The sequence below is a fragment of the Ambystoma mexicanum genome, chromosome 5q, assembly GCF_040938575.1.
Source record: "Ambystoma mexicanum isolate Mex_15411 chromosome 5q, UKY_AmexF1_1, whole genome shotgun sequence".
NCBI lineage: Eukaryota > Metazoa > Chordata > Amphibia > Caudata > Ambystomatidae > Ambystoma > Ambystoma mexicanum.
In genome coordinates, this window is record NC_090933.1 from 1,323,270,028 (window position 1) to 1,323,407,843 (window position 137,816).

The 137,816-nt window shown below is 45.6% G+C and overlaps 1 protein-coding gene across 1 annotated transcript; it reads right to left on the bottom strand.

Moving 5' to 3' along the window:
• Window positions 1-6,455: 6,455 nt before the first annotated feature.
• LOC138498509 (zinc finger protein 268-like) lies at window positions 6,456-64,181 on the bottom strand. The gene is made up of 4 exons (XM_069622286.1): window positions 64,046-64,181; window positions 63,327-63,387; window positions 56,804-56,938; window positions 6,456-11,627 (listed from the first exon to the last, which is right to left on the bottom strand). Exon 4 carries the CDS (start codon window positions 11,230-11,232, stop codon window positions 9,271-9,273), a length of 1,962 nt encoding a protein of 653 aa, XP_069478387.1. The 5' UTR covers window positions 11,233-11,627; window positions 56,804-56,938; window positions 63,327-63,387; window positions 64,046-64,181; the 3' UTR covers window positions 6,456-9,270.
• Between the last annotated feature and the right edge of the window lie 73,635 nt (window positions 64,182-137,816).

The window sequence follows — 137,816 nt, forward strand, 5'->3', positions numbered from 1 at the left end:
GGCAGGAAGGCTGTTCCAGAGGGAGGCCCCTGCTGCGGAGAGAGATCTACCCCCAGCTCGTTGCTTAGAGAAGCGGCTGACCATGAGGGAGTTGGAGACAGATGAGCGAAGGGCTCGTGAAGGAAGATATTTAGGAAGAGAGAGTTGAAGGTATTTAGGCCCCAGGCCCCAGAAGGCCTTGTGGACAATGCAGAGGGTTTTGAACTTAATCCTCGCAGCCACTGGGAGCCAGTGAAGAGATTTCAGTCCTGGAGAGATACGGTCCCTGGGCTTGAGGCAAGTCTCGCAGTTCTGTTCTGGATAAGTTGCAGAGGGCGGAGAATGGAGGCAGGCAGATTAAGATAGAGGCTGTTGCAGTAGTCCAGCCTTGAGAGAACCAGGGCTCGGGAGACAGTGAGCTTCTGGGGGAAGGAGAGGAAGGGAAGAATACCTCTGAGGAGGTGCAGCTGGTAGTGTGACTTCTTAGAGACGTCAGATATATGAGGAGAGAAGGAGAGTGTGGAGTCGAAGATGACCCCGAGGTTTTTAGCCTTGCAGGTAGGGGCCGGAAGGGGGCCAAGGGAGGCCGGCCAGAGAGCTGCAGGGAAGGAGGGAGTGGGTGCGCCGATGAGTAGAATCTCAGTCTTACTGGCGTTAAGGCAGAGGTCATTGGCGGCACACCATTCCTGGATAGCAGACAGACAGTCAGAGATGAGGGAAGGAGAGGAGGAGGCCGAGGGTAGCCTGAAAATGAGCTGGGTATCGTCCGCATAGCACTGGAAGTGGGGGCAGAGAGCGGCGATGCGGTGGGCAAGGAGTGCCAGATACTGGTTGAAAAGCCAGGGAGAGAGGTTGGATCCCTGGGGGACACCACAGGTGGAGAAAAAGATGTCAGAGAGGAAGGAGCCCATTTGGACCTGGGAGGGTCGACCAGAAAGGAAAGAGGTCAGCCATGCCAGAGCCTGACCAGTGATACCCAGGTTATCACGGAGACGGTTGAGCAGGATGGCATGGTTGACAGTGTCAAAGGCAGAGGAGAGATCGAGCAGAATGAGAACACAGGGAGTGTTGGAATCGAGGTTCAGGAGCAGGTCCTCACGGATGTTCAGGAGAGCAGTTTCCGTGCTTCTGGCCGCTCTGAAGCCGGATTGATGGTCATGAAGATTACCAACAGATTCAGCATGGAGGTTAAGCTGGGAGATGGCCAGTTTCTCCAGGAGCTTGCCCAGGAAGGGAGTAATGGAGATTGGGCGATAGTTGGCCGGGCAGGAGGGGTCGGAAGAGGGTTTCTTGAGGAGGGGGTGCACAAGGGAGTGCTTGAGGGGGGATGGGAAGACTCCAGAGGCGAATGAGTGGTTGCAAAAGTCAGCCAGGGCAGGAGCCAGGGAGTCGATGTGGTCCTTGATGGTTTTGGAGGAACAGGGGTGAACCTGTTTAGACGAGGCTTTCATAGATCGGACTTGTCTGGAAACCTCATCAGCAGAAAAAGGTGGAAAAGCAGAGAAGGAGGGCGGAGGGGCGGCTGCAAGAGAGCAAGAGGAAGAGCCGGGAAGAGAGGGAGGGAGGAGAGAGGAGGAGAGCGAGGACAGGATGTCCTGAGTTTTTGAAATGAAGTGCGAGGCCAGTGCAGTGCAGAGGGCCTGGGAGGGGACAGGAGAGGTAGAGACTGCAGCAGGGTTGGCCAGCTCCTTGCAGATTTTAAAGAGTTCGGCCGAGTTGTTAGATGCCTCAGAGATGCGGGCTTGGATAAGGGCTCTCTTCTTGGTGAGAACGGAGAGCCGGTATTGCCTTTGGAGCAGGCGGCAGGCCAGTTTGTCAGAGGATGAACATGAAGCACGCCATTTCCTCTCTGCCACCTTGCACTTGCGTTTTAGGGTGACGAGATCCGAGTCATACCAGGAGTTACATTTGGCTTTGGGCTTCAGGCGGATTCTCATGACGGGGGCAAGGATATCGAGAGTATCAGATATAGAGGAATAGAGCATGGAGAGGGCTGTGTCAGGGTGGGAGTCAGCCGAGGGGGGAGGAGTGGGCGAGAAGGTAGCAGCGAAAGCCTCAACTGACACGCGCTTCATGGGTCGGATGACCGAGAAGGTGGGTGGCAGTGAAGAGGGTGGCTTTGCCTGTGGGGTAGGGAGGGAGAGGTGGGAGGATAGGAGAAAGTGATCGCTCCAGGAGAGAGGAGTGGAGAGAGGGAGGGAGAGGGGAAGGTCAGAAGAGATCAGAGCATCAAGAGTGTGCCCTGCAGAGTGAGTAGGCCTAGACGGGAGAATAGAGAGTGAGAGAGAGTTGCAGAGTTCGCGAAAGAGACCAGTGAGGGGACAGGAGGCATCGAGGTGGATGTTGAAGTCACCGAGAAAGAGGAGTTGGGTGGTTGAGGACAGGAGTGAGGAGGAGAGGTCAGCCCACTCAGAGAGGAAGGAGGAAATTTGACCAGGTGGCCGATAGATAGTAGCCACGGTAAGGGAATGGCTAGGAGAGAGAGAGAGTCGGCAGACAAGACATTCAAAAGAGGAGTAGGTCTGCGTAGGAGTGACAGTGGCAGGAATCCACTCAGGGAAGATAAGGGCAACACCACCCCCTGAACGGTTGGGCCTGGGCACGGAGAGGATCTTGTAGTCGTCAGGTAGGAGTGTGTCGAAGCTGGTGGCAGAGCTGGCAGTGAACCAAGTCTCAGTGAGACCGAGGACGTCGAGGTCCAGTTCCTCAAGAAGGCGACAGATATCAGAGGAGTGCTTGATGGCAGAGCGAGAATTTAGAGTGGCAATGTGGAGAAGGTTGCCACCCTTGAAAAACTTCCAGGGAGGGGTACAGATCAGAGGTACGCCCTGCGGAGGTGTTAGAGAAGGAGTTGAAGAGGGAGCAAGAGAAGGGGCAGGGAGGGAGGGGAGAGGCAAGGTAGCCAAGGACAGAGGAGGGGGGACAGCGGGAGCGGAGAGGAAGTTGATGAGGCATGGGAAGCGTCTATTGCAAAACCGGGCCACTCCTACCTTGCTTAGTCGCTGCTGGTTGATGGCAGGCCACTGGATTCCCCTGCTGACATCTGCAGATACTATCAGGAGCCGCCTCAATGGGGGCCGCCCTTTGCCTTGGGGCCATTAGCCGCAGGGGCTGCACGGGCAGATGGCTGTTCTGGGGGAGGGTCAGTGATGACCAACAGCCACCCAATCAGGGGATGTGGGCAGGCTGGGAGGAGGGAGGGAGGGAAACAGGGACCAGGAAATGGATGCCGGGGAGGGAGGTGGAACAACAGCGCTGAGAGCAGCAGATGGAAAACACAAAATAAGGCCCAGGAAGGTCTCTTGGCTCGAGGCTCACCTTAAGATCACCCCCAAAGTGGCGAGAAAGGAGCTTAACAGGCCGGTAGGCTCGATGCACTGCAGGCAATCACACCAATCAGGGGAGGTGGGCGGGCTGGGAGGGAGGAGGGAAACAGGGACCAGGAAATGGATGCCGGGGAGGGAGTGGGAACAACGGTGCTGAGAGCGCTGCGAGCAGCAGATGGAAAATACAAAATAAAGCCTAGGAGGGTCTCTTGGATCACCTGAAGATCACTGCAAAGTCAAGAGACTTGGTTGACCAAGAGTGAGCAATGATAACATTTGGTGAATTAGCCATTCCCTGAAGTTCATGATACATTGAAATATATGTTGGTGTAAATGAGGTCTTCTACTTTGTGTGTTTATACATTTTAAACCTTAATGATTAGATTCAAAGATATTCAGGAATAAGGCACTGTTTTACTATTAAGTTCACATCTGCTATGTACAGCCTTAAAATGTGATATGATTTGTACTTTTCTCTACCTGCCTTGCAGCTTTTGTTTGGTCACTCTTTCCAGCAGTGCTAATGAGTCGGGTGGTTAAGTTTAGTTTGATGTTTACATCATCAGCTTTCTACATCCTTTCTGCCAATCAGATTGCAGAGAACATTGGGCAAATCTGCCAGAGGTAGCTGATGGTCCCTGCTCTGGTATGTTCCAGCATGTGCTGATGTCTCTCACCAGTCACTTCCACCTCACCTATTACCCTTTCTGTCATTCCATGAAGGAGCAGTGTGATTTTACAGGTGGGCAGAGGGTGCACCGACACCTGGGAGTTGTGACAGCGTCATCTTCTTCTGTATTTTCTAAGCACCCACTGTTCATACTTGCCTGAATCATCACAAGTCATACTCTAACCGTGTTACAGCCCAGTTTCTTTTCTGAGATTGATATGGACTGATATGTTGCATGAAACATAAGTCGACTGAATTCAATAAAATAGGATCCTACGCATATAGCATTACTCGTGCTGTGGTCAGAATTGTGTATCCTCAAGGAAAATACACAGAAATACAGACATGTTGACAAGAAAGTTTAAAAGTGGACAATAACATTAATTCCAGCATAAAACTGGAATAGAGGTGGTCACCCCACTAATTAAAACAAATGAATCACCTCTGTTCCAGGAAGCAGTTTACACAAATGTGAAGCCAGAAAAAAGAAATTTAACACACAAATGGCGTTATTATTAACAATGTTTTTTTAATGTTAAAACAGTGACATATTGGCTGAAGCTTAATATTCATTTAATCAGCATTTCACTCAGTGTATGAATCCCGGTGGGAGACCTTTACATTAGACATGTCAGTTTATCCAAGATCAGCTTTATTTTCTAAACATTTATATCCACTGTTCCTTCTTGGAATTTAGAGGTCAGCTGTGATATCATTAAACCCACAACTCTTTCATTTAAAAAAGAAAGGCACCATTTCATTTCCAAATGGCCATGATTTTTATTGTCTCACAACACAGCTAATATTTCTAGTCAATTTGCCCTTTCGTCTCTATTCACAAAAAGTCACTTTTATAAAATACAGATCAACATAATTTATTGGAACACTTGACATCTTCTCTGGGCTCTTCACATCAAACCAATTTCTTATAAGATAGTGCTTTAATAGTGGGCATGCACCCTCCCTTGTGCAATTGCACCTCCACATCCCGATCCCACGCTAGGGAACCATCTACTAATCCTAAATGCTGCAATAGAGAAAGGCAATAGTGTAATACAGTAGATGTGAATCCTGTGGAGAAAAGGAAACTGTAGTGCTGTAGAACATGCTACAAAATTGAAACCTGCAGCATTCAGCGAGGATGGCACTTCTGGTGAGGCCTGCATTTCTGGGAAACTGACTTCTGGAGTAATATTGGAGATTTCAGTTTTATGGATTCCATTCTCCAGGTCTTTGCACATGTCTTGTGCCAAGTTTAGTCTAATCAGCCATGTGAGAATACAGCTTTCTCCAATTGTATTATTAAGGAGGGCTTCAGATAATTAAAATGTCGGGTATTTTAATCCCCATGTGTTGATGTTGAAAGTAACAGTACTTTATGGATGTGTACAAATGTAATTCCCAGTAGAGGCATTTCTAATGGATTCCTTCCTGCCACGGATTCCTCGTCTATGATATCCACATCCTAGCAGAGCTGTTCTCCAGAAACATTTCCGCTGCCAGGTGGTGCCGCACAGGTGTGTCGGGTCCGTCCAAAGCCTCTATGCGCCTGCACTGGAAATGACATCGAGGCCAGTATAAGTAGCAGGGCCGCGCCCCATGACCTCAGTTCCTTTTTTCTGCGCACTGTGCTCGCTTATCGGGAACGTGCTCATCGAGCTTTTCTAAAAGTGATTCGCCATGCAGACTCCATCAAAGGCCTCTGATTTTAAGCCATGTGCAGACTGCGATCGGCAGATGTCTGCCCTCAATCTGTACTGCGATTTCTTGTACTGACTGGGTGAAGACCACAGCACCCAGGATTTTGGGTCATGTCAGATTTCCATCTCACTCAGATCCATCTTCTGTGTTCTTCTCTCTGTCTCAACATTCTAAGGCAGAGGAAGGATTTCATCGATTGGACCCAGTGCAGGTCCTAAAGTTCTACGTCTCTCATACTCGAGAGGCTAGGAAGGATGGCCAGCTTTCTGTTGGTTACACTGGTGCTGGGAAGCTAGTACACCATCAGTTCCACAGTCCCTCAGCATCAAGAGTGCTAGGGAAAGAGGGTGGAACTGCGGTCATGGGGCACGGCACTGCTACTTATACTGGCCAGACAACATTTTGGCATGGGGCACATAGAGGCGTCGGACCGATACAGAGCTGTGCAGCGTCCCCTAGCGGTGGAAATGTTTCCAGGGAACATCTGTGTTGGGATAGGGATATCATAGATGAGGAATCTGTGGCAGGAACATCCATCAGAAAAAACATTACAGAGAGGCAAGTCATTTTTTCTCATAATTTAAGTAGAAAAAATGTAAACTCTTTGAAATGCAAACTTCTTTACAACTAGCAATTCATGTACAATAAAATATAAATTGTTTACTTTATAGTTTTCCTACATATCAGGGAGAAATGCCTGTAGACCAGCATCCACTGGTACTGCCTGGCTGGCAACACTGGGCTGAATATATTCATGAACCTGAGTGGGTGAAAGCAGGAAGGCTGGCACCTACCTGTCCATTGCTTCCAATTTTAAAGTGTTGCTACTTTTTTTCAAGTAAGTAAATTCTTGGGGATTAAATGGTTAACATAATTACCCAAAGGGCACTGAAAGTACAGTGAACAGGGTGAAGGCCTAACAGGCTAACTTTGTAACACAGTAAAGGAGGGCATCACACAACTGTATGTTATTAGTAAAGGCAGTATTGGGATCCCATTACGGACATACCAGAGGCGCTACACGAAAGATAGTGGGCGAGGAGATGCAGGGTCAATTTCGAAAGACAGCAGGATAGGGGGGAATAACTATATATCCCTGATGCAGCCCTCTAGTTAGGGAAGACTTTCCTTAGAAAGCGCTGATGTGCCGCTTACAAAAACAGGGACAGTAAAAGAAGTGAAAAACAGTAACAACTTTAAGGTTGTTAAACTCCTGCATGTAGGTCACTGTTAAATGGTTAATAAAACGCTGATTGTAGGGATGTTATTAAGAGCTGTCTTTTTTAAATAAAAAAAAAAAACATTCTCTATGGCACTTATTCACCAAAAGGTTTATGGGTTCTAACAGCAGGAGGACATTAAAACATAGGAGAATCCAGCAAAATGAAGGAAAGACAAACCAGAACAGATGGGTCTTCAGTAAGCATCTGAAGGTCACATTGCCAGAGGTGACATGTGATCTTAGACAGAGGGCATTCCAGATATAGGGAGCAAAAACACCCCCACAAAAAAATAGTTACATCACCTCCTCATCTAGAGTAGTAGAGGCACAGGGAGGACAAGGGTGGAAGGATCCAATGCAGAATGGGGTATTGGGGGGGGGCATTTGCCATGAATGGCGCAATGAGCTAGACAAAGCACCTTCAACCCAATGTGAGAGGTCACAGGTAGCGCGTGTGGCTCTTAATGGAAGAGTGATATGGCCACATTTCTCAATGCATGAAAGAAGCAGGTTGGCACTTTTTGTGCCACCTGAAGTTAGTCACATATGCCAAGTAGCACAGAATAAATGTCATTGCCATAGTCATATCTGGAAATAATTAGCTTTATAGCACCTGACATCAGAGTATAAAGGTTGAGAAGCATCTATACAGGGTTGGGCTGGCTGACTTGATGAGGCGATGCTAGGCTGAGATCCTGTCAGAGGGAGCAGGGGGTGTATGCCTTAAGCTGTCCCTTTAAGTCATGATTGGGATAGTATTGCAATGGGGTTTGCTTGACTGAATAATGTGCTCCAAATATGGTCTTTTTTGGATGATGCAGTGGTATTTTGCTATGCATTTGAACAATATGATATACATTGAAATGTACTGCTTGATATATTGTGATTTGCCATGGGGTGGGCTTGATGAGCCTATACAAGTTATTACTTTAGAGGTTAAACCATTGTGATTTGCCTTCAGAAATGCAAAGCTGTTTTATACATATTGATTCAGTGATAGAGAAGGTGTATTTGGATTTTGATTTTCCTGAAGCAGAAGGGATAAGGCTGGACAGGACTTTTGGGTCTTTGTCAATGAAAAGGCGATTTAAACCCCAGGTGGAGTTGGACAGGGATTTATATGCGCAACATGTATTTGAATATCCAGGACTAAAGAAGTGAGGTAGATTAATTTGATTTTAGAAGACGAGACTTGATGCTTACCAGACAAACACATGTGTTTGAATTCTATGTGGACTTGGATAGTTGGAATATTGTGTTATTCTAGAGAGAATGTATGAGGGATTTTTATGTGTGTAAATAAATAAATGCTTTTTTAAAAATGTTAGTCATTCTGGTCTTTTAGACGTTGGTACAGTGACATGGTAATTGATAACACCATGTTATGTAATGCATACTATGCCCCTCTCCCTGAAGCCTTTCTGTTTTGTGAAAACCTTCTCTATCCATATACATTTGCATTAGTTGTGACAGGAACTGTTGAGGATGTGTTGCAGAAACTGGGAGTGTAGTATGTTGTAAGGGTTGTACGTTGCTAGAGCTGTGCAATGGAGTGGGGAAGGGAAATGCACTCAGAGTCCCTCAGAATCCTTTTTTAGAATCTATGTAGCTAGAGCATAATATTGGTACTGGTAAAGATGAAAGGAGACGCCCTCTGGGTTCCATTTCAGTAGCTGGTAGCGTCCCTGTAAAATAGGAGGGGAAGGGGGACACCCCATATATCCAATGAGGGTCTATAGTAATTGGGTCTTTTTTCCAAAATGTTGGTGCCCATTAATTAGCATGAAGTCCTTAGACAAAGTGTTCCATAGGATGGTTACCTTAACGCAGAAGGTACAGTCTCCCTTCTGAATAATCCAGAAGGGATGCATTTCAAACAGTGATTCAACAATCATAATCAGCCATCACTTGTATCAGTCAACAGACATGCTAAACTCAGTAGCATTGTAGAAGCATCTCCTTCTCTCTGAAGCACGTGCAATTGCAGAAGAGATTTCACCACCTACATGTCCTCTCTCATGGCAGATAAGAACATCCTGTTCACTGAAGTATTTCCCACATTCAATACACTGAAATAGACCCTGGCTGCATGTTTTGTCTGGTGCCTAATAAGGGAGCTGTTTTGACTGAAACATTTCCCACATTCAGTGCATGTATGAGGTTACCCCTGTATGTGTTCTCTGGTGGCAAATAAGATGTCTCTCCTGAGCAAACCCTTTCCCACATTCACTACACTTATGTGGTTTCTCATCTTTATGTGTTCTCTGGTGGATAGTAAGCTCACCCTTTGTAACAAACCCTTTCCCACATTCAATGCACCAATGAGGCTTCTTACCTGTATGTGTTCTCTGGTGGTTAATAAGCCATTGCTTTCAAGCAAAACCTTTCCCACATTCAGTGCACTCATAAGGTTTTGAACCTGTATGTGTTCTCTGGTGGCGAATAAGCTGTTCCTTCCGAGCAAACCCTTTCCCACATTCAATGCACCCATAAGGTTTCTCACCTGTATGTGTTCTCTGGTGGTTAATAAGGTGTAGCTTCAGAGCAAAACCTTTCCCACATTCAATGCACCCATGAGGTTTCACACCTGTATGTGTTCTCTGGTGGATAATAAGGGTTTGCTTCAGAGCAAAACATTTCCCACATTCACTGCACTCATAAGGTTTCACACCTGTATGTGTTCTCTGGTGGATAATAAGGCGTTGCTTCAGAGCAAAACCTTTCCCACATTCACTGCACTCATAAGGTTTCACACCTGTATGTGTTCTCTGGTGGATAGTAAGTTCTCTTTTTGTAACAAATCCTTTCCTACATTCACTGCACTCATAAGGTTTCACACCTGTATGTGTTGCCTGGTGGATAATAAGGTTTTGCTTCAGAGCAAAACCTTTCCCACATTCACTGCACTCATAAGGTTTCTCACCTGTATGTGTTCTCTGGTGGCGAATAAGCTGTTCCTTCTGAGCAAACCCTTTCCCACATTCACTGCACTCATGTGGTTTCACACCTGTATGCGTTCTTTGGGGGATAGTAAGATGTCTCTTTGTAACAAACTCTTTCCCACATTCAGTGCACTCATAAGGTTTCAAACCTGTATGTGTTCTCTGGTGGCGAATAAGCTGTTCCTTCCGAGCAAACCCTTTCCCACATTCAATGCACCCATAAGGTTTCCCACCTGTATGTGTTCTCTGGTGGTTAATAAGGTGTTGCTTCAGAGCAAAACCTTTCCCACATTCAATGCACCCATAAGGTTTCACACCTGTATGTGTTCTCTGGTGGATAATAAGGGTTTGCTTCAGAGCAAAACCTTTCCCACATTCACTGCACTCATATGGTTTCACACCTGTATGTGTTCTCTCGTGGATAATAAGGCGTTGCTTCAGAGCAAAACCTTTCCCACATTCACTGCACTCATAAGGTTTCACACCTGTATGTGTTTGCTGGTGGATAGTAAGCTCTCTTTTTGTAACAAATCCTTTCCCACATTCACTGCACCCATAAGGTTTCTCACCTGTATGTGTTCTCTGATGGATAATAAGGTCTTGCTTCAGAGCAAAACCTTTCCCACATTCACTGCACTCATAAGGTTTCACACCTGTATGTGTTCTCTGGTGGATAGTAAGGTGTCTCTTTGTAACCCACCCTTTCCCACATTCAGTGCACCCATAGGGTTTCTCACCTGTATGTGTTCTCTGGTGGATAATAAGGCGTTGCTTCAGAGCAAAACCTTTCCCACATTCAATGCACTCATAAGGTTTCTCACCTGTATGTGTTCTCTGGTGGATTGTAAGCTGTTCCTTCTGAGCAAACCCTTTCTCACATTCAGTGCACTCATAAGGTTTCAAACCTGTATGTGTTCTCTGGTGGATAATACGGTTTCTCTTTGTACCAAACCCTTTCCCACATTCAGTGCACTCATAAGGTTTCTCATCTGTATGTGTTCTTCTCTGATGGAAAGTAAGATCTTTTTTTCTAGCAAACCCTTTTCCACATTCAATGCACGCATAAGGTTTCTCACCTGTATGTGTTCTCTGGTGGCTAATCAGATGTCCCTTCTGAGCAAACCCTTTCCCACATTTAATGCACCCATAAGGTTTCTCAAATGTATGTGTTCTCTGGTGGATAGCAAGTGCTTCCTTCTGAGCAAAACCTTTCCCGCATCCACTGCAGACATGTGGTTTCTCACCGTTATGCATCTGGTGGTGGCAGATAAGTGTATCATGCAAATGGTCACAAGTCTCAAATTCAGTGCACTGATAAGGTTTTTCACTCATGTCTTCCTGAGGGCAATAAGTATGTTCTTGAGATGGCAATTGCTCTGACATTCTGTGCATGTGTAAAGTTTATTGCCAATTTGTTTTGTCAGGTGCGGACCCTTTTCACTGAACCGTTTCCCTAATTCAGAGCACATATGAGAAGTGATTTTCTTACTGCACATACCACATTGTCACGTTCATGCTAGATATCCCACTCCCCAGGATTAACAGACTGAACAAGCTTCGTTACTGGATGTTACCGGGAAGGAGTTGCATGGACGGAAGTCATAATGTTCATGTATCCAACAGGCCTCTCAATCTGAGTTCCTCAATACTCTGAAAAGACAAGTGGAACCCAAACTTGCACTCTTCTAAGATGCTTGGAATTGCATATTTTAACAATGAAGCTTTTCACTGTGTTAGTCCAAAGAATCTAACAATCACTGCTGTTGCATTTCTGGGGCATCAGTCACCTATTAACATAAAAGGAGAAGCACATTATTAGTTTCAACACATTCACAATAACAGGTGTCACATGTAATATGACTACTCTACTCGGTAGCAGTGATGTGAGCTCACAGAGTAACTTATATGACTTTGAAGTGCCATCTATGGGGAAAGGCACCTCATAGGTGTTAGAGTAGTGGTGCTCTAATGAGAGCATTTAATGGGTCAGAAGTAACATGCAGCAGGAAAAGTGTGATTCATTTTTATTTCGAACATTTTAGCATCCAAAACATAGAAAACAAAATACAGCTTGATGAATAAACCTTTTAAATGGATAGTTTAATCATCAGGAACATGTATATACGTTCTATCATTTTATTTGTTTGTTCAGAAATGAGTACATGGAATCTCCCAATTCCATATACAAATGATAAAGGCAGGCGTTTGACACTAAGGGCCTCATCACGAGTTGGGCTGTATTCCCGGCTGTAATACCTCCGACTGTAATAGCCCTAGCACCGACCGGTCCGGTGGTATTACCATCGGATCACAGGTTGGGCCTTAACGGTAAATCCCCATCCCTGATTGGGTCCATTGGAGTGGAATGGGGATTTTTTTGGTGCTAATACTGCGGGCTAATACAGCCGGCTGTAATACAGCCGAAAACAGGGATTTTCACCTCCAGAAAAAAGCTGGAGGTAAAACAGCCACTTTAGCGCCCAACTCATGATAGGGCCAGCCCTTAAATCCGGCAGTAATACCGTTGCAGCCGCATTTAAGGGCTACAGCCCAACTCGTGATGAGGCCAAGTCAGAAGCAGCTTGTCTCCAATCGGCCATATGTCCGACCAGTCATTACTGATGACTCCATTACATTTGGGCAAATGTGTATTGGCCCAAACATGAATAATATAACCAACAGCACCATTGAGGAAATTAAGAATGCATTGTGAATTAAAGGAAAAGTGCCAATCTCTTCCCACAGTGAGAATGGCACAGGCCAAGCTGGCACTACATTCAAACATGGACTTTAAACCTAGATAAACTCCAAACCCATCCCTCTAACCCAGGAGTGACAGAAAGAACAAGCTTGTGTCATAGACCAAAAGAATGACATTTCTGGCAATGAGGTAAAGTGTATGAGAGACTCCCTGAACTCCCCAAAACACCCCATTTGCCTTCCTAATTATTTATACAAATGCCCCATTGCTAGGTACAAAATGTAATCTGCCAGATGGGTCCCCCTTCTGTTTCCCTGTTCAAAATACCACTGCATAGTTTTCAGGAGGGGTTACATACTCTGTTTTATTGTTAAGGAGTGGGTGTAAATGGGTCGGTTACTGATCAGACTCCCATAACCCGAGCTAGACCCTTTTTTGTGGATTCTGGTAATTGCACCCTAGGTTGAATGCCCCTGTACCCTCTCTGCTGTGACGAAGAACTGTTTTCATCGCATCCCTAGTAACCAATGGGGATGTTGCCCCATCACTGTCAATATCCAAGAATTGCTTGCCACCATTTAGTGATTGCACACATTATTCCCGTTGATGTACAGTGGAGATTCTACTCACCCTACTCCAGGGGAATCTGTGCAACATAATCCAACAGATTCATGATCTGTAAGAGCGAGAATCTCATTGCCATCATTTGTTGTAACCCATATGGCATCGGTCCTGGAATAAGATGTAGGTACGTGTGAATAGTATGCATAATTATTCACCCCAGGAAGCGTGAGACACCAACCGTCCACCTGTCTGTCAGCCCTACCTTACTACATGTATTATGTGTCTAGTGTAGGTAGCGTTACTGCCAGGAACCTATGGCTGAACACTCTCACACAAGTTGGCAATGTAATTCTAGCAGGAGTAAAGGCTGTTGATGGCTCAGGCCTTTTGCCTCCCTGCATCATTAATATCCCATCAACCTGTCCTGATACTGTGGATGACTTTGCCTGCCAGTGCTTGGTCTATCAAACCAACCCTTCGTGCTAACTTCAGCCAGGCCCATCTCTCTATACTCTAGTGCCAGGCTGTCATCATCAATGCTTCCCTTTCCCAGGAGGGCTGCCCAACGGACCAACCTACCATGGTAGGCCTAAACCTTTCAGGAAGCCTGAGCAACTGGTTGGTGGGAGGACTCTGGGAAGCCTAGATATGGATTGCTCCTTAGTTCTCTCCTCGGCCTTGCAGGTGTTGCATTGTGCTGTTGCCTTCCACACGCACTCCTCCTCTGCATGGGGTATGAGTCAGGAACAAGGCAAATTCCTCTACAGTCCCGATGATCCACGTCCACTTGCCTTTCTGACATTCATCTCCTGGGTAGTGTTGGAAGGTGTGGGAGTCTGTGCAGGCTCACGCGAGGTGCCATTTTGGCATACAGTCTAAGACTGTGTATATGCAGAACCTATCATAGTATACCAATAAGTGGCGAGCACTAACATTACGTGAGAAACTAAAAACCAAACTGGGGTGACATCTGGGAAGTAAATCTCATTAATGTTGGTCTCAAATTCATGTATTCTCATGCAAATAACATGGACCTCATATACACGTTAAAAGCAAAACGTTATCCGTTGGCCAATTGTTGGCTCCGTTAGGTACGTTATTGCATACAATCTATTACTGTTGGGTATTTTTTAATAAGTATGCAAGATAATTAATGCAAACATTTCTTATAACCTAAAAACCCACATTACCTCCGGTTTTTGTTTAAATCATCAGTTTTAACAGATACACACTATAGAAAGTAAACTCAGAACAAAGATAGAAGAGGTACCCTGTAACCTGTCTCGACTCCACAGGTCTAACCACTTGAAAAACACAAAATCAAGACACCTACATTTTTTATCGAAATGATTCAATTACCTTTTAATAGAACGGGTCCGAAAGCCTCCATCAATCCATCATTCTGAAATGAACTAGATCAACCATAACTTTCACCCAAAAAAAAATACACTACACACTAAGGCTAAACAAATAACACCTAACAAACGCTTACAACAGGGAGAGTACCGCGAGCCTTGAACTCTGCATACATCAAACCACTCCGAGGATACTACGGGCAATGTGGAAAACCTCTCTAACTACAGGCTGATATAAAACATTCAATTTCAAGAAAAACTGCTAGAGACCTATGCCTACGAACCAACACTGGAACAAGTAGAAAACCACCAACTATTGGACCAAGAACAGGTCGGCTTCAGACCCATGAGAGGGCCAGAGACAGCACCTCTCTCTATCTGGGATGACCTAAATTCCACGTGTCTAAAACACACAAGGATGCTTTCTATAGTCCAAGATGTCTATATACATATTTCTATAGGCCTCAAATTGATCTGTGAATTTAATACACACCTCCTCTTGATGCAAGGGAAATTGTGCAGCAACTAAGCACCGCCGTCTACAAACACGGTGTTCGGCATCAGCATCTGCTTAGGCTACACACCATATTTGATGCTTACATTGCAGCAATTAGACCCGTAAACTAGGGTATTGTGTGGCCATATACAAAGTAAAAGTGTCCGAACACCTGAGACAAGTGTATTGCGGTGGCCATCTTTTTTTTTATTATTGATATAGCTGATGTAAATCACCTTTACAATGTTTTAAGTTAAGAAATTGATCACAAAATATGAAAGAAATAAGTAGAGTAAACATAAAATATATACATGTGACTTAAATTCAAACAAATTCATACATTGATTAAAACTCGTTGATGGGCTAAATTATCCTGAAACCATATCAGCAGGTAAATTAAAAAGTCCCTCTAAAAGAGGAATACAATTATTGCCTTCTAAATTTTTGCAAGTTTTTTGCAAAAAGAAAGCCTGCTCTTAAAGTTCAAATAGCCATTGCATCAAAATGAATTGAGCTTACTGAAGAGTATGCTACTGTATATCCGTTATCATCCTGGCATTGCTCTCATTCAGTTTTAAATTGTGCAAGAAGGCATTTGCTCTTATTCTAACTATTGTAGAGAATCCTGAATGAAGTATAGTCCATAATATTTCAGATGTCATGGCTCTGTAGGGCTCTGTGAATTGTATGAAGGCCTTCTGACGCTGTTCCATCAGTAGAGCACACTCTGTCAAAAGATGCTTTAGTGTTTCCTCTTGATCCACTCGCTGACAGAAGCAACAAACATTGGGCCTCATTACGACCCAGGCGGTAAGTTACCGCCTGGGCTGTGACTTTACCACCATGGCGTAAACTACGTTTACGCCATGGTGGTTGGCGGACTTACCGCCCCATTCCGAGTTTGGCGGGGCGGTAAGTCCCCAATCCCCATTTACCCTTCCCCATTCCCATTTTTGCCCCATAGGGCATAATGGGAGTGGGGAAGGCGTTAATTACGCCACCGTAAATTACGGTGGCGTAATTAACTCCATGGTCCTTTAGCGCCATGGATTTTAACACCTGCTAAAAGCAGGTGTTAAATCCGCCATGGCGCTAAGGGACCTCGTACTCAGGCGGTAAGGGTCGGCGCTGTTTACGGCGCCGTAAACCCCTTACCGCCTGAGTTGTAATGAGGCCCATTGTCTGAGATATTTATTATTTTGCGTCGGGCTAACAACTTTTTAGTAGGCCACAGATTGAATCTCAGATGAAGAAAATCATTTCTATGCTCTATTGATGGTGCTTATAACTCTGGGCTACTGTGTTTTTTGATTGCAAACAGCTCCACATCAAAATCACAGTACTTGTTACATTTTCCCCTGGTGTTGATCCAGTCTCTGAAAAATAGTTTTGTTTTGACCTGCACTGGATTCTGTAGAAGAACCACTAAAGTGACATCTGCTAGTGCTCGGGCCTGAATTACCAGATTACGCCATTTTATTTATACATTTGTCGGTGGCTGAAATCACATAATCTGACAAAATGCCCAGTATAGTAGATCAATTGTGTGCTAAAAGGCACTTCCTAAAAAGAGCAACAAGCTGCCACATATACCTCGCATACATGAAATGAGACCCATTTCACTGCGAATCGTAGGAAGTGGCGTAGATGTAGGTAGATGGAGAATGCTTCGCCAGTATTTACCCTCTAGGTTACTCCAAAACCTCTCCTGCAAGATAGGTTTTGATTCCGAAGCATAGAGAAGGATCGGTGTAACCTTTTGACAATAATAGGTTATTGCAGGGGCAATGGTGAATTTGCCATATTTGGCTTGAATAATCTGTGCTTGCTGTATCAAGGTCCTTCCTTTGGCTTGTAATGTTTGCCTATATGGCTGCATAACACCTCGCATGACTATGATGGTGCCCAAATAAGTGTAATATTGTACATTCTGAAGTCTAGTGCGCCTCAAATTCCAGAAAAAATACCTTTTCCTGTTTTTGTTAGCTGGATTGCAAAGCATAATCTTAGTCATTTCCAAGTTTATTGTCAAGAGATTCTGTTCTGTATATAGTGCTACTGTCTCTAAGGTTCTCTGGTGACCTTTTGGAGTCTTCGATATTATGACTAGGTCATCTGCATACATCAGAAAAGGCACTGGTTTATTTGCCAGTTTAGGGGGATCTGTGAGAATGTTCGCAAAAGCTTGACCCACATCTAAGATGAAAAAATTAAAGAGGGCGGAAGCAAGGGTGCACCCTTACTTCAGCCCTCTATGAGTCATTATAGGATCAGACAACTTCCCATCAGCTGTTCATCTCACTTATATATAATGTTGCCAGTGTGGAGATCTTTTACGAGAGACGCAATGTGGGAAGGAGATACCTGTGCAACCATTTTCTGAAGTCATAATTCCCTAGAGACCGAGTCAAAAGCAGCTCACAGATCGATGAAGGTCATATATAACGGTTGCTTTATTAGGTGATGATGTTCGGATATAAATCCTGTTTGGAGAGGATTTCTCCGACAGGAATCTATGGTCACCTTATTAAAGTCTCTCAAGATGAACGTGGAAAATAGCTTGCAAGGCGCGTCTAGAAGCGCGATCGGTCTGTAGTTTCCTGGAACAGAGTGACTGCCCTTCTAGAATATTGGAACAATCGCCGACGATCGCCATGATGTTGGTATGGTGTGAGTTATGATGATTTGTTGAAAGATATTGTACATCATTTTGGACCAATAAGTAGGGTTCTGCTTAAACATAAAATTGCTGGAAGACGGCCACCAGGGGGCGCACGGATGATGTCGTGCCCCATCTGAGCTCGCTCATCGAAGGTCCTATGAGAGGTCTGAGCCCCCACTTCTAGGACCCCCCCACAGCTGAGACTCGAGACGAGGCTTTTGGAAGGTGCCCCCCACCCGTGGCAAAAAATTTGGAGCGATACGGTGGTGTTCTCGCCTTAAACCGACCGACTGAAGTTCTTCCCCATCGCCGCATCGAAACAGCGCGAACGCGCGGAGCCCAACGCAAGCCCCGCCTACTAGGATCCCGGCGTAGGCCCTGCGCCCTAGGCGGACAACATCGAGCGACTAAAAGCGGCAACGACACGGAGCACATACCGAGCCCTCCCACACCACACAGCCTCGAGCAAGAGCAGAAGCGGCAGAGAAGGTCTCGAACATCGGGGCGCCGGACGTGCGCGGAGGCGTGCCCCCGGACTGCGGGAGAGCCCGCGATACTCCGACGGAACGGCTCGTCCCCCCCGGCGGACAACGCACGGTCGGTTCCTCAGATCAGGGCATCCCACGCCCCCGCAGCAGTGCAGACGGCCGCAGGAGGTTCCGGGCCTACATAAAGTGGGGAGACCCACGGATCACCGCGACACCGCGACATCCGACGAGCTGAGGGTTGGGCCCCCAAAACTTTGGGGCGTGTGCCCTCCTCAAATTCACAGGACAATCCGCCTCAGAAACGACACTGCGACATAGAGTCCCTTCGACGCGCACTACGGACCCGTTCTAGCAATATTGGGACTCTGCTAGACCGACCAAGGGTCTACTTCAGCTCTATGGACTTTTCACAGAAATTGGCCAAATTTCGCTATAATCAACTAACCGAAGCACTGCCCCTCCGTGAACCCCCCACCATGGCCTCCCAAAACCCAGAAGCGGCGCTGACCAGGGGTGACATTGCTGACCTCCTTTCAGAAATGAAAGGGATGAGAGCGGACATAGGCAATAAGATCGACAAGATCACAGGCAGAATCGATAAGATGGAGGAAAGACTTGACGAGGTTGAGCATAACCAGTCCTCCTCGGGCATCCTTGAAATGCAGGTCGATCATCGCCTTATGGACATCGAAAGCAGAGAAGAGGAACTCCGACTGAAAGTCGATGATTTAGAAAACAGAGAGCGTCGGAACAACATACGCGTCTTTGGCGTTCCGGAAGTGGATGGAGAATCGGAGACACACCTCAAGCAGACCCTGCATAATATTCTGAAACTCCTGTTCGAAGATGAGGGCATAGATGCACCCAAAATTGACAGGATCCACAGAGCGGGAGGAAAACCTGGTAGCCCGAGGTCCATCCTGGCCCGGTTCCACAATTACGCAGACAGAGCTCGAATTCTAGATAAAGCCAGGCTGGCACCGCAAATTTCCCTGGAGGGGTCACGCATCTCCATATTCCAAGACCTGTCTTCCCTTACACTAGCGATGCGAAGGAAATGCCAACCAATTACTAAGTTCCTTAAAGAAAAAGGTGCCAGATATCGATGGGGCTACCCATTCTCGCTAGCGTTCGAATGGGACGGCACGAAGATGAAACTCATAACAGAAAGAGACATTTCCAACGCCATAGCGGAACTACTGGGCCCCCAGACAAATGGGACTCCCATCCCGACAAAAAAGAACCCGGAAGAAATTTGGCAAACTAAAGGTCCTCGGAGACGAAGAATGCAGGGGTCGAGGAAATTCAGGAGAATGAACACCTCACCAGATATGGAACATTGACTTCTTCACTGAATTACACACCCACTATGAAGAGGCACCTTGAAAGACAGAAGCGAATTGGGTGTCACCTTCACCACGCAGACTCCTGAACTGGACCCAAGTAAGAGGTTGATGGGTGGTGCCATGAGACTTGAGGTACAGAGTGGGATCAAAATGGGGGGAAATGACTGAAATGTCGAATAGACCTGGTCGGGGAGGGCCGTTTATCTGTCTATCGGTGAGATGGAAGGCCGCTCTCACCCAGGCATCGAATGACTCGATATGGGGGCTTGAAAGTTTGAGATATGATGTGTTCTTACTGAAAACGGACCGATTGTTGTGCGGTTCACACAGGTGGTTCGATAACAGTTGGATGCTGTCAAACCAACTGCGTCGGACGCCGCGGGGGGGAATGTTTAGGGGTGACCCGATAAAGGGACACTCTGTTTATGGTGGGAGGGTGGGAGTTTGGGGCAGAAAAGTTGGACTGTTACAGGTTCCTTTTACAGAACGCAGGACACAGTTGAAAATAGGAGTTGATTTAAAAGCAATCACCCAACGTGGCAAGGAGCACACCTCGATCACATGGCTACGAAAAATCACTAGCTCAACGCGACAGGCACCGAGAATAGCGAAATCCTCTTCGGCATCTTCTAATGGCAACCATACATAACACGGATCATTTACGCATAGGCACACTGAATGTTAAAGGCCTAAACGCCCCTACGAAGCGTTCCTTAGTCGCAAGAGAATTTAAGCGTTCCAAGATTGACATCTTATTTATCCAAGAGACACACTACATGAAAGGTCAAGAGAGGGCAATCCCAGGCAGACTTATCGGCCATACCCTATGGAGCTCCGGCATAACAAAAAAAGCTGGAGTAGGAATTGTAACGCGTAAGAACCTACGCATGTCAGTCCAAAGCTCATGGATAGACACGGAGGGAAGAATGGCAGTCATCACAGGACTCATCCAAAACGAGTCTGTCACGCTGGCCACAGTATATGCTCCCAACCAAGGCCAAAAGAGGTTCCTCCGCAAAGCGATTGAAAAGGTGTTCAATATGGCAAAGGGGCAAACGATTCTTGGAGGAGACTTCAATATGTGGATGGACCCCACGCTAGATAGACAAGGTGAATCAAACACACTTAAACCATCACGCTTGACTGAGGACACTGAGATGAAGGAGACACTCTCGATATTTGGGCTAATTGACAGTTGGCGTCATCTACACCCCACAGACAGCGGCTTCACCTTCCGCTCTATTCCTCACGGAACCCTCACACGAATTGATTACGTGTTCCTGTCCGAAAACCTACTACGAGAAACCACTGCGGCAGACATACATCCAATATCGTGGTCGGATCACGATATGGTGCTGACAGAGATACGCTGGGCGATACGCATCCCCCAGAACACAAAATGGAGATGCAACGATTCTCTGTGGAAAGATACGGCGTTCAGAGATGAATTCGAAAACGAAATCAAGGAATTCATCGCTTCCAATGACACCGGGGAAATCTCAAAGACCTCAGTATGGGAAGCAGCAAAAGCAACATGGAGAGGTATTCTTATCAGGGAGGGGGCCCGCAAAAAAAGAGAGCGAACCCTGATCGAAGAAAACATCAGATCGAAACTGAGCACAGTAGAGAAATTGGCACAATCAAACCCACAAGAAAGACCAAAATACATCAATGAGGCCAGGGAACTCAGGGAAGAACTAAAAATATTGGAAGTCGGCAAAATCACCCAAACCCTACAATATCTAAAGCAAAAATTCTACGAAAAAGGCGACAAGGCCGACGCCCTGTTGGCAGCAAGACTGCGCGCACAGAGAGCTGAGAGGTGGGTGAATGTAATAGAACGAAGGGACGGCACACTTCTAGACACCATCGAAACCACACCCCAGGGAATTCAAGAGGCGTTCGCCTTCTTCTACGAAGATCTGTACACATGCGACCCGCCATCCCCGCCGGGAGTCATAGAAGAATACCTCAAAAGAGCCAAATTACCATTGTTATCAAAGGCTGAGTCGGAGGTGCTCGAGGTCCCTGTCAGTGAAGAAGAAGTCTCCGACGCTATCCGGAGACTCAAAGCAGGAAAGTCTCCAGGAGATGATGGATTCACCCCTGGCTTTTACAAATCATTCACTGCGCAAGTAGTTCCCTTCTTAACAACACTCTTTAACGAAATATTTGAAACAGGGAAAGTCCCCCCCTCCTTCGCTCAAGCACTGCTGACGGTTATTCCAAAAGAAGGCAGGGACCCTAAATTGTGTGAATCATATCGTCCCATATCGCTGTTGAATATAGACGCCAAAATATACGCAAGGGTCATCGCAGCCCGGATTGAGGTCCACTTACCGCGGCTGGTGAATCCGGATCAGGTTGGCTTTGTGATCCAAAGACAAGGAGCAGACACCATGAGGAAGACACTCCACCTGATATATGAAGCTCGCCGCATGCCAGATGATCCCACGCTACTGTCACTGGACGCTGAGAAAGCCTTCGACAGGGTGGACTGGGACTTTCTAGAAAAGATACTCGTCGAGGTGGGACTTGGCCCGAGACTCCGACTAGCCATAAAAGCTCTATATTCATCTCCACGAGCATCTGTCTCTGTCAATGGTGGCTATTCCAGATGGTTCCCCCTGGAAAGGGGCACGAGACAAGGATGTCCATTGTCAGCTATTCTGTTTGTCCTCTCCCTAGAACCTTTGGCACAACGGCTGCGACAAGACGCCGGGGTCCGAGGGATCAGAGTTGGAGACAAAGAATATAAGTTGGGTCTCTATGCCGACGATATACTCCTGCACGTCACACACCCGCTCGACTCCATCCCGACGGCTCTAAAAATCATTGAAGAATATGGACTGCTGGCGGGCTTGAAGATTAACACTGGAAAATCTATACTCCTCCCGCTTGACAAGAATAGAGACGATGAGGTAGAGAGATTCACCCCACTGGGAATGAAAGTGAGCCTGACCACTTTACGATACCTGGGCATCAACGTCACCCGAGATTTGGATGCCTTGTACTTAGCAAATTTCCCGCCCATATCACTCACATTGCAAAACGACATGAAAAAATGGGCCACACTCACAATCTCGTGGATGGGACGCCTAAACGCCATTAAAATGGTAATTCTCCCGAAGATCCTATACCTGTTTCAGATGCTCCCCATAAAAATGCCTAAAGAATTCTTCACTGAAATGACAAAGTCCCTGTTGGCATTCCTTTGGCAAGGTAAAAAACCGAGAGTCCCCAAAGCCCTCCTATACCTTAAGAAAGATGACGCGGGAGTGGGCCTCCCGAACTTGGAATCATACTACAGAGCGGCTCAGCTGCGAATATTGATCCCCCACTTGAGACAACAAACGGATTCACATTGGATAGCTTTGGACAACTTCCACCTTCGCCCGTACACCGTTGGCGAATGGATATGGGTACCTGGACCGCAACTCCGAAACAGTATCAGAAACCACCCGATACTCGGGACCATCTGGTCAATCCTGAAACCGAATAGAGACATGAAGGGGATTACAACCTGGCCCTCTCCCCTGGGACACCTCTGGGTCCCGGGAATATGTGATGACATCTCCGAACCACTAAGTTATCAGTCCTGGTACGAAGCCGGCCTGGAGCGGGCAGGCCAGTTGTGGAGAAATAAGGTCTTCATAACCATACAAGAGCTTGAAGAGGCGCTCAACATAGGCCCTCTATCAGTTTTTCAATACTTAAAACTAAAAGGGGTAATGTCACGAGAAAAGTGGAAAGACCAGCTCCAGAGGGATCTTACGCCATTCGAAAGAATTCTGGACACCTGGACGGGCTCCAGAGGCTTGATAAGTGTCATGTACAATGCCTTGATATCAAACAACACAGCCCCATCAACCAAACTGAGGACCAAGTGGGAAACTGACCTGAGCAGACCCCTACACGACGAGTTATGGCTGCGCATCTGTAGACAAACAGCTAAATCATCGATATCATGTCAATATAAGCTACATGCGCTAAAACTCCTCCACAGATGGCAATATGATCCACTCAGACTTGCTAAAATGTATCAAGGAGTCAACCCACAATGCTGGAGGAACTGTGGCCAGGACGCCAATTATTGGCATATGTGGTGGGGCTGCAGCAAGGTGCAGGCATACTGGGACGAAGTCCTTAGTTGGATAAAAGACTTAGATGATGAGGACAGAGAAAAACACCCCATATTGATCCTTTTTAGCTTGAATGAAGAAGATGAAACGATCATAAAAGCGCCTAAAATGACTTTGGGTTTACTAATGGCAGCTAGAGCCTGCCTCACGATGGCATGGAAAAGACCATCCCTCCCCACCAAGACAGAATGGGTAAACGTAGCACGCAACATCTTCCGAATGGAGAGTTTGACCGCTGCCCTACACGGACATAGCACATCGATGGAATCCGAATGGGCTGCCTTCCGTGCAAAATATATTACCTGAAATTTAGTGTGTGTACTGCCTAAGTTTGATCCCACAGATCCATGTGATGCCTGTATGAGTAACATGTTTGCCTTGATCCTGTTGAACACTTGTGCTTACCATTGTCACCCGATCTCTGTAAGGAACTATAATAATATTGCAAAAAGAATATGTCCCGGTTCAAAAGGGGGAGGGGGGAGTGATTGAAGACTGAAAAGTTTCCTATTGTTGTCACCAGCATACTTCATGCCATACGTTTAGAATTGCTTTGCTTGTATTTAGACTATATATTTTCTTTCTCTGGACATGCTTGCACTGACGAGATGTTACTGTTTAAACCTGTAAAACCAATAAAATTGAAATTTCAAAAAAAACATAAAATTGCTCAAGCCATCGGGGCCAGATGCCCGAGAGTTGTTGAGTTTATTTATGTAAAAAAGAACATCTTCTTCCAAAATGAACAATCCCTCATAGTTGTGAGGCTCAGGACTGATGTACTCATTATAGCACATTGGTCACATGTACACAGAAGTAAAGTGTGACACCCAATCATTTTCGTTCACACCATTCAACTGAACCGGCTTTTGAGCACTGTTGTTTGCAATGTTGTTTAAAGACCAAATTTGGGCTGTATTTTTCGGAAGGATGTTGCTTAGCATGGACTCTCCCACTGTTGCAATTGGATCTGATGTGAACAAAGCCAGTTTCTCTATTGGCAGTTGAGTGATTTTATTATTCTATATTTGTCATGGCAGTTTGAAGGGACAACAAGCTTCTTGTCTTTATGGAACAGAGACCTTTTCTTCTGAACCAGATAACCAAATTCATGTCTAGGTTTGTAATGCATGGAAGTTTCAGTTTGTAATTGGGTCTGATAAATATGCAAAAATGATGTGTAGTCGCTTCGCGTCTCTGTCCCACCTTGATAACTGCTCTCTACATTATTATGAAATGAAGTTAAAGACCGATAGTTCCACATGAGCCGTGTTCGAGCATTGTTAACTATCACGGGGTGATGGAAATTTCTAAGAGTAGAAGCGAAAGGCCCTCGCTTTGTACTCCAAATAAGGTTTACGATTTCATGGTCACTACTTGGGACAGGACTTGGAAGCTTGTTGCCACCTCGAAGGTGCAGGAATCAACAAAAGCATAGTCAATTATGGAAGTGCTGAGCCCTCTCCGCTAAGTAACTTCCGCCGTGGTCTGACCTCGTAGGGACCCATTGCACATTAAAAAGCCTCTTTCTTTCGTCAACAAACTCCACCTCAGACAAGACAAATTGTATTTGGGATTATAAAGAGGCAAAATTTGGAAATTTAGATCACCAATCAGAATCGTATTGGTTATGTCAGGTCTCTACAATGGTGTTCATGAGAATGTCCAGATCAAGAAACAAATCATCCGATATCCCCTTCGGGTTGCAGTACATATTTACTATTGCAATGACGCCACCAGCATGAGTTATCTTGCCCATGAGTAAGTACAGATTATGCGCTGCCCAGAATGTAAGGTGCCAATTCTTATGATTCTTTCTGGCAACTACCATACCAGAGGAGGGTCGACCACGGGCAGAAGACTTGGCCGCATGTAAAATGATGGTATGATCTTCCCATATTGGAGCTTGAACTAGCCACCTCTCTTGTAAGACTATTATGTCATGAACAGCTAAAAAATCAGCACTAGCCCCTAATAAGGGGGAAAACCCACACGTGTTCCTAACTAATCAGGGATATGTCCCCCTCCCCAGTTATAACTGTTGGCTATAAATTGGGATCTTGGTTTCCACCATACCTGAGTGTGGGTTTTCTGTGGCTATTGTTAATATAACCACCTGAATTGACAGCATTTTTTCCTGTTCAAATGACAAAAAAGCTCTTCTTATTTTCTAAGATGTGTTTGCCTTCAGAATTGATGATGATAGGATCTCGTGCTAAAACAAACCCAAGGGCAAAAATGTCTATTCGGGGTGCCAGAGAGCATTTCTGACTAACCATACTCTCGCAATTGAAGAGTTATTCTCAGTAACAAATTCCATTTGTTCGATGTCAACAGTTGTAATGTCTTGTAGACTGCTCACCTCCTCACATATAGCCAATATGCTTGACCTATTCATTACATAGGTTGTGAAGGGAGCCGTATGGCATTTTATAATAAGCCGATGGTATTTATCCCATTTGTTTTTTACTTAGTTAGATTCAGTAGAGCACACTGTCCGCCCAGTAGTATGTACAGTACCACCATTGTTTGCGTCACTCACTTTGTTATTAAGTGAGTCTACTGGTAGATATGGCAAGTTCTGATCATGATTACATGGATGAGAATGAGTAGTATTCATCAGGAATTGTTTGATTGCAGCATTACGGCTTAGATAATTCTCCAACGCTTTGGCAATTTGGTCATCTATGGAGTTGCCTGCAGGTTGTTGTATTACCTTACTTGTAGAGTGTGTAATCACTTCATCTAATTTAGAACCATTTCTCCGCTGTTTTGGGGTACTACACTGAGAAGTTTTAGGGGTATCTATGATGTTAATAGATTGGCTACCTCGTATCATCAAGGAATCTTTAGAAGTTTGGCCCAAGTGTCCCATGGCATGCCCTAGCATCATACTACTTGATTCAGTGATGTTAGCGACTTCTAAATTATGTGACATTAATTGAGAGGTTATTTTGTCATGTCCATCTACTTCTTGGCAGCCCACCCGACTCGGATGAGACTCTTGTATATGGTGAGAGGGAAATCACTTGTGGAATTTCTTGCATCACCACTGTGGGATGAGCACTTGTGTGTTGTAGAAGGGCATATTGCTGGATTGATCTGTTAATTTGTGCTTGAATGTCCGCTAGTACAGATAATTCACTTTGTTTTTGTGGAATGAGAACAGAACTTGCTTGCTCAACTGGAACAGTAGGCAAGCAAGGTTCGAGTGATCTTGTAGATGAAGCAGTTCTATTTTCTCTTTTAGCAAGAGAATCTTGGCTATCAGGTCGTTTAACGGTGGATAATCTACGACCTTTGAGGGCTGAGAGATTCCTTCATTATTAGGTTTTTCTGTGGATTTTTGAGTTTTGGCTTTTGCAACTCGCTTTTTGGGAGCAGATCTAATTTGAGGGGCCAGACATTTAATCAACTGTTTGATGTTAGGTCTGGCTCGCAGCGGCAATGCTTTTTGATTTTTTGATTTTTTTGCTGGGCAAGAGAGCACTAAACCTTGTTGTTTCGGTACTTTGGGAGTTACAAGTTGTATGAGGTCTTCTGACCCACGTTAAGTGCAGTTGGAATAAAAATGTGATTTGTTTTAGAGACGTTAGACACATCATGTCTTATGTTCACCATGTGTGTTTCAGTGCTAAATGATGGTGAATCGAGACAAAATGTGGGTGTTGCTATGTTGATCATTGACACAATTGGTTACAACCAATTGGGTCAACTCACTTTCCCGATCAGGAACTGTTTGTTCCTTGATAATTCTCCTAATTTCAGTCACAGCTGTTATAGTTGCTGCCAAATGTCTCAGGCCTTTGATTCGGTCCTGTGGGTGAGATATAAACACTGAGTCAAAGTCCTTGTTCTGTACATTCGGGACTTCTCCGCTTGAGGAGAAATGTGTTTTTTGTATCATGTCTCGCATCCATATCACTAGTTGATTTATCTGCTTGGATTGCTCATTTAGTTTCGAATCTAGTGTTTCAAATAATTTAGTTAGCATGACTATAGTCTTATTCATTGCTTTCAATGTTATTTTCAGCAAGGCATTCTGTGAGCAAACTGGAAAAGAGTTGTTTGATTTTTGAGGATCACTGTGTCTCTCTGACTCCGATACGTCTATAGTTGGACTATATATAAATATATATAGTGATCGTGTGTATCGAATGCAGAGTTGGCGATCAAGCTTGGTGATCAATAAAGGCTGTTGTCTTCTGAAAGTAGTAAAGACGATGACGCTATTAAAAAAAGGTTTTCTACGGTGTTATTACTAACATCATTTTCGTGCTCATAAGATACTGATGATGTATGAGAAGGTGGCACTTCAGATGTTGCACTGTGTATTTCTTCTAAACACAGATTGGGTGTAGACGCTGACTTTGATGCGCCATCAGACCTTAATGACACATTTTTCTCAGGGAGCAAGGTTGTTGCAGAAGCCGGCAATTGCTGCCCTTCAACTGACATTAACTGAGTGTCATTAATGGACAGATTACCAGGGTCTATGTTTGGTACGGTTTCTATAAACACACCATAATATTAATAGAACTATTTACTGATGGTTTGAAAAAGTCATGGATGTCACCCGCACATGTCCTCTTTTCGTGATTAGCAAGAGGACGATTCAGCATTTTACGTTTCAAGATATTCGCCGAAATTGGGCAAGCAGGAGTTGACCTCAAGACTAAGGCAGTACTTGAGGTTTTTAAAGTATTTGGCATGTTTATCTTAAGAGAATACCCTGAGGAGGGCATGAAAACAAAACACTTAGGAAAAACTATTGGTTGAAAGAGTGTTGCTAGCACGCTGTTATCTAATGAAATCACGTTAGGTCACTTGGCATTCACTGTCAGAAGTAATCAATGACACTGTTAAATGATAACCTTCTATCATAACAATGCCGTGTATGTTGGATTTACGTGAATTGTGTCTAATCAATAGCTTTGTCCTCAGTTGACTATTCCTGAGAGGGTAAGATCACACAATGGGCCTCATTACGACCCAGGCGGTAAGTTACCGCCTGGGCCGTGACTTTACCACCATGGCGTAAACTACGTTTAAGCCATGGTGGTTGGCGGACTTACCGCCCCATTCCGACCTTGGCGGGGCGGTAAGTCCCCAATCCCCATTTACCCTTCCCCATTCCCATTTTTGCCCCATAGGGCATAATGGGAGTGGGGAAGGCGTTAATTACGCCACCGTAAATTACGGTGGCGTAATTAACTCCATGGTCCCTTAGCGCCATGGATTTTAACACCTGCTAAAAGCAGGTGTTAAAAGCACCATGGCGCTAGGGGACCTCGTAATTGGCGGTAAGGGGTCGGCGCAGCTAACGCTGGCGTAAACCCCTTACCGCCAGGGTCGTAATGAGGCCCAATGTGGAAGCCAACTGTTCAATTGGTCAAGCCCTACAGTCACAGTTGCTCTACGTAAGTCCTCCGGTGATTTTATAGATCCATTAAGCAGACCTCATCTGTTGTTCGCACGCAGTACAATAAGACTGTCAAGGAGTAATTGCGCACGTTGTGACCGCGATATATAGGGTCATAAAATGTTTTACTTTACAAAGTGCAAACAAACCAAGAAGTTCTGTATCGATGATTGATAGTGAGATGCAGTGCCCTGTTCAAGGAAGGGTCAATTAGCCGTCTCAAGTTAAGTTAATGGCTCAGAGCTTACCACAATGATGAGGACTGGCCAACTCCCCTCTCGCCGTTCACCAGACACACTGTGAGTGCTCCGCGCATGTGTAGTGTTTTTGAAGAAAAAGTTGACTTTAGCAGTGCTGTAGAAAGAGGACTGATGTAGGCTGATGACAGCTCCAAAGGCTGTAATAGAAATTCAATTCTCCAATGAGGTAAAACAGGCAGCACCTTATCCCAACACTAACAACAGACACACTGACAGCACACCGTGCAGCACTCCGGGAGAACCAAGGTTGATGGACCCACATTGGGGCCACCAGAATCATCCTGACTGGTTCCTGGTGCATCCTGTGCACTATCCTGTTGAGTAGGGGAGTGAGGGGGGAAAAGCATAGTCAAATTTCCCCGACCATGTTATCAAGAGACCGTTCCCCTTGGAGCGGTTCTGCGGGTACCTGGAGGCGTAATCTGGGCGCTTTGCATTCTCCAGAGTTGAAAACAAGTCGATCTCTGGGAAGTCCGGGACAATGTCTTTGTGCAATCGCCACTCGTACTCTACGGGTAGTGGGAAGTCTCTGCTGAGTATGTCCACCAGAAGATTGAGTTCCCCTGGAAAGTGTTGTGACTTGAGGAACATTTTGTGTTGAGAGCCATTTCCATATGTTCTGTGACAGTTTGGATAGCCCTCGAGAGTGAGTGCCCCCTTGTTTGTTTAGGTAATACATGGCCGTAATACGGTCCGTGAGGACTAGGACGGTCTTCCCCTGGAGGTCTGTCTGGAATGCCTTCAGAGCCTTGAACACTGCTCGCAGTTCCAATAGGTTTATGTGGTTAGTTGCTACCGCTGGGGACCACACGCTGTGCGCAGAAGGAGGTGGTCTCCCCACCCTGGCAAAGATGCGTCTGGTTTTCCCCTGCAGAAGGTTTCCCCTTGACCACCACTGCAGAGACTGAACGAGGGCTGCCGAGACAACCACTAGATAGCCCTATTGTCGGCTGACCTGACACCATTGGCTTGACAGCCACTCTTGCATGGGGCGCATGCGCAGACGTGAGTGTGGAACTAGATAAATACAGGAGGCCATCATCCATAACAGTCAGATGGCTTTGCGTACGATCACCTCAAGACTGGCTACATAGTGAGGGAACTGGAACAGCATGTTTTGAACCCTCTCGTAGGAGGGAAAGACAAGGCCGTCTTTGGTCTGAATTAGAGCCCCCAGAAACTGTTTGACTTTGCTGGGGTCCAGGCTGGACTTTTTCTCATTGATCAAGAACCCCAGACTGTAGAGGAGATCTATCGTCTTCAGGGTATTTGTTAGCCATGTTCCGTACGAATCCCCTATTAGCCAGTTGTTGAGGTAAGGGTATACTGGGGTGGACTGCCTGCGCAGGTGAGCAGCTACTACCGCCAGTACCTTTCTGAAAATCCAGGGTGCTGAGGCAATGCCAAAGGGAAGAACCTTGAACTGTTAGTGCGCATCCTCTGTCATGTACCGCAGGTACTTTCTGTGCGCTGGCAACATTGTTTGTTTGTTTGTTTGTTTGTTTTATTACTTGTATTGTGCACCAGAAATGCATGCAAAATAGACCAATGGAAGCCAAAGGGTTGAATTGTCTATCCAAATATCTGGAAATGTTCCCATGCAAGCGCCTGCGGAAATTCTATATGAAATTAAGATTGAATTTATTTTCAACTAAGGAGATCCAAAAGATAAGACACATAGGCCCTCATTACGACTCTGGCGCTAAACCATGGCGCTATTAGCACCATGATCGGTGCCGGAGTCCGCCATGGTGAAATAGGGAATTACCACCCCATTCCAAGGTTGTCGGGCGGTAATTCCCCATTTCCCATTGGCCCTTCCTCATTCCCATTTTTGCCCCATAGGGCTCAATGGGAATGGGGAGGGCGGTAATTACGGTACCGCAAATTGCGGTACCGTAATTACCTTCAAGGTCCCTTTGCGGGTCCTACTTTAACGACTGTTAAGGTCGGGAGCCACAAGGGGACCTCGTAGTAAGGCGTTATGGGGTTAACGGCGCCGCAACCTTTTACGGCGCCGTTAACCCCTTAATGCCAGGGTCCTAATGAGGGCCAGGCGAGACTCTGAAACATTGGGTCGACAGACCTAAGAACATGCTATCTAGAAGCTTAACTGGAGAAAATAACGACCAACAGTCGTGAAGACTGGTGGACTAAATTGCATAGTGGTGACTCTCAACGCTTAACTGTAGCGCTAGCACTCTATCTTGAACAATTGAATGAGAAGTTGCTCAGAGATGATGCAACAATCACTCTGGCCCACAGTAATGAATGAAAAGGATTCAATGTGAAAGAGAAGCTATTGGAACTCTAAAAGGATAGGAAATGCAATTGAAACTGAAAGGGCACGATATAGCTAACATTTTAGAATGTAGAATGAGAGTGTAGCAATTTATTTTCTGTGTTTGTATATTTCTGGTGATTTTTTTGAAAGTTTGTAATAAAATATAATAAAATAAAATAAAAAAATAAAACATTTTGCTTATCCTCTGTTTAGAATACACGTGTCTGGGGTTGCTTTTGGTACTATTGTTCATAAGAGAATTGCCCTAGCACTTCGGTGCTGGACTGCCCATTTGGGTGGGAGAAAGACTGATATGCAAATGCATATTTCCTATCTGTGAAATGTACACCGAGGCTTGGTGTCTGTCAAACCCTCTGCTAGACCCAAACCACATGCACACATGCAATCTATGGCACTTGAGGTGATGGCCTCCGTTAGGTAAGATTTTCATACTAATGATAAATCTTCCTGACCTGTGTCAAGCCCAGAACTATTAGATTTACTGGTGGATTATTTTTTCTTATACCTCTGCGAGTGGGAACCTTTTTCCACACTCACAGAATATTTTACTATTTTTATGGGTGCGATTTTCTGGGCTCTCCATATTGTCTTTTAAAATGTATCCTCTTTGACATTTTTGTTGACAATAAGTGCCTGTTGTTGCTGGGTTGCCCTAGGGCTGCACTTTTAACTTTCTCTGGCTAACCTTGTGAGAACTACTTCCCAAGGGTAGAAAGGATCTTGGGATCCCTTTTACAGTTTTACTGAATTAAAAACAACGCCTTCCAGAAAGGAAGGAGTCGGTACCTAGCCCTCTCTCAACCCATACAACGGAGTGAAACCCTGTTAGATTAAGATGACAGGGCAGTGGATATAGCAAAGAAAACTGCAAGTTAAAATGCTACATTAGAGTAGGGATTTGTTCTGTTTATTCAACTCTCCCAAGTGTGTGTAACTAAATTTCAAACAAAGCGAAGCACTAAATGCTCTATTCTCGCATATATTCTTATTCTACCAGGTATCTCAAAATGTAAAGAATATCTTTAGGATCTGTGGTCGACCGGTTTCAGTGACTATTCCTTATTCAGGTCACCTTCGTCAGGACCGTATAATTACTGTCTTCATTCTTGGGTCTTATTAGCAAAAAGCTCTCAAGGTATAGGAATTGACATTTTCTTCAGACCTGTAGAGGGGACATAAATAGAAAACCACACCATGGCCCTCATTACTTCCCAGGCGGTAAGTTACCGCCTATACAATCCTACGTGCGGACAGACTTACCTCCCGAGGTGGAGGTCTAGCAATCATAGCTAAAACTAGCCTGGACATGAGGATCATCACTACTACCAATATGCAATCCTGTGAATGCCTCACGGTCAAAATAGCCATCGCCAACTCCCAAACCCTAAACATCATCCTCATCTACAGACCACCAGGTCCTATCGGAACCTTCTCTGAGGACATCTCGACATCCCTGTCCAATAACCTAAAAAATACATCCCAAACAATAGTGCTAGGAGACTTTAATCTAGGCTATAATGACAATAAGGACACCCAATCGTCAGCGATTGCTCTGACCTTGAAAGAGCTGGGATTCATCCAAAAAGTTGAACTACCCACCCACAACAAAGGTCGCATCCTTGATTGGATAGCAGAACATAATTGCAAAGTAAATATTACGGATTCTGTACCGCAGATCTGGACTGACCACCACCTGCTATTATTCTCAGTGACAACCCACCGGGTCACTGCCCCGTCCTCACTTGCCCCACCCCTGCCAACGAGAAATAAAAAACTAATGACAGTAGAAAATCTAATGCCCGTTATAATACCTAAATTAAACTCACTACCCGACTGCATGGACCCCAATCTGTTAGTCGAACATTATAATGCAGCCATGTCCTCAGCCCTGGATCACATAGCCCCGCTCAAACTAAGAAATAGCAAACCTAAAAAACACCTCAATTCTTGGTTCACGCCCCACCTAAAAAATCTTAGGCTGGCCAAAAGAAAACTTGAAACTACTTGGAGACTTTCCCCATCAGTCAAAAATAAACTCAACCTCTCCAAAGCCTCCTCCCAATACAAGAAAGAAATATTATTAGCCAAACAAGAAACCTACAATACTAGAATATCCAACTCAAAATCTAGTGTCAAAGAACTGTTCAGCATTCTGAAAGAATTGGAAACACCCATTGTACCCCAAGAAAACTGCACCAAGGATAAAAAATGGTGCTCTAGCATACAACTTGCTTTAACAAACAAGGTAGCAAACCTACAAACCAAAATTGCCATCAAGAAGGCATCACTAACACCACACATCCCTCAGAGCTCAGCGCCACCGCCACAGCCCAAGTTGGGAGCCCGTTTCTGCTTCTCTAAGGTATCGCCCATAGAGGTAGAAAAGGTCATCCTGGGACTCAAACCGTCTAACTGCAAAGGCGACCAATGCCCAGCACAACTCATCAAGGATGCTGCGAGAGAACTGTCGCCATTTATAACCAAACTAATCAACTCTTCCTTCACCTCAGGTTCAGTACCGATCAACCTAAAAGAGTCCTGGGTACTGCCACTACTAAAGAAGCAAACCCTTGACCCTACCATTCCGACTAACTTCAGGCCCATCACGACTGTGCCCTTTCTCCTAAAAATTTTAGATAAAGTGGCTTACTTGCAAATTCAAAGCTTCCTAGAGTCTAACCACCTACTTGGAATCCGTCAATCAGGATTCCGCCCGCAACATGGGACCGAGACAGCGTTAATAGATCTTAAGGCCCAAATAGACGATTGCAGAGACAATGGCCAAGCGGCCCTACTTCTCCTCCTGGACCTATCAGCGGCATTCGACTTAGTGGACCACACAGTCCTCTGTAGTCACCTCGACTCGGCAGCCCACTTTTCAAAAGAGGCCATAATTTGGATCGTCATTCCTGAGTAATCGGACCATGAGAGTCTTCGCTCCATCAGCCTCAGCAGATCCAATCCCCATAACATGCAGTGTTCCACAAGGGTCTTGTGTATCACCCACCCTATACAATGTCTTCACGAAGCCTCTCTTTGATGAAATGGATCATCTGGGTATCGCCTACACTAACTACGCAGACGATACCCAGATCCTCCTCCCGCTCTCAGGAGACTACGCCAAGGACCTGGCCCTAGTGAACAGGATCTATAGCATCGTTCAGGCATGGATGGCCACACACGGCCTATGCCTGAACGATGATAAAACTGAGCTTATCATCCTGGGCACCACTACCTATATATCCAAACTCAGCCCTGATTACGACAACTTCATTATTGATGGGAACAACATAAAAGTAGCTCATGAAGTAAAAACCTTAGGATTCTACCTAGACGCCACCATGAACTTTACCAAACAAGTTAACTCTCTAGCTTCTGCCACCGCATATACATGCAAATTTATCAGAGCGAGCAAACAATTCCTCTCCACAGATAGTTGCATTACACTTGCCAGAGCCTTGATACTGTCCAAATTAGACTATTGTAATGGACTTTACATTGGAGCTAATAAACAGACCATCCACAAAATTCAAGTGCTCCAGAACAATGCCCTGAGAGCAGAACTCAAGATTAATAGAAACGAGCATATATCCTCGACAAGAAGAGAATACAAATGGCTCGCCACCATAGACAAAATTCATCTCAAAATCGCTTCCCTCACCCACAAATGTATCAACAACAAAGCTCCACCTTACCTCATGGATAGATTACGCAAAAGGACTTCTTCCAGACCTACCAGAATAGCCAACGCAAACTGCCTCCAAGTCCCGCGTTTCAAACTTGCCACTATAGGAGGAAATAGCTTCCCGGTCAAGGCTGCGCAGTTATGGAACTCCCTCCCGCATGATGTCAGAGAACCTCAGCCTTTCGCAAAATTTAGACAAAACCTCACTAGGTGGCTGAGAGCCAACGACAGCTAACTAGTCCACTTGTCACATTGTACATTACTGTATATAACTATATATTACGTGAACAGGAGCATGCTCCTCGCTCCCCTGTCCTGATCTCTCCTTGCTCCCCTGTCCTTGATCTCTCCCCAACGACAGCTAACTAGTCCACTTGTCACATTGTACATTACTGTATATAACTTTATATTATGCGAACAGGAGCATGCTCCTTGCTCCCCTGTCCTTGATCTCTCCTTGTTCATATCTGCTTGCTGTAATATTGCTGATGTCTATGTCTACACTTCCTGCCTTTTCCTGTACTTGCCATTAGCCGAGCATATCTGTAACCAAGCTCAGCGCATCTCTGCACCTTCATCTGATTTCTATGTACCTGTAACCAAGTTGAGCATATCCTTGTCTGTTTGCGCCCTGATACTCCAGGGTATGGCGCGCTATACAAATAATAAACTAAACTAAACTAAACCCTTACCACCATGGTGTAAACTATGTTTACACCATGGTGGATGGTGGATTTACTGCCCCATTCCAAGGTGAGTGGGGCGGTAAATCCCCATTTCCCATTTTACCCTTCCCCATTCCCATTTTTGCCCCATAGGGCATAATGGGAATGGGGAAAGGCGCTAATTACGCCACCGTAAATTACGGTGGCGTAATTAGCACCAAGGTCCCTTTGCGGCATGGGTTTTAACGCCTGCAAAAATCAGGCGTTAAAATCACCATCCCGCAAAGGGACCTTGGAATCAGGCGTTAAGGGTCGGCGCCGTTTATGGCACCGTAAACCCCTTAACGCCTGGGTCCTAATGAGGGCCCATTTCTTACATGCCTGATTGTCATCAGTGCTTTCTGGGCCTTCTCATAAATCTACCTTCGTCTCCTCCAGCTAATCCAGAATAGGGTAGCAAGACTTATCCTTGGCCTTAAGCCCAGGAACCGCATCTCTCCTGCCCTAAAATCTCTTCACTGACTCCCGGTTGTTGAACTGATTAAATTGAAATCCCTCTGCATCATCCACAAGGATGTCTGGGGTCGGGTAACACGCCATCTGCAACTTTCTCTTACTAAATACTCTCCCTCTAGACCTCTACGTTCCTCTGGCACTAACTCTCTGTGTGTAAAACCTTTCACTAAACAGAGGGCCAGAGGCCAATCTCTTTCTTCAGCTGTATCGCTCTTATGGAACAGCCTCCCCCCTCCCCTTCGTCTTGAACAGCACTTCCTCAAATTCCAGAAAATCCTCAAGACATTCCTCTTCACTTCCTCCTTCCCTTTTCTGTTAATCTTGCAGTCGCTGTGATTGGTGACCAGGGCCCTTATGTGTCCTTCGTGGTCCTGGCCTTCCACACCCAATCGCCCCAGTCTCTGTCTACCTCGTAGCACTTGCCTCTGAACCCACCGGCCTTCATCCGGTAGGCTTGCACTCATCTACCCAATGCAGCTCCAGGCCGAATAGCACTTACCTCACCATGCACTTCAACTACTGCTCACCAACAAGCATGGACATTCCAGCACCTACCCCCACTCCCATTTCCCTGCTTCTCGCTGCACGTGCACGTTTTGAAAACTCACAGGGCATTGCAAGTTTGTCTTTATCCTCCACTGTACTTATTGTTTTCAATCCCATGTTTCCTCCCTGTTGCTCTGTGGGTGCTTTGAAACAGAATTGACTTGCTGTATAAGCGCTTAATAAATGCACAATAAATAAAATTCAGGAAATACAGAACTAGGTTTATTCAAAAATGCATACTTGCATCACCACGGGAATATGTCACCGGTATGTTGTGGATGTCTTGTGTGTTCAAGACTATCAATTACAGGTGGTGGGGGGGATTACCTGCAATATCCCAAACTCATTTCTGTATTTAAAAAAAGGAAAGAACCACAAGTACGTTTATTACTGCGGTTATGTCAGGTGTAGAGCAGATAGTTAAAGGCTTTGCTATATCTCTTTGCTCAACAGTTCATTAAATGCAACCGAAATAACATCATCAGTACATCATTGCGGTCTTCCTACTGTGTGCATCTCCTTGCATGTCCGGAGTTAGGAAGATGCTCTCTCCTGTGTTTTTTATAGTCTGTTGTTCTCTGGTTGATGTACGGATCACGTGGCGGATGTCACACGGCCATATTGCGTAACACTTACGTGTCTCTCAAAGGTGCTGGAAAAGGTTCCACAAAGGTTATTTGTTTGAACTTATCAAATTCATGATAGATTATAGGGGGCTATGTCGTAAACACCTGGTTCCTGGATAGAAATCATGAAAACATAGGATAAAGTCCAGATGTAATGTCCTAGTCTCGGATAGGTATGTTCTAAGTGGGTGGGATCGCCAAGTCATGCCACTGAATTACTTCATTTAGACCCTGCCTGTCAGTATACAGTCTAAAAATCCACTTCTGCTCCTTCTAAAGAAGAAGGGCTCCAAAGTTACTGTCCCTCTTTAGTATCTGGATCTTTTCCAGAAAAGTCAATTTTAACAGGTCTTTTTGTCCTTTTTTCTACATAATGTTCTACCAGTGGTGCTGAGAGTTTCTTTGTTCTGATACAAGTTTTGGCATAGACAATTCTTTACTTAACTGATCTCTGTGTCATCCTTATGTATCTTAGGATGCATGGACATGTTATGGTGTATATAACATATGCAAATTGACAAGGGGGGTCCTGGGAGTCTCTCTGCCAGACATTAGTCCTGATTACGAGAGACTTACCCAGAGTCTTTAGCTCACTATCTTTCACAGAGAAGAAATATCCCAAACATATCAGTCTTTGTCCTGCCCTGGGGCAGTCCAGCACCGAAATGCTAGGCAATTCTCCTCTGAACTGGAGTACCAACAGCATCCCCAGACACGTGTTTCGGTCTGGTTGGACCTCATCAGTAGGGAGGAGCTGTGCCTCTCTAAGAATAGTGAGCAAGGGGTCCACGTCTGGATTCCGCTAGTAACTTAGGGTGAGACCCAAAGTTACTTGAATATGCAAATTGACAAGGGGGGTCCTGGGAGTCTCTCTGCCAGACATTAGTCCTGGTTACGAGAGACTTACCCAGAGTCTTTAGCTCACTATCTTTCACAGAGAAGAACTATCCCAAACATATCAGTCTTTGTCCTGCCCTGGGGCAGTCCAGCACCGAAATGCTAGGCAATTCACCTCTGAACAAGAGTACCAACAGCATCCCCAGACACGTGTCTTGGTCTGGTTGGACCTCATCAGTAGGGAGGAGCTGTGCCTCTCTAAGAATAGTGAGCAAGGGGTCCACGTCTGGATTCCCCTAGTAACTTAGGGTGAGACCCAAAGTTACTTGAATATGCAAATTGACAAGGGGGGTCCTGGGAGTCTCTCTGCCAGACATTAGTCCTGGTTACGGGAGACTTACCCAGAGTCTTTAGCTCACTATCTTTCACAGAGAAGAAATATCCCAAACATATCAGTCTTTGTCCTGCCCTGGGGCAGTCCAGCACCGAAATGCTAGGCAATTCTCCTCTGAACAAGAGTACCAACAGCATCCCCAGACACGTGTTTCGGTCTGGTTGGACCTCATCAGTAGGGATGAGCTGTGCCTCTCTAAGAATAGTGAGCAAGGGGCCCACGTCTGGATTCCCCTAGTAACTTAGGGTGAGACATATAACATATGCATACATATAATATACATTTCTGCAAGACTATGCGCCTGATTTGATGTGTGTAACAGAAACATGGTTTACTGCCACATCTGGCCCTAATATGGTCCATATTTTACCTGAGGGCTACTCTATTTACACATTGATCGCAACGCCAACCATCCTGGTGATGGAGTCACTTTAATTTTAAATAACGTCCTAATTTGATCGATTTTACCTTGACCTCAGGATATAGAAATGGAATCTATGTTTGTGAGAATTTTGGGTACTTCCTCTTTTAGACTTCATGTTTTGATTTTATAATCGCCCACCTTCGTTTAGATGGACGAACTTTGAAAAGGCGTTTTTCAAACTTATCAGCTCTGGCTCTTTCACATAACAATCTGTGTATTTTAGGAGATTTAGATTTCTGGGCTGACTCTTCATTGAGCCACGACACCCTCCTTTTTATTGGCACAACTGCGAAAGAGACGCTGGGATCCAATGAACGGCAAAATGCCCAAACACAAAGCAAAAAATCCAAGTACCCCTGAGGCAAGCCCTGAGCTGACATCTGCACAGGGGAAAAACAACTACTCACTATTTCAGCCTGGCAAAGCAAGAAATCAGTGCATAGAGAGGTTAAAACTGTTGAAGTCAAGAAATCTAAATGCCAACCAAAAGGGAAAATGCTGAAATCCAACAATTCCCGAAATTTCTTTCATAACATCAAATCTTTCTGTGCAGAAACAGAAGCTAGTAAAGAGCCCTAGAAGCACACAATATTAAGGAACTTACACAAAAACCTTCAAGAACAAATGAACCAATAAAAAGGCGAGTCAATGCATTTCCCGCTAAACTCAACATTGGACAACAGCTCCGAGCTGATAAATCTAACAACTCATGATACGTAATGCGAAGAGACAAACCTTGAAACCCAAACTGACTCTTTAAAAATTGCACATGATGTTAACTTAGAAATAGACGAACTTACAGAGATTGATATATCAATTGTGACAAAAGTGGAACGCTCTAAAATCACGTTGGTTCGAAAACAACATGTTGAACGAAAGCGTCACGTAAAGTTCAATAACCATGCTAAAGAACAAAAACAAAGATCCCCCAACTTCTATACATTAGAAGAAAAGAGGGCGAAAATAGCAGCTCAGAATTCTGAAAAAACCTCACTGATGCCAAATGGACCATATGAGCTGAAAACTAATGATAAGGTGCCTAGAGCCATACGATCATGTGACACAAGCGCCTTGAATCAAGGTCAAGATCCATCTCAGAAACCTCATCTGTCAACCAACAACAGTGCTTACTGTGATGCGACTTGGGAGGATAACATAAGGCACAAGAACTTGACCACCAAAAACTTGGCAAGGCAAAAGCTGCTAGCTAATTATCATCTATCTTTGGAACAAATGTTTACCATCAATGGAGGTCTGATTCTCAATAGAAATAATGTGTTACGGCTACTGCACCATGTGCCCTCATTAAGAGCCATTGAATCGGATGACATTGCAGTCGTAGAGTTCACAGAAGAAAATCAACATGACTCTGTACGACTACATATAGAGTCGAGATTGATATGTGATCTTCTGATGGAAGCGGCTCTTTTGCTTCTACCTCTAGGATTTGATATCACAGAAGACCTAAGCTACCTAAGCTATCTAACCAAGAGAAAATCAGTGGATAATAAAAGTGTGAAAAAGGAAGAAATGAAATGGAATGAGGACAGTGAACAGCGAGTGATGGCGAAGGAGCATCCGGAGTTGAGACCAACATTCACAGAGGACAACAAGAACAACTCCATGTCGAAAAGTGACAATTGTGATTGGCAGAAAGATCTATTAAAGATAACATTCAATTATCAGGATCAGGATAACTCGAGAAACATCAGAGAAGATACCTTAACTACAAGTGTTACAAAAGAAAAGAACTGGAGTTGGCTAGCAAGTTTCTACATTACTAGCGGGATCTTGGAACACCGGTGGTTTTGCGCACCTTTTCAACAACAATACATGTGACCTTAATCACGTTGACATCCTCTGCCTGCAGGAAACTTGGTTGTCTGAAATACCAATTGCAGAGGGATATGAAATAACAATGAATCCTGCAATAATAGGAGCAAGAGGCGTCCCATGGCAGATCTCCTCACCTTAATTTAAAAAAAGGGCTTTGTATCATTAGCACTCTTAATCCAAGCCTGTACATCCAACTTACAGTCATCAAAAGTGATCAAGCAACTGAAGCAGATGACAACCAAATCAACATCTTAAACCTCTATTGGCACAACAAAGAGGCGGGATCAATCAGATACATCGATCAAATATCGACAATAATTGATCGCATTAGATACTCGGATACAAAAGCTAACATAATTCTGTGCGGCTTGACAAAGAATTTTACAGCAGAAAACAAAAACACCAGAAACATAAGCAAAAACAGTTCGACCATCATATGGATTGAAGAACTGGACGCAAGAGGCATTTCTGCAATCAATGGTAAAGTACTAGATGACAAGCCACCTCGTCCCACGTGGAAAAGCAGCAATAAGGAAGCTATCCTAGCCTACTACTGTGTTTCAGAAAGATTGGAGAAAAGAGTTTCCTCATTGCACGTAACACTGATGCATCAGAGCAATTGGTAGAATTGACGTACCATTGCTTAGCAGACCAAATGCAAAAAAAACAGTGGAATCCCTCTGTAATAGTGGCGCCTGGCAGAAATAGACTTCAGCTAAATGCCAGCAAGATCAGCAAAATCACAGAGAAGCTCAAAACTTGTTAAAGCAATGGTAAGAGTTCTATAGTTTATTATATGTGTTATGTTAGCCCAATATGTGGAAACACAACAAGGAGTGAATAAAAAAAAACATGTATTTGACCAAGAAATAGCAACAAGGAAAGGGGAATTGCGAGAAAAAAAATCAAAGCAATCGAAGGGACTCAAAACGTAGACAAAAACTTGACAAAGAAAAAACACAAACAAAAGTACAAAACCATCATAGAACAATGGGATACAGAAGTTATAGAGAGTGTTGAGTAATAAAAACTCAAGAGATTTCTGGAAATTGATAAATGACACAAGCGCCTACAACAAGTCATTTTGAGCAACATGGTGTGTGAGAAGCTGTGGGTGAGCCATTACAGCGAATTATTCGAGAGCCCCCACCCTGATGGCATCACCAATCAAATGCTGAAGACCAACCCTGATGTGTGGGCTGAGTTCTGCATGTCACTCTTTATTCGAATAACAGCAGAGAAAGAAATTCCGATATTGTGGAGAACTGCTATTGTGGGTCCGATATTTACAAAAGGCATAAGATCTGACCCCAAGAACTATCACCCAATTGCACTTCTTGATGCCGTGGGCAAACATTTTGCATCACAGATTCAGTCAAAAAGGACAACCTGGATCAAGTCCATGAAAATGTACGACCCACGACAAACAGGATTCGTAAAAGGAGTGGGATGTGGACTAAACTTGCTCTTAATCAACCTGTTAAAGATGAGAGCATTCTGTCAAGGAACACACACATATCTAGCATTTATAGATCTAGCACATGCTTTCAACAGTGTTGATGGGGAACTTCTATGGTTAAAGTTAATCAAATGCAAGTGACCAATAGGTCTTACCATGGCAATTAAAGAACTGCACTCCAACACTGAAATCAAAATACGGCTTGATCAAGATGGCACACCATCAGCGCTGATGAAAACATACAGAGGGGTTAAACAAGGATGTCCACTATCATCCTTGTTATTTAACGTCTTTATAGCCAACATCAGTGAAACGCTAGAAAGCACAAATGCATTCCCACCAAAAATCAACGGTGAACATCTGGGATGGATAATGTATGCGGATGATCTTGTGCTGCTAGACGTGACGCCGGCCAGTTTACAACGCAAATTATACCTGCTTGAAAAATACATGGATACCAATGGCCTGAACATCAACGATGCAAAATTAGAAATCCTAATATTACAAAACCTAAAGGGAAAGACCAGAAACTGCAAGAACAGGTTTCAATGGTGTTTGGGAAAAGAAATACTGAGGAGTGTTCAATCAACAAGATACTTAGGAATGAAAATAAACTCCAGTATCAATGATGCACCCTGGGTCGAAAGCATCAAAGCAAAAAATAAACAATTAACAGCTCAAGGACAGATCATTTACAAAAAATATTGTAAATGTTCACTGAGAGCTCTCACAAGATTTACAAACAAAAGGTGGTGATTGCTCCAATTCATGGAGCAGACTGTGCCGTGGGATGCGATTGGACAGTATGGGACTCTCAGGAGTAAACCTTTTGTAGAGCAATCCTGCGCCTACCAAGAGGGGTTCGGAAAATCAGTATAAGATACGAACTGGGGCTGATTTCAATCAACGCCAGAGTGACATGGAACATGCTCTCTTTATATAGAGAAATAGTGGTAGATGACATTATCCCGACATTCACCATCCTTTCACAACACAATAGTAAAGAAGAAACAATGGCTCAAAGATTGGGCAGCCACCTCAGATCAAAGATCCAAACACAAACTGGGACAAAACATATGCAATGAAGAAAAAGCAATGAATACATCAGCGAAATATTTGGAGAAGTAGCCAAATAAACATCATTGAATGTTATACATAAAATTTCACTTTGATCTACTACCAACAAATTAGATCCTGGAAATAGGAAAATGCAATCCCTTCAAGTACAGTGAATGCAGATTCTGCAACAAGGGAGAGGAATCACCAAAACACATAACATTGCTCTGCACCGCCCTAGGATCACTGAGAACGAGACACCCGGGTCGCATTATTAAAAAAAACTGTCACTAAATGGAGCAGAATGGTGGGAACTATGTTGCAATGGATCAGACGCCAAGTTATCAATTGCACTAACCTTGTACCAAGCGCCTAGTGAGCACCATGATCAATTAATAAAAGAAATGAAGCGGTCAGTACAAAGGCGGGAATGCAATAAGGAAATATGTCTGAGTTAAATGGGATCGAGGAAATTTCATGCAAAATGGTGAATCTAATTTTAACAGTTTGTAACCAACTAATAACATGTAATTAAAAACAAAAACAATACATTAATAGGGACAGCTAAGGTCAGGATATTGAAACTAAGCAGGCACACCTGCAGTCCATTAAAACCCCCGAGTATAAAACTCCCAAAGGCAGAAGAGAAGTTGAGCGATCTGCATGGCGTATTGGAAGTGCAGCTGAGCCAGGGATGCCTAGAACCAGGCCAAGGAGAACAGGATGCATAGACCCTACATGGCTGCAAGTTGAGGCAGAGGAAAGTGTGGCGAGGGAACCGTGTCTCCAGGGAGCCACAGGAGTCTACAGAAAGGAGCAGAGGGGCGTGCTGATCCCTTAGCTTGTGTGGCCAGAAAGATGCTTGTTCCCCTGGGTAGAGCATGAAGTTGAGGTGGGTCTGAGGGGCATGTGGTGAGACTCTGACCTCAGACGCGAGAACCGTTAACAAGGAAAGCTGAATCCATGACCAGAGAGTTTCTGAATGCGAGAAACCCAGTAGCAAGAGAGAAAGACTGCATGCATTGTATCGGAGTGGTCTCAAGCGAAAGAACACTCGTTGTCGAAACGATCCGGTATCGGTTTAATGATAGAACAATGCTAAAGGAATACCATTAACAAGAAAACAATGCTAAAGAGATTATTGAAGGATACAATGTCAGAGTGGTCCCGTATAAAGTTATACACATTTGAAAGTCTGAAGTGAAAGAAGCACTCCAAGGGCAAGGGAGCTGTGCACAACTGAAGTGCAAGAGAAATAGATATCATTGAAGGGGCTCCATGATGGCAGGAGAGCTGTGTGAAAACAAAGTGGGTGCAAAACAGACACTAGCAAAGAGAGGCCATACAACGGTGGAACGTGAGTAAGAGCCTCAAGAAAGTGTGTTGAAGTGATTATTGAACTAACCACAGGATAAAGGAATTGATAAAGGAAGCCCTCCTTCTTCGTCTCATCTGGCGTGAGCTGGAAGAGTTCCAATGCGCGGGTGACCATGGAGTGGAAAAAGCCCACTTTGTCTGGGGGTGAAGCCCTTGGAGGCGGAGAGATGCCGCTGTTGTTGTCGGTTAAATTAACGCAATATGATTTGGCATTTGATGGTTATTCATATGAGGCTGAGGAAGTCAGTAGATCCAGACTCTAGTTAAGCAGGTATGCATATTGTTAATGACTGGTTGAAATACGGAATTGTTGGATTTTTGTTTTTGGATGTACATTAGGAGTCACAATAACATTATGTCTGTTGATATGTTTTAGAGCTTGCCCTGAGGATGGACTGAATGTCCGAAAATGTCCGAAATGCATCGGCTTGTGCTTCTGCCACATTAAAGAATGAAGCTATTGGGCTTCATTACACGGTAGGTGGTAGCCATGGTTCTATTAGCGCCATGGCTACCCCCTTACCGCATTCCGGGTCCGAGTCCGGGTTCCCGAAATAGGGACTTACCGGGTCATTCCAACCTTAGAGGACCCGGAAAGTCCCCATTCCAGGAACCATTTCCCATTCGATCCCCCATAGGGCTCAATGGGAATGGGGATTGAGCTAATAACCGTACCGCAATTTGCAGTACCGTTATTAGCTCTGAAGTCCCTTAGCGGGTCCCTTACTTAACGCCTGGTAAAACCAGGCATTAAGGAAGGCACCCGCTAAGGGACCTCAGAATAGGGCGGTAAGGGATTACTGACACCGGTGCCCTTACCGGTGCCGGTAATCCCTTACCGCCTACCGCGTAATGAGGCCCATTGTGTTCCAGCACAACTGCATAAAAAATCAAGAAATACGGAAATATTTTACAGCCTTCACCGGCTGAACTCTCAAAAAATTTTGAGAATTTAAAACAATGTTCTTCTAACATTGCAGTAGTATTGACTACACTAAGGGCGTCTCCAAAGCTCAGTGGGAGACCCAGTGAGCATTTTTTGTTTTTGCTTTTGTAGTCGGTGTATGTTGTCGCTGTGTCTGTCCCTGTATCTCTAGGGTGGGGGGGCACTGGTGGCTGGAGCGTAGGCTAGGATGCCTCTTCCTTTTCTTCGGCGGATGTGGCCCCAATGACAACAGGGTCATCGCCGGTGGAGGTGCCGTCAGCATCCTTGTCTGTATCTCCGATACCAGTGTGTGAAGGGTCGAGAGAATGTCCTGCAACAGATCTCTGGGAGGTGCCTGGGGGGTAGGGTAGCTGGGCCCAGCGCCTATGTCGTCGCCCCTGCCATCGTCGTCGGCCTCTCCGGGGTGGACTACCTCCTCAACATTCCAGTCGTCATCCCCAACGTCTTACGGGATGGTATGGATGGAACCCTTGTCCTCCTCGTCGGAAAAATAAATATCAGGCTCGATTGAACAAAAATAGGATTTTCCTAGCAAAAAAACTAGAAAAATGCAAAAAGCTGTAAGAGCGAAACACGAGGACTCCCAACACTCAGATGTGTGCTAAAAATCTTCTGTCAATGAATGTCCCCGAAATACAGGTCAAGTTTCCCGATCCTAGTTGATTAGTAAAGAAAGTGAACCTAAGGGAGGGGGAAGAGAAGAAAAATCTGTTAGTGCCGTGATGTTGGGATATAGAGAGTCCTGGTATTTGGCAATCACACGGGACCCTGGGGTGGTTCGAACCGATTCCCCGACATATTTAGTGCGTGTCGCACTGCATTTATGGGTACAGCATCTAAAATCTTGTGCTTACCCGGCTGTTTATTTGTACGTCGGTTCTGGCCTCACACGCCCGAGCTCGCTATCTCGATGCGAGTTGTCCGTATGCAGAACTCTTTGGAAATGGATAGCGGGTCATGTGATCGCTATCTAATGCATTTGTGAATGACGTGCGTACGTGTAACCCGAAAATTCAACACCTCGCTTTTCAGGATGGTAAGCTTACAGCTCGTATTTAGATTGTTCTTTGAAATGCGAACCCAAGGTGATTAAAGAATGAGTTAATTTTCTTTGGAAATTTCGGTCATTATCCATATGTGGTTGTGAGTGTGATCACGTGACCCGGAAGTGGAATAACTTCCATGGAGATTAACGTTAACATGGTATGTGGGACAAATAAATACCACCCTGTTGGAAATCTATCCTAATTATCTGCATATAATTTACTCCATCAGACAGATTCGACTATTAGTATTTCAATGGGTGATTTACTAGATCTACCTTCTGTTGAAAACACCGAAAGACTGTCCTGAAGAAAGCGGCCACAACAAACACGTTGCCGCTGAAACCGGTAGACAGTAATTGCTACAATTTAGAGATACCAATCTAATTTTCAATCTATGAGCAATTTTTTACTTTACCCCACTAGTTGCAGTAACAACAAGACCCAGGAAAAACGGATAGTGGAGTATGTTTTGTCTTTATGTTGGTTTATAACACAGTTTCCAAGTTTTCACTTTCTTTCTTTTAAACTTTGGTGCACGGGGTCTACCCACAATCCCTGGGTCATTAAAGTTATGTATAACCCAGTGGATGTTTGTATACTCAACCACTGAAGCACCGACGTTTTACTTTCTTACTTGGCTATTTGTCTCTTCCAATACAGACACATTGTGGAAGAGAGTGGTTGAAGAGCATTATTTAAACAAGGCTGAATGCTTTACAAACAACTACAAGTAAATCGTTTTTCTTCTTATTCTGTCCCCTGTTTGTAGACGATACACCAGTGCTACATAGGGACAGATTAGTATAGGAAAAAGGGATATTCAGAATTCAACTCTATCTTTTTCTGTCCTCCTCCACAGCCTTGTTTATTGCTGGCGGTGAAATATGCAGCTGTTGTTAATTCTCTTGAAAAATAACCCTGCCCTCGACCACAGTCGTTTTTCCAAAAAAAAGGTTGTTGCCTGGTTTTGGATAACAGACTTTGTTTTGGTTTTTCACTAAATAACATCACAGTTGGTACTTGCCCCATTTTTTGTGCAGTGAGTGGGTACCACATCCACCAACTACCACAACAGCCATGAAAGTCTGAGAAGTGGGGAGGGGAGCGAAGGGACCCATCAAAGTGCCATGCAGTACATACCCCCTGAGCAAGCCAACCCCCTGACCCCCAATTCCAGTGGCACCTGTGAAGGGGGCCTGAGTGAATGTAGACCAGAAGCATGCATGCCAGACAACAGCTGCCCAGCACAGACCCCCTTGCCATTCCCACACAAAGGCCAACAGCCAATTGCCCATGTGACAAACACCCATATCCGCATCCGTCCCCATCATTGTGAACACCCCTGACCAACCATGCCCACCAGCCCAATTGTCTGGGGTACTACTCAGCACCATGTAATAAATGTCCCAGAGAAATCGGGGATGCGGTCGTGTTGGACATCTACCTGACCCACCCTAAGATCAGATCACTTTTTCAATTACAGTGGTCATCTACATTAATTGCACTTTAAAAATTCAAAAACAAAAAACTACTAGCCATGACTTATTACAGGTTTTATCATATATATATATTCTTGTTTGGTATTTGTCTATGGATGTATGACGGTTGTGTGTGGACGAATGAGTATATGATTGATTGCCATTTGGATGAATTGTATTGAAGGGCATATTCTTAATTTTCCTGCTATGTAAACAATGCCTGTAGTGCGGATTAAATCATGATTAATTCATATTTTGAAATAATGTATCAGGTATATTAAACTCCTTTTGATACCTAGTTTAAAAAATGGTATCCTCTGGACTTCTTTTCTGAGCTAATTAGTAATACTAATACCCTAGCCCAGAGTGGATGGTCCCCTGTGTCTTTCAGAGATATATAAATGTCTTGCATGCCAAAACACGTGGGGAATGAAATCTGACGACATATCCTATGTTCCCGACAGGCACTCAAGCAATGCCAGAGGCATTTTAGGATGATGAGTTGGCAGGCCCATCTGGGAGTGGGACGTCTCGGCACTCGGGAACCGCCAATACTACCACCACCACCACCCCACAAAGAGGCAGACAGGCCACGCAAAGGTGCATGTCCCGCCATGACACAATGAATCACAGCAGCACCCGGCCCACCTCCCACCCACAGTCCACCAGGAGAACAGTAAACCCAGCTGCACCCAATCCTGCAGCTATGGGCTCCACCACCGAGGCCACGTAACCTACCGGAATGACCGTGGAAACACAGGGAGACAGCATCCTGGTCACAACACATGTAAAGTGCCACCAAACCCTGGCTGCAGTCTCTGGCGGCCGCCTCTCACTACACCCGAGAGCTCACCCCGCAGGCAACAGCGTGGACAGACCGCATAAGAGCCCACCATGCCGGCAACAGCGTGGACAGACTCCTGAGAGCCCACCACACAATCGGTGCATGCATACACCCAAGCCAGACACTGACACACCATCATATGGCTCCCCTGGCAACTGCCCACGCCCAGAGCGCACCCCATCTCTAGCACAGCCTTCACCTACACTCAGCATGTTGCTGCAGAGGTTGGGGGACATGAAGCAGAAACAGAGGGAGATGGAGGTCATTGAGCATACTCACTCAGGACACCTGCAGGCCATACATAACAGTATCCACGGGGACACATGCAGGATTGCGCAGGACAACGCAAGGAACTGGAAAGTGCTAACTGCCAGTATGGCCACACTCACGGCATTTGGCCAGAGGGTCAGGGAGCTGACGTAAGCCGTATCAGCACTTGCATAGGCCATCCGCCTAAGCAATGAGTTGGTGCGCCAACATCTCCCGGGCCTAGCTTGATCCCTTCAAGTTCCACTACCCCAAAAGGGGACTCGAAGCAGAGCACACTGAGGCATCAGTCCCTGTGCCACCTTTGCTCCAGATTACCCGGGGGTAGAGTGTTACGCTCACCTTGTTTCCGCGGGTGCGCTGGTCCATCAGGAGGGCTACTTCTGTTGAGGTGTCTGGGATTTACGGCTACTATGGTTCCCCTAACAGAGGAAGGTATACCTGCAATGAGAGGGTTCCTGGTAAGTTCAAGCCACTGTTGTAACGTTGCACCCGCCTCCCTTGTGCCCTCGTAGGTGATTCCGTTGCTCGGGATACTTCTTACCTTCTTTATAGTATTGGCAAGCTCTCCATCCTGCTTAACTCAGCAGGGGCGCTGTTTGTCCAGTTACTTCACTGGATCTTCATGCACTGCGACTCCTCTCAGTTATTAGTTATTGTTCTTATAAGTCTTTATTATATTGTCTTTGTTCCTTCCACGTTGCTTTCACGTGTTGTGTTTTAAGAGTATTTTCTCTGCCAGTCTTCATTTCACTAATGTCTTTCTCCTTTTCCTTTGACAGCTGTTGCTGCTGTACCAACACGTGTGCCAACTGTTGAGGCGGTACCAGCATGTGCGACAACTGTTGTTGCGGTACCAACACGTGTGAATCCAATATGTGGTAAGTATGTCTTTTCGTTACGAGCATTAGCGAGTAGTTTCCATGTCAACTAACCTTGTTCTTTTGTCATTTTGTCATTCAGGCACCAGATGCAGAGTCATGTTCCGGATCGGACCGCAGCTGAGCGAGGATGCGGTGCGCCTTCCCAGTGTGAACTGGCTCAAGTAAGCGTGTGCAAGATGGAGCGGCCGCTGTATCGGGCGTTGCTGACACAGGTAAGCTGATCCGGGTTCTAAAGATGTTGTGGTCGTAGCAGCGGGCGTTCCTGATCAAGGTAAGCTGGTCCAGGTAGATGAAGGGATATCGGTCGTAGCAGTGGGCATTGCAGGAAAGCTGGTCCGGAGCAGATAGGTCTTGGATGGAGAGCATCGGTGAGCGCATGCTGCTGCTTGGAAGCAGAAGAACGCGAAGCACGGATTGCTGGAAGGGTGTGGCTTATACAGACGGCCCCGCCCAAGGATGCAGCCACACCCTGAACAATGGAACACATGCAGGTGTTTCTTCAGCTCTCTACCAGCCATGTTGGATCACTGTAGTGTAGTGCTGAAATACCTGAGTATTTCTTATGAGCCTGGCACCAAAGGCACCAGGACTGGATCCAGGTGGGCCCTTTCCCATTCTTGAAGGAACTTATACCCTGGCCATATTCCTCATGTCATGTCATGACCCCTAGTGTTGTTTTGGGGCAACAGTGAGTCGTGACAGAGGCCACGGACATAGTCAATGACGTGACACCAATTGCCCGAGTGGCCATGCCATGGAGTTGGTGGTGGGAGGGGGGAAAGAGTGATTGAGTGCTGGGGAGTTGGTGGTGGGAGGTGGGATATTTAGTGCACAAAAAATCATTAAAACTGTTCAACTTCATAAATGAGAGGACTGTAGGAGTGTTTAGCGTGGTTTGGGAGCACAGAGTACAGCACCACTCCACAGGATCAATGTATAGCATGTTTTTTTTTCTTTTTTTGAAGTGCAGCACCACTGCATGGGTGGTGCATTGCTATGATGCAGTTGTTTCAAGCTATGTGTTGCCAGTGTAACATGGACATATAAGTAAGGGCAGGTTATTCAGTCAAAGACGATTTTTACATATAAAATGCAAATACATTTTTCACAGTTAAAAGCACACATCTGTACCTTCAAAAGGCACACCATTTCTCACCTGAAATGCCCATGTTGCAGGAGACACATTTGGTAATTAACAAACTAATATCACTAACAAGACTAATAATTATAACTCATTAATAAAAGAATGTGTCTTCACTGCAAAAAGAGGCAGACTATGAAAATCAGTTTTAAACACACATTCAAGTTTTTTTTTTTCTTTGCCTTCCTGTGCTCTGTCCATAGTAACTTCAGGAAGCAAAGACTTTGAATAAGCAGGGAATAAGCAGGGAATCAGCTTGTTACAGTTGCAACTGTACAAGAAGAACCATTGTTAAAAGGAGGAGGATAGAATATGATTGATTCTGATTGGAGCACGTCACATCAAGCATCATGTAGGAGGGTGTGACTAGTGCTTTGCTGCAGAATCTGGGGCAGAAAGGCAGAGACATCTTGACACAGCTCGAAGAAGGACGGGGTTGACAGCTGGGGAGGCCTGATTCCTAAAGCAGATTCAACTTGGTTGCAGAGACTGGCTTTTCCAGTCAACAAGTCCCAGTTCGAGTGATGGCAGATGCTTGTCCTTGCTGGGTGAACCCCTCCAGAAGGCGAACAGCCAAAGAAGGTACATGCTGAATAAGCCTGGTAATTATCTCGCTGAGGTGTGGGGGCTGAGTGTGTACGAGAATATTCAGTCAGTGTAGGAAAGGAGATTCCTGTGCTTTACTCACGTATTTAATGTTGCAAATTGAGTTCTTGTATCCGCCACTCTCTTTTCAGTGTATCACAGATAATGCTGTTACTGTGCTATTTCATTTATTTCTGTAAAGAGTGAGATCGTGTTTAAATGCAACTTTTATAATACACAAAAATATTTGAAAGCAGACGGGTGGTGTGTTTTATATTTACCAATACAGTGCTGATGATGTGGGGAGATATTTAGACAGTGCAATTGTCATTTTCAAGGTAGCTAAACGTAAGATTTGGCTGCAGCCGTGTGCACAATGTAATTCAGTATGAGCAATTATAACTAACTGTGTGTGTTGTAGTCTGCTGGAGGTCTATGAGTCGGCAAAAAGGGAGGCCCTGGACATAGTTCACTACCGTTTAGAAGATAGTGAAAATACCACATGATAGCTCGCTGCCATAGATAAGACAGAGAGAAATTGCCCATGGTGGCACACTAAAAATGAAAATGTGGTGTTCCTGAAATGCAAGCCTGAGGTCTCTCTAGTGATTACACGAAACATCTAAACATATTTGGGCCACAAATAAAACAAGGGAATTATGCTCACCAAAATACCACCAACCACGCATACCAACCACGCATGTCTGTGTGCTGAAATAATGCATGTTCACTGTATTATTGTTGTACATGGCCCAATCTGAATACAAGGAGTGAATGTTGCTAAATTATTTTTCGGCGGTAAGAAAATACCGTCAGGCCCCAAATCTCCACAAAAATACCCAACAGGACATTCCTGATTGTGTTCATGTGCAATGTATTCACAGTGTTGGAAGTGGCTTGAGTCAGGGTAGTGCTCTAGAAGAAATTGTCTATTAGTGCCTGCCGTGCAAGTCTGCCATCCCTCTCGTCATCCCTTTGAGTGGCTGGTCTGGCTCCTGCCTCCTGCCTCATGCAGTTCATCTGAATCTTCCTCTGGGTGTGGCATGTCCGCGTCTGGGGTAGTGGCACATTCCTCCTCAGGCAAATGTTATGCAGCATTGCGCAAACTAGCAGTTTTTCCAACCTTGTCCGGGGCGTACATTAGGGCTCCGCCGTGCCTTGAGGAGTCTGAAGGTGCGCTCAATGCACACATGGTCCGGCTGTGGGCATGGTTGTAGGCGGTCTCGTATGGTGTGCGTGGGTCATGCACAGGGGGCATCAGTCACACCAGCTGGGGACATCTGCAGTCACCTGAAAGAGGTGATTCACTGACAATAGTCACAATGTCATACTTGGGGGAAGCCTCGCGCAGTATTGGGGCAATGGTCATCATGTGCAAGCATGTGTTCATACCACCCATGCCATGTGTATGTGTGATGTCTGTACAGCCTTTATCAATGGTGTCATGCATTCCTTTGCCTGCACATGCACCGTGTGTCATTGTGGAGGTTGTTCAGTGGTGTGTCCCTGGTGGCTGTGTGCTGCTCTCATGCATGGGACATGCTGGGTTGGTTTGTGTCCTACCCTACTATTCTAGGGGCAGCGTGTCAACATACCTAGGTGGATGCACATGGGCACATGGCTGTGGCACTGGCTAGCCTGCTATTGGCTGCTGTAGTGTGGTTGTGGTACACGTGGTCATGTGTGTTTTAATTGCGGCAGTATGTGTACGTCAGCGTGTGTGTCCACGTGTGTCCAACATGTGAATGCGCCCTTTGCTATCCCCTGTTGTTGGTGTGGGTGCTTGTTGGGTGCTGCTAGTGCATTCACTTGCCATGCCATGCGTCCGTGTTAACTCCCCCCCCAAATCTTTTGTCAGGTGCTTCACTGTGCATATGTGGAGCTGATTGTACTCACCCAATATCCATGTCCGTTGTCCTCTGTGTCTCTCCATGTATCCCAGCAGTGTGCTGTAGTGTAGGACCATGGAACCAGCTTGACCAGTGGGGGCACAGCTGTGCGGATGTTGATACTGCTCCCAATGTCCTCCTGGATTGTGGCCAGCAGTTTGGTGATGGTCTCCCTGTTTAGGCGGTACTGTTTACTGTGGAAGTCTGGGCTTCGTGCAAGGCTAATCAGTAGTTTTGGAACAACCAGTACACTATGGCTAGTCTAGCTTCTGGGCAGCAACTCAATGGTCTGGGATGTGTTCCAATAGTTCAATAGTTCTTTTTGTTTTCGTTAATAGTATCCAATGTTCTGATAACAATAATTAAGTCCTGAAAGACTACAATGGACTACCAGGATTCTGGGCTAGGGCTCTTATGAGGGAGATTGTTGACTGATGTCAGGATTGAGCAGTAAAAGAGGGACAGGTTCTCCGTAACACTAACCCCCAGCCAACATAAAACACCAGGAAGGGGAGGCACAGTACACTCCTTACTCACAAAGGAAGCCATAGTGTGTATGTATTAAGCCATACCACTTCTGGAGGCAAAGGGGCTCTGTGTGCTAGTTTGTCTTGGAATGCTGCGGTCTGAGCACAGAGATCAACCTACCTTTTTTTTCAGAATGCCGAGCCGCCCATCATCTTGGGAAACAAAGCCTATAAAAGACCATTCCACTCTGCAATCCGTTGTTAGGCAGAATCATGTGCAGCACCCTTTGAGAACACTACACACAATTAAGACTACAAGTGTAAGCACAATTTCACCTTTGGTACAAGCCTGTACTACACAGTAATGTGGTAGCAGTGGCTGAGCAGCCAGATCTCAAGAGTTTAGTGAGCAGTAGAACAAGTTACACAAAGGACCAACTAATTCAGTGATTCAAACAAACGCTTACTCAAGGTTTCTTGGTAAAAGAATATACATGTATTTACTCAGTCAGTTTGAAAACATTACACTAGCAAGAGCAGCTCAATATCACACACTAATAAACTACAAATATACAACCGGTACGTAAATGAACAAGTTTAGCTCCCCTGAAGTGGGAGCAAAATGGCACTTCAGATACTTTCAAAAGGGGTAAACAGACAATGTTATAAGAATAGACAGCCCAAATACATTCATAGGCAGGGCAAAGGGTTTCAATTAACTACAACCAGCAATTCATCTCATAGGCCTGGGCCAAAGTCAATGGTTAAGAGTCTTTGGGCCTCATTACGACCCTGGCGTTAAGGGGTAACCCTTAACGCCTAATTACGAGGTCCCTTTGCGGGTCCCTACCTGAACGGCTGGTTTTACCTGCCGTTAAGTACGGGACCCGCAAAGGGACCTTGGTGGTAATTACGGTACCGCAATTTGTGGTACCGTAATTACCGCCTTCCCCATTTCCATTGAGCCCTATGGAGGAAAAAATGGGAATGGGGAAGAGCCCATGGTGAATGGGGAACCTTGGCGCAGTTGGTAAAATACCGGCGTTAACCATGGCGCTAGTAGCGCCATAGTTAACGCCTGGGTCGTAATGAGGTCCTTTGTATTGGATAGCACAGTTCTGGTAGTAAACGGTTAAGTCTTTTCCACAGAGTTTAGAAGATTTGGCTAGGCAAAAAGTTTGACGAATATTTAGGGAAGGACAAGCCTTCGAAGTTGAGAAAGTTTCAAACAACTTTCGCAATGGGTGAAACGATTTCCGAGGCACGTTTGCACAGTACCTTGTTAGTGAAGAAAAGCTGTAGCTTTCCACGTCCCAGGGACCTGCTTTTAAACAGTTTTCCACCATTCTTTCCAGCCTGTCTGTCACTCACACAGCAGGGTGTCTGTCCTGGCCAGACAGTCACCCGGCCAATCACGCCAGAGTGCATTCAGGTCTCCTAGGAGACTAAGCACAGGGAGTTTTGGGCACCTCCCTCACATCCTGTCCACCCCAGACACTCAGGCACCAGAGAAGGGCTTTAGCACTGAAGCCTGCCAAAGGCCAACGAACAAAGGGAGCAAACCTGGTTTGGCGCGCAGAAAAAAACACAAGAAGGACTTTTCTTAAAAGAAATGGCGAAAAAAGATGACCAGAGTCTGTCTTTTTTACAGACAGGTCTGGGGCGCCATATTGAAAAACATGGCTGACCCGATTTTTAGCTACCGGTGTTAGCGGTCAGGAAAAATCACGGTAGCTGATCTAAACCACTGCCACCAGCCATTTAAAATAGAAAAAGGTAACATTTGACTGTTACATTAATGTTTTGACTAAGGGGAAGCTAGGCAACCCCTCCAGCATTCTATTGGTAGATAGCGTGTGCTGGGTATGTACATTTAAAGAGACTAGTTAAGACAATTTAACTTTACATGCTCTGGGAGACAGTAGTCAGTCCCAGAGAAGATATTTAAACCTGGGGAAGTATGAAATACATCCCTGTGTCACTGCACTGAAGATGCTGTGTGACACACAGAAAAAGATGATGCCTATGGAGTTGTTTTAAAACTCAATAACCAAAGAACATAAAAGTAAAATACACATCAAAATGCATGGAAGAGTGGGAAAAAAGGCTCACACTCTTCCCAGGTAAAAAAATCAAATCCTAGAAATCCAGTAAAGTTGCTGGGAGTCTCACAAGGTAAGGGAAATTAGCACATTTTGGGAATTCGCCATAACATCTGTGCTCGATGTTCGCAGTTCAAGTGAGTAATGCTTACCTGTTAGCAACCCGGTCTAGGTGGCATGCTTTCTTCCTACGTCATTGCCCCCTTGTTTTTTCCTGGATGTTTTTCATTAGTTGGACTACCGTCTGGCTTCAGGATGAACCCCTGCCCTCTGCACAGTTTCCGGACCTGAAAGAAGAAAAGAAGCAGATAAGTGCTACGGAGCAGCATGCGCATGCAAGTTGAATCCATTGTAATATCTGAAAGACCTGTTGTGTGCTGGAGTGCTTTGGACACTTGGGCACTACCTTCTTATCTGTAAAACTATGCTGGAGACCTGTTGACTGCCAGAAGTGCATTCGACATTTACGCTAATACTTTGGGCCTCATTACACGGATGGCGGTAAGGATTTACCGGTACCAGTAAAATACCGGTACCGGTAAATCCTTACCGCCTTACTACGAGGTCCCTTTGCGGGTTGTGGGATTTAACGCCTGCTTTTTGCAGGCATTAAAATCCAACCCGCAAAGGGACCCAGGGAGCTAATTACGGTACCACAATTTGCGGTACCGCAATTAGCGCCTTCCCCATTCTCATTATGCCCTATGGGGCAAAAATGGGAATGGGGAAGGGCAATGGTGGAAGGGGGAATTACTGCCCCACCAACCTTGGAATAGGGCGGTAATTCCTCTTTCCGCCAAGGCGGTGCCGGTATTTTACCGGCATGAACCATGGCGCTAATAGCGCCATGGTTCTCCGCCATCCGTGTAATGAGGCCCTTTGTCTGTTAACAAATGCTTGGTGTGAAGTAACAGTATGCTTATGGAAGGGTGTCGATATAGCAAAGCTAATGAAGAGTGGCAGTAACATTGCGGCAGGCCCGCTTGTACGCAACCAGAAAACCTTTCATCAATTACCTATCAAACCACGCTGTAAGCCCCTTGCAAAACCACCAGGTAAAGATCAGTGATGAGAGGGGAAAGAAACCAGGGAAAGGAGGGGACAACAAGGGTTGGAGCCTAGGTTACACGCTCATTGCTTTTACCTATCTCTCTCCTCCATGCAGGCAGAGCAATTTGCAACCAGGTATTACAGACTACATGACGGGTTGCTTCTGCCACAAGAAGGTTCAGCACATAGAAACCCATTTCTTTTGGGGGACCTGGGTGGAGGGGCTGTTTCATTCCAGTTCTGCTATCCAGTCCCACTTTGGAGTCTGTGTGCTATCATCACTTGTGCCTCTGCTTTTCCCTGGGAAATCGCGCCGACCCCGCAGGACCTCAGGTAAGGTGTTACAACTGATGGGCATGGAGAAAAAAAAAGAGCATCAGGCTTTTAGACATAGACATATAAAAGCTTTAAGCTTTTATAGACAAAAAACTTCAGGCTTTTGGTAAACAACTTTGCTAAAACTATAAAAAGCCAGTTTCTAGGAAGAGGCAGGCAGTGCTGTTTGTGAATGCTGAAGGAATGCCTTCTGACTGGAGAGCAGAACTGGAGGACGAGCATCGAGCTGGGACAACTTCCTCCATTATGGCCACAGGGGGAGGGGTTAATATTCACACCTTTAGTCTGCATGGATTTTGAAGCTTTTGGAATTGAATGTTTGGGCTCTAGAGACTCAACGCTTTTCTTTTTGTGAGAACTACTTTTGTTCAATTAAAAGTTGTTTTTAGTTTATACAAAATGTCAAAAAATAAATTGTCAAACTTACAACATGAATTCACACATTTTTACCAATTAACACAATTATTTAAAGCCATAAATAGAAAAAATCCCCTTTGTTTTGTTCAAAAATACCATCACATAAATTTCACACAATTTAACATGTATTCATTAAAACCCATGTACTACAAATAATGTCATACATCTTTCCATGTTAAACCTCATTTGAATATTGTCCAAGATTATAAAGCATACAAAAGGAACTTATGGTACATTAATGTTTTCACCACCTTCCCTATCTCTTTTTCATAGAACTTAAAATCAAACTTCATCTCATAGTTCTTCATACACAGTAGCCAAGGACTTTTCTATCCTTTTGACTCTTTCTTAAATCCTTCGATGTTCATTGGAATTTTTTTGGGTACGTTTTTGTTCAATGCAAGATAGAAAACGTGATCAAGCCACAATAAAAGATATAATCTGGGACTTCAAAGAGTTTGCCACCAAGTTATGCTCCCTTGCATATTCAATAAATATTCAATAAATGCATTTGACTTGTTTTGTAACCCATAAGGGGTAGTATCAAACAGGACAATATCGTCTGCAAAGCATAGCCCATGTATTTTCAAGCCAGCCAATTTTGCAGGGTACATTTTGTAATCGTCCCATATTCGCTCCACATCACAAGATTGCACCCTTGCTTCACTCCTAGCAATTGGAGAAGTAAGAGCCTCAGCTTTGGTGACTCTGAAAAGTGGTGTCAAGATGCAGCATCGCAAGCAATTGCACAATTTGTGGAGGAACCCCCAAATTAAGCATTTTCGTCCATAACAGTTCTATGGAGTCAAACGCACTAGTTAAATCTAGCGCTGCTACATATATAGGTCCGCTGGTATACATTCTACCACATACAACACTAATTTCTGCTGCTGCTGAGGACTATTGTGCACAAGAACGACCATCTATAACAGACTATTCTCTCTATTTTCCTATCTCAACAGTGTATTGGGACTATTTTATATACTGTTCTTCACAGGAACAAGTCATCTTTAACAGACTATTTTCTCTACCTTCCTACCTCAACAGTGCATTGGGACTATTTTATATACTATTTTTCACAAGGGCAAACAAGTAGGGTTACCTATCTTTGCTGCCCACTTTCACATGTAATTGACGGCATATGATTTACAGTGAGGCGAATGTGGGTATGTGTAAGAGAGAGAGATTATTCCTGAAAACAAAATATATTGGTTCCAAAATATCCAAGTTCCCCGCAGCAGCTGGTACCATAACAACAAGGTCAGGTTACTCTGGCCTAAAACCAAGACCCTTAATGCTATATTTCACATGAAGCCGTTTTTTCTTTTTTATTTGTTTGTGGTTAATATAAACCTTTACAAAATTACTTACAGATAAAAATGTAAAGTTCATTAAGATAAATTAAAAAAACATACAAACTTCACAATACAATGTTCACAATATGGAGAATAACAGATGTGAAATGAGATAATTTGATTGAATACATCCTATATCACAACGTTACAAGGAACATTAACAGATACTAAAACGTATCAATAGCATTTCCAGATTTAAAGTGCACAAAGATACCAATGATTACAAAATTGATATTTCATTTTCAATCAGCTTTAAGAATTCAACTAATGCAATTAAGGCTCTCCCTTGACCAAGCATCATCTGATTTCACAGGGAATCCATACAATCAACATAGTCACTATCGACAAATCGCTTCAACAGGGTGGTTCTTGATTCTCTAAAGTAAGGACATTCCAATATAAGACATTTTAGCGTTTCCTCTGGTTCAACACAATTTGGAAATCTGCAAGTCATAGTTTTACTCCTGTCCTTAGGTTCACCCCAGTGTAATGTCCTTTCCCACGTATGCAGTTGATTCATTTTAAAGCGCATAAAATTTACATGGAAAAATTGCTAAATAAGAACAACAACCATCCCTTTTTCGGGTAAACTTAGCGTATTCTTTATAAGTGCTAAACTTGGTGAGTTAATCCAAAGTCCTGGACCAATCGCGTTCAAAAAGTTTTTTTTTTTTAACCTAACCAGGACGCAACTGTACATCGGACGTGTTGACCCCAATATCAACCAATGTTAGTAGCATCCTTGCATTAATGGCCATAAAAGAATGTGAACTACAGCACTTTGACATTTGGTGTAAGTCGTGATAAATGGAATTGCCAGGTGGAACAAGAATTCTACTGTAACTAGAAAGTGCTCTCCAATCCCATCTGCATGAGAGTGATATTATTCCCAGCTCATGATGAAAAATAACAGTTGGGGATGGAAGCAGAAAGATGAAGAGCAGATTTTAGTAGTCGTCCTTGTAAGGTATTGAGCTGTTGATCTAAATTAAGCAAACATATGTCCAAAGAGTATAAAAGAACTGGTTCTACCTTTAAGGCCATGATTCCAATAACGGGATCAGGAAGAATTGACAATATTTTGAAAAAATGATTTTCATCTGACTAAGTAGAGGTCTTGCCTTGAATTGTAAGTAATCAACCAAAGATTTTATAGAGGAAGTATTACTTGATCTACATCCAAGATATGTAATTTTAAGAGGGTGAGATATTACTTCCCTCTTAGTTTTCCAATACACATTTTTTGAGTTGTTTGCCCGCATCAAACACCATAATGTTGGTCTCTGTAGAGTTTGGCTTTAAATTATGCTGTAATGCAAATTCACCAAAAAGCTGCAACTTCTTTTGCAAACCTGACGGAGTCAGATTGAACAAGACAATGTCATCGGCAAATACTATCCAATGTAGCCTTAAGGAACATAATGGAGCAGCAAACATGTTACAGGTCTTCCAAATAGCATCCATATCACACAGATATAAATTGAACAACGTTGCTGCCAGATTGCATCCTTGCTTAAATCTGGCAATGTTGCTGCCAGATTGCATCCTTGCTTAAATCCTAGATATGACATTACAGGGCCCGTAACTGCTTCCCCCTGGGTAATTCGATGTCTTACAAGAAGTTTTAGAGTGGAATTTTGCAATCCAATGAATCAGGTGCTCGGGAATGCCTAAATTGGACATCTTTGACCATAGTAAATTGCGCACTACAGTATCAAATGCAGCAGACATGAATATCAAGGCTAAGTATATTGGACTGAGTTCTTTCGATTTAGTCCCTGCAAACAAATGAGCCATTATTGTGGCAAAGTTGTGTTCATAGACCGTATGAGGCCTATTTGATATTTCAAGTATATGTTATGTAGTGCGAGATGTTTTTCAAGGTCAGCTAAAATAAGAATCTAAAATATTTTGGCTGCAGCATCAGTTGAGATTGGCCGATCATTTTCTGGGTTGGCTTTTTTAAAAATTGGAATTAGAATGGAAGTGAACCATGACTCTGGAAGTGTTGCTGAACTAATCATTTTATCAAACTTAATTTTCAAAATCTTGGCCCAAAAGGCCTGGTCAGCCTTGTAGACACATGATGGTATGCAATCTGGAGCCCGCAGCACGAGAGTTGGACAATCTGTTAGTAGCCCATTCAATATCCTAGACAGACCACTTTAGTAGTTTCAACAATGAATTGGATGGCATTACATAATTAAAATTTTCAAAACGAGCAGGTAGTTGGTACTTGAGCCTTTGTCACATCAGTGATTGAGGCCTTAGCGGGTGAGGTCCATCCTTCCCCCTTCCTGCCAGGATGGTTCAATATCAGGATTTTAGATCCCTCACATAGCACGTAATGCAGAGCTCATTACGTTTATGACTGAATCATGCTGCTGTTAGCAACAGTACCTGCAGGGTGTGAGCTGCGAGGACTTGATGAAGACCTAGGCACAGTTTAGGGAGCCACATCTTGGAGCTTGCCTCCCAGGGCAATGTGTGGGAAAGTGCTTCAAAGTGGGTCTTCATCAGGAATGCACATGGGATGCTAGCCAATAGGGGGCCGTACCACCTAACAATGCCAGTGGGTCATTATTTCCAATAACTGGTGACAATAAGTTAATAAATAAGGGATACAGATGATTTCAGGAGCCTGTAATACTCTGATCACCTGAATGTCTAACCATTCACGAATGCCTGTAAGCGAGCATGTCACTGTCCTTGACTCACCTCCCTTCACAAACGTGAAAATCGGGCTTCCTTTTCAATCACCTCATGCTGTGACCCCCTAGCGGGTGGGCAGGCAAGGGGAGTGTGGGTTGGTCATACTTCCGCACTCCATACCATCCTTTCCATCAACTCTACCTCATGCTCTCAATTCCACTCCAGAATGCTCCCTCATTCATGTCTAGACACGAAACAACACCTAGATAGATGTCCAAGTGCATATCCGGCGTTCCGTTGCTCCCCAGGTGATCTGGAAGGAGAACAACCAAACACGACTTGTAGCTACCAATGTGCCTATTTAATTCACTTGTAGAAATCCACTCCTCCACCCCTATAGCAAAGTGCTGTGATCCGCCATACAGGTCCAATAGCGAATTATTAATTAATAGGAAGGCACAGGGGAATGTATTAACATAAAATAATAGGTGTATTTGTAGAGTGCAGCCCCCCTCCTCCCAATGGTGCATTTTGGTGTTATAGACAGAAGCTAACAGATGTTCATTGTTACACAACTCAGCGGTACTCATTCTGTTAATCTTGGATGGATGCAGGGCTGGGTGGACCAGTGACTATGAGGACACACACATGGATCCTTCTAGAGAATGCATTAGTCCACTGGGCCATACATATGGACCCTAAACCTGGACCTGGACACCACCTCCAGGATGAGGCAGCAGAGAGAAATGGAGACAAGACAGGAGAGAAGGGGACATGAATGGTCCAGGAACGCTGGGCGGGAGACAGGCTATCTCAGAAGTATAGAGCAACCTGTGCAGAGAAACAAACTACAGCACTTATTTACCTTTCAGTGCCTCAGCTTCTTACGTTGTGCAGAGTAGGTTGACACAATAGTGTGTGTAGATCTAGAAATGGAAGACATTCTTACGTTATTAATTATATACTACAAACACAAGACATCTCCTCTCCCTGCCCAGTAATGCATCCTCCATCACGTACACAGACAGGATTAACTGGAGGTTTATGAAGGACAAGCAGAGACAAGTTAACACGTGGCCAAAAAAGAGGATTGCTTTCTCACCAAGAGGATTATGTTCCCTCACCCTGCCTCCATTTCCCCACTCCCCCATACTCATGGGTCCTTCCTGTCCTCCACTGCGCCCTGCAACATTGTTCAAGTAAAAGTGAAGAAAACGAAAGAAAATGGATTTAAATGACCGCCATTAGTGTGTCATTGTCCCATTCAGCCTGCACCTTCATGCAGCCTCCCCTTCACTGGTCACACTTCTTAAAGAACATGCCTAGCCACATGCATGCACACCCCCTCACTCCCCCATTGCCTGCAAACAGGATCCTACAAGCATTCATAGGCAGACCCAGATCCCTGTCAAACCGGGCTTTACATCGCAGTCTATTGAAATAAATTATCCCTTTCAAACACGTGAGAGATTATAAAGCAGTGCAAGGCTACACTGGCTTGATATCGGGAAGGCCCAAGTTCGAGTCGCCAGTAGGGATGCATTTAAAGAGAAAGTACTCTTTAAAAAAAAAGGAACGTCGTACTCTTTGGTTCCAGCCCACTTCCACTGCTGGATGTATTTCACATTAAAAACGTGGTATTTGATGTCCCAGGAAGACGAAATGAAGCCCATCCCCCGCTCGGGACCACCTCGGAGAGCGACTGCTGATTGGCCGAGATAAAGATTTGCATCGGCAAAGCCGAAGAACAAACATGCGCACTGCTCAGATACTGATTCCTGGAGCATGCGCAGTGCTGAGATACAATCCCCAAAGCAAGCTCAGTAAAAGCACGTGACTCGTGGATCAAACTGCGCATGCTCAAGGATCAAAGTCTTACGCAGAGGTGTCAACATGCCGGGCTCTGAGACAGCAAAACCACGTGCTGAGCGCTGAGAGAGAAGCACCAGAGTATGCACATGAAAAGGAACACACTGCGCATACTTAATGATCAGCCATGGCACATGCTTGTTAACCAGTAGGAGCACCTTGGGCTGTCTCGCAATCACACACACGCCTACCAATAAGGAGACTCAGAGACACGTCTGGGGTTTGCAAGGTCCCGGCAGCAACTGTCGTTCCGGACGCTTTTATTATAAATGCGCATGCGTGAGCCGAAACGAGGCTCGCGCATGCGCACATGCTCATTACTCCGTAACATCCCTCCTTTTCTTTAAACAGAAACCAAACAATACAGACGCAACATGAGTCGCCTAACTCTGGCTGGGGCCCGCTCAGTCCCCTGAGTCCATGATGTAGTCTTTGAATGGAGCTGGAGGTTGTCGACCATGTCTGGCCGGCTACCGACTGCTACTCCCGAAGGTCGGCAGCGGCGGTGGTCCTCACTGGTCCAGGTTCCTCGGCTCTTCCCTTGCTCCCGGCTCAGGTGCCTCTTCCGGAGGCCTTTCCTCCTGACCAGAGTCCACCTGTTTGAAGAACGACTTGTTCCTGGTTACCGTCCCTCTCCCATTGGCAGCGGTTACCATTGAACCTCTCACGTGTGTCACTCTCCATGGTTGCGGCTCGTATGTGAGTGACAGTTTCTCCTCGGGATGGCAGTTCTTCACCAGCACGGTATCGCCCACCGACACTTCCTTCTCGTGTAGGTGTCTCCTCTCGCTCCTCATTCCTGGCCATTCTTTCTTGTCTGACCCTTGTGTCATCGATCACTCCTGGTGCTCTCCCCTCAAGTTCAGGGAGGAGACCTCTTGGGCATCGCCTGAATAGGGCCTCCGCTGGGGAAACCCCAGTGGACTGATGGGGGGGTTGTTCTGTACTCCTGCAAGAACTCAATCAAGTTTCTCCTTAGTTCCCCCCTCCATTTTCAGAGATCCGAAATGTCTTGTTTAAAGTCCTCATGAATCTCTCCAATTCTCCATTCGCCCTGGGCCATAAGGGTGTCACCTTTCTGTGTTGCATTGCCCTCTCCTCCATATACTTTGCAAAGTGACTCGCCATAAATGGTGGCCCATTGTCTGAGGATAGGATGGTCGGAAACCTGTGGGTCGCAAACATTTTCTCTAGGGCTAAGATTGTGTTGTCACACGCGGTGGATTCTACCAGCTTTACTTCGGGATACCTTGACCACTGGTCTATGACAGCCAAGAAGTACATTCCTCTGCCTGTTGAGCCAAAATCTGCGTGTACTGTCCCCCACGGGTGTTCGCTCCGGTCCATGGAATTTATGGGGGGTGCCCTTTCTGCTGAACTTGCGGCCTGACACGACAGGCTTCTCTGCACATGTTCATCCACTCTCTCTTCTAAGTCTGGAAACCACACTTTCGGCCTCAGCCTTGCTTTGGTTTTGGTGGACCCCCGGGTGGCCTGTATGCGCAATTTCAAGCACCTTAGGCACGAGTGCACATGGGATCACTATCTGTCGGCCGCGCAGGAGCAGGCCTTCCTCTGAAATTGACAGTTCGTGCCTCACCTTCCACAGCACTTGCAAATCCCGTTGCGCTCTCACCTCTCGCCTTGCGTTGTTGTTCAGGATCTCCTTCCACTCCCCGCTCCTGATGGCTGACTGGATGACCTTGAATATTTCGTCTTTGTCTGACGCTCTGGCGCCACTTTCTCTCGACAGTGCAACTGGCATGGCCACCTCCACGACATTGTAAATTAATTCCTGCCATGCCACAACCACTCCCTGGCCTTGCTCCTGTCTGCTGTTAGGATGGCGGGACAGGTAGTCAGCGGGGTTGTTTGTCCCTGGCCTGTACTGAAGTTTCACCCCATATTCTATGAGTGACAGCATCCAGCGTTCAATGCGTGGGGGAGGTTTCGAGGATGCCCCGGCCATGATGGGGATCAGGAGTTTGTGGTCTGTGACCACAGGCTTCCCAAGGATCTAGAGGCGAAAGTGTCGGCAGCCCCATAAAATTGCCAGCGCTTCTCTCTCAATTTGAGAGTATCTTTTCTCTGTCTCAGATAGCGCCTTGCTCGCGTATGCGATTGGACACATGTTCCCTTGTGCGCCTGCCTGCAGCAGTAAAGCCCCCAAGCCTACGGGGTTGGCATCCACCACAATTTCCGATTCAATCGCTGCATCAAAGTATGCCATGGTGTCTTGGTCTGACAGTGCAGTTTGATGTCCTGGAACACTTTTTGTTCCCTTTTGTCCCATGTCCATGGCACCTCAATCTTTGTCAGGGCTCGGAGGGGTTCCGAGAGCGACGCTAGTCCCTTGATGAATCGGCCGCAATCATTCACCATTCCAAGGAAGCTGCGGACTTCTGCTGGTGATTCTGGTGCTGCGGCCTCGCGAATGCCGCAAACCTTTTCCGGGTCGGGCGATATTCCCCCTGCGTGAAAGACAGATCCGAAAAATTCTATGCGGTCTCTGAAGAATTTGCATTTACTTCGGTGTAACGTCAGACCAAGTTTGCTCAATCTCTGCAGGGTCAGTTCTAGCCTCTTCATGTGTTCCATTTCCGACGACGCAAACACTAAAATATCGTTGCTCATGTTGAGGAGCCCACGCAAGCCGGCCAGTGCTCCACTAATGGTGTTTTGAAACACTTTGGCGGCGGAGGATACGCCAAAGCTGAGTCTCTTAAATTGATATAACCCCTCATGGGTCGTGAAGGTCGTGATGTACTGTGATTCCGGGTGAAGTTCAAGCTGATGGTACCCAGAACGTAGGTCCAACTTTGGAAACACTTTGGCCCCTTGCAGCTCACTGACAATATCATCCAACGTTGGGGTAATGTGGTGCTTCCTTTTTATGGCCACATTTGGCAGCCTCATGTCCACGCAGATGCAGATAGCACCTGGTTGCTTGGGTTTGGGCGCTACTACAATTGGCGATACCCACGGCATGGGCCCTTCAACTTTCTCGATAATGTCCATCTCAATTAGAGTCTGCAGCTCTTTCTCCACTTGCGTTCTCAAATGGAAGGGTATCCTCCTGTGCTTGAGGGCAGTGGGCCTTACAGTCTCGTCAATTTGCAAGCAAATCGGCTTTGCTTTTAATTTGCCCACCGCATGGAAGATGCTTCCAAACTTGCTTAGGAGCTGTTCAATGTCTGACTGGTACACTGCTAGCGTGAAATGAACAATGTTCAGGGCCTTGAACGCTGCGCAGCTTAGGAGCAAATGTGGGCTGACATCCGTCACATAAAACCTGGCTTTGATCGCATTAGGGCCATGGGTAACTGTGCGACAAAGACCTTTGGATTAGCAGCGGTGTGTCGCCCCCGAATTTGTAAATTCGAGTTTTCCAGCTGTGGTGGGCCAGGGAGGACCTTCTAGTGTTCAGTGGCCAGAACGCACACGGATGCACCTGTGTCTATGAGGACCGGTGTGGGGGTGCCCTTAATGTCTATTACGCAGGTTGGTTGCCTTCTTTTCTTGCCTCCCATAGCTATATTGGATATGAAAAATATTTTTTCGTCCTCTTCTTCCTCTTCAGCTATGTTGAGTCTCTGCGTGTCTTGTTCCAGCGTGGCTATGCTCCGTGGCCTCCTGAAATTTCCACTGCTCGGTCTCGCAGGGCCCCTGTGGGTCATCACTGGCGCTGCAGCTCTGCACATCCTTGCGTAGTGGCCTGGTGTGTTGCACCTGCCACATAATCTTGACTTTGCAGGGCAGTCCTCTGTGTGTGGTAGATTGTAACCGCAGTACTGACACACTGCTGGGGTGCCCTGGGCGGGGGATGTGTCCTGACGTTTTTGGCTCCACCGAGACTTTGATGGAGTGGCCTTTCCTAGGGCAAAAGCCTCTTCCCCTTTGCTTGGCCGTACGGCCGCGTCCATTCTTGCCCTTCTGCTTTCCACTAGTTCATATACCCTGCCATTGTCTAGGATTTGAGCCAACGTCATCCCAGGCTCCTGCAAGATCTGCCTTTGCAGCTTACTCAAATTGCACCCTTGTATTAGCTGGTTTCTTATCATCGCTTCATCATTGTCCCATCTGCACATGCCTGACAGTTGGCGGTTGGCGCAGTCACGCACAGAATTGGTCCAGGGACTCATCGTCCAGGGACTCATCGTCATGTTGCTTTTCACTACACATCACGAATCGGTCAAAGTCCACATTCAAAAGCGGTATGAAATGATTCTGAAGAGCAATCTTAATGGCGTCATATGTTACCACCTGAATGTTCAATGACTCATAGATGCAGAGCACCTCGGTCCCCGCTGAGTACAGCAGCGGGTGGGCAGTCATAATTTCGAAAACAAAATGTCGACAGACAAAAATGTCGACAAAAAAATGTCGAAAAAAAAAATGTCGACTTTCGTTTTTTTTAATTATATATTTATTTTAGGGGTTCGGGAGTTAAAAAAAAGGGAAACATTTTTTAAAAAATTTAAAAAAGGGGGGTTGGGGTGGAACCCGCCCATTTCGAAAAAAAATGCATTGAAAATATAAGTCGACATTTTTTTTTTCGACATTTTTGTTGTCGAAATTATCACTATGAACCACAGCAGCGTTGCCACTTTGGCGTCATCGTCGTCTTCCCCAGTCGTTCTGAAGAACATGTCCAGTTTCTTGATCCATATGAGCCACTTGGGCCCCATCTTGGGAGGGAGGACCGGATGTGTAGAATTCCAGCATCAGTGCCAGAGTGCCATGCTGTCGACGTGACACTTGCGCAGGTGCCGCTGCTTCACCTTCTTGGTCACTCATTCTTGGACACGTCTGGGGTTTGCGAGGTCCCGGCGGCAACTACTGTTCCAGACGCATTTATTATAAACGTGCATGCGTGAGCCCAAACGAGGCTCACGCATGCGCACATGCTCATTACTCTGTAACAATGCTGAGACTGAGAAAGAATCCCCAAAGTATGCGCAGGAAAAGGACCATGAGACGCACATGAAGACATCTCAGAACGTGTTCCATGATCTGCGTCCTGCGGAGAGGTGTTAAACATGCAAAGCGCTGACACACTACTCACTGGAGCATTTGCAGAGAAAAAGGGTAACAAGGGCGAGTGCGGGCACTATCTTCCTCTTGTCAGCTTGCTTTTCTAGTCACTAAACATGCGCTGCATGCCGACATTACAAGGTAGTCATTTATCAGCTATTCAGCTCAGTTCCTTCATATTGCAGCTGTGCGTGCATGCATTTACTATTTGAGCACAACACTTAATGGGTCACAGTAGAATGCATTTCTCTCTTCATATGCGCAGTGGTACAGAAACAGTGGTGACTTGCTGTCACTCACCTACAGCAAATTATTCCCCAATTATTCCTTAAAAGATTGTGAGGGATTCAGTGGTCAAAATGTTTATAAAAAATGTGTATACACCGCTGCCATGGAACATAGTTTCAAGATCCTTCATTCGTGGCATCGCCCCCCGGCCTTGTTGTCCAAGATGTTTCGGGATGTGTCCCCTTTTTGCCCAAGGGGCTGCCACCAACGGGGAACATGGTTTCACATGTGGTGGGGTTGTCCGGCCATACAGGTTTACTGGTCGGAATTGCTCAGCTGGATTAAAGACATCGAGGGGTTCAGTCCGTCTCTTCACCCGCTAGAGGTTCTGCTGGGCACTCCCATGCCAGAGACTGAAGATAATGTGTATCCCAAGGTTATCGGTGCGATGCTGCGAGCAGGGAGATTGGCGCTTGCCCAAAAATGGAAGAGCGCCCTGGCTCCCTCTAAAGAGGAATGGCTCTGCAAACTCAGGATGATCTTTATATACGAAAAACTCACCGCAATAGCAAATGATACCATGACTGATTTTGTACAAGAATGGACTGCAGTTCTCCTGCATGATGCCTGTGTTTCCATGAGGCTGTAAAATGTATACTGAGCTAGGTTGTAACGGCATACCTTCTTATACCCAAGATGACTACTGATCAACGGTCCTCTTGCCGGGCCCCGCTGTCTCAAGGGATATTAACTACAAGCATGTGATAAGCAAGTGTTCTCCCCTAAGCTTGGATAGTTTGCAGCACCCCAAGACTTGGCAGGTTAATTGTTTGGGAGGGTGGGGCGGGAGGGGGGCAAGGGAGTAGGGAGTTAATGTAAAAAAAAAAAAAACAACAGAAAATGTTACTGACAATTTGTTTCACTTTGATGTTTTTGCCGGTTGGGCCAGCATTCTCGCTCAACCTCATTTGAGTATTGTCAATAAAAACAATTTGAAAAGAAAAATGTGTAGAAGTATGTTCCCGCACCCTGCCTCCATTTCTGCCCACTCCCCCATACTCATGGGTCCTTCCTGTCCTCCACTGCACCCTGCAACATTGTGCTTTACAACATACCCAGATTCAAATTACAAAAATCTGGTGGGGCCAGTTTCCCGGTGCTCACTTCCAAACTATGCAACTCTATACCTACCTCACTTAGATTAGAACCCTCGTTCTCAGTCTTCAAGAACAAAGGCAAATATTGGCTTATGGCCCAATGTAACCCGAATACGAGGACCAGTTCATTCACCGTAACTGCCTTAACTTGATCGCAACACTCTCGCAGCGAACGTCTACCTTTAGAACTCCAAGCACAGTTGTCCGGCTGTTATCGCGCTGGTTTCCGCTACGTGATTACGTGTGTGCTACATTCCCAAACACTAGACCGTCATGTCCTTTATTTTTTCCACCTGCAGATATGCAACATTAATATATTTGATCTCCAACTAGGATATAAATATCACGGGATGATAACACTGTGCATGAGAGAGAATTGTCAAAATGCATGTCTGCTGCAAAGTATAGTCAGTGCAATGTCCGCTTATACGTTGAAGCACCAAAACATGGTAAACTTTGCAAAAAAAGTATATGGCCCACTCTGAATTTATTTGCAAAGTTTGGTGAGGTTTGGTCCAGGGGGGAAAAGTTATAGAGGGGGTCCCAAAACGTATTTTTTTCCCATTGACTGAATGGGGCAAAAACTTTGCGCATGCCTACAGCCCAAACCGCTGGACGGATTGTCACCAAATTTGCGGCAGGAGCAGCAGCTTGGTCCCGAAAGCATGCTTTTGTAAATTTGTCAAAAATCCGTCCAGTAGTTTCACTTAAAACCTCCAAAATGTATGTCTAAAAAAATTAGTGATATCTATGTCCGCACCGCGGTCACACTTCCCTGTTCGCTCCGCGGACAAGATAACGATTGGCTAAGGGGCTCGCGTCATGACCGCAGAAACGTGACGTGTCCTTCGATTGGCTACAGTGAGGCGTGATGTGCATCAGATTGTTTGGATGCGCCCGACATCTTGGATCCGCCGACAGCGCGGCGTCGACCAGAGGTGAAATGCTGTTTTGGAGAGTGTCTTGGTGTGTCAGAGTGCTTGGGGAGGTTTAGAGAGTAAGAGATGGGTGAAATACTGTATTTGTTTAGGCGACAGGTGCTAATGATGAACTCGCCATGCCCGCACTGTACGGGATGTTTGTGATTACTGTAAATGAGGGGTCTCGAAAGGATAATATTTCCATCCGTGCTGTGCGCAGGCACATTGAAACTGTTCTAAGGACTCGCGTGGTGTTAGGGAATATTGATATTGAGGACATGCTGCAGTTACATTTTTTGTTTCTATGGGTGTGGTACTGACTTATAAGCCGCCATGTGTGTGATATGCTGCAGTGGTTGTGGCCAGGGCCTAGAGTCTTGGGTGCATGGCCGTAGGCCGTAGGCCATACGCCCAAGACTCTAGGCCCTGGCCACAACCACCGCAGCATATCACAGCAATATATATACCCATAGTATCGAATATCGATCAGGTGGTTGTGGGGAGGGCCTAGAGTCTTGGGTGCATGGCCAAAGGCCATGCACCCAAGACCAAAATTATATGTAGTGAAGTTATAAGCCACTATGGGTTTTATATACTGCACGGCCTTAGATTCAAATATCTATGGCCATACACTCAAGACTCTAGGCCCTGGCCACAACCACCGCAGCATATCATAGCAATACATACACCCGTAGTATCGAACATCAATCAGGTGGTTGTGGGGAGGACCATGCACCCAAGAACAAAGTTATAAGCACTGAAGTTATATGCCATCATGGTTTTTATATAGTGCAGTGGTTGTAGGCAGGACGTAGAGTCTTGGGTGCATGGCCGTAGGTCGTAGGCTATACACCCAAGACTCTAGGCCCTGCCAACATCCACCGCAGCATATCACACCCAAACAATCGAATATGTATCTGGTAGGTGTGGGCAGGGCCTAGAGTCCTGGGTGCAAATTCAGTATATGCTGCAGTTAAAATGTTTCATTGTATGGGTTGGTTTGTTTGTTTGTTTGTTTGTTTGTTTGTTTGTTTGTTTGTTTGTTTGTTTGTTTGTTTGTTTGTTTGTTTGTTTGTTTGTTTGTTTGTTTGTTTGTTTGTTTGTTTGTTTGTTTGTTTGTTTATATGGCGCACCATACCCAGGGGCAGCAGGGCGCAGGCAGAAGAATATTCAAAGCTTACAATGTTACAGAAATATACAGTTGAGGTAAAAGTTGTAGATATATGAAATTAAGGATTACAGGAATAAGAAATATGCAAAATCTTCACACATAATAAATATCAATATCTATACAAAGGAGTGAAATATACATGTATGTACAGGGGCTGTTTGCAGAAAAGTAAGAAAGCAAGCAGAGAGTATCAGTATCCATACAGAAGTTTAAGATGTACAGTTAAATACAAGAATTGTTGGAGTTCAAGTGACTGATGAGATTCTTTCTAAAAAGCAAGTAAGGTTGATCAGCTCTCAAGTTGTGTGGCAAAGAATTGCAAAATGTAGCAGCTTTCACAGGGAAGCTGTTACCTCCGATGGTGGAGAGTTTGAATCTGGGGATTATCAGACAGTTGGAATTGATGGTTCTTGTTTCTCTGATGGATGACTTTCTTTTTACTTTATCCATTAGATAGCTCGGGGCAGCATTGTTGAGGGCTTTATGGGTTAGGTAGGCCACCTTTAGTTTGATTTTACTGTCAGTGGAGAGCCATTTGTGTTGGCGTCTGGTACTGGAGATGTGCTCTCTTTTATTGATGCCGAGGGCAGCTCTCAAGGCGTTATTTTGTAGGATTTGTAGCCTATGGGTTATAGCTTTGTTAGCACCACTGTATAGGGCATTACAATAATCGAGCCTGGAGAGTATGAGTGCTCTTGCCAAGATCATACAGCTATCATTGGATAGGAAAGGTCTGCCTGCTCTTATTAATTTGCAGGTATACGCGGAGCTAGATGCTAGTGAGTTGACCTGTTTAGTGAATGACATTGTGGCATCCAGGTAAAAGCCGAGGGTTTTTACATCCCTGGATACTTTGATGATATTGCCGTCTATGTTGAATTCGGAATATTCAAGGCCTAGTTTGTTGATATTGGCGGGGGTACCCAGGATAATAAGCTCTGTCTTGTCATCATTCAGGCATAGGCCATGAGATGCCATCCATGCCTGAATGATGAGATACACCCTATTCACCAACTCTCTGTCCTTACTGTGATCCCCTGAAAGTGGGAGGAGAATCTGATTGTCATTTGCATAGTTAGTGTAGGTGACACCCAGAAGATCCAAATCGTCGAACAGAGGTTTGGTGAAGATGTTGTATAATGTGGGGGAGACGCATGAGCCCTGTGGGACTCCGCACGTAATAGGAGAGCGGTCTGCTGCTGCTGATGGGGAGAAGACTCTCATTGTTCTCTCACTCAAAGGATTCAATCCATCTGATTGGCTTCTGGGGAGAAATGAGCAGCTGAATCCAGGTGTCTGCAGAGGACCTTGTGGTCGACAAGATCGAATTCCGCTGAGAGATCAAGTAGGAGGAGGAGTGCTGTCTTACCCTTGTCCCTCAGATCATCGATTTGGGTCTTCAAGTCAATGAGGGCTTTTCCGTACCGTGTAAAGGGCAGAAACCTGATTGTCTGGAGCCTAGTAGTTTGTGTAGTTCTAAGTATTTTTGGATTTGGACGTAGGCCACCTTGTCCAGGATTTTCAGTAGAAAGGGTACCGTGGTGATAGGGCGGTAATTGGTGGGGATGAGAGGATCAAGTGTTGGCTTTTTGAGAAGGGGGAGCACCAAGGATTGTTTTAGGTTGGAGGGGATGCTGCCTGAAGAAAAGGAGGCGTTTATGAGTTTGGAGATGAATGGCGACAGGTCTCTGGCTGCATCCTTGATTATGTGTGCAGGGCAGATGTCGCCTTTGCAATTTGAGGGTTTGAGAGAAAGTATGAATTTCTCGACCTCCAAGGTGGTAGTTTTAGAAAAGGAGAATGAGTTAGTGTGTGTGCTTGGTGAAGCGTTAGGCAGAGGTGTAGGAGGGTTAGTGAGGTTTAAGGAGTCTTTTTTTAGTTTAATTTTGTTTTGTAGGGTATTTATTTTATTTGCTAGTGCCTGTTGGATGTCTGTGCACCAAATCCGGTCCTTAGTGCAGGTGTCGGGTGTGGTAATGGGTGATTCAAGTTCCTTCAGTATGGAGAAGAGTTCCTTCATACTTGAGTTGGAATTGGCAATGCGAATGTTATAAGAGTTCTGTTTAGCTAGGCAGATTTCAGCTTTGTATTGACGAGAAATCGTATCGAGAATGGCTTTCTTTACACTAGAGCAGCATAGTTTCCAAGCAGATTCACATTTTCTCTTTTTTAGGCGAAGGGCTTTGAGTTCAGGTGTGTACCATTTATTTAAATGAGTTTTGGGTTTGCTGGTGCGAAGTTTAAGTGGGGCAATTTTGTCCATGGTAGTTAACATAATTTTATTATATTCATGAACTAGTGAGTTGGGATCTAGGTTGTCTGGCAGTGCGTTTTGCGTTGGAAGGATGGCTGGGATGATTCTTTCAACTGTTAAATTTTTCTTATTTCTTGTTAGGCAGGGCGGTGCCAGTGACTCAGTTGTGGTGGGTGGTCTGGAGGTCAGTAGGTTGAATGAGACCAGAGAGTGGTCTGTCCAAGATAGTGGTGTGGTAGAGGAGATGACCGCTGAGCAATTAGCATCAGCAACCCAGTCTAGGGTTCTTCCCTTCAGGTGAGTGGGTAGGCTGACTTTTTGTGAAAGTCCGAGTGATAAGATAGCATTGGCTATGGTGGAGGCATGTATGTCTGTTGGGTCGTTGAATCCTAGGTTAAAGTCACCTAGTACTAGTATTTGTGAGGTGGATTTTGCATTGTTGGATATTAGGCTATGCAAATCTTCCTCGAAGGTCCCGAGCGGACCAGGTGGTCTGTAGACCAGGTGGATGGTGAGGGATTGGGTGTTGTTTATAGGGAGTTTGGCAGTGAGGGATTCGCACGATTGCAGGGTTTGGGTCGGTGCTAGTCAGAGCTAAACTTTCTTTGGATATGATGGCAATGTCACTGCCGCGGTTGCCCACCCGGTCCTGCCTGGATATGGTATAGCCATCTGGGATAGCCAGCATTAGAGACGGGCCTGCTGCATTGTGGAGCCAAGTTTCAGTTAGAGCAATGAAATCTAGTTTATCTTTAATGATTAGGTCTGCTATATCAAGGGCATGAGCGACCAATGATCTTGTATTTAGGAGAGCTCCTTTATAGGAATGTTCATCTGTTTTTACCGAGATGTTTGTATGAGAGCTAAGTTTGGGCTTGGTTATGGGAATGGTAGGGCCTTTGGTGGTGGGGGAGGCAAGCTGGTGGTTTAGGGCAATAGGTTTTCTAGTATGGTGGCTTTTGGATTCGCATTTGGAGTCAGAAAGGAGCCTTCGGGGCGGCTCATATAGTTAGGAGAGTCTAGCACGAAGTTTGTTATTTCTTTCGGTGGTAGGGCAAGGGCAGGTGGCAAGGGTTATTAGTCCTGGCCTGCGATAATACCTTGGGCAAGAAGGGTCAGAATAGTAGTTTGTTATGTAGGAGTCGTTGGGAGGACTGGTGCCTAACTGAAGGGGGGGCTCCTGAGTCGGTATCCTGAGTGGGAATGTCTGGGGATGCGAGCGTGGCCATTGCACATAAGGTGAGTAATGCAGTTAGCATTTTCTACAAATCAACGCTAACGTTAAGTGAGCAGAGTAGCAATGTGGATACTATCTAGGAGATAAGGTCTAGGAGGGCCTTGGGGAACTTCCCTAACAGTCTCAAATTGTGCAATTCAATCCAGGGCAGTACAAATGCAGTATACAGATGGGCAGTGGTGGCTTTGTTCTAGGTTCAGAATCAGGCATATGGCACAGATACAGTAGTCAGATAGGTAGTAGTACTTAGATTCAAAATTAGGCATGTGGTACAAATGCAGTAGGCAGTGGTACCTAGATCCAAAATAGGCATATGTCTCAAATACAGTAGTCAGATAGGAATGGAGATGAGAGCTAAGTATTTGAAGGCATCTAATGTGTATACATCGGCAACTTAGTACAGGTTCACTAATGGTAGGGAGAGGTCAATAGTGGAGATGCATGGCACAGTGCAGTCATATAGTGGTCTACTAGTGACCATAGGGCACAGCGCAATCAAGAAGTGGTCTATTGGTGACCATAAAGCACAATACAATCAAGATATGCCTAGGCTCAAGAGTTCCAATGGTAGTCTGAAATACATTCAAATAGTGGTGGCTAAGAGAACATGCATACAGTAATGTCCCCGATGCCTCTTGGTGAGCAATGTAAATTGAATGCTTATATATGCAGACTAAGGGGAGTCGTATTGCGGCAGCGTCAGTACTTTAAATAAATACGATTAGCTTACAGGACGGTGGCAAAGTACTTACAATAAGTTCTCCTGTTGTAAGGTTACTTGGTTCGAGTTACTTGCCTCAGTCATTACAAAAGGCGGTCGGTGAATGGTGAAATGAACAGGGGGGGTGGCCGTGCCGCGCTCTCATGCGTGAAACAGGCGCAGGAACAGGCCTTTGTATGGCCTTCGTTGCAGCCGGCTTTTCCGCCTGCCAGCGGATGCCGGAATTAAAATGGAGAGTGCGGCCTCAGCCTCGTGGTGGCGCCGTGATGCGCCCGGCATTGGCGGGTCAGGCACCCTGCGCGGACACGGTCAGGCAGGCCTTGCTCCGTGTGCCCGCGCTCGCAAGATGCTGGGGCTAGATTCTGGCTTCTAGGGGGGGAGAGGGCTCCTGCCGTAGGAAGGTGGAGTGTGAAATGCTGCGGTGGTTGTGGCCAGGGCCTAGAGTCTTGGGTGCATGGCCTCAGGCCGTAGGCAGTAGGCCATACACCCAAGACTCTAGGCCCTGGCAACAACCACTGCAGCATATCACACCCATACATTACACCCATAGAATCAAATATCTATGAGGTGGTTGTGGGCAGGGCCTAAAGTCTTGCGTGCAAATTGAGTATATGCCGCATTTAAAATGGTTCATTGTATGGGTGTGACAATGAGTTATAAGCCACCATGGTTCTGATATGCTGCAGTGGTTGTGGCCAGGGCCTAGAGTCTTGGGTGCATGGCCGTAGGCCGTAGGCCATATACCCAAGACTCTAGGCCCTGGCCACAACCACCACAGCATACCACACCCATAGATACAGCCATAGAATTGAATATCTATCAGGTGGTTGTGGGCAGGGCCTAGAGTGTAGGGAGCATGGCCAAGGGCCATGCACACAAGACACAAAATTCTAAGTACTAAAGTTATAAGCCACAATGGGTGTGATATCTTGTGGTGGGTTTGGCCAGGACCTACAGTCTTCGATGCATAACCGAAGGGCATGCATACAAGACCAAAGCTATAAGCCCTGAAGTTATAAGCTACCATGGATTTCATATACTGCACTGGTTGTTTCCAGGATCTAGAGTCTTCGGTGCATGGCCAGAGGCCATGCACCCAAGTCTGAAGTTATAAGCACTGAAGTTATAAGTCAGCATGGGTGTGATGTGGTGCGGTGGTTGTGTGCACGACCTAGAGTTTTAGGTGCATGGCCGCATGCCATGCACCCAAGACCAAAGTTATAAGCTGTGAAGTTACAAGCCAGCGTGGGTTTACATATAATGTGATGGTTGTGGGCAGGATATAGAGTCTTGGGTGCATGGCCATAGGCATCGCCCAAGACCAAAGTTGTAAGTACTGAAGTTATAAGCCACAATGGGTATGATATGCTGCGGTGGTTATGGGTAGGACCTACAGTCTTGGGTGCATGGCCGCAGGCCGTAGGCCGTAGGTTATACATCCAAGACTCTAGGCCCTGCCCACAGCCACTGCACCATATTACAGCCATAGATCACACGTATTGATTCAAATAAGTATGAAATGTGTCAAATTATACTTACTGTTTCATTTGTTGAGATTCAATATATTTCTTACGTGACTTTTGTACTTGGTGAAAATATTCTTTTTCAATTTCTGTGATAAAAGAAAAGAGCATGTTAGTGTTTGTATTTTATAAAGACTTATTACATTGTGTAATAGACATTTGAGCTTTTTTTACCCTCATAAATGTGCCCATTCCCTTCTACCATACACCTCTGCTGCTTCATCCTCTGTCACCTGCCCCTTCTCCTCCCTGTCACCTTCCCCTTCTCCCTCTTATAACCTACCTTCCTTCCCCCATGCCATCTGCTCCATCACACCCGTTATAACCAGCCTTTCACCCTACCCATGGCCTAAACCCATGTCCCCATGTTATTTGCCAGCCCCTTCCTCACCATGTCACAAGCACACTGTTTTCCCATGCCTCTTCTGCCCATGTCACCAGCCCCTTCTGCCCCTGTCACCTGCCACATATTCAGCTTCTTGTCCCCTGTTCCTTGTCCCTTATGCCACAGCCTCTCATCCTGCCCATGTTACCTGTCCCTTTCCTCCCCATGTTCAACCTCTTTTTCACTTTCCCTTCTCCTCAGTGTCATCTCCCTTCTCTCTGTGTCATTTGCGCCTCCTCTCCATGTCCCCATCTTTCCACCATCTGTGTCACCTGTCCCTTCTGCCCCTGGTCCACCTCCCTTAAGCTTGTCCTTCATTGAAGTTCTGTTAAAAACAAGCATTGTCAAAGTCAACATGTTGGCTTGTGTATAAGTATTATGCATTTGCCAGGCACTGCCATTAGATGCCCTGGTACTTGCACCATTTTGCACCTGCTACCATCAATGGTCAGTTAATTCCACTACTGCAGTGCCTTGCAAGTGCCATTCCCATTCCTACACAACAGCCCAAACTGTTGGCATTGCCAATGCTTGTTTGTTTCATTTTTGTTTGTAATACCCTTTAGGCTAGCATACGAGAATGGTTTATACCCAGGTGGTCTTTGAAGATTGTAAAACAGTTATGACAATGGGTTATTGCGTGAAGAACACTTTGGGCCTCATTACACGGATGGCGGTAGGGATTTACTGGTACCGGTAAAATACTGGTACCGGTAAATCCCTACCGCCTTACTACGAGGTCCCTTTGCGGGTTGGGGGATTTAATGCCTGCTTTTTGCAGGCGTTAAAATCCAACCCGCTAAGGGACCTCGGAGCTAATTACAGCACCGCAAAATTACGGTGCCGTAATTAGCGCCTTCCCCATTCCCATAGAGCCCTATGGGGCAGAAATGGGAATGGGGAATTTTACCGGCATGAGCCATGGCGCTAATAGCGCCATGGCTCACCGCCTACCGGGTAATGAGGCCCTTAGTGTAGTAGTACAATGCGGTGGGAAAGGGACTAATGTATTGTTTCTTTTTTCAGCATTGCCATTTATATGATTTCTGATTCTCTCCGATGGTCCCTTTTGCTGCCTAGGAGTTCAACTGCATCACACCAGCGACCCATCCAAGTAACTGTATAGTTGTGGCTGGGATCCTGCCACTGACATCCTTTCATCAATGTGAGGTAGGTTTGTTAATGATTTGCTGATTTTTAAGCACTTGAATCATGGCACCTTTCTGTGAGTTATCCCCTGCCACGACCACATCAAATCCAAAACATGTTGCAAGGCAGTTTTTAATCATGTACTACTTGTTCTGCAAAACATTTCAGGAGGGGAGATGGAGGTAACCCCTTCAAATGTTGGGAGCAGGGCTAACCTCAGAGACTGTGGGAGGAGGGGCAAACCTACTTGTGCAGGGGCATCTAACTTCTTGAAACATTCTAATGAGGCTATTCTGGTGAAGCTTTAATGTTAAAAGCAGTTAACTCTTTCAGTCATGACTGAATCCGGACGGCTGCAGGAGTTAGCTGTGTTCTGACTTGTAGCCCCTACACCTACCCCTCTAATCACTCTTCTGACATGCAATCTTGACTGGGGGGCATGCATGCATGAGTTCAGAGTCATGCAACAGAGCGAGGGTTAGATAAACCTGCAAGGGTGGGTGACCAAAGCATGTGGCAGTGTGCAGGGGCTTCTTGAAATCACATGGCAGTTCTGGGGGGGTCTTTTAGAGGCTTCACCCAATCCTCTAAACCACTTACCTTTGTCTTGTCTCTCTTCCCGCAGTGAACAAGGATTCCCCCTATCTAAGTCCAAAGCCGGATGAGTGGAACACCCTGGGCAGGAGCCACTTGCAGCACCTTCATGGCCTTGAGAAGACTCCCTGGACCAGGAGTCCAAGTACAGCCAGGTAAGAGAGTACCCGAAAGACCAGTGTGGTGACTGCAGTGTGCCATGGAGAGTGGGTGGAAGGTGGCAGCAGAGACCTGCTGTGGGTGGGGGGTATGCACCAGGTAGGCCGGTGCATGCATTAGGGTGATTGGGGGTGGGACGAACTGTGCTTTTGGATGTCATTCCCTGATCCACCTTCATTCGGGTGTGTCCTTGAGCAAGTGACATGTGTTAGGGAATTTTACGGATGTGTAGCCTTCACAGGTGACCCTGGTGTAGGGGGCATGTGTGAGGTAATGCTAGTATTTGATCCCACTCTGAGGACTTCAACCTCAGCAGTTACGAGGCTTTGAATGGTGGCACCCACCCATGTTTTCATTTGGGGGAGCAGGCACCCCCAAAGGTTTGTTTGGGATTTTTATTTTAACAGAGTCATGTGGCACCCTACATGAAGTGTTTCATTTCCAAGAACTGGGCCTTGTCAGGGTCGGTTTGGATTGCAGCATGCAGGGTTTGTTTCCTCATGTTCCTCACTATATCATAAGCACAACGTCATCTCTTCATGAGAACAGTGTCACATCATGTGCCCAATATTGGATCATTAGCGTACCATTGTGACACCATGAGTGCACCACCCCATGTGCACAAAAAAAATAATGCCCAGTGCTTCTAAAAGCACGTAGTGCGAGGCCGTAGCGTGGTCTTTGCCGGGCCTCCCTGCTTCCTGGGCTCACTTTTCCCCGCCTCCCAAGTGCCCTGATTGGCTCTCCGCACCCTCATCAAGGACACCCCAGAGCAGCCCTCTGCCCGGCAGCCCTTGCGGCTAAGGGCCCCAAGGCAAAGGGCGGCAGCGACAGAGGTGGCTCCAAGAAGTGTCTGCAGGGGAAGCCAAGGAAGCCAGCAGCTAACAGACACCAACAAAAACTGTAAGTGTGGCATGGTGGGGGTGTAGAGCAATTACTCTACTCCAGAAAGCCCCCGCCACTCTACCTTACCTTTCCCATAACATAGACTGCCATAGACTTAGCCCATGCATACTTAGAAAGTTGTGTGACCACCAGCCAGATATCAACCATGACAGTGTTTGAAATGTTGCCTTGCACTGCATCCTAACATACTAGTCAATATTAACAAGTCTCACACCTGGAGGGAATTGTGGACGCTAGCCTGCGTCGCATCTAGATAGGTTTGTGTATGTCGGCATCTGCCTACTTGGATGGAATTAGGAAGGCTTAGCATACACCACACTTGATAGAACTCCAATTGAAATGTTAGAAATGTGAATGTCGGCATGCGCCGCACTTAGTTAGAATTCCTAGCTCTGCCTCACATCTAGCTGGGATTATGAGTATTAGCAAGCAACATACTTGGATGAAACTGTAAATGTTAGCATGTGCAACACTTAAACGTAATCCCTAACTTGGGCCTGCGTCGCATCTAGACAGGTTTGCGAATGTTAGCATATGCCACACCTAGATGGAACTCGAATGCTAGCATGTGCCACACTTAGAATTGAGAACATTAGCCTGCGTCGCATCTAGACAGGATTGTGAATGTTAGCATGTGCCACACTTAGAATTGAGAACATTAGCCTGCGTCGTATCTAGACAGGATTGTGAATGTTAGCATATGCCACACCTAGATGGAACTTGAATGTTAACATGTGCCACACTTAGAATTGAGAACATTAGCCTGCGTCGCATCTAGACAGGATTGTGAATGTTAGATGCCGCACCTAGATGGAACTTGAATGTTAACATGTGCCACACTTAGAATTGAGAACATTAGCCTGCGTCGCATCTAGACAGGATTGTGAATGTTAGATGCCGCACCTAGATGGAACTTGAATCTTAACATGTGCCACACTTAGAATTGAGAACATTGGCCAGTGCCGTATCTGGACAGGATTGTTGACTGTTAGCATGCGCCACACTTAGACGTAATTCCTAACTTGGGCCTGCGTCACATCTAGACAGGATTGTGAATGTTAGCATGTGCCACACCTAGATGGAACCTGAATGTTAGCATGTGCCACACTTAGAATTGAGAACATTGGCCTAGACGGATTTCCTAACTTCGCCCTGCGCCGCATCTAGATAATATTGTGAAGGTTGGCGAGTGCCACACCTAGACGGAATAATGAAGATTACCAAGCACAACACTTAAATGGAAATGAGAATGTTAGCATGTCCCACACTTGGATAGAGTTGTGAACATTGGCCTGTGCGGTACCTGAATAATATTGTGAAGATTGGTGAGTGCCACACTCAGACTGAATTGTGTAGGTCAGCGGGTGCTACACTTAGACAGTACTGTGAATGCTTGCAGGTTAAATGTCAAATAACCCACTAACCAATATAAACTCAAACTCTCATACTTAAAAAAAACTCACACAACCATCTCTCGCACAACAAGCTACACGCACCTCACCACACTGCAACAACACATAAGTTGCACCAACAGCACACGCAGACTGACACCGATCCAATACTTGCACCAAAGCTCAGCACCCGGTGTCTACCGAGTTGAAGCTGCCTATAGTACACCACTCCTCTCACTATCCTACTCCCTCTTCACCTTACTAACCCATCCCACCTTCTCATTTACAGATCCTCCAGAGCGCCTGGGGACCAATTCCGTTGGTGACGGTACGCTATATAAGTACTGTTAACATAACATAGCATGTTTTAGGCAGAGCCGAGTGTAACCAGTGCATGAATGTAGTGCTGCGGGCATTCTTTGTGGAGTTTGTAAGAATGACTTGACCTTCAACCTTGCAGGTTTGAAACCTGAGATCGAGTGTTCAATTCCTCATGTTTTTCAAGTTGAGTGTTACAACTGTATTTATGGGTGCAGCATTTGTTTGCCTGTGGCGCAGTGTGCAGTCAACTCATGTTTGGGTATACCATCCCTTTTAGGAAGGCAGACTAAAAACGTAAAGCTAAGGATTGCCTTTGCTCAACCTCTCCCAATATTGGACGTTGTCAACCACTCAAACTTTACATGTTTGGGGTTCACAGATCGTCCTCACTGGGTTTGCCTCCGTCCCATTGGGCAGTCATCAACTCTTCCAGATAAGGAACATCTGTACACTGCACCAGCCAGTTGTGTCGTGCAGACATTGCGAGTGACCCTGGAGTAGGGGTCATGTGTGAGGGGATGCTAATATTTGAGCCAACTCACAGGACTTCAACCTCAGTAGTAACAGGGCTTAGAATGGTGGCACCCACCCATGTTTTCATTTGGCGGGGTGGGTTATGTACCTAAAGCTTAGCAGCATCAAGGACATTGCATGGGTAAAACACTGATTGTGCTCATGCAAATTAGGGTTCCGAGCACTTACTGTAACAGTGTTGATGAAGGAAGCAATTTACCTTTTTATGGCTGGCTAGCAGCTTGCAACCTAAATGCTGGCATCCTGTTACTAAATTAAACGGGTGGACCAGAGGATCTTCTGGGAATACCCATGCTTTATTTGATCAATACATGGCATGCTACGGATCGTGGGATATTTCTATTTTTGTTGCATTTATGTTGCGGTTCTAAGAAGGACGAATGTGCCTACGTCTTAAAAATACTTAGAGGTGGTCCTGGCTTATTACCTGTGCCAAGGCTGCTCCTCTCACTCCATCCACAACAATTCTCATTACTGGATTGGTCTTAAAGTGTCAGCTTATTAGACTGCAAATATCTTACAGGGTAGAGTTGTTTTAATGTCTGAGGGCAATCAGTGTATATACACTTTGCACACTTTCACGCCTTTAAACACTTATGTATAGGCGTGTTATAAATGCCATATGATATCATACAATAACACATATGGTGCTACTTTCAGGCTACCAGCCCCAGAACGTGTATGTTGTTTTTTTTCACTTGATTATGAAAGCTGTAGGTACCCAAGGGAACCTTTTGCACGCCCCATTTCCACTGTCTTCCATCAATTGTATACTTGACACTCTGCAATATGGTTGTGCCTCCACCATCTATCCTTCTCCAAGTTAAGTCTGCCAAGTTTAATCATGTACTGGAAGGTATAAAATTACCAAGTGATTGGCGGCCTCTAGCTGTGTGTAGTGTAAGGTAATTGGAGATTTGAAGGTGCGTCAATTGTTTGGGGTGAAGTGAGGGTTTGGGAATAGTGAGGACTCCTTGTTGGTGTATATGCAATTGGTTGAACTGTTAGCCTGCTGAGTGTGGATAACTGAAATCAGCTGAAGTGGATGGGGGGGAGGGATTGTGCCACTCTTGTAAGACTGACTTTTCTTCTCTCTATGTTTATGGAATTACTTCACCGAGAACGGTGGCTGCGGATGTCTACGCACACTACCAGATCAATTTGCAGGCAAGAGTTGAAGATCATTGAAATCAACTCCCAGGTAAGTCGGTGACTAGATGGGTATACCTACGTTGTGGGCACCATGTGGGGACTTTTGATGCAGCATGGTATACTTACTGGGAATCCGAGTTTATTACCTGCACTCTTCTTGCTCTATGAATGTGATGAATGTTCTCCGGTTTGTCTGCTCATTGTAAAATTATCATTTACATGAGGGCTTGCCACTAGAGTAGGACCATGCCATTTGCATCTATCCAGCCTGCCCATTGGAGCGCCTGATGGCACAGTGACTTCTCCCCACTTGCATTCCCCTGGGCAGCTGGTTGATGGCAAAATCTCTGCAACCGTCTTTTATTTGCAGGTGGACTCGGGCATCGTCTTCTCTACACCCAACACAGTAGACCAGGGATTGCCACTATATTAGGGCATGCAGTTTGCATCTATCCAACCTGCCCATCGGAGTGCCTGATGGGCAGAGAGTTCTCCCACTTTGCGCTCCCCTGGGCAGCTGGTTGACGGCAAAATCTCTGCATCCGTCTTTTTTTTTTGCAGGTGGACTCGGGCATCGTCTTCTCTACACCCAGCACAGTAGACCAGGGATTGCCACTAGATTAGGCCCATGCAGTTTGCATCTATCCAACCTTCCCATCGGAGCACCTAATGGGGCAGTACATTTGCTGCTTGCACTCCCCTGGACAGCTGGTCCACAGAAAAATATTTGCAGCTGTTTTTCCCCTTGCAGGTAGAACCGGGCATTGTCTCCTCTACATCCAACACCACAGACCAGGGCTCACCACTACACTAGGCCTCAGCAGTATTTTAATTAATGCATTCCTAAATATATCTGTAATCTACTGGTTGCTCGCACTAATCTTAGTTTGATTTTCAGAATCTATGTTTCAATTTGTAATTTCTTAAAATAGTTTGGTGTTGGTTTGAGGGAGGTGGGAGTGCATGCGTGAAGTGGGGTGGCATGGGTGTGGGGAGTTGAGGGAGGTGGGTGTGAATGGGTGTGGGGGATTGATGGGTGTCTGAGGGCTAATTACTCAGTTTCTCGCTTGTTTTACCATACACAATTACTTAACGTGTGCATACTCCTCTAGAGACTAGAACAACATGTACAGTCACCCACTGGTCTTCCAATGTGCTGCGGTTAAGCTTCACAAAAGGATCTTTCCCTACTTTCACCCCCATTTGATGAGTGTGATGGAAAGGCAGGGTGGTCTTCTGTAGAGAGTGTGTTTTTATTTCATATAAACTGGGGTTGTTGGGTATGGTGTGTACAACACGTTCGCGGTCACCAAGCAGTCAATAGAGCACTATGAATTTGTGTACCATTTTAAACCACAGGTTAATATTGCGCTAAAATACCTCATTGCTTCCCTACTCACCTTCATTCCGAGACCAGCTCTTGAATCTAGCGTTCTGGCTTTTTCAAGCCTTTTTGTTTCTCTTGCTTCATGACCTGGTTTCCATCTAGGACCTGCTTCTGAATAATCCTTCCTGGCACTGGCAAACTCCCCTGAAGTCCTGTTTCTTTGTGACTTAGTTTCGCTTGTCTTCTGCTTTCAGATTGACTTCCCGACTAGTAACTTGGTATTGTATTTTGTTGTTTTCTCATGGATTGTGTGAACATCGCGATCTTCTATGGATAAGTTTGTGTGGTAGTAATTTAGTCTTATTGTGGGTGACGACCAATTCTTTGTGTGTTTTCCTTGCAGCATAGGAGTGAGCACTGCACCAACCAGCTCCTCCCCCTTTCCGACCTGAGACGCTGTGCTCTCAAGAGGAAAGTCATCCTGTTTTAGGAGACTTTACACTGTACTAGTTTGAGCGGCCTGACATGTTGCCAACACTATTGGTCTTGGTTCTCTATTGCTCTGTTTTTGTTGTTGTATGTACATTAATATATATATATATATATAGCATCAAAGGAGCAAGTGCATACCTTTTTATTCTCGTTTATATTTTCTGTGGGCAAAATGTGCATAATGATCTTCCCAACATGTTTGGTCAATAAGATGCTTTAACTGTTGAAGTTAGAGAAGTGTAAATTACCTCCTTAGGGGGTTTGCCCGCATCCGTGATCCCAGCTGTGTCTAAGATTGGCCGTCCACTCTCACAATGATTGTTTGTGGTGCTTATGACAGAAATGGAATGCATTTAAAAGTATGAAATGTGTTTAAAATTAGGCGGTAACTAAGCCCAGAGCAGGGATCTGCAACATATTGCCTTGCAGATCTTACTTATCTTACTACAACTCCCATGATTCCTCACTGTAGTCAATGCATGTCATGGTGGAATTATGGTGGAAGGATTTTGCAGCCCACAACATCTGCAGTTTAAAAATGTGTACTCCCCTAGAACCCTTTGTAAAGACTGGTAGGGGGGTCTGTACTTCTGCTCTCTATATGGTAGAGAAGAGGCCCAGAGGACCCCAGCCAAGATTCTCTATTATTGGTAAATGTGGTCGAGCAATCAAGGCCTAGCTTCTCAAGGGGTGATGCAGGCTGGTTCTTAAGTACAGTGTAGTCCCCGAACCCCCACAAAGGAATGTCCACACACTGTATTGGTTAGAACACAGTCTTTATATAATCAATATTCAAGGTTATGTACACTATCATAATAACTCACTTTGTACTCAGGAAAATCAACAATGGCAAATATATACAATTCTAAAGTGGTACCACCCTTTGTATTAGATCTCATTAAAGTGCATCAACAATACTGTAACAATGTCACACAGATCAATAAAAGTGAAACCAGCAATAGAGAGGAAGGAAAGCAAGATGGTTGAAACAATAGGCAGAATACTGGCCCCTAACACTAGACACAGTTCTGTGTGGAGATCCCCCCACCTGGGCAACCTGTAAAATAAAGATATAACACAAGCCCAGTCCATATATTGTTCTATAAGTCTTATTTCCTTCTATAATGTTTTTACCCTCCCAATGTACCTGGTGGAGTAGAGTTCTTCGAAGAGGCGTCGACAGATCCTGCTTGAGTGACTCCCTTTAAAGCAGGAGCCACGGATCGTTGAGAGGTGTCGAGAGGCGTAGAGGAACTCGGCGTTCGGCGTCGGGGAATCGACAGTCCGACAGTGAACGGGGTAGAACAGCGTAGATGAGGCGGCAGCTTCGATCCGAGCGGTGCTCGTCGACAACGGAGCGATGGCGTGCTGTAAGAAAGAGGCGTGCGGGGCACCTCGGTGACAATAGTTCTGGACCGCAAAGAGTGTGAAGAACTGTGGCCCAGCAAGGGCGTCAAGTCATTCGAGTCTTTGTGGTCTTCGGGTGGCGGGAAACCCACCGGCGGATTTCTCCTCGGCGCGTTGGTCGTCCTTGACTTTCTCCGGCAGGATGAAGCGGTCGACGATGCGGACGAGGGAGTCCTTCGATTCAAATGTTCTTAGGCAAGGAGCGGGCGGCTTCGGTCGTCGGCGGCACAGCGTCAAGTGGTCCCCACGGCTGGGCTCTCCACCCAGAAGCTACGACCATCAAGTATGCCATTGTTATTGCTGCTGCGGTGGCTGAAGCAGTTAGAGTAACTATGGAGTGACAATCACTGTTGCCCTTGATAAATGAACATGGAGCATACACCCGGTTGCGCCCCTTTTCAAGCAAAAAACTGGTGCCCAAAGGAGAAGAGGGGTATGAAGTGTGGGTTGACCTCACTCAGCTTACGCTACATGATTGTACAGTGTCAGATCAAGAAAAAAGGAGGCGTGTGATAGAGGCGTTGCGAGGACCTGCACTACAGACGGTTCAGTCCCTGTGCACACTCATCCGACTTCCCTGCAAGTAATGGATGCACTCGAAGGAGCGTTCAGCACTACTGAACCCAGGGAAGATATGATGATGAGGTACCATGCCACCTCACTGAAGCAGGGAGAGAAATTATCTGAACTCCTGGTGAGGACTGAACATATTTTGCACCTGGCACACCATAGAGGAATAAAGACTTCCCAATTGAATCAGTGTCATTTGAAGCAGATACTAAAAGGGGCCAAAGACGCTAACACACCCATCCTCCAACTAAGACTGCGTGTAAAACTGGACACACCTCCATCTTATGAAGATCTACTTAGGTCATTAAGAGCTTTGGAAGAAGAAACTGGCAATGTCAATGCCCAGAGTCATCCTGTCAAAATCAAGATCCCAGCTCCCAACTATGCCCTCTCTCAGCAGAAACAGATTGAGGAGCTGCAACAACTGGTGAGGTAAATACAGACCCAGCTACTACCCAGGGAAAATCTTAATGTAACTCAACAGCGAGGCAGAGACCTTTTTCACTCATCACGTGAAAGAGAACACCAAGTATTTAGACAAGATGAAGAGCCTCGAGAATATGTTACACAATCATCAGCCACTTTACCACCATGGAGATTTTGCTATCGATGTGGGGATGACAGCAACTCAACTCGTCTGTGCGATGAAGACTATGCCCGAGTAGCTGCTCGAATTACTGCATTTAAACCAACTCCAGCACGAGCATTGCCGGGAAACGCACATGTGGTTGTAGCCGAGGAGCAGCTAGAACCTCGAGTACAGGAGTAAGCCCCACTGGCAATAACTCCCATACATCAATACAGGCACAAAATTCTGACGTACTACAAAGCACCAAATTACGGCTCAGGAGGGTCCCACACCTCACCATCTTCATTTAGTCCATGACCTCTCCAACTCCAAGAAAATGTCACCAGCGACATGCAACAGACTACGAACTCAGGCCAATTTATCCAGAACCATTCCTGAGGGCTTGATTGGGCCACCCATGACAATCCCAGTTGAGATTGAAGGGTGAAGGACTACAGCACTACTGGACAGTGGCTCCCAGATCAATATTGTTTATGAGCCCTATTATCGCAAACATATGTCAGAACCGCTGTAGGGGTTAAATCTGATGGGTGTCGGTGATGCCGCTTGCCGATATCTATGGTTAATCTGCGTAAAGATCCATCTAAATTAAGAGGTGGCTGGAGTAAGCACCACGTTGACCGCCCCGGCATTAGTATGCACCACCAAGAACCAGTATCCAGAGGGAAACCTGGTCATGGGGACCAACTCCGCCCTGTTTGGTACCTTAGCCAGAAAGTGTATGGAGATGGCAGGTCCGCAGTTTGCACATTCTCTGATAATGCACCCAGCATGCCAAGAAAAGCATGGAGAACGTGGTGCACCCTGACAGTCATGTGGGAGAAGTGAACACCACTAACCACAGTCAGCTTGACATACCGCCTGGTCAGACAATCATGGTGCCTTGCCGTGTACGTCTCCAAAGTCAACACTGCTCCAGGAGATTGGTGATGGATGCTCCTGAAGGTGAAGAACTGCCTGGAGGCCTGATGGAGAACCAAGATGTGCAGCTGTGCATCGACTACCGGCGGCTACACAGCAGAAATGTGCCAGATCAATATATCACCCCCCGAGTGGATGAGGCCCTGGACTGTCTGCTTGGGAGCAATTGGTTTTCTGTCTTAGATCTCCAGAGTGGGTATTACCAGATTCCCATGTTACCAAAAGGAGAAGACAGCCTTCATCTGCCCGTTAGGATTTTACCAGTTTACCCGAATGCCACAGGGGATATCGGGAGCGCCAGCCACATTTTCAACGCTTGATGGAACGAACAGTGGGGAGACATGAACATACTTGAGGTGCTGGTTTATCTAAACATTGTGATCATGTTTGGGAGGACCCTGGAAAAACATCACCAAATGTTGCTGAAGGTTTTGGATCATCTTCAACAGCAAGGGCTAAAAGTACCCCTAGAAAAATGCCAGTTTTGCCACACCAGTGTGAAGTATATTAGCCTTGTGGTGTCCGCTGAGGTAGTGAGTGTGGACCCCACCAAGATGGAAGCCATCAAGACTTGGCCCCGCCCACAGAACCGGGCGAGAGATGAGAAGTTTCCTGGTATTTTGCAATTATTACCGAAGGTTCGTGCCTGGCTTCAACAACATAGCCCGACTGCTCACACTTCTCACTCCAGGGCAGAACAAATTCCTCTTTAGGATGATACAGGGACATGGACTGCTTCCCCCGGATAGCCGTCTTCTTCTGTGGGGCTGGATAACCCTTAGTCAATTCCGTGAGAAACACTGATCTGCACCTGCCCTATCAAGAGCAACAAGGAACTGTCAGGCACGTGGCATTCGCCAGCCGCCGGCTGAACCCCTCTGAATTGAATTACCCCACCCATAGGCTGGAGTTTTTGGCCCTGAAGTGGGCTGTGTCTGAGAAACTGTATGACTACCTGTATGGGGCTACTTTCACAGTAAGAACAGACAACAACCCACTCACATACATCCTCAAGTACGCCAAATAGGATGAGTAACTGAAGAAAAAGAGGTATGATAATAAGGTCTGGTTCCCCAACCTGCAACCCGGGGATCGGGTGCTCATCAGGAATTTAGGGAAGAGAGGGCAAAACAAACTGGGCAATTGCTGGGAATCGCAGCCTTATCTGATTGGGCAACAGCTGACATGGTTGCCTGTGTTCAGACTGAGAAGGGAAGGGCCCCCGAGGGATGTGAAGACCCTCCACAGAAATCATCTCCTGCCCATATGGGGATGGTGTGGAAATGGATCCGACTGTTGCTGAAGTTCCTTTTTTCCCAAGTGAGAGGAGCACCAGAAGTCTTCAACAGGAGCCACTGCATGGAGAAATCCTACAACCCGCAGGCCCATGTATTGTACCGTCTGTAGCCTCCAAGTCAAGAGAGAAGAGAGATGCCGAAGATATAGAGCTTCCAACCACTGAAGTAGCCCCAAGGCCCTCAGACATTTCGGCCAGTACCGAGGACAAGGAAGGGGATGAAAGTGCTGAAGGTTTAGCCTTGGGCTACTGGTATGGAAGCGAGGATACAAATACTAGTCCCGCCGAACAATCTGGGATAAGGAGAGAAATATCAGGGTTTGGGGATGCCGATACGGGGCTCACAAACCCAAGAGGAAAACCTGCCAAGGCCAGACTCGGTGACTAGGGATGGACCACCCGCATCCATAGACCCTCAAGAAACAGCACCTGAGGATCATTCAGAGGTTGTTAACGAGCTCCGGTGTTCTCAACAAGAGGTTTGGTGTCCTAAGGTTGTATGCCCCTGAGCTAGGTAAACAGCTACCAGTATCGAGGGGACGCTAGTCTGACAGAATCAATTATTTATTTACCAAAAGTGAATGCATTTGTTTCCAGGTGGGCCCAATGATAGAATTGATTATTTACTGAATGTGAATGTGTTTGTTCTCAGGTGACCCCACTGACAGAATGGATTATTTATTTACCCACTGTGAAGGCGCTTGTTCTCAGGTGATCCCACTGATCTAATTGAGTATTTATTTACCACATGTGTAAGCACTTGTTCTCAGGCGACCCCACTGACACAATTGAGTATTTATCTACCACATGTGTAAGCACTTGTTCTCAGGCGACCCCACTGACACAATTGAGTATTTATCTACCACATGTGTAAGCACTTGTTCTCAGGCGACCCCACTGACACAATTGAGTATTTATCTACCACATGTGTAAGCACTTGTTCTCAGGCGACCCCACTGACACAATTGAGTATTTATTTACCACATGTGTAAGCACTTGTTCTCAGGTGATCCCACTGATCTAATTGAGTATTTATTTACCAAATGTGAATGTTTGTTCTCAGGTGATCCTACTGATCTAATTGAAATAGCAAATAACATTGCAAGGAAACAAATGCTAATTTTAAGGTCAAAGGTCATATTTCCTACCACCCCATGCCCTACTTGACGCATAGAAGACGAAGTACATGACCATTCTAACAACACCTCATGTGTAAACGTTCTACATCGTAGCCAAACAAAAACGTTTAGTTGAATGATTTAGAGGTCAAAGGTCAAATCCCAAAGCATCTCAAAATTCTGTACCTTTTTATACGAAAGAATGTACCATGGGTTTGAGATGACACCGCATTTGTCTCTATCGAACCCAGTTCCAAAGCAATAGCAAAACGCGCATTGAGAATAATTGTTCTAGGGGTCAAAGGTCAATGATAATTTCCACTTGACTTATGTATCCAATAGATGTGATAGTACATACAAATATGTTATTGTTGGCTTCACCCTTTTCTAAAACTGTTCAAAAATTGTCAAAACATAACAAATACATCATATTTACAATCCTTTTTTCTGAAGTCAAAGGTCAAACAAAAAGGCCACTTTGACTATCTGCCCCATTGATGAGTAGCACATACCATGTCCATTACAGTGATACCCGACACATCTAAATCAAATGAATGGTTGCTGAGAAATTAAAAACACTTTGGAAGTGCTCGTTCTAAGGTCAAAGGTCAATTGTCATACCGCCTACACTCCGCTTGATGCCTCCAAGTCAAAGTACCCAACATGACTGTTCCAATAACACCTCTTTTATATAAATGTGCTAAATGGTAGCAGAGCAACAACAAAAACACTTTTGGGTGGGAGATTCTAAGGTCAAAGGTCAAATAACAAAACCAGAGGCCCTTTCTGATCCATAAATTAAAAACCACAAATCAGGACTTTCGAAAAGACACCTCATTTGTCAAAATCGGTACCACGGTTGTATAACAATTAACAAAAAAAGCACTTTGCGCTTGATTATTGTGAGGTCAAAGGTCAAATGTCATAACCTCTCTACATATTAGACAATGGATTATGGAGAACATGTCATTAACTTTCAAAAGACACCGCAATTAAGACAAACAGATCTAGGGTTACAAAGATATGATGACAAAAACATTGAATGTAGTGCATTTTAAGGTCAAAGGTCAGATACAAAGACTCTGTGAGCCATTGGCTCACATACAGATATAACACGTTCGAAAATTGTCTGCTGACTAAACATACATAACAGAACAAACCATTTACTAGACTTTATTGAGTTCCAGTTCTGAAATAGAGATTCTTGCAGGGAAAACAGCAAGGGAAATAAACAATGTCAGCCATTTTGAAATGCATGTAAGACTACCCAGAACCTCTGAGAATATTTATTTTCCTTTGCATCATATTGCTACTAAGTAAAACCTGATTTCCCTAATGATGCTTCTAAATTATTGGTCTTTTCCTTTCACTTTTTTCATTATATTTGTGGATTGGAAAAAAAGTTCACATTTGACACTCATGGGATGCACTTACGCTAAGCCCCCAAAAATAAATAAATAAAATAAAACATGAAACTTCAGTTTTTTGTCTGAGCAGCAAACATAATATACTTGAAATTTGCCCATCTACCTACTGAAAAAAATAGTTTTCTGAAAGTGCTACCTTTGTCGTCAGTGATATGTACTCTTTACAGTGATATGTGTCCACCATATTGAATCATGTCATGTGACCTCAGGGTGTGACACAAACGTGTGCTTTTTGGCTCATTTTATAGAGAAAAATATACTGAAACAAAAAATGTATGGTTATCCTATAGTATTATAATCGATTTCTAGTGAGCTACAGCAATTTGAGATGAAACAGCTAAGAATCAGAGAAAATAGCATGGCACTGAGTGTTTTCCAATGGGCACCAATAGGGTTAACTAGTCCTTGCTCCACGTCAAGGTTACGTTTAAGCATTACTCTACAATTAATTTTAATATTTTTTCTAACCCAGCTGTGTTGTAGATTGAATTTTCTAAGGTATTTAGTCTTGTTGTGGCTTGCTCACACATGGATAGTGTCATACCAGGTACGGCCAATTTGTCTGTGGAGTAAATTTCAATTATTGGTTGCATTTCTTTTTTTAACATTGTTTCATTGAATTTGGAACAGCTTGCAAGAGTTGGCATTAAGGCCATACACTTGACATTTTTGTGCGCTAATTGATTCCATAACATCAGTAGCACATGTGTTATCACCATAAAGTGCATGGATGTGCCGGTTTTTCAATATTGCTCGATCTTCTTCAGATAGTACACCAATTCTAATACTTTTTCAAATGTTGCCGTAAGTGAGGTCTGCAGATTGATGCATGTTTTCTGTTAATTCTCTGTATTGGAAATGTTGCCAAAGGTTGACATTTCTTATGCTGCCAACAGTTTTATGGCAGGGTTTGTGTCCTAAGGTTTTAGAAATAGGTTCACCTTTCACTGGTGTCAATTGTACAAGATCTCTGAAAACGATAATGTGTTTTCCTGCAAAGAGTTCTTCATAGTTTGTTTTAAGTACTTCTTGCAATCTGAGATGAATCAAAGCCAACATTAGGTTGGAGACCATGCTCACTTCATCCATTAGTAGCATTTTCATTTGTTTTAATACTCTGCGTAGTTCCATTGCAGCTTCTGTAGAAAGTTTGTAATAGTCTAATTTGTTTTGGTGTTCTACTGGAAGGAGTCGTATTCGGTGTAAAGTGACACCGCCTATGTTGTAGGCAGCTAAATCTATGGGGGAAGTTACAACAGCTGACAGTTTGTTGTTTGTCAATTGTTGAAGGAACTTGCTGATGCTTTTGATTAAGAATGTTTTGCCTGGCCCAGCTTCACCACTGATGTACAGCACTATAGGTTTGTAATTTTGGCAGGTACATTCTTTATTTTCGTGTTCTACACCATGTGCAATTTCTTTTGTTACTCCTTCAAAAATGGTGCGCTGGTCTTTGTTAAGTTTTGATTGTAGTACAGTTAAGTCTTCTGTATCTTCTTTATAGTGACATATGGTGTTTTCCACTTCTGTCATAGCTAATTCTGCCTCATTTGCTATTAGTAATGTGCCAATATCCTTTTGTTAAATCCAGGGTGCTCAGGAATGCGGCTGACCCCAGATTTTCTATCAGTTCATCAATTCTGGGCATGGGGTAAGCTTCAAATTGGGATATGGCGTTCAACTGCCTAAAATCCATACAGAACCTGGTAGTAACATCAGGTTCAGGTATAGGACCACGGGCGAACACCATGCGCTTTTAGATGGCACAATGGTCCCCAATTCGAGCATGTTATCTATTTCATTGGCTATTCCCCTCGTTTGGACCCCGGAATCCTGTAAGGTCTGAGACGTACAACTTTCCCTTCTTCCGTGGGTATTGAATGGGTAGCCATATGTGTTCGTCCTGGTATTCCTGCAAAAATTTCGGCCCAGGGTTTCAAAGTATCCAATAATTTGGTCTTTTGGGTCTCACTCAACTTTTCCCCCATTTCCACATCTTGCAGGCTACTACGGCTATAAGGGACCATTTGCTCTGACACTGACATATTTGAGAGTTTTGCACATGATACAGCCAGTGTTCCTTCTTTCCACAGCTTGAGCAAGTTAATGTGGTAATTCTGAAATCTATTTTTCTGGTCCGGTTGTTCCACCTCATAGTTCATCCGGCCCAGATTTTTGGTTATCCGATTACCTAGATGTTCTCTTAGTTCATTAACATAGTCTGTGAGCGAGGTTTCCTCCTGTTGTTCCCAGCTGTCTTTAGTAATCCCAGTATGGATTTGGGCTGTCGTCCGAATAACAATTCAAAAGGGGAGTATTCGGTTGAGGATTGCGGGGTATCTCTTAGTACCATCAACACCCATGGTAGAACCCAATCCCATCCCAACCCTGTGGGACTGGTGGCTCTTCTTATCATCTGTTTAATAGTTTTATTATATCGTTCCACCAGCCCATCCATTTGGGGATGGTACACTGAGGTTTTCAAGTGTTGTATTCTTAAGATTTTGCAAACCTCCTTCATAACCACCGACATGAAGTTGCTCCCCTGGTCTGTCACTATTTCCATGGGGATTCCCACGCAAGCAAAAAACGGCATAAGCACATTGCATACCTGTCGTGCTGAGATTCCTCTTAAAGGGAAAGCTTTGAGATACCGAGTGGCATAGTCCACAATCACCAAGTAGAACCGTAACCCTCTACTGGTGGGCTCCAATGGCCCTACAATGTCCATTCCTATTCTCTGGAAGGGCTCATTAATCAGGGGCATTCTTTGAAGAGGGGCTCGAGCCGGTGTATGAGGGATCATTTTTTGACATATGGCACACTCCTGGCAATATCTGGCTATTTCCGCATACACTGCAGGCCAGTAAAAATTCTGCAAAACCCTTTTCAGTGTCATGTTTTCTGCTAAATTGCCCCCTGTTGTGTGATCACATGCTAGTTGAATCAGAGTTTTCCGGTAGGACTGGGGAACCAGCAATTGCTCCCTCTCTTGGTTGTCCAGACCTCGGGTCACCCTATATATTAGCCCTTGATTTTCCTTGAAGTATGGAGTGGTAACTGGGGTCCCACCCATGGCTTGGGCTTGCTCCCTGGCCCTTTTTAGGGTTTCATCCAGTCCGGTTTTGGTCCGGAACGAAGGAAGATGGTCCTCCACTCTCCAGTCTATGAGGGCAATATCCCTTCCTTTTCCCCTTTTCTTCTCCATATTCCTTCTCTGGCTCTTTGTGGTTTTCACCGTTCTTGCCGGTACCCCGATCTATGTTGTGGCAAATGGAGCTTCCTTTAACCATTTGTCGAATTCTGGAATATCTGTCCCTATTAGTACCGGGGCTGGGATGGTGGGAATAATGGCTACTTTAACTGGTATCTCGTGTCCCTGTAGCCCCAATACAATTTTGTAGGGTACCCGTTTACATCCCCATGTACACATTTTATGTCAATGGTTCTCACCTTTCCTGGTCTAGCTCACTCACATGAGGTTGTATGGCCGTCTGTCTGCTACCGCTGTCCATCATGGCTGGTTGTGGATGTCCATCCACCGTTACCTCTATCACATAGGGCAGTTTCTTCCGATATCCTGGTGCTTGTAACGTTCCAACATCCATTGGTTCTGCCACAGAACCGGGCTATATGGCCCCATTCCCCACATTCAAAGCATTGGGGTGCCTGTCGTTTTAGGACGCTGGTTCCGTTTGTGGGTTTAGGGTCTGGTCTATTCCGTGGTTCCTGGGTAGCTCCCCGGTAATTGCTGCGCATGATAGGAGTTTCATTGTGGGGCCTCGCTGGGAGTGCCGTGAAGGTGCGGGGTGTCCCAGCTTTTTGAAAGGCGGTGGCCACATCTATGGCTTCAGACAGAGTAAGGTGGTGGTGTTGTCTTTCACACCGTTGGATGGGACTAGGCAGGGCGTCAAGAAATTGTTCCAACATCACCTTTTCCTTAATCTGTCCAATCGTGGCTATGTTGGATTGTAGCCATTTTTCCGCTAAATCTTGGACGCGGTAGGACAAATGCCTGGGGATCTCGCCGGGTTTTAGTCTGGTTTCTCGGAACTGGAGCCTATAGGACTCCTCATCCATCCCCAGTCTCTCCAACACTGATTTCTTGATGTCTGCATATGGAGTGTCCCCTGTGGGATTGGCCGCCTGATAAGCGCCCTGCATTACTTCAGTAAGCTTGGGCGCCAAAAAGAAGGCCCACGAGTCCTGTGGCCATGGGGCTGCTCGGGCTATTCTTTCAAAGTTTATAAAGAAATAACTGGGGTCATCCCCCGCCTGGTATTTTTGAAGTATGGTAGAGGGAATGGCCGGATGTGCCCGTTGGGTCGCCACTGATTCACCCAGAATTCTTAATGCTTCTCTGCCCTGTTCCTGTGCTGCTGTTTGCACTTGCAGAGCCTGTTGTAGGGCCTGCAGGTCCGCTTGCGCTTAATGCCCTTGTACATGCAGTAACTGTTGCAGCTGCTGTTGTCCTTCCGCCAGGGTTTTTAACACGGTGTCACAAGTCTCTCCCCTTCTCACCTGTCTTTCCTGTTTGCTTGCAACCTTCTTTTGTGACTTCTTCTGTATGGTCTGGCATTTATATAAGCCTGCATGTGGGTCTTCGGATTCCAGCGTGCTTCGTTCAGATTGTCCAGGATGGAAACAGGAAGGAACAATGTCCGCGTGTGGAGGCACGGAAACCGTGGCTCGAGCGCTGGCGGAAATCCAGGAAAGTTTGGTAAGTTTGAGGGATGAAACAAAAGGAGGAGGAATCAAGGAACCGGGAATAGAGAGATCAGGAAAATAGCCCAGAGCGAACTCCGACAGCACACATCCAGCTACGGCAAACAGTAGCTTTGAGACGCGCATTCAGTGCTCTATGGGTCAGGGACCACAAGTTCCAAAAGGGACGTAGGCGACGGTTCAGGACAGCATGCCTCCTCTGAAGCCCAGCTCCTCCGGGTTTGCCTGGATGGATAAGGTGGTATCTTCAAATCAGCCTGGGGGCATTCATGTTTGATATGGGTTCCAAGGTGCGCTCACTAGGTGGATAAACTTTCCATTCGACCAAGTATTGCAGCTGACCACGTCGGTACCTAGAATCACAAATTCTGGAGACCTCTTATTCGAGTTGGTCATCGACAATCACTGGAGTAGATCTTGGAGCAGTTCGAGAGGGTTGAACAAATGGCTTCAACAGAGAAGTATGGAAGACGGGGTACATCCTTTTCCATGATTCTGGTAGTCGGAGTCAAAAAGCCACTGGATTGATGATTTCTTTTATAGTAAAGGGACCGTAATACCTGGGAGCCAATTTATTTGGTTGTAGGTGACTTGGGAGGAGTTTTGAGGATAACCAGACCTTACCGCCTATTGAATAGGAAGGCCCTGGTCTTCTTTTGAAGTCAGCATAATGTTTCACGTCTCTTCGGGTCTTTTGTAGGTTTTCTTTAGCTTTAGCTTCTTTATGTACATTGATTAGTGTTTCAATCCAGGAATCAACCGTAGGAACTGGGGTTGGATGTGGCAGAATGGACGGTAGGACTGAAGGATGAAATCCTTGACTACAGAAAAAGGGGCTGGTTTTGATAGCTGAATGATCCGAATTGTATGCAAATTCAGCCACAGGTATTAAGAGTGACCAATCGTCCTGGACCTTGATGGCGAAGCAACAAGATATTGTTCCAGAGTTTGGTTTACTCGCTCAGTAGCTCCATTGGTCTGTGGATGATAACCCAAAGACAAGGCATGCTGGATACCCAGTATACAACATAACTGTTTCCAGAACTGGGATATGTACTGGGGCCCTCTATCCGAAATGATCTTGGAAGGCAGCCCATGAAGCCGGAATATTGTTACGCTCACCTGGCTCCCACAGGGGCGTCAGTCGGGCCCGGGCGGCTGCGGTCTCTGCCAACGTGATGCGTAGTGCAGAGATGACTGGCTGCTTGACTTGTAGAAGTATTCTCCTGCAAGTGGAAAGATGTATTTAGCCATCCGTGGATTCAAGTGAAGGCACCCCCACAGTCCTCCCCACTAATCACCTCTGAAGTGCCCTCTCAGCAATCTCACCTTATACTCTTGAAGGACGAGCTCTCCATCCTGCGTGGATTGCAGGGGCGCCTTGATGCCAGTTACTTCACTGGTTTGAAGGATTGGGAGAGTTCCGGAGAGTATTGACTCTGAGGTTCCTGGCGAGGACCAGTAAGTATCAAGTTCATAGAATTCAATATGTCCGATGTTCACTCTTGTTCCCCCTTCCTTCCTTGTCTTGCAGCTGAGTTTGTGAGAAGCTGCTCTCGTGGCAGCTGGTGGCGCTCAGGTAAGAGTCTGTATTACCCGACGCTGTCCGGTAAATGTTGTGCAAGTCTAACGTGTTGTTTTCACTTTCTTTACAGGTGAGGCACATGAAGATGTGGAAAGTTATAGATTAATGCCGCCGGTGGTAAATCAGATAAGTCTGTGGTGGTAAGAGTTATATTTGTTGGTTTTCTCGGCTCACCTTGTTGTTTTCTTTTGTCCTCCAGGTACCGGAGTTCGACGAAGAAATGATGGAGGCAGCGCCGAATCAAAAGATGCTGTGAGGACTGGTGATTTTGGAGCGGTGCTGCAGCTGGAGAGGCGATGCGTACAGACATGATGTTCCTTCCAGGTCCGGAGACGAGATGGATCCAAAATCAGGTGAGGAATTCGAAAAAAGTTTGTTTTCTAACATTGTCCTTTTCTTTCCTCTTTGTTTTAGGAGCTCTGGATTCAAGGCGGGCGTGGCAGAAGACTGGATGCTGACTGCAGGCACGGTGAGCGTTACGCTGCTGGATGCAGAATAACGCAAATCGTGTGCTGCTGTTCGGGCGTGGTTTAAATAGCCTTCAAAGTAGTTCCAGTTAAGAAGTTCCCCAGAACCACGCCCGAGTAAAAAATAGTCCCTGTAACAAAATAGTCCCATCCAGGCCTCATGTTGGCTTGGACTTGTTTGCAGCCAGGTCTGCATCAGGTGAGTAAAGTCTGATTTCTATGATGAGCCTGGCGCCTAAGATGCCAGGACTGAACCCAAACAGCCCCCTGCCGGGGCTCTTGGGGTTTTAATAGGTATCTGGATGCCTGCTCCCGGTGCTGATGGGCTTGGTCCTGATGCCCGGGGCTAGGCATCATGACAAATATGTGTTCCAGGAAAATTCCAGCAAGTTCGGATGAGGATGGCAGTTTGCATAAAGGCGTAAAATGAGCCATATGAGTGAACAAATCAATGGTAACCATTATAGTTGTGTAGACCCTGGAAGAGGATAGTTCCACGATGAAATTTGTGGCAATGATTTCCGAGGGTCTTGTTGGGATCGCCGGTTGGAGCAGGAGACCTGCTGGTCTTTTGTTATCATGTTTGTTCTGATTGCAGACTGCACATGTCTGGATATGAATCTTGATATCATCCTTCATCTTTGTCCACCAAAACTGTCTTTGTATTAGATGGAGAGTGTTGGTGATGCCATGGTGTCCTGAATGGAAAGTAGCATGACATAGACTTGTGATCTTTTGTTTCAGTCCAGGAGTGGGAATGACCAAGCGATTGTCCTTGAACAGGTATCCATCCTTTGTTTTAAGATTCCATCGATTGTTTCTCTTAAAATCCTTCCAAGGTTCAGAGGACTGGGTTTGAATTTGAATATCCTCCAGGATAGTAATTGCTTGGGCAACAAATATTGTATGGGGAAACATCTTAGGAAAGGTCCGATTCTCAAGGGGTTCCTAGTCGGGACGCCTGGATAAAGCATCGGCTATACCGTTATGTGTTCCAGGGAAGTGATGGATTTGGATTTGGAATTGGTATTGGGCAAAAAAGAAAGCCCATCGGGCTTGGCGACTGTTTCTACATTCTAGGGATTGTAGGACTTGGAGATTCCGATGGTCTGTGCGAACTTGAACCGGGTGTTTAGCTCCCAGAAGGAGATGACGCCAATCCGTGAAGGCCTGACGGATGGGCAACAATTCCTTCTCAAGGACGGAATAATGGGTTTCACTGGGAGTCAAGGTGCGGGAGAGATAGGCGATGGGGTGTTCCAGTTTGTCTCCAAGTTCCTGTTTCAAGGCTGCCTCAATGGCGTAGTTGGAAGCATCAGTTGCGACAATGAAGGGTCTGTCTGTGTCAGGTTGAGCAAAGATGGGAGCTTGTGTAAACTCCGACTTTAATCGTTGAAACGCTGAATCTTGGACTGAGGTCCACTGAAAGGGGGTGACCTTTGTTAACAATGTAACAATAGGATGAACAATTTCCAAAAATGCTGTAATAAACTTTCTGTAGAAGTTAGCAAGCCCCAGGAAGGATTGAATTTGCTTTACGCTAGTGGGAATAGGCCAAGATAGAATGGAGTAAACCTTCAAAGAGTCCATTCCAATCCCCTTTTGGCTAACAACAAATCTGAGACAGTGAACAGGAGATACGTGCAAAAGGCATTTCTCAGGTTTGGCCAGGAGTTTATGTTCCCGTAGACGTTGAAAGACTGCCCTTACATGTTCTTCATGTTTTTGATGGCCCTTGGAGTAGATCAGTATGTCGTCTAGATATACAATGACGAAGAGAAACAGCATATCAGAAAATGCCCGATCCATAAAGCGTTGGAAGACTGCTGGGGCATTAGCAAGTCCAAAGGGCATAACTAGATATTCAAAATGGCCGAAGGGTGTTCTAAAGGCTGTCTTCCATTCGTCACCTTCCTTTATACGAATAAGATGGTAGGCGCCCCTGAGGTCTAGTTTTTTTAAGATGACAGCACCTCTGACAGCTTCCAGGATGTTTGATATGAGAGGCAATAGATAACGGTCCTTAAGAGTGCATTGATTAAGACCACAGTAATTGAGACATGGCCTAAGCTCCTTGGAATCCTTCTTGGGAACAAAAAATAGGGAGGCGCCCGCCGGGGACTTGGATGGTCGAATAGTTCCGTTTTCCAGATTGGTACCCAGGTATTCCTGGAGGGCCCTCTTTTCAGGTTCTGACAAGATAAACATTCTTCCAAAAGAAATTACTGCTGAAGGTTCGGTATCAATGGCATAATCTTCAGGTTTGTGGGGTGGTAGAGCTTGAACTATGGCTGTTGAGAACACATCTGTGTACGCCTGATAGGCCCTGGGAATCTGGACGACGTTTGAGACAGTGACTGGTATTTGTTGATTTTTTTGGAAGTCTTCAGAGGCTCTTGGTAAGGTGTTCAGGGACAAACAGTGGGACATACAATGTTCCAAACCAAGAAATAGAGAGCCTGCTGCCCAATTGATATAAGGATTGTGCTTCTGTAACCAGGGCGTGCCTAAAACCATTGGATAGTGGGAAGATCTTATAATATCAAATCCTCTCTTGATGGTGGTTTATGGAGAGAAGAAGCTCCTTGGTTTGAAGGGTTATGGGTGCTGAAGACAGGGGTCTTCCATCGATAGCTTCAACAGGTTGCATAGTCTCTCGTGTTTCGCATGGAATGTGATGAGTTGTGACCCAATCATGATCTATGCCCATGGCTCCGCAATCCACTAATGCCAGGATGGGGAAGATTGCTTTCTTGGAAGGCGATAGAAAGGCCTGTAGTATCACAAGGTTATTTTGTCCAGGAGAGTTCAAGGAAGGAATTGATGCGGAGCAGACATCATTCTCCCGAAACTGTGCCCATCTAGGATCGGGAGCTGGCGTTTCCGGAACGCCGTGGAGGAGCAATAGGGCACTCTCTGACAAGATGTTTATCAGAGGCGCAATCCATGCAGAGACCAGTGTGAATATGGCACATCCTTTCTTGTGGGGTAATGGGTTCACAGAATGCTACCAGTTGCAAGGGTTCTGGATCTGAGGTCAGAGAAACTGCGGGTTCTGGACTAGAAGGTTGGTCTATTTCAGCCTGTGGGATTGATGATTTTGACTTCTTTTTCTCCGCCTTTCTTTCCTGGATTCAAAAATCAATTTGCAAGGAAAGATCCAAGAGGGTCTGGAAGGAATTAGGGCGAGCTACCCTGGCTAGCTCGTCCTTTATTTCTTCATTCAACCCTCTGCGAAAGAGTGAAACTAGCCTCTTGGGACCAATCAGCTTCCTTCATAAGTTGTTTGAAACGGGTGACGTAGAAAAGCATATCCTGGGATGCTTGTGGAAAATCAAGTAGACGTCCTTGAGCGCTCTAAACCTGCTTAGAAAGATCAAAAATGGCCTTTAGGGCTTCAGGGCTTCCACGAATCCATTGTAATCATCCAGGAGGGTGTCACTCGAATTGACTAGGGGAGTTGCCCAGGTTAATGCATTGCGGGTGAGGTGTGATATCATAAACCCTACTTATGCTCTAGGGGTGGAAAAGTAGTAGGGCTTGAAGGTGAAATGCACCAAGCATGAATCTAGGAAGGCACAACAGGTCTTTGGAGAGCCATCATATTTGTCCACCACTCCTCCCAATAACACACTTTCCTTGGTAGCAGAATCATGAGAAAATACCAGCTGCTTTAAGGCAGCGTTCTCAGCTTTAAGGTTTTGAACTTCTGTGGTGAGTTCCTGCATGCCTCACATGAGGTCTTGAACCGCAGCTTCCGTCCCTGTATCCGTATCGATTTTTGGGCATCTCAATCTGTCACAAGTCTCTCCCCTTGTCACCTGTCTTTCCTGTTTGCTTGCGACCTTCTTTTGTGACTTCTTCCTCACGGTCCGGGATTTATATAAGCCTGCACGCGGGTCTTTGGATTCCAGCGTCCTTCGTTCAGATTGTCCAGGATGGAACCAGGAAGGAACAATGTCCGCGTGCGGAGGCACGGAAACCGTGGCTCGAGCACGGGCAAAAATCCAGGAAAATTCGGTAAGTTTGAGGGATGAAAGAAAAGGAGGAGGAATCAAGGAACCGGGAATAGAGAGATCAGGAAAATAGCCCAGAGCGAACTCCGACAGCACATGTCCAGCTACGGCGAACAGTAGCACTGAGACGCACAGAGCCGCAGGGGTGTGTCTGCTTAGTAGTGCTCCGAGCGTGGAACGTAAAGGCTGGCAAGCTGCGTTTCGAATTTGACGGCCATGTTGAGAGGGTTACTGCATTCAGTGCTCTATGGGTCAGGGACCACGAGGTCAAAAAAGGGACGTAGGTGAAGATTCATGAAACATGGCTTCCATGCTGATGGGGGTTTGCGTTCCTCTTGTATCCCGCCGCTGCCATCACTGTTAAGTAGTCAGCCGGAGACAAACAAGGTTTTCTTTCAAAATTGTTTATTCACAACTAACATTTCAAACAACTGATGACGGTTCCTTTCACCTCGCCGATCCGGGTGTAACAACTGGTTTTACTCGCACCTTCAGCGGTTATGCTTTTACAAGTCCCAATTAGTCTCTTACATCACCCCGGCGTGTACAGGTTTTCACCCCTCAACCTGCTCGCCGGCCAGCAAACGAAACAAGAACAAAAGAATAGCAATTGTCCACAATTCACCCCTCGCAATGCTTTTCCTCTGGTGGCCGTTTTTCTTCTCTGGAATGCTGTCTTGAGCCTCGGACAAAGTACGGCGTCAATCTGTGGGTTTTCCGCTTCTTCCTAGTAAGCCCACTTGTACTCTCTGCTGGTCTCACTCTAATCGGGTGCGGCGCCCATTGCTACGCGCTGGTCCTGCAAGAGAAGAAGACCCTGTCTGAGTCCTTTGGAGTTGCTTTTAACCCTTGCTCCGCTCCTCCCCCGTAATCAGCCCCTGGTATTCCCAGCAACGGTTTTGTCACACCTGTCCCTGATTTCCCACCTCCTCCCTGCTCCGTCTGTTCTGGTGGGTCTTAGATGATAAGGAAACCCGGTTTTCCCTTTCCTTATTTTCCTTTCTTTTCCCATCGGCGTGCCTCCTCCCTGATGCGGCATGCCGTGGGGCAGCCTGGGCCCTGTATTCATTTTCCTGTTTTCCTTTCCCTTAAAGGCCAGCATTGGCACCCGGCTGATCCCTTCCGCCACCTCCTCCTTTCTCTCGTGATCTAGGGTAGCTGCCACTGCTTCCATATCACATACATGGAGGCAGAGGATCGTGGGAGAGTAGGCACACTAATACTGACAAAGTACTCTCTACTGATGTAGGCTAACCCTTCTTGTGTCTCATCAGACCCTCTTGCTCCTCGGCTAGTCAAGCCTACTGCCCCTCCAGTGACCTCTCACCTCCCTGAAATCTGGCCTTCGACTCTGCTTGCTTTCCCTGTGTTTTCAAAACGGCCACGGTCAACCCTCTCCTAAAAGGCAAGGGGCTAACCTGAACCTACTGGCTAACTTTCTCCCTGTGTCTACTCTTCCGCATTACTCTAAAGTGCTTGTAAGTGTTATCATCAACCGTCTTACCAATTCCTCAGACATACAACCTTTGATACCCCCTACAATCAGGTTTCCACTCCTGTCTCTCCACAGAAACTGCTTTTGTGTATGTGTCCAACTTCTTCGTCTCTGCTAGGCATGCCAACCTATCATCTATCCTAATTCTCCATGACCTGTCTGCTGCCTTTGACATCGCCGATCAGTTGGATCTCCTTAATTCTCTTTCTTGGGATTTGCAATCGAGTGCTTGCCTTTGATTGAACCCAACCTTGCACCTCACCAATTCTGTGTCCTGGAGCATCAACACTTCTCAGCTCACTCCTCTAACTGTTGGTGTTCCACAAGGCTCTTTCTTGGATCCTCTCCTCTTTACACTCTACACCTCGTCTCTTCGGGCACTTATATGCCCCTTTGGATTCTCGTACCAACTCTTTGCAGACGACACCCAAATCTTCTTCTCTTTTCCTGAACTCTCCTCTGGTCTCTCTACCGCCATTTCATGTCTCTCTGCCATAAAATATTGGATGGCTTTGCACTATTTGATTAAACTCTGCCAAAACAGAGGCGCTCTTCTTCCCTGCTAAAAGCTCTCTCATAACTCTTTTTCCTACCTGACACTCTCCCCTACACTTCTTGAGCTAGAAACCTCTGCGTCATATATGACCCTTCTCACAACTTCTCTTCTTTCATCTCTAAAACTGGAACAGCAGTGTGCCTCAACTTCCTAAAAAGTTGGAAAATCAGGCACCTCCTACCTTTCAACCTTGCCAAGCATCCCTTAACCACTCTTGCTGTCTCTAAAGTGTACAACTGTGCCAGCATCCTCTTGGGTTGTTAAGCAGAAACCTGTGGAGTTCCCTCTGGGACCACTGCAAAAGATTTAAGATTACAGGTGTTGGCAGTAAACCCACTTGGTATCAGTCTGCACCACACAGATTCACTGTGGTAGCTGTGGCTGAGCAGTCAGACTTCCCTCAAGAAGAGTTAGGCAGTATATAGAGGATACAGGATAGGTACAGAGGAACAGTAGTACAAGCAAACACTGACCAGAGCTAGGTGTAAAAGTATATACTTATTTATTTTAAAGGCACACTCATAAATTACACTAGCACAGAAAAAGGTAAGTAAGTCAAAACACAGTCACTATTACTTATATGTACATCCCTAGTCATGTGTTGGACAAGTCTAAGTTAGCACCACTTATTTCCAAACAGAGGTGAGCGCTTAACGTCAGATGGCACTCCAACAAGTTATTAGAAAAGGGAGGGAAAAAGCAGAAGTAATGAAAGCAGCAAGGTAAAACACTTTCCACATAAGGTTAGCAAAGGCAGTCAACTGTGGAACAAGGAGAATTGGTTCGTGGCCCGCTTTAGAGAGAGCCAGGCGAAAATATGCCCAAGATCACACAATGTTACAAGTCTTTGCAGGTGAGTAGAAAAGGTTTTACTGAGTTTAGAAAAAGTTTAGTTAGGGTGTCCCAGGCTTACCCAGGGTCGAGAGCCGAGGGCTAAATCTACCCCGTACAATCGGTGGCAAGGGAAGCCGGGCGGAACACAGTACCTTTAAAAGTGGAAAGGATCCTCCAGCGGTGGTAGTTGTTCCTGGTAGTGGTTGCAAGTCGCGGCATCGTCCAGGGGAAGAGGTGATCTCCACATGGAGGAAAGCTGAAGGTCGTTGCACTACCAGGGATGAGACCAGCCGTGGAGTTTTCCGGTCACAAAGGAGTTTACCCCTCTTTCGCGGTTGAGGTAAAAAGTGGTATCCCGGTTGCCGGGGTGCTTGGCACAGGCAAGGCGGCCACGAGATGCTTCGGGACGGCGAAAAGAAGGCAGCAACTGGTTGTCCCCACCAGTTAAGGGAAGGAGACTCTCCGGCGGGAGATCTCCTCTGTCGTCGGAAAAAGTGGTGAGACGGTTCCGCAGGGCTTCACCGGTGGTGTCGTCTTGGCAGGTCGTCTCGGCTTCTCCCTCTTCGGCTTCTTAGGTCCTGTGGCGACTTCTGAAGAACCAGTCCCAAAAAGCCTGCTTTTATGCAGCAAACCCCCATTCATACAGCCTAGCTGTCACTCAAACATGCTAAGTGGTGAGCGGGGTGGCTCACCACTTGGGCCAATCACACCAGAGTGCGACATGAGTTGGCAAGGCAACTCAGTCCAGGGTGCCTAAACCCCCTCCCACACCTCCTGTAGTACCCAGACAGAATGGCACCACTGTGGAGGGCTTCTGTGCAGAAGCCCGCCAAAAGTGGAACAAAGGGTCGACTCGGGTTCAGGGTACTGAAGTGAACCTAGACGCCATTTTGGCGGCGAGTTCTGGCAAAAAATCCCAACCGGTGAATTTATATTAAATAAATGAACCGGCGGTATCTTTAACATTGCACCAACAAGTGGTGCATTAAAAACAATGGGAAATCCCATTGGGAAATATTCCGGTGGAATATTTCCGTGGTATCCACTGCCACCAGCCAGAACTCGGCGAGGGGGGACGGGACAGTACCCCCTCGACAACAGACCCAGGGGCAATCTAATTGCCCCTACCAGTATTTCCACAGTAAGATGGTTTGTACTGGTTAAGTTCCTAAGTTAAGACTAGTAAAGTCAATGGTGACTTTACAGACCCAGGGAGACAGTAGTCAGTCCCAGGGTGTGGAGTCTATGTTTGGTGGTCTCTATGACACCCCTGTGTTACTGCATTGAGGGTGCTGTGTAACACACATTCAAAAACCAATGATAGCCTATGGGGAAAAAATACCCCCTAGCCCATAAGCACATAGCAAGTCACAGTAACACTCTCAAGTCATGTCCAAGAGTGAGGGTAAAAGAGTCTCACTCTTGGCAGGAGAAAAAAAATAAACCCCAAAAATCCAGCAAAGCTGCTGGGGGACTCACTAGGTTAGGAAATTCAGCCTAAACAGAGAATTCTCCCTAACATGGGTCTCCCCAACTAAGCTTTCCGTCCACTCGACAAGATCATTAATTTTGCTACCAGGACTCTCTTTCAACTGCTTTACTTCACACCTACATCCTCATACCGCCACCAGGCTGTATGGCTGATGATGCAAAACAGGACCAGATTTACATTTCTTCTCCTGGTTCACAAATCTATCCACAGTAAGGCACCACTGTATCTATCCAACTCTACAAGCCTTCTTATGATTTCTGTTCTGCATCCTTCAATACCCTTGTGGCTCCATGTCCACCCTTTTGCTTCCGCTCTCTTTTCTTCCTCCAATTGCATGAAATTCTCTTCCCCGGGACATCTGAGAAGCTGTCCACGTGGGTTTGTTCAAAAGCAAACTAAAAGCCGACCTCCTCATGTGATGAATCCTGCAGAGTCCTCACAAAACCCCACCTAAAATCTCCTCCCGGGTGGGCAGGGAAAGGCAGATGCTTCCTGACCCTAGGGGCAGTATTAGCCGACGGATCACTGGGAGGAGAAGGGATCCAGGGAAACAGGAGGATTTTCCGGGATTAGTCTACCTCAAGGAAGATAATTTCCCTGATGGCAAAATATGTGATGGCTTGCTGTCGGAGAGCTTTTATTTTCTCAAATGGACTGTCAGATTGGGAATGGAGACAGTTATAATCCATCATGTGTTATGAGGAAGAACAACCCTTTTAAAGTTACTGGCATTCATTGAAATGAAAATCCCTATGAGTCCCAGAGAAATAAGGAAGAGGACTCTTTACATTTTGGAAATGCATACTCTGAGAAACCCAATTTTTCTGTAAAGCCAAATACTTCAGGCAATCCTCATGGTACTCCTTTGGGGAGTATACATAAGGAGAGTAATGAACCTGTTGATCCTGAATTCATTGAAAAAGCTGAATTTGACGTTGTGGGCTTTAAGCCTTATAATTCACAAAATACTGGTACGAAGAAGAGGACTGCAGAGGCACAAGATTGCAAGTTGCAGTCAATTAGGAAAAATGGCCCAGACACCTGAGTGAGTGAGACTGGGAGGCATAAAAAACCCCCTCAGGTGCAGGCCATAAGGAAGAAGGTGAGAAGTGCAGTAGCAGAAGGTGGGATAGTTCTCCCACCTCCATGTAGCTGCCGTTGTATATGAGTCTAGATGCCAGGGCCACCGTGGTGTGTAATTTGAATGCTGGTCCTGAGAGGGTCTCCTATGCTCAAGTTTTCAACTGCAGAGATTGTGCAGTTGAAAGTGCACCATTTGGCAGTTTTTCCCTCTGTCAGATGAGCACCGGTGGCAGACGAGTGCTGGCTTTCTGTGGGAGCCAGGAGAACTTTGAGGATGGCAGATGCGGGCTGCAGGAAGCCACAAAGGGGAGACTGCTGGGCCGCGCAGGGAAACCAAAGCAGAAGACCTGGAGGTAGTGAGGAGAACAGATGTGCACACCAGACCCAGTGAGTTCACTGTTACATTGTGACCCGAGAGCACTCTGTAACAGCCTGCTGGCTAAGTCCAGGGATTTGAACCCCAGAAATGAGATAAACACACTAGCATTAAAGAGGAAGAATAATTTTGAATACTGCAATAATGTAAAGCATTCTTCTGTTGTGAACCAACCAATTCACCCAGATTAGAGGGAGAAACATTTGTTATGATGTGAATTTAACAGTTTTATTTGTTGCTGTTGAACTGCCATTTATTGCCTTGTTAAGTTAGGCACGCTCAAGTGTGAGGGACAGAATTGTTTTGTTAGAGGGTTTCCTTTAGTTTTTTTTGACAGGGAAATCCTCGTCAGGTTAGGGATAGTGAGGCGTTTATCGAACATAACTTATAAATGTCCAATGTTGGTTGACCTTAATCTATGTAAGTATAGACATGCATTGTCCCCAGTGACTGCTCCATTTACTCAACTCCCCAACTTAGTCGGAATGCCCCTAAAACTCACCCCATTGGAAGAAGCTCACTGCTTCCAGTCAAATCTGATTTCTCATCCATTGTATGTTATTTTGTGATCAAAAGAGCATTGCTCCTCCTGTATATAAATAAGTAAATAAAATGAATGGAAAGAAAAAAATCTGACCTCATCCCTAAACCCACAGACATGTCCATAATATCGCCACAACATTGCTCCAAGTCACCAAACCCAGAAAATGTGGGTTATAGCTCTTTCCTTTTTGATTTGTTTTAAAACAACAAACAATAGCCCCTTTGGCTACTGGATCATTTTATTCCATGATTGGGGGCTGTAGTTGGCCTGAAACCAGTTCTGGTTGTTATTTGCAGAACTCTGTCTGGGGAAAGTGTGGATTTTGTCCTGCCCTAATTACTTGGGTAATCCAGACGTGGACCCTTTGCTCACTGCACTTAGAGAGGCACAGCTCCACCCTACTAATGAGGCCCAACGAGTCCGATACACATGTCTGGGGTTGCTGTCAGTACTCTTGTTCAGAGGCCAATTTCCTGGTATTTTGGTGCTGAATTGCCCCAGTGCAGGACAAAGACTGATATGTTTAGGATAGTTCTCCTCTGTGAAAGAGATAGTGAGCTAAAGAATCTGGGAAAGACTCTCAAAACTTGGACTTATTGGCCTGCAGAGGGACTCCCAGAACCCCCCTTGTTTTTGTGGAAAAATACCTAAGACATCCAGTTTTTTAATGTATGCTTGGTGTGTGACGGGGTGCTGTGCTTTCTCATTGCCTCCCGAGGGAGGATAGAAGCTGTCCTCATTACCTATCACCTTGTCTATAGCAGGAGCTCTACCTGCACTCTGGGAGGCCTGCTGCTCGAAGAAGGACCAAAGCTCTGCACCTGCATTCTATTGCAGCTCTACTTCGGACGACCAGAAGAAACCCACATTAGAGCTCCTTTCCTTAAGATCGAGTGATATATGATATGATATAATAGTTTATTTATTTAGCACCTATACACAATGTGTTTCAAGGCGCTTCAAGGCAAGGGAGGGAACAAGGGAAAATACAATGACATTCTTGCAGGCCATGAACAGTAAGTATGTGGAATTAACTATTGTACTCGGCCTGACGACATTTCAGATATTGCAAGAGCTAAGACATAGATAAGGAAGAGAGGGGGAGAGTGGGAAGAAAATTGAAACAGACAGGCGACTACCATACTAGGCCTGATGAAATTTCTGGCAGAGATGGAGAAAAACAAAAGGTGAGGGAGAGGGGTGCAGAAAGGGAGGGGAGGAACACAACAAGCGACTATCGTACTAGGCCTGACGACATTTCAGATAGTGCTGGAGGGAGGTGGGGAGGAAAAAACAGTAATGGGAGGGTAGAGGAAGCAGACGAGGTTGCTATCATATTAGTTCCAAAGACAATTATGCTAGAGTAAGTGCATAGAAGAAAGTAAGGGGAGGAGATAGGAAAAGGGAGAAGGGAAAGGAGGAGAGAAAAGAGAGTAAGCAGTAAAAAAGAGTGGAGAAGCAAGAGTGGAGAGCGAATACAATTGCAGAAGTCAGCAGTAACACATAATGTTGCAAGCCAGGACACAAGATGAAGATGGGAACAGAATGATTCACGGCCACCATGAGTACAAGATGCAAAGGAAGTCCAGCATGAGAGTTGAGAAAGTGGGACGCACCGTGAATGAATAAAGTCCATAAAAGTCAAACCCAGCATTGGCCAAAAGATGGTTATGGTGAAACCAAAATGTATCAGGACAGATTTCTGCAGAAGTAGGCTGGAGGAGGTTGAGTGGGAGCATGGTAGAAGAATCAAGCAAAACATGCACCACCTGTTTGCGAGAAGTGGGGGAGCACAAGGGAACAGCACAGGGGGACTAGAGGGGGTGGGAATGGCCTGTGGGGACAGAGGGGGTAACACATGTTGGTGCATGCTTACCTGCTGTCTGAGCAGGGAGTCGAGCCCTGGATCCTCCTGGTCTGAACCAGGTGACATCCTGCTCAAAGCCATTGTCTCCCTGGATCTCTTCACCATGCATGCATCGCTTGAACCAGATGGGGGTGCCAGGTATCTTTTGACTTGCTGAACTGACCTGAGAATCTTCATCCCAGGACGTAAGCACCCTGGTTCCATCTGACCTGTGTGGGAAGCTGCAATGTCCTGTGCTACCTTTGACTCTATGTGTCTTCTGTGAGCTCTCCTCTCGGTCTTTCTTCTGTGGCTTGCATTTCTCTCCTGTGACTCTATCAGCAAGTTTTCAATATTCTTTCTTCCCGGGGTCTCTTCGCCACAACCCCCAGCATTAGAAGCCACCTCCTGTGCCAGAGGATGACCACAGCTGTTCTGCATTTCCACTCCTGTGGCCGGGACCCTGGACCTGGGTATCACAGTATTCAGTAATCCCTCTTCTTAGGGCCTGGGATCCACCCTGAACCAGTGTTTCTTCGCTGGCGCCTAAGGACGTCACCAAACAACGTGCACAGCAACAGCCCCCGGGAAACACCATCCACAGAACTGCTTTTTAGTCCCAGTCTATTTCTCTACTGACTCTGGCTTTACTGGCACACACTTACTGTGCTTTCTTTCTTAAATCTTAGCCTCATATTCATAATCAATGGGTTCCTATGTCTTGCCTGGTCAAAACACCTCCCTCACCACTGCTCACTAGCATTCCGGAAATGCTCTATTGACAGAATTTTGCTAAAGGTAGCCCTGTCTTGCCAAAGACTGTCTCTATTCACGCAAGTGACCCCTCCCCCCTTGTCCTCCATTAAAAATGCTGACCTGGGTAGGCCTTTGTTTTATGTATTACTGCATTTTTCCTTCCAGGATATAGACTTTTCTCGAACTGAATCACTCTTCTTGAATTTATCTATGTGCTTGACACATTGTGACACTTTATTTTTAATGGTTTACTTACCTGCAAGTGTGGTGTGTTTCTAGATAAAGATCATATTTTTAATAATAGTGTGTGGACACTCTCTCTCATGGTGGTCATTTTGAAGAGTATGCACTGTGCTTGTGAACCACCCACTCACCTCCTGAGAGCCAATCCTGGGCTTCTCTGTCACCACTCCCACTTAGAGAGCTTGAGGGAGTCGCCAGTAGTCCCTAAGTCAGAAAGATGCCCCTAGAAACCCTGGCCCCATGGGCTGCAAGGGAAGTCTCTCTAACACAAGGTTCTTGGGGATATGATATTATATGATATGGCATTTATAACGCACCTATACACAAGTGTTTCAAGGCGCAACGAGGCAAGAGACGGGAAACAAAGGGAGGACGGACAACGATCCTACTAGGCCAGGTGTCATTCAAGTGCATGGGAAGGGGGAAGGGAGAAAGTGTGGGGGAAGCTGGGTGGGACAGTGTAGAACATGAGTAAAGAATAAATCAAAAGTAAAGGTAACAGCCAGCAGGTGGCAAGTGCAGAGGTAAGTGCGTTATTCAGGGGTAAGTGCTGGTAGTGGGACTGTAGGGATACAGAAACAGTCCCCAAGAGTGGGGTTTGCCAGGCAGGCAGTGCAGGTGTGTGTGACAGGAGGTGGAGGGACCTGGGCCGAGAACTCAGGGTGGCCAGGTAACCAGTACAGATTCAGTTTCAGCCATGTCAGCAGAGGAGGGAAAAGGCAGAAGCAAAGAGAAAGGTTTTGAGATGCTTCCGGAACCGGAGGTGGTTCTCCTCAGGGAGGCAGGGAGGCTGTTCCAGAGGGAGGCCCCAGCCGAAGAAAGAGATCTACCACCAACTTGTTGCTTGGAGAAGCGACTGACCCTTAGGGAGTTTGAGGTGGATGAGCGAAGAGCTCAAGAGGGAAGATATTTAGGAAGAGAGAGTTGAAGGTATAGGGGCCTCAGGCACCAGAAGGACTTGTGGACAATGTAGATGGTTTTTATCTTGATCCTTGCAGCCACTGGGAGCCAGTGCAGAGATTTCAGTCCTGGAGAGATACGATCCCTGGGATTGAGGCCAATGACAAGTCTCGCAGTCCTGTTCTGGATGAGTTGCAGAGGGCGGAGAGTGGAGGCAGGCAGATTTAGAAAGAGGCTGTTGCAGTAGTCCAGTCTAGAGAGAACCAGAGCTCTGGAGACAGTGACCTTCTGGGGGAAGGAGAGGAAAGGTAGAATTCCTCTGAGGAGGTGCAACTGGTAGTGTGACTTCTTAGAGACGTCTGAGATGTGTGGAGAGAAGGAGAGTGTGGAGTCGAAGATGCCCCCGAGGTTTTTAGCCTTGCAGTTAGGAGAGGAGGAGGGTTAAGAGAGGCCTGCCAGAGAGTGGCAGGAAAGGAGGGAAGAAAGGCATGTTTTTGATCATCACCTCCAGAAAAGACTAAGGAAGGCTTTTTCAGCATCAAGGATTATAGAGCAGTGTTTTTTGCCTAGCAGATTGGACCTATGTGCAAAATGTCAAGTTGCTGGTGGTGTGCACGTGATGAATGCTATTAGAGGTTTAAGGCAGTTCTCTCAACCGAGATAAAGCAGTAGGCTGCTAATTTCATTTCATTTTATTTTAAGAAAACAATCTTCCCTCAAGATTAATTAAGATCTCCCTTAATTGATGATCTCACTTTGAGTACTATTGGTGCAATTTCTTTGGTACACATTTTACGAAACGGAAGACAACAGAAGCTTTATTAATGGCTGCTGCCTTCCTACCTCAGTGCTTTCCGGAAGTGTCCAGGTGTGTGTTGTAAGGAGCCTTTAGATATTGGTTTACATTTCCAAACAATTATTACAAAGCACATAAGCACAATGTGACACACCGTTGGACGCTCCATATCCCATTTATTTCACAGCTGAGCCTGGAATGGCTGAGGGTTCAGCAATTGGCATACATGTGCCTCCTCTATTACTAGACCAGCGCAGTGGAAGGCCAGTGATGCTGATGGGAGAACTCGGGAGCAATCAATAACTGGCCATCCTGAGTCCTCCCACCAACCAGTTGCTCAGGTTCCCTGCCTGGTCATGCTGGTATTAGCCTAATTGTTTGTTTTTAATTGATCGAATGATACATTTGACTGAATTCGGCCAGTACCATTTGATCGATTTAAAACACACAATTAGGCTAATACATACTGAACATGTGGAGCAGGGGTTGTGGGGGTTTCCCCCGCTCCTCATTTTCGTTATGTATAAGCCTTGGGAGGAGTTGCAGGGGTGTCCCCCGCATCTTCAACATGGGAGGCGGGCGACTGAAAAAAAAGAAGAAAAACGGACCCTGCGGTGTTGGATCCGACCCACGTTAGAGGGACAGATCTGATGCGACATGGGTGAAGAGGACGCGGTGGCAAGCAAATGGGTAAGTAGGGGAGGGGAGGTCGGGGTTGGGGTGGGCACATTTTGGTAACAGTTTGTTCCTCTGATAATTGTTTGCATGTGAGCAGTTTTCTTGCCGACAGTTCACCGCAAACCATTAGGTGAACAAACAACCTCAAACCGTCAGGCTTACCATGGTGGGACGGTCTGGCACTGTGGTAGAGAAGCATTCATGGTGACAGGCCAGTTTTCGTCTATGGGTAGATGGACAGTGGGGGGACGGGGTGCCGGAAATGTGTGCCCTGGTGAAAGATAACCTAAAATATGTGCCCTAGAATGTCTTAATAGTTTATCAATTTAACCATCACATCTAAGGAGCAACTGTTTAGATCATGTGCTCTTTAGAGATCTTACTATTCTTATTATTAATTTGGTAACTATGGTCCTCATTTCAACTTTCCTTCTAGCACATTCCAGGTCCTTGGGCATGCACACATACATCCCTGCTGGAAGCTAATACCTGCACGCTTGAAACACCACAGTCAACAGCAACATGCTGGTGTTTCCAGCAGAAATGTGCCAGAGAAAGCGATACTGGCACCCAAATGCATCAGTGCAGGAACGGGAACCTCGCTGGTGGTCATTTTGAAAACTCAATCCACTTTAAATCCGCCAGTTCGTGCTGCCATCCACCAGAACTGGAAGTGCAGACATGTCAGGGAGTGGCAAATTGTGAGTCCCTGAGGTCCAGATAAGGAAGCCAAAGTATGCTGAGCTGGAGCTGACTGATCTCACGGACACATCTGTGATGCATGCCGAGGCCCTCTGTGGGGCTTGCATCCAGAGGATCAGCCACAGGAGGAAGATGGACATCTGGCAGGCACTGGCAGACAAGGTCACGGCCGTGGGGACTGACCCACGCTCACCATGGGACTGCCATAAGCGGTGGGACGACTTGCGGCAGAGGTTCAAAAACCTCCTGGCCATCCACAGGAGGAAATCTACTGGCACAGGAAGAGGAAAAGTGGCACCCCTGATCCACATGTCCAACGTGCCCAGAAAGGGAGGGGATGTCATAAAAAGTTGTAACATTCAGCAAAGACAAAAAACATATACAAACAGCTTCAAGTGTGTCAATTAGAAGGGAAAATGTCATACCTATACAAAATCTGTACTTTTGCAACAAAGTGCACAAAGGCATAATGTATGCAGCATAAAGGAAAGCACCACTAAGATAAGTGACGTCTGCCTTCAGCAATCTTACCGCACACCTGCTGCACAATCAAACAAGGGAGGAAGAGGCAGATGAGCAAATGGCTACTATCGAGAACAGAACGTCAGAGCAACGTAGTAAGTACACAAAAGTTTTTGTTGTAATGGCACAGGTCCGTTAGTGTACAATAGTAGGAAAGCATGATGTGTTCTGTTTGTGCGCAGCAATGGCTTCCACTCTAGAGTGGCTGGAGGAGAATTTTCTCATTTCTCATTTTCTATGAGCGATGACGAAAGGCCCATTGTTACCCGGCGCTGTTACCCGGCGCACTGTGTAAAGGGAAAGAGTTACTGGAAGGGCAAGCACCCTGGAATGGCTGGAGGAGAATTTTCTGCATGAAGATATGAGTGATGACAAAAGGCCCATTGTTACCCGGCGCAGTTACTCGGCGCACCGTGAAAAGTGAAAGAGTTACTGGAAGGGCAAGCACCCTGGAATGGCTGGAGGAGAACTTTCTGCATGAAGAAATGAGTGATGACGAAAGGCCCATTGTTACCTGGCGCTGTTACCCGGCGCACTGTGAAAAGGGAAAGAGTTACTGGAAGGGCAAGCACCCTGGAATGGCTGGAGGAGAATTTTCTGCATGAAGAAATGAGTGATGACGAAAGGCCCATTGTTATCCGGCGCTGTTACCCGGCGCACTGTGAAATGGGAAAGAGTTACTGGAAGGGCAAGCACCCTGAAATGGCTGGAGGAGAATTTTCTGCATGAAGAAATGAGTGATGACGAAAGGCCCATTGTTACCCAGTGCTGTTACCCGGCGCACTGTGAAAAAGGAATGAGTTACTGGAAGGGCAAGAACCCTGGAATGGCTGGAGGAGAATTTTCTGCATGAAGAAATGAGTGATGACGAAAGGCCCATTGTTACCCGGCGCTGTTACCCGGTGCACTGTGAAAAGGGAAAGAGTTACTGGAAGGGCAAGCACCCTGGAATGGCTGGAGGAGAATTTTCTTCATGAAGAAATGAGTGATGACGAAAGGCCCATTGTTACCCAGTGTTGTTACCCGGCGCACTGTGAAAAGGGAAAGAGTTACTGGAAGGGCAAGCACCCTGGAATGGCTGGAGGAGAATTTTCTGCATGAAGAAATGAGTGATGACGAAAGGCCCATTGTTACCCGGCGCTGTTACCCGGCGCACTGTGAAAAGGGAAAGAGTTACTGGAAGGGCAAGCACCCTGGAATGGCTGGAGGAGAATTTTCTGCATGAAGAAATGAGTGATGACGAAAGGCCCATTGTTACCCGGCGCACTGTGAAAAGGGAAAGAGTTACTGGAAGGGCAAGCACCCTGGAATGGCTGGAGGAGAATTTTCTGCATGAAGAAATGAGTGATGACGAAAGGCCCATTGTTACCCGGCGCTGTTACCCGGTGCACTGTGAAAAGGGAAAGAGTTACTGGAAGGGCAAGCACCCTGGAATGGCTGGAGGAGAATTTTCTGCATGAAGAAATGAGTGATGACGAAAGGCCCATTGTTACCCGGCGCTGTTACCCGGCACACTGTGAAAAGGGAAAGAGTTACTGCAAGGGCAAGCACCCTGGAATGGCTGGAGGAGAATTTTCTGCATGAAGAAATGAGTGATGACGAAAGGCCCATTGTTACCCGGCGCCGTTAACCGGCGCACTGTGAAAAGGGAAAGAGTTACTGCAAGGGCAAGCACCCTGGAATGGCTGGAGGAGAATTTTCTGCATGAAGAAATGAGTTATGACGAAAGGCCCATTGTTACCCGGCGCTGTTACCCGGCGCACTTTGAAAAGGGAAAGAGTTACTCGAAGGGCAAGCACCCTGGAATGGCTGGAGGAGAATTTTCTGCATGAAGAAATGAGTGATGACGAAAGGCCCATTGTTACCCGGCGCTGTTACCTGGCGCACTGTGAAAAGGGAAAGAGTTACTGGAAGGGCAAGCACCCTGGAATGGCTGGAGGAGAATTTTCTGCATGAAGAAATGAGTGATGACGAAAGGCCCATTGTTACCCGGCGCTGTTACCCAGCGCACTGTGAAAAGGGAAAGAGTTACTGGAAGGGCAAGCACCCTGGAATGGCTGGAGGAGAATTTTCTGCATGAAGAAATGAGTGATGACGAAAGGCCCATTGTTACCCGGCGCTGTTACCCGGCACACTGTGAAAAGGGAAAGAGTTACTGCAAGGGCAAGCACCCTGGAATGGCTGGAGGAGAATTTTCTGCATGAAGAAATGAGTTATGACGAAAGGCCCATTGTTACCCGGCGCCGTTACCCGGCGCACTGTGAAAAGGGAAAGAGTTACTGCAAGGGCAAGCACCCTGGAATGGCTGAAGGAGAATTTTCTGCATGAAGAAATGAGTTATGACGAAAGGCCCATTGTTACCCGGCGCTGTTACCCGGCGCACTTTGAAAAGGGAAAGAGTTACTCGAAGGGCAAGCACCCTGGAATGGCTGGAGGAGAATTTTCTGCATGAAGAAATGAGTGATGACGAAAGGCCCATTGTTACCCGGTGCTGTTACCCGGCGCACTGTGAAAAGGGAAAGAGTTACTGGAAGGGCAAGCACCCTGGAATGGTTGGAGGAGAATTTTCCGAATGACCAAATGAGGGAGCATAGTAACCCCATAGGTAGGGAACGAGGAGGCAAAAAGAACACAATCGCAATGAAAACTTCATTTCAATGAACCACATTTGTTGTCTTTTAACAGAACATACCGGAATGCAAAGCTGTACACCAGAAGCGGGACCTTTTCCACAGCAACATACGGCCACCGAAACTGAACTGAATGCTGGGACCGCCTGGATGCCAAAATCGAGCAGTTGCTGCCTTGAGAACGTTTGCAGAAGAACATATTAGGGGCCAAATAAGATATCACTGCCTAACTTGCACATGTCCGCCTTCCCCAATGCCCAGCCCCCTTCCCCGCAAAATCAGTGTCATGAAAGACACTTCAATGAGAGCTCAATCCCTTCTTCCCCTAAGCAGCAACTTGTTGAAATGGAAACATCCCCAATATATGTATCTGTTTCCTGTCCACCTTCCCTTTCTGAATAGTCGCTATAAATATGCGCTAATAAAGATTGCAATGTTAATTTGTACAGATTGCGTATGTCCCTTTTCTTTTTCGTGTAACAAGGCCATTGTAAGTGAGAAGGGCACAGCAGTAGTGGGGATGATTGCAAGTGAGAAAAATGGAGGAGGCGGATGACCGCCGCACCTGGCTGCCCTATGCACAATCACAATACAATCATCCATAGGACGCCACTACGGGCCGCATATTTGCATGCACACATCCGTCTGGAAATAGTAACAGGAGCGTCCGTTTATCTGTGGCACAACTGTGCACATATGTATATAGTTCTGTGACACCTGGTAACACTTTCCCTGGTGGACATAACTGAATAAACGTGTGGTATAGTTGTACTAGCTGGAAGCGTGCACCCACGTTCTGCAAGTATTTTTCCATGTAAACATTCCACCTACTTTATAGTGCTCACAGCAAGCATAGGTAGAAATGTGCAATGTACGTGAACCATATGTTTTAGTAGGCCGGGGGTGGCGCAAACGTATCGGTAGTAGAACTATGCACGTGTCGCAAAGTGTAACGTGCAATATACGTCCAGCCGACAAGCTTGCAAACGGAGAACAATGGCAACATCACCATGGTAACGTATCAACGGTGTGCGTTGTCCCTTATTTGGCGAACACGAGCCAGATCCGTACATATCAGAAGAGGATATTTCTCTGCAATGTATGGAGTGTTACAGTGATAGTGAACCATTAAAGCGTCCTCCACTCTTCCTTTCACATGTACATGATATGATATGATATGATATATGATATGATATGATATGGCATTTATAACGCGCCTATACGCAAGTGTTTCAAGGCGCGGTGAGGCAAGAGAGGGGAAGAACAGTGGGAGACAGGCAACGATCCTACTAGGCCAGGTGTCATTCAGATCGCGCAAGTGTGAGGGTAGGGAGAAAGGGAAGAGTGCCAGGGGGAAGGTAAAGGGGAAAGTACAGTACATGGGAAAGAAGAATAAATACGATAAATAAAACGGCCTGATGGTGGCAAGTGCAAGGTAAGAGCAGACATAAATGCTGGTAAGGGGACTGTAGGGATACAGAACCAGTCCCTAAGTGCAGGGGGTTGCCAGGGAGGCTGGGCAGGTGTGCAAAAGGCGGGACCTGGCCCCAGGATCAGAAAGGGTGGCCAGGTAACCATTGTTTCAGATTCAAGATTCGGCAGGGAATTTCAGCAGGGGATAGAGGCAGAGAAAGCAGAAGCAAAGAGGAGGGTTTTGAGGTGTTTTCAGAACCTGAGATGGTTCTCCTCAAGTTTCAGGGAGGCAGGAAGGCTGTTCCAGAGGGAGGTCCTACCGAGGAGAGAGATCGACCACCAACTCGTTGCTTGGAGAAGCGGCTTACCCTGAGGGAGTTGGAGACAGATGAGCGAAGAGCCTGAGAAGAAAGGTATTTAGGAAGAGAGAGTTGAAGGTAATGCGGCCCCAGGACCCAGAAGACCTTGTGGATGATGCAGAGGGTTTTGAACGTAATCCTTGCAGCCACTGGGAGCCAGTGCAGAGATTTCAGTCCTGGAGAGATATGATCCCTGGGCTTGAGGCCAAGGACAAGTCTCGCAGTCCTGTTTTAGATAAGTTGCAGAGGGCGGAGTGTAGAGGCAGGCAGATTTAGATAGAGGCTGTTGCAAGGGAATATTGTAGGGAATGAGTTAATGCCACTTTGCGATGTCACGTGCTCCACACCAGCCCTATAAAAGAGCACATCCTACAATTCCTCTGTTTGGCTTTCTATAGAAGAATAGAAGAGCACCAGTGCACATTGCTTGCGGCAGAATTTGCTTTCTCACCAATTCTGTGCCTGAAAACTACTTCTCCAGGTAATGGCCACCAAAGCTTCTGCTACTACCTCTGACTCAGAAGCACCCACATCCTCAACACCAACACCTCCTTCTAAAAGTCCTGAGCAGGTGGACAGGCATCATAATGGGGAGGGACATCGAAAAGGAAACAAGAGTAAAGTCGAAGGAATTCCCATTGCCTACAACCAGCAGCAATCCTGGGTGTGGAAACTATTTAGACCATTGGAAATGTGCCAAAATCTCATGCTAACTAGGTTCAGTGCACTGACGCGGGAAACCTGGCTTGTACAGCTATGGCACCACTTCCACACGGCAACACCTTAAAACGAACCACCAGGCAGCTATTTGGAGAGTTGTCCCCTTCAGAGCAGGCAGTAGGTTATTGTCCACTACAGCATCCTCTGAATCTGCTCCTACCGCCACTATGGACACTCCAGTGGGCCACCGTGTCCCGCAAGCAACCTTGAAGGACATACGCAATACAACAGACCCCTACCTTCCAAAGGTCACTGTATTAGGTCACTGTATTGTGCATATACTGCGACGCGGTACTGTCTAGGGGAGAACATTTGCAAAGTGCTTTTGAGACTGCGGTCCGGGACCATGGCAAACACTGCCCCCTACCCAAGTAAGGTGAACCTTACATCTTCTGCTCTCCACGTACAATTTCTTATCCCTGTGGTTGGTACGCTTTGTCAAATCTCCCTTCCACTGCTGTCTTTTCTGGTGTCTCTTATAACAACAGGAAACATGCTACACAGCCAGAAAGTGGGCGGAACAAAAAGGCTTTTTTCAGAGCCACCTTGCACTGTTCAAAAATAGAACGTCAATTGAAGCATGCAGGCAGTGACGCTGCCTACAAGCGCTGCATACAGAAATGGCAACAATTATCACCGGAAGGCCATCAAAAGCATTGTACGCATTTCCACAAAAAATGTAGTGGCTCTGAAAAGAGCCTTTTTGGTACTATTTGTATTTTAAACATTACACTTGGTGAACGAGCACTGGGAAAATGCATCCTACACTTGCAAGAAGCGATGTACGGCATTTTGGATATTACGCAGAAAGATCTCATTGCCAGCATCAGTCAGATAAACTCCATCTGAACGAAAAATGTTCCTACTATGAAAGGTAATGTTTTCATTGTGGAAGGAGAACACGCCAATGTCGCGCAGCAAAGCGCACACAGCCTTGTTCACATTGCGTCGCGCTTTCTCCATTTGTGGGCCACAGAAGGAAGAATGCAGCCATATCTGCCTCTGGGCGATGTGAGAAAAGATTATATGTGAATTTGGAAACATTCCCATTAGTTGCCAAAATGTCTCCTTCATTGCAATCTGCAGTGAAATGCTGGTAGCATGCCCTAAACTGTTCCATCCACAATGAACAATAATAATGTCTGGATGAGGAAGTGTCACCAATCTAGCACAAAACGGACCCACATGGACCCGCTGCATTCCACGTATTCCCACCCATTGCACAGCAACATTATTGAAACCAAGGTGTGCTGCTAGTGCACAACGCTCCGCGTAAAGTTGTACCCATTGTATCCACGAGTCCCCATATAGTCTGCCTACTTAACGGTGCACCCGTCCCCGTAGCCATATCCACTCCTATTGGCAAACAAACGTTCTGGCACAATCTGTTCCTACACACCACACCCACAAATTCATATTGACCAATCCCAACTCCTGCGTAGTACCATTTCCATTGCAGCCACCCTCACAATACCCGGATGTAGCACGTGCGCTCCCCCAAAAGGCGCAGCTTTTCCCAACATATTGCCCTGTTTACGCGGCTACACAAACACATTTTAAGCATAATAAAAGATCGGCGTCTTCGTAGAAGTTATGGAAAGTGTTTATTTCTAATTTTGCTAAAGGGACGTGTCAAGAAACACCTTCTTCTGTGCTCCTTGTTATGGGTTGCTCTCGGCGTGTGCTCCGTATATTACTACATGTGTGTCTGCAGCATACATAGTATAAACGGCAACAGATTACTAATTGCAATAGAGGAAACAAAAATTCACTGCCAATAACAAACATCACACTACAAGCACTAACATTATCATGGCCACAAAACAACATCCTACCATGGAACACAAAAACATACATACACGTGAATCGCTCAACCGTAGTCCCATTTCCATACCAAGCACATTACGAAGAACAGCATTTAGCACATGCGATTTCCCCTACTACCGCAAGGGCCACGGCCCAGTAGACCAGGGCCAGTCCTTCTTCCTGTTCAAGTAGTCTTTCAGCAGCACTCCCTGACTGGCTACTTGTAAAGTATTACATACGCATAAACCAATAACAACCAAGAACTGTGCATTTAATTCTATCACATCTAATGAACTGTGCATTACAGCCGTTACTCATGCAGAGGTGACATATCTTATAAATCAAAAGCACCTCCACGAGAAAGTACGGGTCAAGGATCTACACATTCTGCACCCACAAACATCAACATCACTACTCATCAGCACACCCAGTAGGTATTAATATTTTTTCTACAGTACAGTGCCAACTGTGTTATACATCTGCATACCTCTCAAATCACACGCTTCTGGCGGGTATCACCCACCACTTATGCAGCTGTCTCACTCACCAAGCTCCCCAAATGCCCATAACAGTCAATGTGCTTTCACACACCAATTACAAAATCAGTTGTTTTCACCTGCCTAAGGGCCATGAAAGGTTGAAAACTATGCATGATGCGCAGCAACAGAGTACCTAGGTGTAAATCTCCATAACGTACTCATAATTTGCACTGTTGTGCCTCCCATCACATACCATTAAATTGCTCCTACAGTGGTAGGTGGTGGCAAAGGTTCCATTTGGCCACAACACGCATTGGTAGACGAGAAAGGATACTGTGTTCTTTTGTTCCGTCTTTTTTACAATTGTTTTCCCATTACACCACCTTCTAGCAAATTTTTACAAATCGCAAACACAACTATCAGGCAGCCTTTCCGACCAAACTAGGCAAAGTGCATACATTTCAAGCAAAACAACAGTTTCCACCCGTATGTCATACATAACAACAGCAGTTAAGCAATAAAAAAAGTTATTGCCACGTTCAAAACAGTAACATACGTAAATGTGCATAATGAAATGAAAACCCCTAAGCAATGCCTGCACTCAGGTACTAAGCATACATATGCACAGAACTGCATGCAAACGGACACCCAAAAACATTGTACTTTCCACTCTGTACATCTTTCCGCACCTTTGTCTCATCCTCCCACACTGCACAATACTGCATTTGTCAAGTAACTAGGCCTACACTAATACACACACGTTTTTCATAACCTGTGATACACTAAACTCCCAAGTAACCCACCTACTCCCTTAACAAACATGCTTATACTCCCAACCGCCCTTCATATTGTACACCTTCCATTTATACAAACACACTTTGTCTTCCTGCCAAGACATTCCCCTACAGTTCTCAAGAATGTAATTTACAAATGTAAGCGCTATGTCATTAGCCAACATATTTTCTTACCGTCTTCTTATACAGGAGCAGTACCCACCTTTCTCTGGGAAGCTACTGGAGTGTACACTTCAGAATACAGCCTAGAAGACACCTATTCTCTGCAATCCACAAAGTAAGTCCAATACCAGCATACTCTTGTATGTCTTACTAAACCAGTGCTCTAATGTTGTACTGTAGCTTATACATGTGTGCCCATCCAGCAGTATGTACTTCATTGTTACTTATCACATCTCTACAAGTGCTAAGTGTTTCCTATGTCGCCACGATTACAATAATACCCACATACTAACATAGTGTCCCCAACCTATCCTTACACACCACTGCACAGCCACACACTTGCACTTAAATAGCTACCTACCCTCCCATTCACCCACTGACGCATATTGCACACATATGCATGGCAAAATGTGCTCATCCACACTTTCCTTTCTTCACCAACAGCTACTACGCAATGCCTACCAAATGGCAATTCGGTAGAAAGCAACGCAGAAACAGAGCCACGCAACCTACACACACACTATCGCTGTCCAGACAAACTATCAGATTCTGCCAATACGTGCAAACGTATCACAGCTTGTAGACCCTTCTTGACTACTGCTAATTGCACCACTCTTGCTAGAACACTTATCATGTCAAAGATTGACTACTGTAACGCCCTCTACCTAGGGGCTGGTCAACGCAACCTAAATAAACTTCAAGTCACACAGAATAATGCTATCAGGGCCGCACTTAACATTCCTAGAAATCACCATATCTCTGATCATAGACGTAATCTTCACTGGCTCTCAGCAGCACAGAGAATCTCATTGAAAACACTTGCCAACCGACTCACACCCCACATCACTACCCGACCGCAGAGAGCTGCCCATGCCCATTGCCTCTCCATCCCCAGGTTCAAACTTCAAAAAGCTGGAGGGGTGAGTTTCCTGATCCTAGCTACCAAATTGTGGAATACCTTGCCCAACCTACTTAGAGCTGAACCCTCCTTTCAAGCCTTCAAGAGCATGGTCAAATTGTGCCTTCCTGCTCAAGACAACCATGCTTCCTAAGACTCAACACCCTGATACTATCTTTGCCACACATGTACTGTTCCTGCCTTACTGTATGTTACCTGCTTTTAATTCTGCAACCTTCATTGTACTTACTCCATTGTTTCATCTAGTGTATTTCATGCTAAGTATTTCACTCCTCAGTGTTATTGCACCTTGTATTCCTCTGTAAATGTGTAACCCTGACTGTACATTGACCGCTTACTTGGCTTTTCATCCTTTTGCACTTTCACTGTTATCCTACACCCTGCCCACTATTGCCACTACACTGCAGAACTATACATGCAAACATCTATCCACGTACGACTAACCACACACATAACACAGCCACCTACTCCTTAGCCACTGCATTTTACATTGCCTACTATTTCTTCCACAAAATACTAACCTGTTTCCTACGTACACTGGTCACCTAACCCTATCATAAGTGCACACACTGAATAACAACACTACATTAACCTACCCTACAATCTGCACAATTACAACAATACCACTTCATGCATGCATCAACACATCTTATGTAAATCTCCTAACTTCTGCAACATGTGCCTCCTTGCTTTACACTGCCACCATGTAGGCCATTAGGTCATTGTTATGTATTTCACTACAGCCCATACATCATAGCTCCCCAGCCACATTGCAACCACTGCCTTCCTTCTTGAATTTTTAAACTTCTGTTACCCTTTTTTCTTGTGTAAAGAAAACACCATTTACAGCCCATAACAGCCTTACAATGTTAGATAAACGTTCACACTAACTGCTTTCCTTTCCTAAACAGCAGCCCCAAAAAAGGTCATGCAGTACAACACCAAACTGCGTACTATTGGCAACCCACCCACGTGTTCTCAAACAGCAAACACAGTCTCACATTACCCACCATTGCCTCATAACACAGTGCACATCTAAATTGTCCTTACCCAACGTAAAAGCACATTTTATGTATTTTGCCATCTGTGCATTCATTTGACCATTTGTACAGCACCATCACCTCTATTTGTACGTTGCACTACCTTCACCGTAATGACACTACCAACATTCGTAAATACATGCTACACTTGAAACACGTTCCCAGCTAATACCTTCCTTTTTTTCCTGCATAATCTCCGGAAATCGAAACCTAACATACCTCTCCTTAAACAGGACACACGTCTTTGTAAAACAGCCTGGAGGGGGAAGCATGTCCTAGCAAAAGAAATGTCATAACTTGCACTGCAGTTCCTCTGTCCATGCGCCCAAAGGTACTCTGCAATGATCTCATATGCCGTACACTGCAATTTCACACCCTCCCAATAGAAGCATGGAATTTTCCGAAATTGTGTACCTTTACATTACAAGTGTATTACGATTAACAGTTATTTACGTGCTCCTCAGTATGCATATTTACAAACTTGCTCTTCCGCTCACTTTCTCTCCGTACATTGCACAGACCTTTGTGATGGCAGTAAAAAAACACTGTTACATTGCCATGTCTCCACCATTCCCAGTAAATTGCAGCAGTCATTGTACTTTCTTTTGCTTCCATTCTTCCCCACCCCCTCCAAATGCAAACATACAAGGCTCGATGAACATGGAACGCTAGTCGTACACCAAAGCACCTCACCTTCTAAGCACTTGTACAATGCTACATTCCCTGTTCTCCCCTTTGTATGCCCTTTCACACAATTACTACTTCTACGCACCCTCAGTGTACTATACGTTACAACGGACACAGGTGCATGCACCGGTCAACCTGCACACAGATATGTACAGCTCACATTTCATTCATGCGCTTCTTACCAAAGTAGCTCCTCCATTCCCAAGCAATCTGAGGTGTCCCCTATCACGTTTCTTATTGTATTACTTTCTTTGTACACTCACTGACATATTGTGCCGTGTGTCCAACTAGACTTGCTACCACTGTCAACTTTAGTAAAAAGCAATACATTAAAACATCATCTTGTCCCAACGGTTCCAACACATTTTCTTCTGTGAACCCGTACAATCACTGTATTACTAAATAAAGCACTTCCAACCACTCACTGTATTGTTAGTAAAGTATGGAATGATCTGGAACCGTGAACTCTGTCTGCGCATGTCCGCTTTTGCTTTTGTTTATGTTGTTCCTTTCCAGAGCTAGGTGCTCACATGACAGAGTGCGCTACGCTTGGCACGCACATAAAATAAATACCTGGAGTGCACACCGTGAGGAACGACTATCCACAAGTGAAGTCACCAACGCCAGTGACGGCTGCGATGGTGTAGGCGGCACACAGAAATATCTAACGTAAGCGATGCACACATTACAACTGCACACACTTAAAGCTCCACCGGCTTCCTTTCGCCATCTGAACAAATATGCCAAACAAAGGTAACAGTCAGATGGCCTGCCATCCTGTATATAGCTCCACTTAACAGCGTTCATAATGTTGCCGGCTGCAAATGTGTGTGTGTTGGACTGTACATTCTCCATAGTTTTCATGTGTAATACTTATTAACTCGTGTCATGTCGCACTGCCTTCCTTCTCTTTGAACGTACAAGGTATTATGAGAGGTGTAACAAACTGTACATTAATTGTGTCATCTCAGTATGTGAATGGCAACAAGGCCAATAACGGTCACCATATCCACGTGCTGTCACTTCACACCACCTCTACTAGTATGGCACCTGCAAAATTTCCTCCACAAACATGCTGCGACAGTGAGCACCACAGGATACATACATATTTCCAGCCTTGTACACTGGACTTACATATCAGTGTAATAACTGACCCAAAGAAGTGAACATTCTTCAACCTACTTCCGAACAATGTCCACAATGTTACGTCAAACGCCCGTAGCCATCCATACACGGCAGTACGCGCTTGCCACTCCCAAAACTACATGGTACACTTATTACAACAATCCCCATACCATCTGCAATCCACTCCCCATCCCCACAATGGTGTATGTGTTAGTATCTGCGTACATGTGCCATGTCACAAACGTTATGCAGTAAAACAATCCTTGCATTTCCCACTTTCTTACTGCACTCCCTAAACCGAAGCTCTGTTCACGTCCACACCCCACCTAACACAAATGATGTCTTATCTCACCAATTCCCCTTTACGGCCTGAAACATGTCCTCCACATTGATTCTGCAAAGGCGCAGATCTTACGGCACTTACATATTTACAAATGTATTGTATGGCACAAGGTAAGCGTATAATAATATATGCAAATGACCTAAGGCAAAGTGAAAGTACATATGTCTTCAATCCACATACCAGTATCACAGTACTCCCATACATAGCAGCATTGCGTTGCAGGTTTCTTAGCAAAAGCCTACTCCTTTGCCACACCCACTTCAAAGCAATACACCCATTCATGGAAACTTGTCAGCACTTACCCTTTCTATCCACAGGTACATATCGGTTCAATAATACACCCAATCAAGTCAACGCTCTGTTACCTACTTCCAACCACTGCCCTCCTTCTTATGTCCAAGGGCCCCGCCCATGCACACAAGGCAGTATAGATTTTGCAAGCACAATACAACATACCACTAAGACTGCAAATATCCTCATATTCTCTCCAATGCACCCCCCCCCACCCCCAATGGAGTCTGCCTGCACTCACCAAAAAATTATAGTCGTGAGTACCTGCATACAAATTCCTTCTATCTGCCAATGTCTACCTTACCTCCCTAAAGCAAGGCTGTGCCCAAGCACTAGGTTCTTGGGTCACCTAACCACCAATCCAGTGTATGTCACAAGGCAGTAGGCAGTAGGCAGTCCATGTGCGGGAGGGGAGAGTTTCTTCAATTCACTGAAGGCAATGCTTCGGGATATGGGAGGTGAATTGGTCATTTTAGGTGGTGATTTTAATTGTGTGATAGACCCCAAAATGGATAGGTGCTCAACTTGTCATTTTACAGGGCAGAAAGCAAGTAAAAAATTCAAAGAATGTATGGAAGTATATGATTTAGTTGATGTATGGAGGAATCTTTACTGGGGAGAAAAGTTGTTTTCATTCTACTCACCAGTACACAATTTGTATTCTAGACTTGACTATATATTAATGTCAGATAAACTGATTGAGAAAGTACAGGCTGTGAGTATAGGGGAACGGCACATTTCAGACCATTCAATGGTACAGACTAAATTGGCTTTATTCTTAGAGAGGCGAGGAGCTTATAGATGGAGGCTGAAGTCATTTGTGCTGGAAAATAGGGATGCCTCTAAGGCATTAACAAAATGTATACATGATTACATTAAGGTGAATGGTAGAACGGCAGACAGCGTGATAGTGTGGGACTCCTTTAAGGCTTCTGTTAGAGGGGAACTTATGAATTGGACTGCCAGGGTACGGAAAGAAGGAGAGGCTAGATTAGGGCCACTTGAAAAAGAACTAGGAGACCTTCAAAAAGAATATGTGTTGACTAAAGATGAGAGTGTAAAGGTTAAGATAGTAAGTAGTAAGGAAACCTTGAAAAGGGAGGTGAATTTGCGTGTTGAGAGAGGAATGCATTACGCGATGCAAAGATATTGGGAAGGAGGGGACCATGCAGGTAAACTGTTGGCAAATAGGCTGAAGAATTATTCAGAAAGAATGTATGTTCAAAAGGTTGAGGATGAACATGGAAATATGGTGGTTAAGAAGGATATAATAGGTGAATGTTTCCGTTCATTCTATGCTGACTTGTATGCTGAGGCTCTTACTCCACAAATGGATGAACTGGATAGCTTCTTCGAGAAAATTACCCTCCCCACAATTTCGGAAGAAGGTAGAAATTTCATGGAAGCACCAATCACCATTTTGGAGGTTATGTCGGAAATTGAGAGACTAAAAAAAGGAAAGTCACCAGGGATGGATGGTTTAACAGTAGAGTTTTATCAAGAGTATGATGAAGTGTTAGCACCGGTATTGTGTAGATTATATAATCGTATTCTAGAAGAGGGGAGGTTATGCAATTCAATGAAGGAGGCAATCATTACAGTATTTCCGACACCTGGAAGGGATACAACTAAGTGCTGTAATTACCGACCTATTTCCTTGCTCAATGTAGACAAAGATATTTACCAAATTTCTTACTATAAGATTGGAAAAATATATGGGAGGGTTGGTGGAGGGATCCCAAATAGGATTTATGAAACGGCAATATGGATATGATAATATAAGAACGCTATTAGATATAATGAGTTTACCAGATTCGGAAATTAAGGATATTTTATTGATTTTTTAGACGCCGAAAAGGCTTTTTATAGGGTCAATTGGAGTTCCTTAAACTACACATTGTCAAAATTGGGATTTGGTCCCTTTTTCATTAAAGCCATTCAAGCACTACAAACGGAAAGAACGGCAAAGGTATGGGTGAATGAGGGGTTTTCAGCTGTGTTCTCTTTAAATAGAGGCACACAGCAAGGCTGTCCTTTGTCACCCTTGTTGGTTAATTTGGTATTAGAACCGCTTTTAGCATATATATGACAACATGGGGGTGTTTGAGGCTTAAGTGTAGGAGATGGAGAAGTCAAGGTATTGGCATATGTGGATGATGTGGTGGTTATCTTGAATAACCCTGTAGGCGGAGGATGTATTTTGAGAAGTGTTTTTGAAGAGGTAGGAAGGTTATCGGGTTACATGATCAATAGGGAAAAAATGGTAGTATTCCCGACGAAGATCTCACCGGGATGCAAACAATTGTTAGGATGGAGATGTACGTGGGAGAATGAGTGTGTCAAGTACTTGGGTATTTATATTGGGGTCATTCCGAGTATGGAGGTAAGCATGTCGCTATTAGCAGCATGGCTACTCCCATACTGGATACCTCGTCCGGGTTCCTTGAATGAGGAATTACCGGGCCATTCTGACCTTGGAGGGCCCGGTAATTCCTCATTCAAGGAACCCATCCCCATTCCCATTCAAGCCCACATACGGCTCAATGGGAATGGGGAGGGTGCTAACAACGGGCCCCTTAATAAGGGGCCCGTTGTTAGCACCCTGGTCTGCTCGCGGGACCCGCTAAGGACTCCTGGCTTTACCAGGCAGCCTTAGCGGGTCCCGCGAGCAGAACTCGTAATGTGGCGGTAAGAGGTTGACAGCTCCAGCACCTGTACTGGCACCGTTAACCGCCACACTCGGAATGACCCCATTGTCTGAGATGTTAAAAGGATAGTGACTTATAATGTGGATAAGATCATTGAGGTCCTTTGAAGGGATATTGTGAAATGGGGGCGTCTAAATTTGACCATTTGGGGTAAAATCAATGCAATAGAAATGCTTCTGCTGCAAGATTTTGTATATTATTCAATCGTTGCCCCTACTCTTTACAAAAAGTGCACTTGGGCGTATAGATAGGCTGTTTCAAGACTTTTTATGTGGATTAGGGAAGAGGGCCAGAATACCACGATATATTATGACCAGGAGTGTTAAAAATTGAGGTTTTGGGTATCTGATACTACAGAATTATAATAACGGGTTCTTGTTTAAAAAGTTGTCCAGCTACTCCAGTGGGGATCGGAATCAGGTGCCATGGTGGGTGCAAATTGAGATGCAGCCATTTTCACCATATGACATTAAGTGCCTGTTTTCTTTTGGGAAGTTACCTGGGAATGTGCATGGTTTAAAAACAGTCTTGGCAACGAGAAACGCATTGACTTCGTTGATTGTATGAAATGGAGAAGGATTATTCATTTATAAAGAAGCTTCTCTTTGGCGTAATCCTGGTCTACTGATGAATAATAAAGTACTACATTGGAGGAGTTGGATAAGGAGAGGCATTTTGACAATTGGGGATGTCTGGAGAGATGAAGGGGAGATAGCCTTTGAGAGTCTAGTAGAGAAGTTTGGGTTGAAACGTAGAGAGTTAAGAAGATATAGGGCCTCATTACATGTTGTGCGGTAACCATGGCGCTATTAGCGCCATGGCTGCCGCCGGTATTTTAACGTGTCTGCCTTGGTGGATGGCGGAATTAACGGCCTACTCCAAGGTGAGCGGGGCCGGCAATTCCCCATTCACCAAGGCCCTTCCCCATTCCCAATTTTGCCCCCATAGGGCATAATGCGAATGGGGAAGGTGGTAATTACGGTACCACAAATTGCGGTACCGTAATTAGCACTGAGGTCCCTTTGCGGCACCCTACTTTAACAGCTGGTAAATCCTTACCGGTAAAAAACCTTACCGGTACCGATAAACCCTACCGCCTTCCGTCTAATGAGTCCCATAGTCAATTGATTGATTTAATCACTGGAAGGAGGGAGATGATGGATGCAGCACTTTTACAGAAACCGGATGTTTTCAAGGTACTGACCAGTGGATCTCAGAAAGTGTCAAATATCTTGAAAGTTATGCAATATGATGCTAAATGGTTGGATTCATGGGAAAAGTTGCGGCTGTCATGGTCGGAAGAGTTAGGTAGAGATCTTACACTAGAAGAGTGGGAAAGGGTGTGGAAAGTCTCAATAAATGCTAAGGCGGATCTACAACTGCGTTATATTCATCGAAGAATATTGGGTAAAATATATTGGAGCCCTGCACGTATGTGTGCTCTGGGGATGATCAATAATGACATGTGTTGGGGTTGTGGGAAGGAGAGGGGTAGTCTGCTGCATATGTTGTGGAGTTGTGAAAGAGTGCTGAGTTTTTGGAAAGATGTTGTTGATAGGATTGACCACATCTGGAACATTACTTATCCACGTAATCCCTTGGCAATCATCCTGCAACTATCAAGAAGTGGTCATAATATTGGTTGGGTAACATCTTGTTGGATTTAGCAAAACTTTGTTGGTGGCGACTAAGCAGATATTAAAGGTTTGGAAGACCAGGAAGAAGCCCACAGTGGAAGAGTGGATTTTAGATGTGCAAGTTTTATCAAGATATGAAAAGACTATGGGGTCATTACGAGGTTGGAAGTAGCCATGGTGGTATTAGCACCATGGCTACCCCCTTACTGCATGCCGGGTCTGGGTTCCCTGAATGGGGAATTACCGGGCCATTCCAACCTTGGGGGATTCAGTATTTCCCCATTCAGGGAACCCATCCCCATTCCCATTCAAGCCCCTATAGGGTTCAATGGAAATGGGGACCATGCTAACAACGGGCCCGTTGTTAGCATGCTGGTCCTTTAGCGGCTGCCACTAAGGGCGCCTGGTAAAACCAGCCACCCTTTGCGGGACCCGCTAAAGGACCTTGTAATGCGATGGTAAGGTTTAACGGCACCGGCACCATTAACCCCTTACCGCCAACCTCGGAATGAGGCCCAATGTATTATAAACAACATAAGGAAGCATTTTATGATGAACTGTGGGGAAGTTTCACTGAACTTTATGGATGACCAAAGATTGAATTGTGTAGTGGAGTTGTTTTGTTCTCAAATACTAATGAGGGTGGGTGGGTGCTGGTGTCTGTCATGTTCTTTGTTTTGTCACGTCCTCATTGTTTGTTGATGTCAAATTAGTGCCCAGGTTCATGTTTGGAATTAGGTCTAGGTCATTTTGTAGATTGTATAGCAACAGTTGTTATTTGCTCGGAATTTTGTTCTAATTTTGGTGTTATGTATAGTTCAATTGTTTTTGTTAATCTATGTTGAAAATTATAAATAAAGAGTTTTTTTTTTAAAAAGCCCCATAATCTGCATCTACGCTAAAGTAAATACCAGACTAGCAATGCATACTAGTCTGTGCCATGTCTGCTTGGTTGACTTGACAACAATGTTTTTGCCCTTTACCCTCTCTGCAATTATGAGTCACCTGCTGGCTGCACTCGTGCGTTATCTGCACTTCTCCCCTTCCCCTGGCACTTCTCCCCTTCCTTTGGCACTTCTCCCCTTCGCTTTTCCCTGCACTTGCGCGATCTGAATGACACAAGGGCTAGTAAGATCGTTATTTTGTCCTCCCTTTCCACCTCCTTGTCTTGTCGTGCCTAGAAACACTTGTGTACAGGTGTGTTATAAATGCCACATCATATCATATGAGGCATTGCACATTTTATTTACGTCCGCATAACAATATGCATGCCAGTGTGAAATGACTGAACTGCATTCTGGGACCCATAGTCTTGTAGTTATAACGGAGAAACCAGGGGTATATTCCCAGAATCAACTTAAAGAGGCTGGAAGCCTGTCTCCGAATGGAATGGTGTGTGGGTGTGCATGATGTTTGGAGGTCCTCTTGCCTGCAGCTGAGAAGACCTGTCTAAACATGTTACCAAAAATGCCTTTATCTCGATTGGTGTAATGCTTCCAAATGCAAAAGGGCCCTGTAAATAATGGTAAATGCGTTTTTTGAGGTCACAGGTACATTTGATGCAGTTTTGTGCACTGCCGTCTGTGCCAGTGTTATCCCGGAGCATTCCTCTCACCCTTTTCTACGCATGCTATAGTGACTAGTGTTTTGGCACTGCTCTGATTACTTACGGGTAATCTTCATTACTCCTAATCCTACTCTTCCGCGTCACCGTACTTACCTCATGAGGCCCCTGCCTCCGACACAGGACCTTCTTCTATTTCTTTAAATCTGTATAACTCCTTCCCCACATCCACGTCACTCAGTTTCATATTACCAAGCCAGAGCATGGGACCTTCCCCGCAGGGAGGGTGACGAGGGTCATCAGTACTGTGACGGGGAAGAGTATGACTAGGAGTAATGAAGATTACCAGTAAGTAGTCAGCGCATTACCTCCACGTCCACTCTTCCTTGTCCCAGTACTTACCTCATGAGGTATACCAAAGCCGCAACGGGGAAAAGGTCCCAATGAGACACAGAACCAAAAACTACAGCAAAACACACACCCACAATAACTCTTAATTCACATCCCCATAGACAAAACTCCAACCCCAAAGGAACCAAACCCTGAGTGGGAGAAACTCAACCCATAGCGGTTGATGAAAGTGCTTAGAATAGCCCAGGCGGCAGCCATACAAATCTCTTACTGAGAAACCTCCTTGCATCGGCCCAGGAAGCTGCCAAACCCCTGGTGGACCGCCCCTGATCGTGCGCAGGCACAGGCAGGCCAGAAGCCACACAGATAGAGATGAGGAGCCAGGGAAAACTGCCAGTCACTGCACTTGCACCAGAGGAAAATCACAGGATGTTGAATATAATAGAATGCTTGTCAGCCCACAAAAAGATCTGATCTATCAAAAGGAAGATACAGGACAGCCCAGTAGTCCAGCAGACCATGCCCCCCTCAGCCGACAGAGGAGCCACCAGGCTGGCATCAATGGGCAGAATACTGTCACAAAGTAGGACAATGCAATCCATCCCGGATAGCAGACACCAAAGACAACCCCATTCCATTCCTTTAGAAGCGTCTGACATTTTCGGGGATTCTCTTAGTACATCTTTAGTTTTCGTGGAGAACGGAGTCCAGATCCAGCTGGTAACAGGAGTTGCTGTCGCACTCTCTGGGGCGTTAATCATGTGCACAACCTTCTGCGCCCTGCCTGTGTGGGGCGAGGGGGTGACTAGTGCATCCCCGCCCCCCTTTCCACTGTGGCTCCATCACGCCCAGGGGCCG

What these genes read in the sequence shown, in the direction of transcription:
- LOC138498509 (XM_069622286.1), bottom strand. Translation starts at nt 11,232, where the DNA reads ATGCACAGAATGTCAGAGCAATTGCCATCTCAAGAACATACTTATTGC.